This window comes from Sebastes fasciatus, chromosome 1 (assembly GCF_043250625.1).
Source record: "Sebastes fasciatus isolate fSebFas1 chromosome 1, fSebFas1.pri, whole genome shotgun sequence".
Classification (NCBI taxonomy): domain Eukaryota; kingdom Metazoa; phylum Chordata; class Actinopteri; order Perciformes; family Sebastidae; genus Sebastes; species Sebastes fasciatus.
This window is the reverse complement of record NC_133795.1, coordinates 36,115,819-36,259,997: the sequence shown is the minus strand read 5'-3', so window position 1 is coordinate 36,259,997 and position 144,179 is coordinate 36,115,819. Positions and strand designations below refer to the sequence as shown.

General features: G+C 42.1%; 9 protein-coding genes across 15 annotated transcripts; 6 read left to right on the top strand and 3 right to left on the bottom strand.

Annotated features, from left to right (window-relative positions):
- Positions 1-2,033: 2,033 nt before the first annotated feature.
- LOC141774354 (tripartite motif-containing protein 16-like) lies at positions 2,034-3,719 on the top strand. The gene has a single exon (XM_074646966.1). It carries the CDS (start codon positions 2,045-2,047, stop codon positions 3,716-3,718), a length of 1,674 nt encoding a protein of 557 aa, XP_074503067.1. The 5' UTR covers positions 2,034-2,044; the 3' UTR covers position 3,719.
- Positions 3,720-18,924: 15,205 nt separating this feature from the next.
- Positions 18,925-20,592, top strand: LOC141774393 (tripartite motif-containing protein 16-like). The gene has a single exon (XM_074647047.1). The coding sequence runs from the start codon at positions 18,925-18,927 to the stop codon at positions 20,590-20,592; it is 1,668 nt and encodes a 555-aa protein (XP_074503148.1).
- Positions 20,593-43,178: 22,586 nt separating this feature from the next.
- LOC141774387 (tripartite motif-containing protein 16-like) lies at positions 43,179-44,873 on the top strand. The gene has a single exon (XM_074647038.1). The coding sequence runs from the start codon at positions 43,206-43,208 to the stop codon at positions 44,871-44,873; it is 1,668 nt and encodes a 555-aa protein (XP_074503139.1). The 5' UTR covers positions 43,179-43,205.
- A 21,188-nt stretch (positions 44,874-66,061) lies between these two features.
- On the top strand, positions 66,062-67,747 carry LOC141774404 (tripartite motif-containing protein 16-like). The gene has a single exon (XM_074647068.1). The coding sequence runs from the start codon at positions 66,077-66,079 to the stop codon at positions 67,745-67,747; it is 1,671 nt and encodes a 556-aa protein (XP_074503169.1). The 5' UTR covers positions 66,062-66,076.
- Positions 67,748-71,552: 3,805 nt separating this feature from the next.
- LOC141774335 (ral GTPase-activating protein subunit beta-like) lies at positions 71,553-104,318 on the bottom strand. 4 transcript variants are annotated; one of them, XM_074646930.1, is made up of 33 exons: positions 104,116-104,318; positions 101,560-101,736; positions 100,679-100,881; positions 100,116-100,282; positions 99,816-100,002; positions 99,568-99,699; positions 98,058-98,200; positions 96,423-96,473; positions 96,169-96,213; positions 95,887-95,934; positions 95,649-95,800; positions 95,180-95,345; positions 94,894-95,023; positions 84,995-85,159; positions 83,697-83,811; positions 83,422-83,557; positions 81,413-81,474; positions 80,084-80,165; positions 79,800-79,933; positions 79,523-79,705; positions 78,747-78,895; positions 77,915-78,081; positions 77,479-77,582; positions 77,226-77,381; positions 76,901-77,086; positions 76,641-76,799; positions 75,068-75,191; positions 74,839-74,955; positions 73,851-73,954; positions 73,663-73,765; positions 73,389-73,443; positions 73,176-73,315; positions 71,553-71,976 (listed from the first exon to the last, which is right to left on the bottom strand). In XM_074646930.1, the coding sequence occupies exons 2-33, from the start codon at positions 101,713-101,715 to the stop codon at positions 71,804-71,806; spliced, it is 4,194 nt and encodes a 1,397-aa protein (XP_074503031.1). In that variant the 5' UTR covers positions 101,716-101,736; positions 104,116-104,318; the 3' UTR covers positions 71,553-71,803. The 4 variants fall into 4 exon arrangements, with proteins under 4 accessions (XP_074503031.1, XP_074503022.1, XP_074503023.1 ...); XM_074646921.1 differs by having other exon boundaries at positions 95,171-95,345; positions 104,116-104,317; XM_074646922.1 differs by lacking the exon at positions 104,116-104,318 and adding an exon at positions 104,066-104,078 and having other exon boundaries at positions 95,171-95,345.
- Positions 88,253-90,022, top strand: LOC141774375 (tripartite motif-containing protein 16-like). Its single transcript, XM_074647011.1, has one exon. The coding sequence runs from the start codon at positions 88,253-88,255 to the stop codon at positions 89,918-89,920; it is 1,668 nt and encodes a 555-aa protein (XP_074503112.1). The 3' UTR covers positions 89,921-90,022.
- Positions 104,319-105,277: 959 nt separating the features above from the next.
- Positions 105,278-115,076, bottom strand: ctsa (cathepsin A). Of its 2 annotated transcripts, XM_074646916.1 has the most exons (14): positions 114,932-115,076; positions 112,121-112,284; positions 111,734-111,845; positions 111,612-111,662; positions 111,381-111,467; positions 111,138-111,293; positions 110,568-110,744; positions 110,348-110,439; positions 110,125-110,203; positions 109,883-110,031; positions 109,637-109,712; positions 107,389-107,478; positions 107,010-107,111; positions 105,278-105,864 (listed from the first exon to the last, which is right to left on the bottom strand). In XM_074646916.1, the coding sequence occupies exons 2-14, from the start codon at positions 112,282-112,284 to the stop codon at positions 105,781-105,783; spliced, it is 1,419 nt and encodes a 472-aa protein (XP_074503017.1). In that variant the 5' UTR covers positions 114,932-115,076; the 3' UTR covers positions 105,278-105,780. The 2 variants fall into 2 exon arrangements, with proteins under 2 accessions (XP_074503017.1, XP_074503008.1); XM_074646907.1 differs by lacking the exon at positions 114,932-115,076 and having other exon boundaries at positions 112,121-112,308.
- Positions 115,077-117,422: 2,346 nt separating this feature from the next.
- On the bottom strand, positions 117,423-124,847 carry snrpb (small nuclear ribonucleoprotein polypeptides B and B1). The gene is made up of 7 exons (XM_074646894.1): positions 124,694-124,847; positions 120,959-121,110; positions 120,130-120,241; positions 119,203-119,355; positions 118,994-119,123; positions 117,681-117,806; positions 117,423-117,558 (listed from the first exon to the last, which is right to left on the bottom strand). Exons 1-7 carry the CDS (start codon positions 124,694-124,696, stop codon positions 117,518-117,520), a joined length of 717 nt encoding a protein of 238 aa, XP_074502995.1. The 5' UTR covers positions 124,697-124,847; the 3' UTR covers positions 117,423-117,517.
- A 64-nt stretch (positions 124,848-124,911) lies between these two features.
- LOC141774302 (E3 ubiquitin-protein ligase RNF182) lies at positions 124,912-141,260 on the top strand. Of its 3 annotated transcripts, XM_074646885.1 has the most exons (10): positions 124,912-125,052; positions 126,066-126,994; positions 132,775-132,822; positions 133,996-134,126; positions 134,338-134,491; positions 135,472-135,539; positions 135,924-136,101; positions 136,341-136,570; positions 136,668-136,739; positions 140,723-141,260. In XM_074646885.1, the coding sequence occupies exons 4-10, from the start codon at positions 134,079-134,081 to the stop codon at positions 140,753-140,755; spliced, it is 783 nt and encodes a 260-aa protein (XP_074502986.1). In that variant the 5' UTR covers positions 124,912-125,052; positions 126,066-126,994; positions 132,775-132,822; positions 133,996-134,078; the 3' UTR covers positions 140,756-141,260. The 3 variants fall into 3 exon arrangements, with proteins under 3 accessions (XP_074502986.1, XP_074502966.1, XP_074502977.1); XM_074646865.1 differs by having other exon boundaries at positions 136,668-141,260; XM_074646876.1 differs by lacking the exon at positions 124,912-125,052 and having other exon boundaries at positions 126,015-126,994; positions 136,668-141,260.
- The last annotated feature ends 2,919 nt before the right edge of the window (positions 141,261-144,179 follow it).

The window sequence follows — 144,179 nt, the reverse complement described above, 5'->3', positions numbered from 1 at the left end:
TGCCTGAATATACCTGTATTCTCCCTCCGTCTGAAACGCTCCACAAAACCAAGCAAACCAACAACGTGCGCACTTTAATCGCGTCCAAAACATTCAAATTTGTGGATCCCAAAGTGTAAACAATGTGCTGGAGTATGGCAATGGAATATTTAATTGGATTTCTTTTGGTCAAACTTTGCCTCCAGCAACCCGCTTCCTCAGTTCTTGTATCATGCCGTAACCCGGCCAGCGTTTGCTGTTATACAATAGTATATACATGTTTTTAAAGTGCTATTGCATATCAACAAAATAAAACAAAAAAATGACTCCTACTGGAGTTGGCACCTTGCCGTGGTGGAGAAGCTTGTGTGTCTCTTTAACCCTGTATTTCAACAGGAGACTGATCTAAGTTTCCTTATAAGTTCAACCAAGTCAGCTTGGTCACAGGTTAGAGACCGGACAAATATCAGCTCCTTTGCTCAGATTTGAAGGCCATTGCAAAAATAAAACATTGTCATATGAACCTGAAGTGCTTACTCCAACTAAAACGTTCTCATGTCATCTCTGTCAGTTTTACTGCTAGCAATACAACCCAAAGTTCAGCATCACTTTAACTGTGATTAGAGGTTACTGGTAACCAATAAAAGTATCCAGCGTTATCTCTGTCAGTTTTACTGCTTTATTGGTCGTCATTCTACCATGAAGGCATGGGGGTGAAGTTTGACCCTGAAGTGACCATGCTCCTTTTATCTGGTTTTCATGTTTTTCTCAGGTTAAAAGCTTTTAAAAAGTACCCTTAAAAAATGATGAGGTAAATAAATCATTTCTGCGATCTTCTGACATCTGATCTCATCAGCTTGAACGCACCTTGGAAATCATCAAGAGTCGTAAAATCAGTTTTCTGCAACGTTTTGGAAAACCTATTTTGCGGCCAATTTGGAAAGTAGCTGCCGCGTCCGTCAGGGGCCGAATTGGCAGCGCCCCGATATCTATATCTTTTCGTGACATATAACCCTACATCTGTGCCAAATTTGTTGCTTTTATCGCAAAATGCACAATTGTTATGAATATTTCAGCTTAGCTGCCCCGCTGTTACATGAGATTTAGATTTATTTTTTCATTTATTTTCTTTAAATTTTTTAATCTGGAAAGAACTTTGTACTTAAGTTTGACAAGTGTTATATAAATTATTATTATTATTACTACACTGGTTGCTTAGGTTACTTATCTCTACTTTCTTATGTAAAACAGAAATGAAGCAGTAAAACAATGGCTTATGAGATTTCTTAAAAACAATCTCTGCAGCCTCAGGAGTGTGTGTAATGTGTCACTAGCCTGTCTGTAAACGGCTGCCCGTACAGCGGTCCGTTGCCCACACCGGGTTCCTGTCCCGGGTGAGGAAGAGTTTATGAGAAATGTGGAGCCATCACCAAAGCCTGAGGAGCCAAGAAATATTTTACAGCTGAAAAATGAAATGTTTTCAAATGTGGAGCAGGTTTGAACCGAGGCTCCGTTTGTAAATGACGAAACATACTGTGCGTTCCAAAACCCATTCTACCATACTACTTAGTATGACAGAAAAAAAGATTTCTTATGTCCCAATACATAGTATGTCAAATGCAGTGTGCCAAAAATACCAGGATGTCCTACTACATCTGGTCACATTTTACAGTATGAAAGCCAGCATGCTTTTCTGGCTGTTCTGACCCACAATCCTCTGCACAGCAGATATATTGTATTCATACTGCATGCAACAGTACGTACTTTGTAAGGGCAGCTGCAGTGTGCTAGAAGTAAAAAGGAAAAGTATGTGATTTGGGACGTAGTCAGTCGTGCTGCTCCTCGTCCTGGAATGATTCATAGTTTGATAACTCCTCCCTCCTCTTCCTGCTCTCAAACACAGACTGCTACACTCGGTCCTCTTATTTCCTTGTTCCCTCCCCTTCAGATCGACAGTTTGAAGGTGGGTGTAACCAACATAACACATGATGATTACATCAGAGCTCAAACTAGTGTCGGTTCTCAGGAAGTGAAACTCAGACAGTCGTTGCTACTGAGAGGTGAAATGGCGCAGAAAGGAGTTCAGCTGGAGAGAGAGTCATTCTCTTGTTCGATCTGTCTGGATCTACTGAAGGATCCGGTGACTACTACCTGTGGACACAGCTACTGCATGAACTGTATTAAAAGCTTCTGGGATGGAGAGGATGAGAAGAAGATCTACAGCTGCCCTCAGTGTAGGCAGACCTTCACACCGAGGCCTGTCCTGCTGAAAAACACCATGTTAGCAGTTTTAGTGGAGGAACTGAAGAAGACTGGACTCCAAGCTGCTCCTGCTGATCACTGCTATGCTGGACCTGAAGATGTGGCCTGTGATGTCTGCACTGGGAGGAAACTGAAAGCCTTCAAGTCCTGTCTGGCGTGTCTGGCCTCTTACTGTGAGAAACACCTCCAGCGTCATTATGACTCAGCTCCGTTCAAGAAACACAAGCTGGTGGAGCCCTCCAAGAAGCTCCAGGAGAACATCTGCTCTCGTCACGACGAGGTGATGAAGATGTTCTGTCGTACTGATCAGCAGTGTATCTGTTATCTCTGCTCTGTGGATGAACATAAAGGCCACGACACCGTCTCAGCTGCAGCAGAAAGGACCGAGAGGCAGAGAGAGCTGGAGGTGAGTCGACTCAACATCCAGCAGAGGATCCAGGACAGAGAGAAAGATGTGAAGCTGCTCCAACAGGAGGTGGAGGCTGTCAATCGCTCTGCTGATAAAGCAGTGGAGGACAGTGAGAAGATCTTCACCGAGCTGATCCGTCTCATGGAGAAAAGAAGCTGTGATGTGAAGCAGCAGGTCAGATCCCAGCAGAAAAGTGAAGTGAGTCGAGTCAAAGAGCTTCAGGAGAAGCTGGAGCAGGAGATCACTGAGCTGAAGAGGAGAGACGCTGAGATGAAGCTGCTGTCACACACAGAGGATCACAACCAGTTTCTTCTTAACTACCCCTCACTGTCACCACTCAGTGAATCTACATCCAGCATCAATATCCGTCCTCTGAGCTACTTTGAGGACGTGACGGCGGCTGTGTCAGAAGTCAGAGATAAACTACAGGACGTTCTGAGAGAGAAATGGACAAACGTCTCACAGACAGTGACTGAAGTGGATGTTTTACTGTCACAACCAGAGCCCAAGACCAGAGCTGGGTTCTTAAAATATTCACGAGAAATCACACTGGATCCAAACACAGCACACACACAGCTGTTATTATCTGAGGGGAACAGAAAAGCAACATATATGAAACAAGAACAGTCTTATTCTAGTCACCCAGACAGATTCACTGGATATTGTCAGCAGGTCCTGAGTAGAGAGAGTCTGACTGGACGTTGTTACTGGGAGGTGGAGAGGAGAGGGACAGGAGTTAATGTAGCAGTCGCATACAAGAGTATCAGGAGAGCAGGGGAGGGGATTGAATGTTTGTTTGGATACAATGATAAATCTTGGGCGTTAGATTGTAAACAAAACAGTTATAGCTTTTGGTACAACAAAGTCCAAACCCCCGTCTCAGGTCCTCAGTCCTCCAGAGTAGGAGTGTACCTGGATCACAGTGCAGGTATTCTGTCCTTCTACAGCGTCTCTGAAACCATGACTCTCCTCCACAGAGTCCAGACCACATTCACTGAGCCTCTCTATGCTGGACTTTGGCTTCATTATTGTGATGATAACACTGCTGAGTTGTGTAAACTGAAATAGACAGAAGTCATTTAAGGGTTAAATTCAGTGTTTTAACTCTTAAACTTCTCTGGTGTCCATCATTGTTGCTGCAGAGCTGATTTGTGTCTGGACCGCAGAGGACCAGCCCTACAAACACTAAAGTGTGTCACTGACTGACTGACTGAGTGATGAAGTTACAGGATTCATCAGCGACTGTTGCAGGTTCCTCATTGGTTGTTGCTCTTTCTAAATGAAAAGCTGGAGAACAGTTCAGTGTTTATGTTTTCTGGGGATTGTGTCAGCGGTTCATTGAATCATTACATCGTGCTGTTGTTGTGCATGTGCTATTGTTTATAGTAGTTTAAGTTACGTTACGTTGTGCTTCGTATTGTGTTACCACCGTGCATTCACACCAAGCAGGAAGCACATTAGCAAGCCACACGTCGCTACTGCGGTATGAACCCAAAATAAACACACTGTGCTGTGATTTAATATCAATAAACGGATCAAAATGATGCCGAAATAACGATAATATTGATCTGTAAAAAGAGTGAATTCATGCTTTGTCGGGTCTGTCCACAACACAGCAAGCAAACAACTTTTAAAATGCTTGTTTTCTGAACGGAGTCCGGATCGATCAGTGCCAGGCTATGCTAACATTGTAGCTGCTCCATCAACACTCCATCTAGGAATAAACACGGCAGCAACAACATCAGTGATGACGTCAACTTTGTAAGTATGTATATATTGTTACACACCACTTATATGATGAATGCTTTTGATACACATGCTTTAATAACAAGCTGAAATACTTTTAACCTGCAGACTGTATGTCATGATGATACATTTACACCTTGTATAAAATGTATAATATACTGACTAGTAAATGTCACCATTTACTATTACTGAATGCAATTTGATCATTATAAGTTGTCTTTCAATCAAACATTAAGATATAAGTGGAAAAAACTTTTCATAAAACATGATAGACATGACCACTGATTATTTGTGTAACAATTGAGCCACAAATTCACATCCTGACCAGATACGGTCCAGACAGATACTCGGTTTAGACTGAGTCTTGTTCTTTTCATGTCTTCACTGCACAGAGATCAGCTGTCAATCAAACATTATGGGCTCTACTTTGTAAACTTCTCTGTGCTCTAAATGTTTGATGAATATTTGTATATATATATATATGTGTGTGTGTGTGTGTGTGTGTGTGTGTGTGTGTGTGTTGTTGTTTCTCTTCCACTGCACGGGTCTTAAAGGAAGGTCTAGTGATTTATTTCTTATCATAGATATTCTGTTCTCACCACTTTTTGTAAAGATATCTAGAATCACATTTATTTGTTGGGCAGACTAAATGTTGTCGTCCAGATCGACGTACAAACGAGATCCTAAGATGTTTAATGAAACTGTAATTATCATGATCATAATCAATAAGGAAATCATTATTCTCTGTTACATCGCTGAGATTCTGATCAAACAAACTGATTGTGTGGATGAAAATGAATCTGTACGTGAAATCACTGAACAAGAGTCATTTAGCAGACTTTACTGATGGGATGTGTGAACAAACTGAAGGTTTCTATAATCAATAAACAAGAATGAACTAAGTCTTTTCTTGTCTTTTTTCCAGGGTATCATACAAAGCTCCAGGCTGCTTTGGATCAGGATGACGTCCTGAAATTGAACCGTTTTGTCACAAATGCTTCAAAGTTAAATATGTGAGAAAGTTATCATGAAGCATATTTAAATATTTCAGGACGGTTTAGTTTGATAACTCCCTGTTGTCAGTCAGCTGTTTTTAACCAGTCAAAGAACACAGTTTGTTGTGAAATCACACTGGATCCAAACTGATTTGGTGTTCATGGTATTCAACCTCTAAATCACTATTCCAATGCTTAGTCTGTTTATGATAAATATCCCATGAAATAAGGAATAATCCCACAACATTATTCATATCTAACATTGATTATTATTAGTTATTCTCAGATGGATTTCTCTGTTTGTTGTGTGTAGAGGTGGCTTTACTTTACTGTTTAAGTTCTGGACTACCCCACACTGTCTTCTGTCTGAGTGTCCTGAATAGTGTATATAGAGAAGTCTTTGTCCAAATGAACCCGGAAAGATTCACAAGTGCATATTTGTCTCTCAGTTTGGGGCTCCGTCCTCACTAGGCCGCCGTTTGTCTCACCCCAAACAGAGCTCTTGGGGATAGAGCGGCCCAGTGAGGGCTGTGTGGCAGTAAGAAAAGCTGTTGTTGCCCCCTGTGATCACTCATTTTAAATGTCAGCGTAGCCCATCACACAGTACGGCTGCTGTCATTAAACAGTATCAGATGATATTGTGATTGAGTAATGCTCAGCAGAGCAGCAGCTTGGGAATGACTGCTGGTCAGCAGGTGGTACTATCTACGAAAATAATGTGAAATACTTTTGTCTCCGCATATTGACTGCTGAACACGTGGAGATTCTCTCAGAAAGCGCCGACTTGGACCACAAGAGGTCAGGAGTGCTCAGTTTTAAAGTGGTCTGAGGATGTTAATCCACCAATCTGACAGCCTGAACTCATTCAGTCAAAGTCCAAGCCAAGCTTTCACATCTAGCTGTTAGTCTGAAGGACATGAATGTCATCAGGACACTGAGCCATATCACAGTCAGATGCTGAACTAGCGGTCCTGAACCTCGTCATCGCTGTCATTACTGTGAATGCTCATTTTGATCCAGAGATTTCTGTAGAACATGTGACTGATGGACAGTAGTTCAGACACTGCAGTGAGCTTAATGGAGATCGTCTGACCTCTTGACCTCTAGTAGAAGACGTTGCATGGTGTGAAGGACAGCGAACCGCGTTAATATTCCAAAACGTTGCAGAAAACTGATTTTATGACTCTTGATGATTTCTAAGGAGTTCAAGCTAATGACATCAGATGTCAGAAGATCACAGGCATGATTTTTTTTACCTCTTTATCTTCAAAGGGTACTTTTTAAAAGCTTTTAACCTGAGAAAAACATAAAAACCAAATAAAAGGAGCACGGTCACTTCAGGGTCAAAACTTCATCTCCTTGCCTTCATGATAAGATGAGATGAGATGGTATGGTATGAGATGAAATGAGATGAGATGAGATGAGATGAGATGAGATGAGATGAGATGAGATGAGATGAGATGAGATGAGATGAGATGAGATATACTTTCATTGTCCCCGTTGGGAAATTTTTCCTGGACTCTGTCCAACTGCAGTTACAAACACTAAATTAAAACAACATCAACACCAATAATAAACGATTCCACACAAGACAGGGAAACAGTTTCACAGAAACGGATGTTTCAACACAAACACAGTCCACGTACATAACGGCACATACTATCACACACACCATGGCAGGTATTGCACCGAGGTAGTGCACTGCACCGTCTACCGTCTTGCCCATATTGCACATACAATACCCCAATCTTACACAGATGCAACATATTGCACTGTCCCTATTTAACATATTGCATTGTCCCTATTTAACATATTGCACTGTCCCTATTTAACATATTGCACTGCAGCTTTATGTTATGAATTGTTGAGAGGTTTAATCGACATCGGCAAGAATGAATGTTTGTAACGGTTCAATCTGCTCCGTGGGACTCTATATCTCCTGCCGGAAGGTAAAAGTTGGTACTCCTGATGTAAGATGTGAGTTGGGTCTCACACAGTTTTCTGTGCCTGTCTGATGACAGACTGCTCATAAAGCATCTGGAGGGTAGGGTGGGTTTTGACCCCCATAATCTTCATAGCAGTCTGCACCAGGCAAGAAATCTGTGACCTCAACTGCACGGTCAGGTTACCGTACCCAGCGTCCAAAAAGGTCACTGTGCCCCCTCAGCTGAATTCTCGCCTGACAAAAAACTAAACTGAAATAACAGCTAGGCTATAAGTCAAATGAAGTCATTCAGTTTGGTAATGGAAGGACTTAACACTGCAATGCAAAATAAAGCACAAAACAGTGATAGTTTTGCATTTAGGAAACAACTAGGACATGTACTTGGGCTTGATTACATTGTTTTCTATTGGAGTGTCCTAACTGGCTGCGAGCAACACGGCGCTGCACAGCGTAACGTTTTGTCTGAACTTCTATCGGATACACGGTTCCTATTTTTTCCTGTCACTCATATTGAGAGGAACGGCTGATTAGTTTAGATAAAATGAGCCGAGAAAAACGGGTCAGTTGTCCTGGATGTAAATGAAAATATTAACTTGATTACTGACACTTTCAGCCCAGGCATGGACGCTCGCAGTTATATGTAATAAAGTTCACTAGTGAAACTTTGTTACGAGCTACCTGTCAAAAAATATAACAGCCACCTCACTAATGGTTCAAATAAAACACGAACACACAGCGTAAAGATACAACTATGGAAACTCTGTGAAATATGAACCGTCACTACAATATTTCAGTAAGAAGCCTCGTTTTGATCCGCTCCGTTTGCGTGTTTGTTTTTATTTTATTTTTTTATCGAGCTCAATAGAAAAAATGAGAGAAAGTAGACCTACAAACCCGGTGCATTAAAACACAATTAGGACCAAGAGAGTAAAAAGCTTCCTGTGCTCCTCTCACATCTTACTTTTTTCTACCTGTTTGGATTATTCTGTTCAGTAATGTGGAATAAAACAACAGACTAATGTTACACTACAGCAGGCTGAGCAGGGACAACAACTGCTGAGTGAAACATCCACATTTAGTCTTTATTAACTTAAATTATAGTTATGAAGAAATCAGTCAGACTGTTAGATTAATGTGTTGTTTAACTCCCTGTTTACTTTATCTCGGTACCCGTGTGTGCACATTTTGACCCTGGCACGAGCAAGACGCAGGGCGTGCCTGAGGAGTTATCTGTAGCCTCCAGTACCTCCTCATTTCAAAACAGAAACCATAATAAGGTGGCAGCTGGCTGGAGAAGATCACTAGATAATAACCTACTTGATCTTGGTCATATCGTATGTTATTTCCAGTAAATATCACAAAAAAAACGTGTGTTTTCTGATAGAAAAAAAAAAAGGTACGACTGTAGGAAGATAACATATTATTAAGTACTACTAACCCATCTTTGAGGTGGTTACGTCTTCAGCTCCAGTCTGATCTGGAGCTCACAGCTGATATGTTCCTGGTTTGTTTACATGATGTAACAGAAGTGCAGAGTTGCAGAGAAGGACAGAGAGCGTCAGATGCGCGATGCAGCGCGATAGTCGGACGCTCTCATCCAGTTAGGACACGGTGTTAGTTTATAACCTGTTTTTGTGGACATAACAGCACGTGTATGCGTGCGTGCGCACCTGTGCGCATAAGTGGCAGTATGTATACACCTCTCTGTCAGTTTATTTCTTTCATGAAACATGATAATGTTAAAGATACACTTAAAGGGACTGTTTGTAACTTTCTAAGCGTATAAATGTAGCGGGTTGCCACACATGCGCGCTCGCATATGCGCGCTCGAGTGTGGCGGCTGACTCGTCTCCTCTGCCTGCTCGCCTTCACTCAGACAGAGCGCGCGTTCTCGCGTACTCGCTCCACCTCTAGACGTGAACGCACGCTCACTACACACTGCAGAAGAGTTAGTTTAGCTCTGAGAATATCTAGTGAATGTACAGTGGACGTTTGTGCAGAAATAACTGCTGCAGCTCCTCCAGACCAACAGAGGTTTTCCGTGTCTTGGGAAGTAACGGGGCTTCGCAGAGAGAAACGTTACCGTCTCGTTACCGACCGGTTGCCGGTGTCTTCCTGCTCTCTCCGGCTGCGGGCGGAGGGATACGAGTTTCTCGCTGGGGAGCCCCGCTGCTGAAGCCTGCGCTGAGGCAGGAGAAGCAAACACAGTATCAGCATTGATTCATGGAGAGACCTTCGTCTGTTCAGCTAACATTACTGCCAAGCAGGTGAAATATAGAGGGATATTGTGCTTTTAGCTGACGTGTGTCGCCTCACTGTTTTGAGCAATGCTTCGTTGATTTCACAGCCACAGCTGTCGCTGTTACAGTTTTTCTCAATTGTTTACACACAAATACTGGTACTTGACACACAATGACCACAACATGTAACTCATGCACCAACCCCCTGAACCAATTCTGCTAAACTACAAGCACAATTCCTGCTTTACACTCAAATTGCAGTTCTAAAACACACTTTTTTCAAAACACTACACACAATTCTCTGCATTTGGCACAATTTTCATGAAGAAAATCTCGTTTTCACAAGGAACACACTGTCATTCAAAATTCTAAAGTCAATTGCCCTACACACTGACTCATCACATGGGCAAACACCTGTCACACAGTGTAACAATTAGCAATCAGTTGATGCTTTTCATGGCTGGATTCGACATGCTAAGCGATATTTCCCCCGCTGCTTGGCCAGGGAAAACATTGCTTGTGATGTGGATGAGGTGCTGTGGCCAGACCGAAACAGAAGAGAGGATGCAGCATAGTTTTTTTTACTGTAACTGTATACAGTAAATTCTTCTGTTGTTTTGTATGTAGACCACTGTATGTGCAACTTTGTGTTGGTTGGGATGTACACTGTGTACATTGTTTTTGTGGGGAAAATAAAATATATTTGTTACCGTGTATTTGTGTGTTCTGAGTATAAAAACAATATTCTAAAATATTTTACAACACACTTATGTATGTACTGTCTGTAGTAAGTGTAACACTGAAGAAAAAAAAGGCCTAAATCATTATGATGAATGGAGAAGAAGTGTTTTCCATTCATCATAGTGTTTTACATTGAGCACATCAGTGTTCAACTGGTTCTTATAAATGTCTATTCATATGATGGTTTGTGTGTGTCATTTGAAAACAAAATACCATTTTGAGAAGAAATAACATTGTTTTGAATGTAAAGTTTCATTTTGCAGGAGAATTGAGGGGTTTTGCCCATTGTGTGTGTGTTTTTTGATTTGTGTGTAGAATTCTGAGAGTATGAGGCATGCTTTCAGAAAATGTGTGTAAACAATCGAGAAAAACTGTAATAAGCATTTCTGAAAGTTACAAATAGTCCCTTAAATAAAGGCTATATGAGGTGAAAAAAAATGCCCCCCCTGTCAAAGCTGATTGCCCGTCCGCCCCTAACACTCTGGCGCCGACCCTCACCGTACCATGCCGTGATACCATATCTAATGATGCTTTCCAAGACAGCCCGGTAGAAAACTAACATGATCTACTGCTCCGCTCCATAGAACCTGAGTCTGCGTAAAAAGGTTTCCAACATGTACCTTCCAGCTGAGAGTGTTGTCGATGTTGACCCCTAAATACCTGTATGAACAGACCTGTGTGATAGATGTATTTAGATAGAATGACAACCAATAGCAGTAAAACTGACAGAGGTAATGCTGGATACATTTCTCGTTCACCAGTAACCTCTAATCACAGTTAAAGTGGTTGTATTGCTAACTAGCCGTGATATCGGCCCAACTAAAGGAGAAAATCATCATCAATTGCTTCTGCTGCTTCTTTTCTCTCTCCATTCAGTCCTGTTGCTAGTGAAACAGGTCGCTAAGGTTGCTTTCACTCATAACCCGTTTGGTTACCTGAAAAGGTGGGTCTCGGTCCGCCTCCATGCGGACTCTGGTACGGTTTGTTTATGTAATTTTAGCATGATTTCAAAAGCTAAACTAATAAATCCATCTGCTGATTGTGAAATCTGTTCAGGAAGTGATCTTATTGATCTGTATTTAAGGCCATGTATAGAAGCACGCCAGCGAGGAGGTTTTCCCTGATTAACAGGTCAAAAGCAGTTAAACCCACCGATCATAAGGTCGGTGGTTCGATCCCCGGCTGCTCCGGTCACATGTCGATGTGTCCATGAGCAAGACACTTAATCCTAAATTAGCCATCGGTGTGTGAACGAGTGTTTAGATTAGATCCTAGTTGGCACCTTGCATGGCAGCCTCTGCCATCAGTGTGTGAATGTGTGTGTGAATGCTGACATGTAGTGTAAAGTGCTTTGAGTGGTCTGAAGACTAGAAAAGTACTAAATAAATGCAAGTCTATTTACCATTAACCATTAACTCTATATAAAAAAGTGTATGACAGCGATCTCACAGTCATACACCCCATGCACGTGTCCTTGCGCTCCCCGACGTTTTCACTATGCATTCACACCAATCATCTGAAAGCGTGTAAAGAGGTTTTTGTACAGTCCTGTCTCTACTATTATTCATCATAACGTGGCTGATTTGCAGTCTAATAATACTAACTAGAAAATGCATTTCCTGCTGAAAATGCGTGGGAATGCTGACAGCTGAAAGGACCTGCAGGATCTCTGTTCTAGTCAGCTGCTCGATAGCGGTGTTTTAGTTTTAGTCTTTTCAAGTTATATTGAGTGTAGGGAGTCTTCCTTTAGGCCTGTTTTCATTTAGTGTTTCCCTCTCCCTTTGAATCGCTTGCGATTTTTGTGGTTATCCTTCAGGAGTAACTTTAAGATTCCCCTGGGGCCTCATGTATAAACGGTGCGCACGTACTAAAATGTTGCGTACGCTGTGTTTCACGCTCACGCCGGGATGTATAAAAGTCAACGTGACGTGAGAATGTGCGGACCGTGCCGTAAATTCTAGACCAGTCGTGAAAATGTGCGGGCCGTCCTCCAAACTCTGTCATCTGGCAGTGTCAAACTACAAAGTACTGAAACTCGCTAAATGCGTAAAAATATTTTTTCCACTCAACTTACTGAGTTTTATTTATGATGTGGGATCCAAAAAAAACACATATTTCTTTACTAGTTTGCGCATAATATTTAACATCAGAAGGCACAACAAAAACACATTTAAACTAATTTCCCAGAGATGACATGCCTTAACCACCGTGCCAAAACCAAAATCGCGTGCTGCACAATGTGGCAGACCAACATGCTGTGTCTGTGCTCCAGAGGAGCTACAGATGGATGAACCGGACCCTGGCACACCTAACAATGAGCCAAAAGCAGCAGCTTTACAGCGCCGTTTAGATGCAACACACAGAATGTAAAGCAACGAGGTGAGTTGAGACAAACATTTATTTTTCAACAAGGTCTTTTAATATATAACTTATCCCACCAAGAACCTCATTCATTCTTTTTAATTCGTTGCATATATATTCTTCATTGTATTGACAATCTCTCTCTGTGACTCACAGCACAGCGTTAGTGAGGACACGGCCAGACCGCCGCCCCTCAGCAGTCGAGGCTCGGGCGCAGCTGACCGTTCTTCTTTTTGTTCCTTTTCCAGCGTGATTTGCCGTCGTTATTTGGACAATAGGTGACAGCATGGAGCGTGTTTATAGTTATTTGCATAGTTATTAATGGGAGGAGACAAGGCGGACCAAGTGGCACGTGCAGCTGCGCTCAATTTCACGTTCATTGAGATGTATAAAGGAAAGGTACGCAGGAACAGGCGTACGCACGGTTTTATACATGTGGAAATTTCTGTGCTTACGTACTTTTCCAATTTTGTTAGTACGCCATCTTCCAGTGTGAAAGCTGCGCAGTCTTTTATACATGAGGCCCCTGGTCCGCAATTGCGTCCCTCCCCCTGTCCTCCTGATGGTTAACTTAACGGAAAATGCATCAGGGGCCTCATGTATAAACGGTGCGCACGTACTAAAATGTTGCGTACGCTGTGTTTCACGCTCACACCGGGATGTATAAAAATCAACGTGGCGTGAGAATGTGCGTACCGTGCCGCAAACTCTAGACCAGTCGTGAGAATGTGCGGGCCATCCTACAAACTCTGTCATTTTGGCAGCGTCAAACTACAAAGTGCTGAAACTCGCTAAATGTGTAAAAATAATTTTTCCACTCAACTTACTGAGCTTTATTTATGATGTTGGATAAAAAAAAACCCACATATTTCTTAACTAGTTTGCGCATAATATTTAACATCAGAAAGGCACAACAAAAACACATTTAAACTAATTTCCCAGAGATGACATGTCTTAACCACCGTGCCAAAAACAAAATCACATGCTGCACAATGTGGCAAACCACCGTGGTGAGCCTGTGTCCCCTGGAGCTACAGATGGATGAACCGGACCCTGGCACACCTAACAATGAGCCAAATGCAGCAGCTATATGGCGCCGTTTGGATGAGATACACAGAATGTAAAGCAACGAGGTGAGTTGAGACAAACATTTATTTTTCAACAAGGTCTTTTAATATATGACTTATCCCACCAAGAACGTCATTCATTCTTTTTAATTCGTTGCATATATATATATATCCTTCATTGTATTGACAATCTCTCTCTGTGACTCCAGCACAGCGTATAGTATATATTTAGTGAGGACGCGGCCAGACCGGCGCCCCTCAGCAGCCGAGGCACGGGGCGCAGCTGACCGTGCGCATTCGGAAGCCTTCGGGAGCCTTCGGGAGCCTTCGGGAGCGCACGGTCAGCTGCTGTGGAGACGTTGCGTTTGTTACTGATTCCTGATGAAAGACCATCAAATAAAATATGTTTTCTAGCTTCCACCTCAGTAACAAACACTTCAATTTCACACTCTGTGAAATTCTTCTTTTTTGTTCCTTTTCCAGCGTGATTTGCCGTTGTTATTTGGACAATAAGTGACAGCATGGAGCGTGTTTATAGTCATTTGCATAGTTATTAATGGGAGGAGACAAGGCGGACCAAGTGGCACGTGCAGCTGCGCTCAATTTCACGTCAATTGGGATGTATAAAGGAAAGGTGCGCAGGAACAGGCGTACGCACGGTTTTATACATGTGAACATTTCTGTGCGTACGTACTTTTCCAATTTTGTGAGTACGCCATCTTCCAGTGTGAAAGCTGCGCAGTCTTTTATACATGAGGCCCCAGGTGTCTCATTTATAACCGTTGCGTACGCACAAAACGGGGCCTGAAATGTGCGTATGCCACTTCCCACGCAACAGTTGTGATCTATAAAAACAAACTTGACGGAGAATGTGCGCACCGGTACGGAAACTTTGACCCGTGCGTACGCATATTATGGAGGCACCGAGGCAGGGGAAACTGGAGACGCAGATGAATTGAAGCCAGAATGTAGACATTAAATGTCATTATACGTATGACGGATTTACAGAGTGATATTATTACTACTTATACTTGATATACTACTGAACAGAGAGAAGTAAAACTATATATGAGCCAGTAAGAGCTCCGTCACCTATTGAAGCGACCTGAGAACATCTGAGAGCATCGTTTGATTCTTTTCTTTTCTCGGTGCGTTCCAAACATTAAAGCAGCCGCCGCACATGGCAACACGAGTCAAATGCTCTGTGAGCTGGCATAGCGAAATGTTTTGCCACTGAGCTGTATTCTAAAATGATATTTTGTATTTCTTTGGTGATAGAGGCAGAAAGAAATATGTGTGTGTAATATGTGTGTGTTATTTACATTGTGTGGACAGAGAGGGATTCTTTAGCTGAAGTTCATGGGTTATGAGATTAGCTTGATTCTGTTCATCCCTGTGCTGCTTGTGTGCATCAACGCAAGGTGTCAGTGTTGTGACAGGGAAAGTATTCACATTGCCTTACTCACAATATTCACATATAGTGAGTATTTAATGTTTAAACTGTAGGTTGTTTGCATAATAATCTACAACTCAAATGGGTTCACAATTATGAAATAGTCATTTAATAGTGTTGTTTACACTTTACTATTGAGTGGTTTATAATAATAGTGAGGTTGACATATTTCATATGTTAATATTACGATGCAAGTTAATATTGTGATGCAACAGTTCTCCTACATTCATGGGTTAAGCATTGAAAAGTTGTATTATATGTTGATATTGATCAAATTAAACTGTACAGTTAAGAGCTTGGCTAGATTTGCATATATTGCTATATAAGCCGTGTTATTTTACACAGGCTAGGTTTTCTGGATACCCTTGAACTCCGGATTTGGATTGGAATCTCTCCCTGACGAGGGGGATGGCGAGCTACCCGTGCTGAGCACCTGGATTGAGGAGCGCTTTCAACTTTCATCTGCCTTGCTGTCAGTGTGGTAGGACTGTGGGGAAGGACCTCAAAAGACAATTGGATCTGAACATTTTATTTTGGGGATTACTTTTATTTTTTAGGGTGCACCCAGTTCAATAGACATTTCAAACTGAACAAAACTGAATGTCGGCAGTAATTGTGAATTTATTCTGTGTCAATACAATAATTTTCCTTTAAACTTAATTCTGTGTTCTGCTTACTCATTGTGGTGTCCGATTCCTGTTCATTATTCCTCTCTACGAATCTAGGTTATACTAGTCCAGTGTATACTTATTCATCAGGTGGGTTACAATGACATGACTTATTCATTTATTTATGGTTTATTAGATAGGGACAGATACAGTATACATATAGACAAAATGAAAATGGCTATCCGATGCAACTATCAGACTGTCTCCAGTGCGCCACCGCGCTGCGCCACACACTCTGCCTCCTCCAGTCATCTCCAACCAGCACATCTTCACCAGTATGGATTGTGTAAATTAACAAAGTGTGTAAATGAAGCCAGTGACAGCTCTCACACAATCGTTACTCTCCATATCGGCATTATCATTATCAGTCCTAATCATAATGCAGGACAAGTTCACTATAAAAACTTAAATAATAAATAATAAATAGTGTACACCTGTCAAACTTCCTTTTTTCTAATTATATCCAGGTGGGGGATATTACTGATTGTCTTGATCATTTTAAGTGAATGGATCAGTCTGATTGCTGTAAAGATATAAACACACCGGTGAGACTCGGAACATGCTGCATGGTGCTAGTGGATATACCGGCACTGTGAGGACTACGTGACGTGAATGAGAGAATCAGGAGGGAACGAGTGTTCAGAGATCTCCTCACCTACAAACACCTCCATCTCTGTGTCAGAAAAACTCCTTGAACATTGCGTGCAGGTGTGCGTACGCACAGTTTTATAAGTCCGATTTTTTTTGGCACATTTTTAGTATGGATCCTACACACTGTTTTATAAAAGAGACCCCTGGTAATTTTCTTCCAGGACATTTTCTGTTTTTCTTCAGATGTTTTTTCTTAGAGTGTGGTGGCTGATCAGCACAAGACCTACGAAAAATATGAAAATGTTCTAAAATGTCCCGTGGTACCAGTCCATCTATCCTCTCATTCACAAACATTCAGGGGAACCACCCTATGTTTTCCCTGACAATGCGACATTATTTTTCATACTGCCTGCCTGAATATACCTGTATTCTCCCTCCGTCTGAAACGCTCCGCAAAACCAAGCAAACCAACAACGTGCGCACTTTAATCACGTCCAAAACATTCAAATTTGTGGATCCCAAAGTGTAAACAATGTGCTGGAGTATGGCAATGGAATATTTAATTGGATTTCTTTTGGTCAAACTTTGCCTCCAGCAACCCGCTTCCTCAGTTCTTGTATCATGCCGTAACCCGGCCAGCGTTTGCTGTTATACAATAGTATATACATGTTTTTAAAGTGCTATTGCATATCAAAAAAATAAAACAAAAAAATGAATCCTACTGGAGTTGGCACCTTGCCGTGGTGGATAAGCTTGTGTGTCTCTTTAACCCTGTATTTCAACAGGAGACTGATCTAAGATTCCTTATAAGTTCAACCAAGTCAGCTTGGTCACAGGTTAGAGACCGGACAAATATCAGCTCCTTTGCTCAGATTAGAAGGCCATTGCAAAAATAAAACATTGTCATATGAACCTGAAGTGCTTACTCCAACTAAAAAGCTCTCATGTCATCTCTGTCAGTTTTACTGCTAGCAATACAACCCAAAGTTCTACCAAAGTTCAGCATCACTTTAACTGTGATTAGAGGTTACTGGCGACCAAGAAATGTATCCAGCGTTACCTCCGTCAGTTTTACTGCTTTATTGGTCGTCATTCTACCATGAAGGCATGGGGGTGAAGTTTGACCCTGAAGTGACCATGCTCCTTTTATTTGGTTTTCACGTTTTTCTCAGGTTAAAAGCTTTTAAAAAGTACACTTAAAAAATGAGGAGGTAAAAAAATCATTTCTGTGATCTTCTGACATCTGATCTCATCAGCTTGAACGCACCTTGGAAATCATCAAGAGTCGTAAAATCAGTTTTCTGCAACGTTTTGGAAAACCTATTTTGTGGCCATTTTGGAAAGTAGCTGCCGCGTCCGTCAGGGGCCGAATTGGCAGCGCCCCGATATCTATATATTTTCGTGACATATAACCCTACATCTGTGCCTAATCTGTTGCTTTAATCGCAAAATGCACAATTGTTATGAATATTTCAGCTCAGCTGCCCCGCTGTTACATGAGATTTAGATTTATTTTCATTTCTTTTCTGTAAATCTTTTAATCTGGAAAGAACTTTGTACTTAAGTTTGACAAGTGTTATATAAATTATTATTATTATTATTACTACACTAGTTGCTTAGGTTACTTATCTCTACTTTCTTATGTAAAATGAAAAATGAAGCAGTAAAACAATGGCTTATGAGATTTCTTAAAAACAATCTCTGCAGCCTCAGGAGTGTGTGTAATGTGTCACTAGCCTGTCTGTAAACGGCTGCCCGTACAGCGGTCCGTTGCCCACACCGGGTTCCTGTCCCGGGTGAGGGAGAGTTTATGAGAAATGTGGAGCCATCACCAAAGCCTGAGGAGCCAAGAAATATTTTACAGCTGAAAACTGAAATGTTTTCAAATGTGGAGCAGGTTTGAACCGAGGCTCCGTTTGTAAATGACGAAACATACTGTGCGTTCCAAAACCCATACTACCATACTACTTAGTATCACAGAAAAAAAGATTTCTTATGTCCCAATACATAGTATGTCAAATGCAGTGTGCCAAAAATACCAGGATGTCCTACTACATCTGGTCACATTTTACAGTATGGAAGCCAGCATGCTTTTCTGGCTGTTCTGACCCACAATCCTCTGCACAGCAGATATATTGTATTCATACTGCATGCAACAGTATGTACTTTGTAAGGGCAGCTGCAGTGTACTAGAAGGAAAAAGGAAAAGTATGTGATTTGGGACGTAGTCAGTCGTGCTGCTCCTCGTCCTGGAATGAATCACAGCTTGATAACTCCTCCCTCCTCTTCCTGCTCTCAAACACAGACTGCTACACTCGGTCCTCTTATTTCCTTGTTCCCTCCCCTTCAGATCGACAGTTTGAAGGTGGGTGTAACCAACATAACACATGATGATTACATCAGAGCTCAAACTAGTGTCGGTTCTCAGGAAGTGAAACTCAGACAGTCGTTGCTACTGAGAGGTGAAATGGCGCAGAAAGGAGTTCAGCTGGACCAGGAAGCAATCTCTTGTTCGATCTGTCTGGATCTACTGAAGGATCCGGTGACTACTTCCTGTGGACACAGCTACTGCATGAACTGTATTAAAAGCTTCTGGGATGGAGAGGATGAGAAGAAGATCTACAGCTGCCCTCAGTGTAGGCAGACCTTCACACCGAGGCCTGTCCTGCTGAAGAACACCATGTTAGCAGTTTTAGTGGAGGAACTGAAGAAGACTGGACTCCAAGCTGCTCCTGCTGATCACTGCTATGCTGGACCTGAAGATGTGGCCTGTGATTTCTGCACTGGGAGGAAACTGAAAGCCTTCAAGTCCTGTCTGGCGTGTCTGGCCTCTTACTGTGAGAAACACCTCCAGCCTCATTATGATGTGGCTCCGTTCAAGAAACACAAGCTGGTGGAGCCCTCCAAGAAGCTCCAGGAGAACATCTGCTCTCGTCACGACGAGGTGATGAAGATGTTCTGTCGTACTGATCAGCAGTGTATCTGTTATCTCTGCTCTGTGGATGAACATAAAGGCCACGACATCGTCTCAGCTGCAGCAGAAAGGACCGAGAGGCAGAGAGAGCTGGAGGTGAGTCGACTCAACATCCAACAGAGGATCCAGGACAGAGAGAAAGATGTGAAGCTGCTCCAACAGGAGGTGGAGGCTGTCAATCGCTCTGCTGATAAAGCAGTGGAGGACAGTGAGAAGATCTTCACCGAGCTGATCCGTCTCATGGAGAAAAGAAGCTGTGATGTGAAGCAGCAGGTCAGATCCCAGCAGAAAAGTGAAGTGAGTCGAGTCAAAGAGCTTCAGGAGAAGCTGGAGCAGGAGATCACTGAGCTGAAGAGGAGAGACGCTGAGATGAAGCTGCTGTCACACACAGAGGATCACTACCAGTTTCTTCTTAACTACCCCTCACTGTCACCACTCAGTGAATCTACATCCAGCATCAATATCCGTCCTCTGAGCTACTTTGAGGACGTGACGGCGGCTGTGTCAGAAGTCAGAGATAAACTACAGGACGTTCTGAGAGAGAAATGGACAAACGTCTCACAGACAGTGACTGAAGTGGATGTTTTACTGTCACAACCAGAGCCCAAGACCAGAGCTGGATTCTTACAATATTCACGAGAAATCACACTGGATCCAAACACAGCAGACACACAGCTGTTATTATCTGAGGGGAACAGAAAAGCAACATTAATGAGACAAGAACAGTCTTATTCTAGTCACCCAGACAGATTCACTGGATGTGGTCAGGTCCTGAGTAGAGAGAGTCTGACTGGACGTTGTTACTGGGAGGTGGAGAGGAGAGGGACAGGAGTTTATGTAGCAGTCGCATACAAGAGTATCAGGAGAGCAGGGGGGGGGAGTGAACGTTTGTTTGGACACAATGATAAATCTTGGGCGTTAGATTGTAACCAAAACAGTTATAGCTTTTTGTACAACAGTATCCAAACCCCCGTCTCAGGTCCTCCGTCCTCCAGAGTAGGAGTGTACCTGGATCACAGTGCAGGTATTCTGTCCTTCTACAGCGTCTCTGAAACCATGACTCTCCTCCACAGAGTCCAGACCACATTCACTGAGCCTCTCTATGCTGGACTTTATCTTTATGATTATGATGTCACTGCTGAGTTGTGTAAACTGAAATAGACAGAAGTCATTTAAGGGTTAAATTCAGTGTTTTAACTCTTAAACTTCTCTGGTGTCCATCATTGTTGCTGCAGAGCTGATTTGTGTCTGGACCGCAGAGGACCAGCCCTACAAACACTAAAGTGTGTCACTGACTGACTGACTGAGTGATGAAGTTACAGGATTCATCAGCGACTGTTGCAGGTTCCTCATTGGTTGTTGCTCTTTCTAAATGAAAAGCTGGAGAACAGTTCAGTGTTTATGTTTTCTGGGGATTGTGTCAGCGGTTCATTGAATCATTACATCGTGCTGTTGTTGTGCATGTGCTATTGTTTATAGTAGTTTAAGTTACGTTACGTTGTGCTTCGTATTGTGTTACCACCGTGCATTCACACCAAGCAGGAAGCACATTAGCAAGCCACACGTCGCTACTGCGGTATGAACCCAAAATAAACACACTGTGCTGTGATTTAATATCAATAAACGGATCAAAATGATGCCGAAATAACGATGATATGATGTTGATCTGTAAAAAGAGTGAATTCATGCTTTGTCGGGTCTGTCCGCAACACAGCAAGCAAACAACTTTTAAAATGCTTGTTTTCTGAACGGAGTCCGGATCGATCAGTGCCAGGCTATGCTAACATTGTAGCTGCTCCATCAACACTCCATCTAGGAATAAACACGGCAGCAACAACATCAGTGATGACGTCAACTTTGTAAGTATGTATATATTGTTACACACCACTTATATGATGAATGCTTTTGATACACATGCTTTAATAAAAAGCTGAAATACTTTTAACCTGCAGACTGTATGTCATGATGATACATTTACACCTTGTATAAAATGTATAATATACTGACTAGTAAATGTCACCATTTACTATTACTGAATGCAATTTGATCATTATAAGTTGTCTTTCAATCAAACATTAAGATATAAGTGGAAAAACCTGTTCATAAAACATGATAGACATGACCACTGATTATTTGTGTAACAATTTAGCCACAAATTCACATCCTGACCAGATACGGTCCAGACAGATACTCGCTTTAGACTGAGTCTTGTTCTTTTCATGTCTTCACTGCACAGAGATCAGCTGTCAATCAAACATCATGGGCTCTACTTTGTAAACTTCTCTGTGCTCTAAATGTCTGATGAATATTTGTATATATATATGTATGTGTGTGTGTGTGTGTGTGTGTGTTGTTGTTTCTCTTCCACTGCACGGGTCTTAAAGGAAGGTCTAGTGATTTATTTCTTATCATAGATATTCTGTTCTCACCACTTTTTGTAAAGATATCTAGAATCACATTTATTGGTTGGGCAGACTAAATGTTGTCGTCCAGATCGACGTACAAACGAGATCCTAAGATGTTTAATGAAACTGTAATTATCATGATCATAATCAATAAGGAAATCATTATTCTCTGTTACATCGCTGAGATTCTGCTCAAACAAACTGATTGTGTGGATGAAAATGAATCTGTACGTGAAATCATTGAACAAGAGTCATTTAGCAGACTTTACTGATGGGATGTGTGAACAAACTGAAGGTTTCTATAATCAATAAACAAGAATGAACTAAGTCTTTGCTTGTCTTTTTTCCAGGGTATCATACAAAGCTGATGGAGTAAATGTGACTAGGAGAGAATAACTGAGGCAGTTTTCCTCCTGAAACACCACAAAGTCCAGTGTTCATGTTTAGAGTCAGTCAGTCTCTGTTTAAAAACAATCTAAAGAAAGATTAAAACTAAAAGGTAACATAACTTATTAGTTGTGACATGAGGATTTTGTTATCATAGTTATTGAACACAATCACAAGTTCATATATTGAATACAAATTCCAACTTCTTTCCCCACATACTGATAGAAGAACGCTCTTTTTCTCCACTTCAGCTCGTATTATTCCTCTGACGATACGCTCAACACTTGTTTCTACACCGTGTTCAGAACGTTTTATTTTCACTGGGCTTGTTGTCTCCTCTGTATAACCACAGCTGTGGTGCTTTGGTGATTCTCTGAGCAACCTGGAGAGCACACAAACGGGACTATTGTTTGTTCTTCATTCAAACCGTATCATGCAGCTTTAAACACAACAACTGTTGTGGATTTATGGCTTTTTAAACTGTTTTGGATACATGAACGAAACCGTCTTGCCACATGGACTCTACATCTCTTTCTTTACATATTTACATCTCTTTCTTTATGTGCATTTATTTTGTTTGTTGCAATACATGAGATTGATTTAAAGTGTGTATTGATCAAATCTCTTGGATTTTTGTGTAAGATGCATTACAAGAGCCACAATGAGGTGGATCACTAGACGGCACTGATTACTTCCAGAGTGAAGACAGGTGGAGCTACAGCTGACACAGATGATGGCCTGATTACTGAAGGATGCAATCGTCCAATAGGATGCTTTGTGTGTGTGTGTGTGTGTGTGTGTGTGTGTGTGTGTGTGTGTGTGTGTGTGTGTGTGTGTGTGTGTGTGTGTGTGTGTGTGTGTGTGTGTGTGTGTGTGTGTGTGTGTGTGTGTGTGTGTGTGTGTGTGTGTGTGTGTGTGTCTGGCAAAGCTGTATATAAAGTTGTTTCTGACACTCGCGTCTGTTTGACGTTGGTGTCGGCAGAGATGTTGGTTTTTGATTCAGTTTAACACTCTTTGACTAAAGACAACAATATAGAAAGAGTCAAGTCTATGTAGTGTTCTCCTTTTCCAGTTTGTTCAGAGCTCCAAAGCCTCAAACACATATCTGTTGGGGTGAAAGAGCTTCTTCGTTTCATTATCTGAGCAAAGAAAAAAGCCCATGTTTAAAATGCTGTTAGATAACTGGAAGTTTGGGGAATTTCTTCCTACTACTTTTCCTTTTTAACAAATCTACAATAATAGAGAGAATCCTGTAGTTCAGGCTTTTTTTCTCCATAAAACACCAGACTTTGAGAAAACTTAATAACACTTTTTACCATGATGACTACTGTGGGTTGTCAGCCTGATGACGACTAAAACTGGTGGACACATTTGAGTTTCAGATGTCCTACAGAACCTCTGTCTTTCCTTGAATCTAAACTTGTTAATACAATATATTGTATTACCCCAAGTGATGCTGTACAGGTCTTGACCAGGGAGGTTTTATAGAGGAAACTTCATAACAAAAAAAAGAACTCACATCTGTGTCTTTAATTATTAGGGTGTCTTTAGGGTGTCTTGGTAGTGTGTAGGTCTGGGTAGTGTGTATGTCTGGGTAGTGTGTAGGTCTTGGTAGTGTGTAGGTCTTGGTAGTGTGTAGGTCTGGGTAGTGTGTAGGTCTTGGTAGTGTGTAGGTCTTGGTAGTGTGTAGGTCTGGGTAGTGTGTAGGTCTTGGTAGTGTGTAGGTCTTGGTTGACCCTCACCTTTTACCATCTTAGGTTTATGGTATTTCACATTCTTCCTGTTTTTGATCCTGGAATGAATGAAAGGTCACTATCCATCATTTTTCTCTCTCTCTCTCTCTCTCTCTCTCAATTCAATTCAATTCAAATGGCTTTATTGGCATGACGTAACACTGCACATGTTGCCAAAGCATATTCAAATGATGAATCTTTTTTTTTTACAATAATTACATTCATAAATATCGATTAAATAAAATAAAATACAAAATAATTTCAATCAATTAATTAATTTGAACAATGATATAAACAGGTAATATACAAATTAACAAACAAACAAACAACAACAAGGTGCAGACAGCTGTCCCTGTCCCTCAGTTCATGTCCCTGTCCCTCAGTTGATGGCAGGCAGCAACATAGGCTGCTACCAGCTCACAGGTCCTAGTGTCCTCCCCCAGTAGGACAGATAATTTGTCTTCACCTGAGAGCTGTAGAAAACCTTTAGTTATTAAATTAATTTTATTGAAATATATTTCCCTGTAGTTTTGATATTTCTCACATCTGGTGAGGAAGTGTAGTTCTGTCTCAGGCTCACTCAGGCTGCAGTGAGAACACAGCCATTGCTCTACAGGGAGTCAGGTCTTCCTGTGTCGCCCCTGTTCAATGGCGAGGCTGTGCTCACTCAGTCTGTACTTTGTCAAGGTTTTTCTTAAATGTAGATCAGTAACCATGCTCAGATAGTCTGCTATGGTGTACTGTTGGTTTAGAGCCAGATAGCACTGCATTCTGCTCTGTGCCTTTGTCTGTGTTTGCCAATAGGTGATGTAGTTTTGTTTTAACTGTGTTGTAATTTGGTTGAGTCTAATTGGTGGTCTGTTCTGGTCCTGAGGCCTTGGTGTGTTAGTGGAGAGGGTTGATGAACTCAGCCTCAGGACCAGCTGGGTAAGGGGGTTCCCCTTTCTGCTCATCTCTTGGCACTGCAGGGCTTGGTAATGATATGAGAGGGGGTCACTATGTTTTAGATGTGTCCAAAATTTAATTGCTCTTTTTTGTGGATACTGGCCTAATTCTGCCCTGCATGCATTATTCGTAGTTTTCCTCTGGACATGTAGGAGAATCTTACAGAACTCTGCATGCAGGGTCTCAGTGGGGTGTTTATCCCATTGAGTGAAGTCTTGGTTTGTAAGTGGACCCCACACCTCGCTGCCATAGAGTGCAATTGGTTCAATAACACACTCGATAAGTTTAAGCCAAATTTTAATCGGTATTTCGGTTTGGATATTTTTTTTAATGGCATAGAAAGCCCTGCGTGCTTTCTCTCTCAGCTCATGAACTGCCTCTTTAAAATGTCCAGTTGAACTCATTTTTAAACCGAGGTAATTGTAGTGTGTGCAGTCTCTCTCTCTCTCTCTCTCTCTCTCAGCACGTTTTAAAAACAACCGCAGTGCTGAACATGTACATGATGACAATGAATACAAAGCAAGCAATAATAAGAACAGAGTAAAAACAATGAACACTAGAATGGCACTCGGAGAGCGTAGACCTCCGCCAAGGTGCCTGACTTTAAAAACAGATCACAGCTCACAGCTGGCGGTACCGTGAGGTGGTCGGCTTGTTATTAACACGGTGTGTTTCCGTGTAACGTATCGGCGGATGCCTCTCTCATTCAGCAGCCTTGTTATGTCTGTATAACGTTACACTACGTCGTCTCTCATCCCGTCATCTACCGCTTTTTTTTCTTTCTCACCGCGGACGGACAGCAGCTCCCGTCGCACCTCGATGTCTCGCCACACATCCACACACGTATCTCTCTGCTCTCAGAAGGAAGAAGGCGGGGTCACGCGTCATCAACGTGTCATCAGCTACACTGCGCATGTGTTATACCCTGTGGTCTTAATGCTCAGGCTGATTGGAATTCTTAAAAGAAAATCCTGAATCTGGATCATGATCCGGATCGCCACCAAAATCTAATGGATTGTTCATTGTGCTACACTCCACCCCTCCAAAACAATTCATTCAAATCCATCACGAACTTTTGCAGTAATCCTGCTAACAGACAAACCAACGCTGATGAAAACATAACCTCGGGCCTTGAAGGAGGTAATAATGTGCACATAATAGCGGTAAAGGAGTTGCAGCACAACAGAAAATTAACTTAAAGGTCACATATTATGCTCATTTCCAGGTTCATAGATGTATCTTAATGTTGCACTAGAACATGTTTACATGCTGCAATGTTCAAAAAACCCTTTATTCTTCTCATACTGCAGCCTGAGTCTGCCTGCCTCAGAGCCTAATTCAGCCTCTGTCTGAAAACCACTGATTCACAGCCTGTCTCCTCCCACTCTGCTCTGATTGGTCAGCGTTTTCTGTCAATCAAACGTCCTCAACGTCACCCTCCCCCTCCCTCCCGGAGAAGCTCTCTCTCTCTCTCTCTCTCTCTCTCTAGAGAGAGAGAGAGAGAGAGAGAGAGAGAGACGAGTGGAGAGAGAGGAGCTAGAATAAAGTTTATAAACCACTTTAAAGTTTATAAACCAGAAACTTCACCCAGCGCACGTTACCGGAGGAATCTGATCAGAAATCGGCGACACATGATGAACATCTGCGGTCCAGATTCCAGGTTTTCCTGACGGTTTCTCTCAGGTAAATAATACTATTTATATCTCTGTTAGTTAACTCAGTGTTTACCTCATGCATCAACTCTGTAAACCGTAAACATACACTCTGTTTTACGTCTGTCTTTACAGATCCATCTGTGAGAAATGACCGACAGAATCATCCCAGAGGAGAGCAGATAGCTGAGAGCAGATGGGAGATACAGAGCTAACCCGTTAGCATGTAGCTACATGCTAACGGATTAGCTACATGCTACCGCTATGACACAGTGTGTAAACACAGCGACCATCAGGGTGGAAAATAGAAGATGTGAAACAGTAGTCAGTTCATTATTTCTGCTAAAAGATAAATGTATGGAAGATCAGAGTAATGGTATATTATTTACAGTAGTAGCTGTCTCTGTGTTACCATGACTACAGACCACCGGAGCTTAGCTTACCATAGTTTACCAGAGCTGAAGACTTTCTCCTGTACCATGTTAACATAACTAACTAACAGGTGAGATGATTACAAATGCTGTGAATAATTAATATTGTCATCTGTCAACTCAAATAAAGTTTGACTGTGAAACAGAAATGTGTTGTGTTGCTTACAAGTCACTATTTACTACCTGTAATCTGCTACATGCATGACATCAAATATATATAATATATAAATATCATCTGTTTAAACAGTGTAATTACATAAAGCCTTTGTGAAAGAACATGTTATATTTAGATGATGGGAGTACATGAAGACGGTTCTGCTGGTTCTTGCAGACTTTGCTCAAGTTAGGTTGAGGAGGAGAGACAGTGACGCGCTGTGGGGCGGGGTCAGCTACTGAAGGTTCTCTCTGGTTCGACCAGGAAACCCTTACATGGCTTGCATTTCTCTAATGACGTCAGAAGACTAGGAAAAAAGCGATTTTTTATTTCTGCACCCATTTCCGGACAAACGGAGCAGGAGAAAAAGAGAGAGGATGGTCTTTTATGATACTATGGTGGCCTGTAGACACACTGGGGACAGATATTGATGTTTAAAAGACATGGAAAAGTGCATTTTGCATAATATGTGACCTTTAATGAAACGCCAGCAAAAAGAGGTTCAACAGCGACTTCAACTATTCTGTTTGTCTGAGCTGTTGATATGAAAAGGTAAGCTGTTCCAGAGGTTAGCGGCGGAGGACTAAATTTAGATATGATTTTACTTGCATCTTGCACATCAGAATCTGATTCTAGCTAGCTCTAATGTGCTAAAATGCTGACTCATATCCGGGCTTTAGGACTCATTCCTGTAGCACTCTATAGCTAGTGAGCTAGGTGACATGCATTCCCAAGACCCCCAACAGATCACGTCAAAGTTGCAACTAATTGTAATGGGTGATCTTTCCCCCGTCGCCACACCCCTTAATCACTGAGATTGAGAACGGTTGACACCTTGATTACTCCTCTAGTCTAGCAGCCCCTTAAAGGGAGCAGCTGGTGGCCAAGCGGAGGCTCGGCTCACTCTGTTCTGCTCTGTTACTGCTGTTGAGGGAGATGAACATCAGACTAAGGTGCCGTTTGCAGTCTTATCTCCCCCCCGCGACGCTCGTGCAGCTTTATATGAAGAGCGTAGGATACGGTGTGTGTGCGTTGGCGTGCTGGAGGATCACACGTAGGCCAATTGTTTGGTCACCGTAACTTGCGGCTCGAGGAACGAGGAAACTGGTGCTTCCTGTGTGACGTAGTTGGCTGTACGTGGCGGAGGAGGAGCTCTGTTGCCACTGCTGTTTTTGTCCCTTAGTTAGTTATTTTATTTTTCCTATTTCTGGTTATTAAGTTATTTTTGGTTGTATTGGACTTTTGTATGTTGATTTATTTTTAATAATCTGTTTACCCGTTTACCTCTAACTTCTGCATTTGTGGTTAGTGTGTTTTGCTTTTGTTCATTTGTTTCTTTCTTTTTGTTTAAAGTGGTGGCCCAACACCAACATAGGTTTCTTGCTGTAATAGGGGAGGGGGCATTTATTTAGTTTATCTGTGAACCAGCTGTTGTGGAGGTAATCGGGAAGTGAACATTCCTAGCTCTCTGCCAGTTAACAGGACGGTTGGGTTGCTATATCCTTGCAGGTGGTTGGTCAGTGGGTGGAGGGATTCTTCTTGTGTTGGGGTTCTTATTGCATGAGGCTTGCTGTGTCCTCCTAACCCCTGTGTGCTCTTTACCTTGCAGTGTGAGTGAAAGTAACTGTGTGTTTTTCCAACTACTGGTGGTGGTGAACTGTTCTGCATTTCCTCTCCCCTCACTCCATTCCTCCTGTGGGTTTCCCTGGCACCCTTCCTCCTGTACTGGTAAGGTTAGTGGTGTAGTGACATTTTTAAAAATATTTGAACTCTATTTTTGTAATAAAGGACATTATTTTTCTAGCCTGGCCTCTCTTGCAGCTTTTATCATTGCAGCAACTAATCACCATTTTTTAATTCAAATAAAAGTTATTTGATTTTGAAACTTGAAACTCACGTCTCTGCCCCGTCTCTTTATCAAGGAACTTGTGTAATTTGGTTGGGTTATTCTCTGGGTGAAATTCCCAGAGTGGCGTTGTCGGGTTGTAATAGCCTGGGTTTCTGCTAAGTGCCCGGGTTACATAATAATTATGAATTTTGTAGTGGAGTTATTAAAACAGATTGCTCCGTCCTGGCCGAACAGTCACCGTCGGTGCAGAGAAGGCGTCATGGTCTCAGTGGTCACGCTGTCCTGCAGCTGAGTAGAGCCTCACTTCTGGATATTTTGCGCATGCTTACTTTGAGGAATTGATGTAAGCACAAATTCTCAATTCATATTTGAGTTGTGACATACATCTTTCAAAATGATTTCCTTAAATTTGAATAACATAGTTTAAGATAAAATGTGCATGTTAGAGCCATTTGTTCAGTAGAAATATCTGTGGTTAATTTACATTTTGTTTTATTTGCTTGAGATAAATAACTCTGTAGTTTCACTGCAGTGTGCTCAATAAGGACCAATTGTGACTGCAGCCAGTCCTGTATTCTGATTGGGCGAAAGCTAAATTGTGCTGCATGTGCTCGTTAAACGATTCAGTTGAAGCCATGGAGCCTGGAGAGCACACTAGTCTTTGACCGTGCTTAATATACCGTGCTTAATATTACTGTTCTTGCTTTTTTACTGCTTATGTTTTTGATATTTTGTTACCATTTTTGTATTTGAAGACTAAAGAAAGATTTTCAGTAAACAGTTGAAATGAAGAACATGGACTACGGAGTTTTATTGAAACACGCGTCAACTACATGCTTGGACTCTATAGCTTAAGTGGGCATCTAAAGAAATAGACGGAGCCACACTTACATTAGTCAAAGACTAAGCTCGTTAAGGAAACGAAGCATATGGATGGACCCCTTGTAAAGAGACGTGGATTATGGACATAATTCTTCACGTAACAAGGATATAAGAGCCACGTTGATTTTCATCGCTGTGCACTAAAGGAAAGTGAGTACATGAAGATCTCAGTCTACAATGTCCTTACATTCTGGAGCCATGTTCAATTAAGCCTCAAGCCGTTTTGCAACTAAGCTGCAGTGGTCATTCTTTGAAGTGCACATGTTAAAACTCTTGAAAACGTCTGTGGACATATTGTGGAAGAGTGAGAAGCTGTCGTTTTGAAGAAAACAAGACAGTTTGTGTGCATTAAACCTTGGCAAGAGTGACGCCGTAGATAATGGAAGTTGCAGGAAACGGCCAGAAGAGGGAGCCAAAGCCCACGGCAAAGGCTGTGGAAGAAAAAGTGAACAGGCTTAAGAATGAAAGAAAAGGCAAGCTGGCTCATCTCACTCGTAAAAGAAGGGAGACTGAAAATCTCAAGAAAGATAAAGTTAATAATGAAATAATTAAAGATGAAGCATTATTTATCTTTTGGAAGTTCTTTAGAGAATTTAAAGAGCTTAATGCAGAAATATGAACTCTTCTAGAAGACGAAGATGAAGAAGAGGAGCAGTGTAACTGGTACATGCCCAAATGTGTGGACTTTGAGAACTTTGTTCAGGAAACAGAGGACTGGATTGAAAAGATTAAGAGACATCCTGAAGAAGAGAATGATGATGGCAATAAATATGAGGATGATGATGACATAAAGCCAAGTGATAGCATCTCAGAGGTCATCAGTCGCACATCCAAGAGAAGCTCTGTGCTTAGCCATGCATCACAAGCATCCAGTGCAAGTTCTGCTCGTTTGAAGCTGCTGCAGAGCGGGAAGAGCTGTTAGCACGTGCTGCCTTTCTTAAGAAACATCAAGACATTGAGATGGAAGAAACACACTTAAAGGCGCGCAAAGAGCAAGTGGAGCTAGATGCCAAGATTGCTGCATCAGACGCCAAGATAAAGGTGTATGCAGATTATGAAGATGGTCAAGATGGCATGAATGAATATTACGAGTCAAAAAGCAAGTACAAAGTGGGTTTAAAGGACATGTATGTTAAAGATGAAGATGGTGAGACACAAGTGAGTTTCCCAGCACCTGTAGGCCCAAAGCACCCAGCTCAGACTGCTAATGATCATCACAGAGCTTCGCCTCTTAAAGCAGCCAGGTCAGCAGTACCTCCCCCTCAGAGAGCAGCTAGTTCAACAGTACCTCCAGACCCTTCACAGCAAGCAGGTTCCTCTGATGGCATCTCCAAAATAATGCAGCGCCAGAATGAGATAACAGAAATGCTAGTCAAGCAGCAAAACATGTCACAACTCCCACAGAGAGATGTTCCAACTTTCTCAGGAGATCCACTCAGCTACCGTTCGTTTATAAGGGCATTCGAACAGACTATTGAGAACAAGACTGCTAGTGCACAAGATAGGTTGTTCTACCTGCAGCAGGTCACAAGTGGAGAACCTCTTAACCTTGTTCGTAGTTGTGAACACATGTGGCCAGATGAAGGTTACAGAGAAGCTAGGAGGCTCCTTCAACAACAGTATGGAGATGAACTGCGAATTGCCACAGCCTTTATGAATAAAGCTCTTGAATGGCCTCAGATAAAATCAGAAGACAGGAAAGCATTAAATGCATATGCTTTGTTCCTCATAGGATGTCGAAACACTATGAGTGATGTGGATTACATGGATGAGATGGACAACCCTAGCAATATGAAGACTGTCATCTCAAAACTCCCCTTCAAACTAAAAGAACGGTGGAGAAATCGAGCATATGAAATCCAAACAAAAACAGGAAGAAGAGCCAGGTTTTCCGACCTGGTGGATTTCATCAACTGGCAAGCAAAGGTCAGCAACGACCCACTTTTTGGAGATATTTTGGATGTCAGCGTAGAAGGAAAGGGGAAGCCTAAGATAAACATTAAGACAAGTAACCCCAAGAGCATCAGTTTTGCTACAAGTGTCTCCGGCTGGAAGACACAGTGGTGCTCAACAACCACAAGAGAAGAAGTATGGTTCAGCCAAACTATCTGATGTTTTCCAAAAACCCTGCATGTACTGTCATAAAAGCCACACCTTGGAGTTTTGTGAGAAGATAAAAGAACAGACTCCCAAAGACAGAATCAAATTCTTAACATCACAAGGACTCTGTTTTGGATGCCTCACACCAGGTCACATGAGTAAATATTGTCGTAAGAGAATGCAATGCCAGGAGTGTTCAGGAAAACACCCAAGCATTTTGCATGTTGTGAAGGAATTCCCAGTTCTGTCCGAAAAGGATGAAAATAGGAATACAGAAACTACTAACGCGGTCACAAGCGCCTTCGTAGGAACAGAACATGAAAGCAGCAGAGACACTGGGGCAGGTAATGGAGAAAATATCCTTTCCATAGTACCAGTGAAAATAAAGTCCAAAAGAAGTGACAAGGTGATCCAGGTCTATGCGTTTTTAGATCAAGGCAGCACAGCAACCTTCTGTACCGATGAGGTCAGGCAGCAGCTTAACCTCCGAGGAAGGAAAGCGGAACTCTTACTCACTACTATGGCATCAGAAAAGAAGGTGAGCACTCACGTTCTGTCAGATCTGGAAGTATGTAGCCTGGAAGGGAAGAATTACATAGACCTTCCGCAGGCGTTCACTCAACCAAGTATACCAGTGAAAAAAGACAACGTTCCTCTTCAGAAAGATGTGGATCGATGGCCTTATCTGCATGAAGTTCGCATCTCGCATATCGAAGCAGAAGTCGACTTGCTTATTGGTACTGATGCCTTTAAAGCCATGGAGCCCCAGCAGATAATAAACAGCAGATGTGATGGGCCGTATGCAGTGAAGACTCCTCTTGGATGGGTCATCAACGGTCCACTCAGAGGCACCACTACAGCCAACCTAGAAATGGTGAGTCACTCAGTCAATCGCATTTCAGTATCCAATGTGGAAAACCTGTTGACTCAGCTGTACAATGCAGACTTCCCAGAGAGAGGATACGATTATAAGACTGAGATGTCACAGGAGGACCGTCAGTTCCTTGACTCAGTGAAAGGATCAACACAGCTAGTTGATGGTCACTACTGCATCGGACTACCACTGAAAGACAAAGACTTAAAAATGCCTGATAACAGATCTTTAGCCGAGCAGCGCCTTACAAGCCTCATAATGGGAAAAATCGTCAAGATAATGCCAGACTCGAAAGGAACCGTCCGCAGTGTCTGTGTTCAGACGAAGACAAGCACATTGGAGAGACCCATAACTAAGATATGCCTCTTGGAGGAGGCATTGTGAAGATCAAAAGAGACTGAATAAGTTAAAGACATTTATCTGTTAGGTTAAAGCAAATATGTATCTTTAAAACCTGAAAAAAGGATTTATAGTTTGTTGTATAAGTATTAGTATTAGTATTGTATAAGTGGACAATGTCTCGAAGCATTTATGTTTGATAATTGATATGCTAACAGCCTAGTCAATTAGGGGCAGGTTATGTTAGAGCCATTTGTTCAGTAGAAATATCTGTGGTTAATTTACATTTTGTTTTATTTGCTTGAGATAAATAACTCTGTAGTTTCACTGCAGTGTGCTCAATAAGGACCAATTGTGACTGCAGCCAGTCCTGTATTCTGATTGGGCGAAAGCTAAATTGTGCTGCATGTGCTCTTTAAACGATTCAGTTGAAGCCATGGAGCCTGGAGAGCACACTAGTCTTTGACCGTGCTTAATATACCGTGCTTAATATACCGTGCTTAATATACCGTGCTTAATATTACTGTTCTTGCTTTTTTACTGCTTATGTTTTTGATATTTTGTTACCATTTTTGTATTTGAAGACTAAAGAAAGATTTTCAGTAAACGGTTGAAATGAAGAACATGGACTACGGAGCTTTATTGAAACGCGTCAACTACATGCTTGGACTCTATAGCTTAAGTGGGCATCTTTAAGAAATAGACGGAGCCACACTTACAACGTGGCTGATTTGCAGTCTAATAATACTAACTAGAAAATGCATTTCCTGCTGAAAATGCGTGGGAATGCTGACAGCTGAAAGGACCTGCAGGATCTCTGTTCTAGTCAGCTGCTCGATAGCGGTGTTTTAGTTTTAGTCTTTTCAAGTTATATTGAGTGTAGGGAGCCTTCCTTTAGGCCTGTTTTCATTTGGTGTTCCCCTTCTCCCTTTGAATCGCTTGCGATTTTTGTGGTTATCCTTCAGGAGTAACTTTAAGATTCCCCTGGGGCCTCATGTATAAACGGTGCGCACGTACTAAAATGTTGCGTACGCTGTGTTTCACGCTCACGCCGGGATGTATAAAAGTCAACGTGACGTGAGAATGTGCGGACCGTGCCGTAAATTCTAGACCAGTCGTGAAAATGTGCGGGCCGTCCTCCAAACTCTGTCATCTGGCAGTGTCAAACTACAAAGTACTGAAACTCGCTAAATGCGTAAAAATATTTTTTCCACTCAACTTACTGAGCTTTATTTATGATGTGGGATAAAAAAACAACAACACATATTTCTTTACTAGTTTGCGCATAATGTTTAACATCAGAAGGCACAACAAAAACACATTTAAACCTATTTCCCAGAGATGACATGCCTTAACCACCGTGTCAAAACCAAAATCGCGTGCTGCACAATGTGGCAGACCAACATGCTGTGTCTGTGCTCCAGAGGAGCTACAGATGGATGAACCGGACCCTGGCACACCTAACAATGAGCCAAAAGCAGCAGCTTTACAGCGCCGTTTAGATGCAACACACAGAATGTAAAGCAACGAGGTGAGTTGAGACAAACATTTATTTTTCGACAAGGTCTTTTAATATATAACTTATCCCACCAAGAACCTCATTCATTCTTTTTAATTCGTTGCATATATATTCTTCATTGTATTGACAATCTCTCTCTGTGACTCACAGCACAGCGTTAGTGAGGACACGGCCAGACCGCCGCCCCTCAGCAGTCGAGGCTCGGGCACAGCTGACCGTTCTTCTTTTTGTTCCTTTTCCAGCGCGATTTGCCGTCGTTATTTGGACAATAGGTGACAGCATGGAGCATGTTTATAGTCATTTGCATAGTTATTATATATATGTATATATATATATATGTATATATATATATTTATATATATATATATATATGCATATATATATATATACATATATATATGCAACGAATTAAAAAGAATGAATGACGTTCTTGGTGGGATAAGTTATATATTAAAAGACCTTGTTGAAAAATAAATGTTTGTCTCAACTCACCTCGTTGCTTTACATTCTGTGTGTTGCATCTAAACGGCGCTGTAAAGCTGCTGCTTTTGGCTCATTGTTAGGTGTGCCAGGGTCCGGTTCATCCATCTGTAGCTCCAGGGGACACAGGCTCACCACGGTGGTTTGCCACATTGTGCAGCACGCGATTTTGTTTTTGGCACAGTGGTTAAGGCAAGTCATCTCTGGGAAATTAGTTTAAATGTGTTTTTGTTGTGTCTTTGTGATGTTAAATATTATGCGCAAACTAGTTAAGAAATATGTGTTGTTGTTTTTTTATCCCACATCATAAATAAAGCTCAGTAAGTTGAGTGGAAAAATTATTTTTACACATTTAGCGAGTTTCAGTACTTTGTAGTTTGACACTGCCAGATGACAGAGTTTGGAGGACGGCCCGCACATTCTCACGACTGGTCTAGAATTTGCGGCACGGCCCGCACATTCTCACGTCAAGTTGATTTTTATACATCCCGGCGTGAGCGTGAAACACAGCGTACGCAACATTTTAGTACGTACGCACCGTTTATACATGAGGCCCCTGGTCCGCAATTGCGTCCCTCCCCCTGTCCCCCTGATGGTTAACTTAACGGAAAATGTCCTGGGGTCTCATTGATAACCGTTGCGTACGCACAAAACGGGGCCTGAAATGTGCGTACGCCACTTCCCACGCAACAGTTGTGATCTATAAAAACAAACTTGACGGGAGAATGTGCGCACCGGTACGGAAACTTTGACCCGTGCGTACGCATATTATGGAGGCACTGAGGCAGGGGAAGCTGGAGACGCAGATGAATTGAAGCCAGACTGTAGACATCAAATGTCATTATACTATAATGATGCCTCTCACACATTTAACTTCACTTCATACTTATATCCACTTTATCATAAACATTTAAAACAGCAGTGTTCTTTGTGCTAGTGAGCCATAACTATTACATAAGCACCTTACAAATGTAAAAGATCAACTCAAATCTCAAAGCAAATTCCGCTCAATATCTCATCAGCGCTGTCTCACCATCATGTCCCCCCCTCCACCACCGGAGCTCAGAGGAGATCTCAGAGGAGAGGACCGGACTTCCGACAGTCGCAGTCAGCTGTGGAGCAGCTGATGAAATCATCATCATCGGTTGTAGAAATCCAAGATTATATCAAATAGCATTAAAGAATGGCAGAACAGAGCGCCAATAGTTTTAATAATATCTACTAATAGTGTGCAGATATCACCAAGTACCATATTAGTTTTCATAAAGTTGTGGTGTAAAATCGCTGCAGTGATGACATGACTTATTAATTTATTTATGGTTTATTAGATAGGGACAGATACAGTATACATATAGACAAAATGAAAATGTATATCCGATGCAACTATCAGACTGTCTCCAGTGCGCCACCGCGGTGCTCCACTCTGCCTCTTCCAGTCATCTCCAAACAGCACATCTTCACCAGTATGGAGAGTGTAAATTAACAAAGTGTGTAAATGAAGCCAGTGACAGCTCTCACACAATCGTTACACTCCATATCGGCATTATCATTATCATTATCAGTCCCAATCATAATGCAGGACAAGTTCACTATAAAAACTTAAATAATAAATAATAAATAGTGTACACCTGTCAAACTTCCTTTCTTCTAATGATATCCAGGTGGGGGATATTACTGATTGTCTTGATCATTTTAAGTGAATGGATCAGTCTGATTGCTGTAAAGATATAAACACAGCGGTGAGACTCGGAACATGCTGCATGGTGCTGGTGGATATACCGTCACTGTGAGGACTACGTGACGTGAATGAGAGAATCGGGGGAACGAGTGTTCAGAGACCTCCTCACCTACAAACACCTCCATCCCTGTGTCAGAAAAACTCCTTTTCTTGGTCTTCCTCTCGGGAGTTGCCGTGATTCACCGTAAAGAACCACTGATCAACAACAGGCTCATCCACATGCAGAAACATTCATGAGGTGCTTTGCATCGACCATTTATGGTTGAATGTGGGCGTGTAGTGGGCGGAATATGAGGCGGATCCACGTGCGCACATTTCCAGGTGGACTGTGATTTATAAAGGGAACATTGCGTGCAGGTGTGCGTACGCACAGTTTTATAAGTCCGATTTTTTTTTGCCGCACGCCATTTTTAGGCTTTTGTGCACACGTACATTTTTGGTATGGATCCTACGCACTGTTTTATAAAAGAGACCCCTGGAAATTTTCTGTTTTTCTTCAGATTTCTTTTCTTAGAGTGTGGTGGCTGATCAGCGCAAGACCTATGAAAAATATGAAAATGTTCTAAAATGTCCCGTGGTACCAGTCCATCTATCCCCTCATTCACAAACGTTCAGGGGAACCACCCTATGTTTTCCCTGACAATGCGACATTAGTCCGACGTTTATGTGAATGAACATCTCACAAAGAAAAATGCAGACATTGCCAGAAAGGCACGCTTTCTAAGGAAGCAGAGGAAAATTCAATCAACGTGGACTGCAAACTGTAAAGTGATCATCAAACTGAACGGGTCACCAGAGGAGGCCAGAGTGCTGGTTATCAGAGAAATTGAAGAATTGGACAAATACCAGTGACATCAGAACAACACAACAAGGTAATCATACCTGTCTGTGGAAAATGGGTTCTTGTGGAATCACATAACATTCACTGAACATTATCTGAACACAATATGCATGAACTGGAACTGGAAGATATTGATCCTGACAATAACTTTTTTAACCATCTAAACAACACATGTTGCTACTACACCGATGAACAGTATAACAGCAATGTGAAGTCAGCTCAAGGAATGTCAATTATTCACTTCAACAGTAGAAGCTTATATGCTAATCACCAAAACATCAAAGAATACTTAGGTCAATTCACAAAACCATTCAATGTCATTGCAATATCTGAAACCTGGCTCAATTCTGAGAAAGAAGCAGATTTCGAGTTGAAAGGATATGAATTCAATTACATGAACAGGAAGAGCAAAAAAGGAGGGGGTGTGGCCCTGTACGTGAAAAATAGTCTGAAATATAAGATTTTAGAAAACATGTCAACCACTATTGATGATGTGATGGAATGCATCACTGTAGAGATCTGCATGGAAAACCAAAGAAATGTGATGGTCAGTTGTGTATACAGAGCACCAGGAGCCTGCATTGAAACTTTTAAAGACAGTATGGAGAAAATATTTGCCAAAACTAATCAGAAGGTTACATTCATTTGTGGGGACTTCAATATAGACCTGCTAAATCCTAACAAACACAAAATGACAGATGAATTTATTAACACAATGTATAGTATGAGTTTATATCCACTGATCACCAAACCAAGCAGAATAACAGCGCACTGTGCAACTCTAATCGACAATATATTTACAAATTACATGGAAAGTAGCTTAGTGAGCGGGCTGCTGATGAATGACATCAGTGACCATTTGCCAGTTTTTGTGATCCATGACTGTGATTGTGGAAAAGAGAAGGAGGACCATAAAATCAAATATAGGAGATTGAGAACAGAAGAATCCATAAATGCATTCAGAATCGAATTGCTATCACAAAACTGGAAAACCCTGTATGAAGGAAATGATGTTGATACAGCATATGAAACATTTCTAAATATATTTAAGTCATTATATGACAAAAACTGTCCAATAAAACAAGATAATGCTAGGAATAATAACACAAACAGACCATGGATCACAAAGGGACTGCAAAATGCCTGTAAAAAAAAGAATACTCTATATAGACAATTCATAAAATGTAAAACTAAAGAGGCATAACATAAATATAAGAAATACAAAAATAAATTAACTAATATTATGAGGATATGCAAAAAGGAATATTATACCAAATTACTAGAAAATAACAAAAACAATATAAAAGGCATATGGAATATATTAAACAGTATTATTAGAAACCGTTCGACGAGCTCAAGTTACCCTGAATATTTTATTGATAATGATAGGTCTTTAAATGATATGAATGATGTGGTTAATGGGTTTAAGGATTTTTTTGTAAATGTGGGACCAAAGTTGGCAGGAAAAATCAATGACACGTCTCCAAAGGATGGGGAGGTTGTTGAAAGCCACATTGCAAGAAATTCAAACTCAATTTATATCAAAGCTATAGACAGAAAAGAAATCATAGACATAGTTAACAAGTGCAAGAATAAAACATCTACTGACTGGAATGGAATCGATATGACGATAGTCAAGAAAGTCATTGACAGTATTGCAAACCCCCTAACCTACATTTGTAACTTATCATTCATAACTGGCACATTTCCACATAAAATGAAAACTGCTAAAGTTATTCCACTATATAAAACTGGGGACAAACATAATTTCACTAATTACAGGCCTGTATCTTTACTTTGCCAGTTCTCTAAAATATTGGAGAAACTGTTCATTGGAAGATTAGATAACTTCATTGACAAGCACCATTTACTGACAGACAGTCAATACGGGTTCAGAGCAAACAGATCAACAGCAATGGCATTAATGGAGCTAACAGAAGAAATAACCAGTTGTATTGATAACAAGAAGTATGCGGTAGGAGTATTTATAGATTTAAAAAAAGCATTTGACACCATTGATCATGATATATTATTCAATAAAATGGAAAGGTATGGTATAAGAGGGGTAGTGCTGAACTGGTTGAGAAGTTATATAGGAAACAGGCAGCAGTACGTACAAATAGGGGACTACAAATCAACATGCTCAGGTATTACTTGTGGGGTCCCGCAGGGATCAGTATTGGGTCCAAAATTGTTTATTATGTATATAAATGACATAGGTAGGGTATCAAGGACACTGAATTTAGTTTTATTTGCAGATGACACAAATATTTTTTGTTCTGGGGAAAATCTGCAGCAGCTTTTGGAGGTGGCCACATCAGAAATCAGAAAATTGCAACGGTGGTTTGACAGAAATAAATTGTCATTAAATTTGGACAAAACTAAATTTATGTTATTTGGAAACCAAAAAATAGACATACCAGTACAAATGATAATAGATGATGTGACTATTGAAAGAGTATATGTAAATACATTTCTGGGTGTAATACTGGACCACAAAATCTGCTGGAAACCTCAGATAAGTTATGTAAGAACAAAGCTGGCAAAGAGCATAGCAGTCTTAGGGAAAACAAGACACACACTGGATCATAAATCACTGCACATTCTGTATTCTTCACTTGTATCACCATATCTGAATTACTGTGTAGAAGTTTGGGGTAACACTTATAAAAGCAATTTACAACCATTATGCATACTACAGAAGAGAGCAATCAGGATAGTAAATAATGTGGGATATAGGGAACACACGAACACACTGTTTTTGAAGTCACATGCATTGAAATTTATGGATTTGGTCAAATTTAAAACCGCAATAATTATGTTTAAAGCAAGACATAATTCACTTCCGGGCAATATTCAAAAAATGTTTTGTGACAGGGAGGGGGGTTATAATTTTAGAGGAAAGTTTAATTTTAAAAAGCATTGTGTTCGTACAAAAAAGCAGAGTATGTGTATTTCAGTCTGTGGGGTGGATTTGTGGAATGGGTTAGGTGATGGGTTGAAGGGGAGCACAAATATAAATCAATTTAAAAAGCTATACAAGAAAGATATTTTTGGGAGGTACATGGTTGAAGAAGAGTTGTGTTAAAGGTTGGTTATATACTTTTTAACTCCGGATGTATTTGTGGGTTGTAAATAAACTTGGGATGCTGTTCGTATATTCAACTTGGGATGTAAATAAATCTGAGATAGTTTTTATATTATATTATATTATCATTCTATGATATATGAGTTAATAGAGGAGAAGTGAGAAAGGGGTAGGGTAATATAAGTTTTTCTTCTACCTACTCCTTTTCGGACACCATAACTCTTGTTTTGTTTGTTATTATTTTGTATCTGTTTTTATTTATTATATGTTCGAAATAAAGTCTTTCATTCATTCATTCATTTTTCATACTGCCTGCCTGAATATACCTGTATTCTCCCTCCGTCTGAAACGCTCCACAAAACCAAGCAAACCAACAACGTGCGCACTTTAATCGCGTCCAAATCATTCAAATTTGTGGATCCCAAAGTGTAAACAATGTGCTGGAGTATGGCAATGGAATATTTAATTGGATTTCTTTTGGTCAAACTTTGCCTCCAGCAACCCGCTTCCTCAGTTCTTGTATCATGCCGTAACCCGGCCAGCGTTTGCTGTTATACAATAGTATATACATGTTTTTAAAGTGCTATTGCATATCAACAAAATAAAACAAAAAAATGAATCCTACTGGAGTTGGCACCTTGCCGTGGTGGAGAAGCTTGTGTGTCTCTTTAACCCTGTATTTCAACAGGAGACTGATCTAAGTTTCCTTATAAGTTCAACCAAGTCAGCTTGGTCACAGGTTAGAGACCGGACAAATATCAGCTCCTTTGCTCAGATTTGAAGGCCATTGCAAAAATAAAACATTGTCATATGAACCTGAAGTGCTTACTCCAACTAAAAAGTTCTCATGTCATCTCTGTCAGTTTTACTGCTAGCAATACAACCCAAAGTTCAGCATCACTTTAACTGTGATTAGAGGTTACTGGTAACCAATAAAAGTATCCAGCGTTATCGCTGTCAGTTTTACTGCTTTATTGGTTGTCATTCTACCATGAAGGCATGGGGGTGAAGTTTGACCCTGAAGTGACCATGCTCCTTTTATTTGGTTTTCATGTTTTTCTCAGGTTAAAAGCTTTTAAAAAGTACACTTAAAAAATGAGGAGGTAAAAAAATTATTTCTGCGATCTTCTGACATCTGATCTCATCAGCTTGAACGCACCTTGGAAATCATCAAGAGTCGTAAAATCAGTTTTCTGCAACGTTTTGGAAAACCTATTTTGCGGCCATTTTGGAAAATGGCTGCCGCGTCTGTCAGGGGCCGAATTGGCAGCGCCCCGATATCTATATCTTTTCGTGACATATAACCCTACATCTGTGCCTAATTTGTTGCTTTTATCGCAAAATGCACAATTGTTATGAATATTTCAGCTTAGCTGCCCCGCTGTTACATGAGATTTAGATTTATTTTTTCATTTCTTTTCTGTAAATCTTTTAATCTGGAAAGAACTTTGTACTTAAGTTTGACAAGTGTTGTATAAATTATTATTATTATTACTACACTAGTTGCTTAGGTTACTTATCTCTACTTTCTTATGTAAAACAGAAATTAAGCAGTAAAACAATGGCTTATGAGATTTCTTAAAAACAATCTCTGCAGCCTCAGGAGTGTGTGTAATGTGTCACTAGCCTGTCTGTAAACGGCTGCCCGTACAGCGGTCCGTTGCCCACACCGGGTTCCTGTCCCGGGTGAGGAAGAGTTTATGAGAAATGTGGAGCCATCACCAAAGCCTGAGGAGCCAAGAAATATTTTACAGCTGAAAACTGAAATGTTTTCAAATGTGGAGCAGGTTTGAACCGAGGCTCCGTTTGTAAATGACGAAACATACTGTGCGTTCCAAAACCCATTCTACCATACTACTTAGTATGACAGAAAAAAAGATTTCTTATGTCCCAATACATAGTATGTCAAATGCAGTGTGCCAAAAATACCAGGATGACTTACTACATCTGGTCACATTTTACAGTATGAAAGCCAGCATGCTTTTCTGGCTGTTCTGACCCACAATCCTCTGCACAGCAGATATATTGTATTCATACTGCATGCAACAGTACGTACTTTGTAAGGGCAGCTGCAGTGTGCTAGAAGGAAAAAGGAAAAGTATGTGATTTGGGACGTAGTCAGTCGTGCTGCTCCTCGTCCTGGAATGATTCACAGCTTGATAACTCCTCCCTCCTCTTCCTGCTCTCAAACACAGACTGCTACACTCGGTCCTCTTATTTCCTTGTTCCCTCCCCTTCAGATCGACAGTTTGAAGGTGGGTGTAACCAACATAACACATGATGATTACATCAGAGCTCAAACTAGTGTCGGTTCTCAGGAAGTGAAACTCAGACAGTCGTTGCTACTGAGAGGTGAAATGGCGCAGAAAGGAGTTCAGCTGGAGAGAGAGTCATTCTCTTGTTCGATCTGTCTGGATCTACTGAAGGATCCGGTGGCTACTTCCTGTGGACACAGCTACTGCATGAACTGTATTAAAAGCTTCTGGGATGGAGAGGATGAGAAGAAGATCTACAGCTGCCCTCAGTGTAGGCAGACCTTCACACCGAGGCCTGTCCTGCTGAAAAACACCATGTTAGCAGTTTTAGTGGAGGAACTGAAGAAGACTGGACTCCAAGCTGCTCCTGCTGATCACTGCTATGCTGGACCTGAAGATGTGGCCTGTGATGTCTGCACTGGGAGGAAACTGAAAGCCTTCAAGTCCTGTCTGGCGTGTCTGGCCTCTTACTGTGAGAAACACCTCCAGCGTCATTATGACTCAGCTCCGTTAAAGAAACACAAGCTGGTGGAGCCCTCCAAGAAGCTCCAGGAGAACATCTGCTCTCGTCACGACGAGGTGATGAAGATGTTCTGTCGTACTGATCAGCAGTGTATCTGTTATCTCTGCTCTGTGGATGAACATAAAGGCCACGACACCGTCTCAGCTGCAGCAGAAAGGACCGAGAGGCAGAGAGAGCTGGAGGTGAGTCGACTCAACATCCAGCAGAGGATCCAGGACAGAGAGAAAGATGTGAAGCTGCTCCAACAGGAGGTGGAGGCTGTCAATCGCTCTGCTGATAAAGCAGTGGAGGACAGTGAGAAGATCTTCACCGAGCTGATCCGTCTCATGGAGAAAAGAAGCTGTGATGTGAAGCAGCAGGTCAGATCCCAGCAGAAAAGTGAAGTGAGTCGAGTCAAAGAGCTTCAGGAGAAGCTGGAGCAGGAGATCACTGAGCTGAAGAGGAGAGACGCTGAGATGAAGCTGCTGTCACACACAGAGGATCACTACCAGTTTCTTCTTAACTACCCCTCACTGTCACCACTCAGTGAATCTACATCCAGCATCAATATCCGTCCTCTGAGCTACTTTGAGGACGTGACGGCGGCTGTGTCAGAAGTCAGAGATAAACTACAGGACGTTCTGAGAGAGAAATGGACAAACGTCTCACAGACAGTGACTGAAGTGGATGTTTTACTGTCACAACCAGAGCCCAAGACCAGAGCTGGATTCTTACAATATTCACGAGAAATCACACTGGATCCAAACACAGCATACACACAGCTGTTATTATCTGAGGGGAACAGAAAAGTAACATTTATGATACAACATCAGTCTTATTCTAGTCACCCAGACAGATTCACTGGATGTGGTCATGTCCTGAGTAGAGAGAGTCTGACTGGACGTTGTTACTGGGAGGTGGAGAGGAGAGGGACAGGAGTTCATGTAGCAGTCGCATACAAGAGTATCAGGAGAGCAGGGGGGTGGATTGAATGTGTGTTTGGAAACAATGATAAATCTTGGGCGTTAGATTGTTACCAAAACAGTTATATATTTCGGTACAACAATATCAAAACCCCCGTCTCAGGTCCTCAGTCCTCCAGAGTAGGAGTGTACCTGGATCACAGTGCAGGTATTCTGTCCTTCTACAGCGTCTCTGAAACCATGACTCTCCTCCACAGAGTCCAGACCACATTCACTGAGCCTCTCTATGCTGGACTTAGGCTTTATGATTATGATGTCACTGCTGAGTTGTGTAAACTGAAATAGACAGAAGTCATTTAAGGGTTAAATTCAGTGTTTTAACTCTTAAACTTCTCTGGTGTCCATCATTGTTGCTGCAGAGCTGATTTGTGTCTGGACCGCAGAGGACCAGCCCTACAAACACTAAAGTGTGTCACTGACTGACTGACTGAGTGATGAAGTTACAGGATTCATCAGCGACTGTTGCAGGTTCCTCATTGGTTGTTGCTCTTTCTAAATGAAAAGCTGGAGAACAGTTCAGTGTTTATGTTTTCTGGGGATTGTGTCAGCGGTTCATTGAATCATTACATCGTGCTGTTGTTGTGCATGTGCTATTGTTTATAGTAGTTTAAGTTACGTTACGTTGTGCTTCGTATTGTGTTACCACCGTGCATTCACACCAAGCAGGAAGCACATTAGCAAGCCACACGTCGCTACTGCGGTATGAACCCAAAATAAACACACTGTGCTGTGATTTAATATCAATAAACGGATCAAAATGATGCCGAAATAACGATGATATGATGTTGATCTGTAAAAAGAGTGAATTCATGCTTTGTCGGGTCTGTCCGCAACACAGCAAGCAAACAACTTTTAAAATGCTTGTTTTCTGAACGGAGTCCGGATCGATCAGTGCCAGGCTATGCTAACATTGTAGCTGCTCCATCAACACTCCATCTAGGAATAAACACGGCAGCAACAACATCAGTGATGACGTCAACTTTGTAAGTATGTATATATTGTTACACACCACTTATATGATGAATGCTTTTGATACACATGCTTTAATAACAAGCTGAAATACTTTTAACCTGCAGACTGTATGTCATGATGATACATTTACACCTTGTATAAAATGTATAATATACTGACTAGTAAATGTCACCATTTACTATTACTGAATGCAATTTGATCATTATAAGTTGTCTTTCAATCAAACATTAAGATATAAGTGGAAAAACCTGTTCATAAAACATGATAGACATGACCACTGATTATTTGTGTAACAATTTAGCCACAAATTCACATCCTGACCAGATACGGTCCAGACAGATACTCGGTTTAGACTGAGTCTTGTTCTTTTCATGTCTTCACTGCACAGAGATCAGCTGTCAATCAAACATTATGGGCTCTACTTTGTAAACTTCTCTGTGCTCTAAATGTTTGATGAATATTTGTATATATATATATATATATATATATGTGTGTGTGTTTGTGTGTTTGTGTGTGTGTGTGTGCGTGTGTGCGTGTGTGTGTGCGTGTGTGTGTGTGTGTGTGTGTGTGTTGTTTCTCTTCCACTGCACGGGTCTTAAAGGAAGGTCTAGTGATTTATTTCTTATCATAGATATTCTGTTCTCACCACTTTTTGTAAAGATATCTAGAATCACATTTATTGGTTGGGCAGACTAAATGTTGTCGTCCAGATCGACGTACAAACGAGATCCTAAGATGTTTAATGAAACTGTAATTATCATGATCATAATCAATAAGGAAATCATTATTCTCTGTTACATCGCTGAGATTCTGCTCAAACAAACTGATTGTGTGGATGAAAATGAATCTGTACGTGAAATCACTGAACAAGAGTCATTTAGCAGACTTTACTGATGGGATGTGTGAACAAACTGAAGGTTTCTATAATCAATAAACAAGAATGAACTAAGTCTTTTCTTGTCTTTTTTCCAGGGTATCATACAAAGCTGATGGAGTAAATGTGACTAGGAGAGAATAACTGAGGCAGCTTTCCTCCTGAAACACCACAAAGTCCAGTGTTCATGTTTAGAGTCAGTCAGTCTCTGTTTAAAAACAATCTTAAAAAAGATTAAAACTAAAAGGTAACATAACTTATTAGTTGTGACATGAGGATTTTGTTATCATAGTTATTGAACACAATCACAAGTTCATATATTGAATACAAATTCCAACTTCTTTCCCCACATACTGATAGAAGAACGCTCTTTTTCTCCACTTCAGCTCGTATTATTCCTCTGACGATACGCTCAACACTTGTTTCTACACCGTGTTCAGAACGTTTTATTTCCACTGGGCTTGTTGTCTCCTCTGTATAACCACAGCTGTGGTGCTTTGGTGATTCTCTGAGCAACCTGGAGAGCACACAAACGGGACTATTGTTTGTTCTTCATTCAAACCGTATCATGCAGCTTTAAACACAACAACTGTTGTGGATTTATGGCTTTTTAAACTGTTTTGGATACATGAACGAAACCGTCTTGCCACATGGACTCTACATCTCTTTCTTTACATATTTACATCTCTTTCTTTATGTGCATTTATTTTGTTTGTTGCAATACATGAGATTGATTTAAAGTGTGTATTGATCAAATCTCTTGGATTTTTGTGTAAGATGCATTACAAGAGCCACAATGAGTGCACCTCCAGTCACCAATCTGTCAGGCTCCTTGATGAGGGCCTGATTACTGAAGGATGCAATCGTCCAATAGGATGCTTTGTGTGTGTGTGTGTGTGTGTGTGTGTGTGTGTGTGTGTGTGTGTGTGTGTGTGTGTGTGTGTGTGTGTGTGTGTGTGTGTGTGTGTGTGTGTGTCTGGCAAAGCTGTATATAAAGTTGTTTCTGACACTTGCGTCTGTTTGACGTTGGTGTCGGCAGAGATGTTGGTTTTTGATTCAGTTTAACACTCTTTGACTAAAGACAACAACATAGAAAGAGTCAAGTCTATGTAGTGTTCTCCTTTTCCAGTTTGTTCAGAGCTCCAAAGCCTCAAACACATATCTGTTGGGGTGAAAGAGCTTCTTCGTTTCATTATCTGAGCAAAGAAAAAAGCCCATGTTTAAAATGCTGTTAGATAACTGGAAGTTTGGGGAATTTCTTCCTACTACTTTTTCTTTTTAACAAATCTACAATAATAGAGAGAATCCTGTAGTTCAGGCTTTTTTTCTCCATAAAACACCAGACTTTGAGAAAACTTAATAACACTTTTTACCATGATGACTACTGTGGGTTGTCAGCCTGATGACGACTAAAACTGGTGGACACATTTGAGTTTCAGATGTCCTACAGAACCTCTGTCTTTCCTTGAATCTAAACTTGTTAATACAATATAATGTATTACCCCAAGTGATGCTGTACAGGTCTTGACCAGGGAGGTTTTATAGAGGAAACTTCATAACAAAAAAAAGAACTCACATCTGTGTCTTTAATTATTAGGGTGTCTTTAGGGTGTCTTGGTAGTGTGTAGGTCTGGGTAGTGTGTATGTCTGGGTAGTGTGTAGGTCTTGGTAGTGTGTAGGTCTTGGTTGACCCTCACCTTTTACCATCTTAGGTTTATGGTATTTCACATTCTTCCTGTTTTTGATCCTGGAATGAATGAAAGGTCACTATCCATCATTTTTCTCTCTCTCTCTCTCTCTCTCTCTCTCAATTCAATTCAATTCAAATGGCTTTATTGGCATGACGTAACACTGCACATGTTGCCAAAGCATATTCAAATGATGAATCTTTTTTTTTTACAATAATTACATTCATAAATATCGATTAAATAAAATAAAATACAAAATAATTTCAATCAATTAATTAATTTGAACAATGATATAAACAGGTAATATACAAATTAACAAACAAACAAACAACAACAAGGTGCAGACAGCTGTCCCTGTCCCTCAGTTCATGTCCCTGTCCCTCAGTTGATGGCAGGCAGCAACATAGGCTGCTACCAGCTCACAGGTCCTAGTGTCCTCCCCCAGTAGGACAGATAATTTGTCTTCACCTGAGAGCTGTAGAAAACCTTTAGTTATTAAAATAATTTTATTGAAATATATTTCCCTGATGTTTTGATATTTCTCACATCTGGTGAGGAAGTGTAGTTCTGTCTCAGGCTCACTCAGGCTGCAGTGAGAACACAGCCATTGCTCTACAGGGAGTCAGGTCTTCCTGTGTCGCCCCTGTTCAATGGCGAGGCTGTGCTCACTCAGTCTGTACTTTGTCAAGGTTTTTCTTAAATGTAGATCAGTAACCATGCTCAGATAGTCTGCTATGGTGTACTGTTGGTTTAGAGCCAGATAGCACTGCATTCTGCTCTGTGCCTTTGTCTGTGTTTGCCAATAGGTGATGTAGTTTTGTTTTAACTGTGTTGTAATTTGGTTGAGTCTAATTGGTGGTCTGTTCTGGTCCTGAGGCCTTGGTGTGTTAGTGGAGAGGGTTGATGAACTCAGCCTCAGGACCAGCTGGGTAAGGGGGTTCCCCTTTCTGCTCATCTCTTGGCACTGCAGGGCTTGGTAATGATATGAGAGGGGGTCACTATGTTTTAGATGTGTCCAAAATTTAAAATTGCTCTTTTTTGTGGATACTGGCCTAATTCTGCCCTGCATGCATTATTTTGTAGTTTTCCTCTGGACATGTAGGAGAATCTTACAGAACTCTGCATGCAGGGTCTCAGTGGGGTGTTTATCCCATTGAGTGAAGTCTTGGTTTGTAAGTGGACCCCACACCTCGCTGCCATAGAGTGCAATTGGTTCAATAACACACTCGATAAGTTTAAGCCAAATTTTAATCGGTATTTCGGTTTGGATATTTTTTTTAATGGCATAGAAAGCCCTGCGTGCTTTCTCTCTCAGCTCATGAACTGCCTCTTTAAAATGTCCAGTTGAACTCATTTTTAAACCGAGGTAATTGTAGTGTGTGCAGTCTCTCTCTCTCTCTCTCTCTCTCTCAGCACGTTTTAAAAACAACCGCAGTGCTGAACATGTACATGATGACAATGAATACAAAGCAAGCAATAATAAGAACAGAGTAAAAACAATGAACACTAGAATGGCACTCGGAGAGCGTAGACCTCCGCCAAGGTGCCTGACTTTAAAAACAGATCTCAGCTCACAGCTGGCGGTACCGTGAGGTGGTCGGCTTGTTATTAACACGGTGTGTTTCCGTGTAACGTATCGGCGGATGCCTCTCTCATTCAGCAGCCTTGTTATGTCTGTATAACGTTACACTACGTCGTCTCTCATCCCGTCATCTACCGCTTTTTTTTCTTTCTCACCACGGACGGACAGCAGCTCCCGTCGCACCTCGATGTCTCGCCACACATCCACACACGTATCTCTCTGCTCTCAGGAGGAAGAAGGCGGGGTCACGCGTCATCAACGTGTCATCAGCTACACTGCGCATGTGTTATACCCTGTGGTCTTAATGCTCAGGCTGATTGGAATTCTTAAAAGAAAATCCTGAATCTGGATCATGATCCGGATCGCCACCAAAATCTAATGAATTGTTCATTGTGCTACACTCCACCCCTCCAAAACAATTCATTCAAATCCATCACGAACTTTTGCAGTAATCCTGATAACAGACAAACCAACGCTGATGAAAACATAACCTCGGGCGTTGAAGGAGGTAATAATGTGAATATAATAGCAGTAAAGGAGTTGCAGCTCAACAGAAAATTAACTTAATGAAACGCCAGCAAAAAGAGGTTCAACTATTCTGTTTGTCTGAGCTGTTGATATGAAAAGGTAAGCTGTTCCAGAGGTTAGCGGCGGAGGACTAAATTTAGATATGATTTTACTTGCATCTTGCACATCAGTGTCTGATTCTAGTTAGCTCTAATGTGCTAAAATGCTAACTCATATCCGGGTGTTAGGACTCATTCCTGTAGCACTCTTTAGCTAGTGCGCTAGGCGACATGCATTCCCAAGACCCCCAACAGATCACGTCAAAGTTGCAACTAATTGTCATTGGTGATCTTTCCCCCTTAATCACTGAGATTGAGAACGGTTGACACCTTGATTACTCCTCTAGTCTAGCAGCCCCTTAAAGGGAGCAGCTGGTGGCCAAGCGGAGGCTCGGCTCACTCTGTTCTGTCCTGTTACTGCTGTTGAGGGAGATGAACATCAGACTAAGGTGCCGTTTGCAGTCTTAGCTCCCCCCCGCGACGCTCGTGCAGCTTTATATGAAGAGCGTAGGATACGGTGTGTGTGCGTTGGCGTGCTGGAGGATCACACGTGGGCCAATTGTTTGGTCACCGTAACTTGCGGCTCGAGGAACGAGGAAACTGGTGCTTCCTGTGTGACGTAGTTGGCTGTACGTGGCGGAGGAGGAGCTCTGTTGCCACTGCTGTTTTTGTCCCTTAGTTAGTTATTTCATTTATCCTATTTCTGGTTATTAAGTTATTTTTGGTTGTATTGGACTTTTGTATGTTGATTTATTTTTAATAATCTGTTTACCCGTTTACCTCTAACTTCTGCATTTGTGGTTAGTGTGTTTTGCTTTTGTTCATTTGTTTCTTTCTTTTTGTTTAAAGTGGTGGCCCAACACCAACATAGGTTTCTTGCTGTAATAGGGGAGGGGGCATTTATTTAGTTTATCTGTAAACCAGCTGTTGTGGAGGTAATCGGGAAGTGAACATTCCTAGCTCTCTGCCAGTTAACAGGACGGTTGGGTTGCTATATCCTTGCAGGTGGTTGGTCAGTGGGTGGAGGGATTCTTCTTGTGTTGGGGTTCTTATTGCATGAGGCTTGCTGTGTCCTCCTAACCCCTGTGTGCTCTTTACCTTGCAGTGTGAGTGGAAGTAACTGTGTGTTTTTCCAACTACTGGTGGTGGTGGTGAACTGTTCTGCATTTCCTCTCCCCTCACTCCATTCCTCCTGTGGGTTTCCCTGGCACCCTTCCTCCTGTACTGGTAAGGTTAGTGGTGTAGTGACATTTTTAAAAATATTTGAACTCTATTTTTGTAATAAAGGACATTATTTTTCTAGCCTGGCTTCTCTTGCAGCTTTTATCATTGCAGCAACTAATCACCATTTTTTAATTTAAATAAAAGTTATTTGATTTTGAAACTTGAAACTCACGTCTCTGCCCCGTCTCTTTATCAAGGAACTTGTGTAACTTGGTTGGGTTATGCTCTGGGTGAAATTCCCAGAGTGGCGTTGTCGGGTTGTAATAGCCTGGGTTTCTGCTAAGTGCCCGGGTTACATAATAATTATGAATTTTGTAGTGGAGTTATTAAAACAGATTGCTCCGTCCTGGCCGAACAGTCACCGTCGGTGCAGAGAAGGCGTCATGGTCTCAGTGGTCACGCAGTGCAGCAGCTGAGTAGAGCCTCACTTCTGGATATTTTGCGCATGCTTACTTTGAGGAATTGATGTAAGCACAAATTCTCAATTCATATTTGAGTTGTGACATCTTTCAAAATGATTTCCTTAAATTTGAATAACATAGTTTAAGATAAAATGTGCATGTTAGAGCCATTTGTTCAGTAGAAATATCTGTGGTTAATTTACATTTTGTTTTATTTGCTTGAGATAAATAACTCTGTAGTTTCACTGCAGTGTGCTCAATAAGGACCAATTGTGACTGCAGCCAGTCCTGTATTCTGATTGGGCGAAAGCTAAATTGTCCTTCATGTGCTCGTTAAACGATTCAGTTGAAGCCATGGAGCCTGGAGAGCACACTAGTCTTTGACCGTGCTTAATATACCGTGCTTAATATTACTGTTCTTGGTTTTTTACTGCTTATGTTTTTGATATTTTGTTACCATTTTTGTATTTGAAGACTAAAGAAAGATTTTCAGTAAACAGTTGAAATGAAGAACATGGACTACGGAGTTTTATTGAAACACGCGTCAACTACATGCTTGGACTCTATAGCTTAAGTGGGCATCTAAAGAAATAGACGGAGCCACACTTACATTAGTCAAAGACTAAGCTCGTTAAGGAAACGAAGCATATGGATGGACCCCTTGTAAAGAGACGTGGATTATGGACATAATTCTTCACGTAACAAGGATATAAGAGCCACGTTGATTTTCATCGCTGTGCACTAAAGGAAAGTGAGTACATGAAGATTTCAGTCTACAATGTCCTTACATTCTGGAGCCATGTTCAATTAAGCCTCAAGTCGTTTTGCAACTAAGCTGCAGTGGTCATTCTTTGAAGTGCACATGTTAAAACTCTTGAAAACGTCTGTGGACATATTGTGGAAGAGTGAGAAGCTGTCGTTTTGAAGAAAACAAGACAGTTTGTGTGCATTAAACCTTGGCAAGAGTGACGCCGTAGATAATGGAAGTTGCAGGAAACGGCCAGAAGAGGGAGCCAAAGCCCACGACAAAGGCTGTGGAAGAAAAAGTGAACAGGCTTAAGAATGAAAGAAAAGGCAAGCTGGCTCATCTCACTCGTAAAAGAAGGGAGACTGAAAATCTCAAGAAAGATAAAGTTAATAATGAAATAATTAAAGATGAAGCATTATTTATCTTTTGGAAGTTCTTTAGAGAATTTAAAGAGCTTAATGCAGAAATATTAACTCTTCTAGAAGACGAAGATGAAGAAGAGGAGCAGTGTAACTGGTACATGCCCAAATGTGTGGACTTTGAGAACTTTGTTCAGGAAACAGAGGACTGGATTGAAAAGATTAAGAGACATCCTGAAGAAGAGAATGATGATGGCAATAAATATGAGGATGATGATGACATAAAGCCAAGTGATAGCATCTCAGAGGTCATCAGTCGCACATCCAAGAGAAGCTCTGTGCTTAGCCATGCATCACAAGCATCCAGTGCAAGTTCTGCTCGTTTGAAGCTGCAGGCAAGAGCGGGAAGAGCTGTTAGCACGTGCTGCCTTTCTTAAGAAACGTCAAGACATTGAGATGGAAGAAACACGCTTAAAGGCGCGCAAAGAGCAAGTGGAGCTAGATGCCAAGATTGCTGCATCAGACGCCAAGATAAAGGTGTATGCAGATTATGAAGATGGTCAAGATGGCATGAATGAATATTACGAGTCAAAAAGCAAGTACAAAGTGGGTTTAAAGGACATGTATGTTAAAGATGAAGATGGTGAGACACAAGTGAGTTTCCCAGCACCTGTAGGCCCAAAGCACCCAGCTCAGACTGCTAATGATCATCACAGAGCTTCGCCTCTTAAAGCAGCCAGGTCAGCAGTACCTCCCCCTCAGAGAGCAGCTAGTTCAACAGTACCTCCAGACCCTTCACAGCAAGCAGGTTCCTCTGATGGCATCTCCAAAATAATGCAGCGCCAGAATGAGATAACAGAAATGCTAGTCAAGCAGCAAAACATGTCACAACTCCCACAGAGAGATGTTCCAACTTTCTCAGGAGATCCACTCAGCTACCGTTCGTTTATAAGGGCATTCGAACAGACTATTGAGAACAAGACTGCTAGTGCACAAGATAGGTTGTTCTACCTGCAGCAGTTCACAAGTGGAGAACCTCTTAACCTTGTTCGTAGTTGTGAACACATGTGGCCAGATGAAGGTTACAGAGAAGCTAGGAGGCTCCTTCAACAACAGTATGGAGATGAGCTGCGAATAACCACAGCCTTGATGAATAAAGCTCTTGAATGGCCTCAGATAAAATCAGAAGACAGGAAAGCATTAAATGCATATGCTTTGTTCCTCATAGGATGTCGAAACACTATGAGTGATGTGGATTACATGGATGAGATGGACAACCCTAGCAATATGAAGACTGTCATCTCAAAACTCCCCTTCAAACTAAAAGAACGGTGGAGAAATCGAGCATATGAAATCCAAACAAAAACAGGAAGAAGAGCCAGGTTTTCCGACCTGGTAGATTTCATCAACTGGCAAGCAAAGGTCAGCAACGACCCACTTTTGGGAGATATTTTGGATGTCAGCGTAGAAGGAAAGGGGAAGCCTAAGATAAACATTAAGACAAGTAACCCCAAGAGCATCAGTTTTGCTACAAGTGTCTCTCCGGCTGGAAGACACAGTGGTGCTCAACAACCACAAGAGAAGAAGTATGGTTCAGCCAAACTATCTGATGTTTTCCAAAAATCCTGCATGTACTGTCATAAAAGCCACACCTTGGAGTTTTGTGAGAAGATAAAAGAACAGACTCCCAAAGACAGAATCAAATTCTTAACATCACAAGGACTCTGTTTTGGATGCCTCACACCAGGTCACATGAGTAAATATTGTCGTAAGAGAATGCAATGCCAGGAGTGTTCAGGAAAACACCCAAGCATTTTGCATGTTGTGAAGGAATTCCCAGTTCTGTCCGAAAAGGATGAAAATAGGAATACAGAAACTACTAACGCGGTCACAAGCGCCTTCGTAGGAACAGAACATGAAAGCAGCAGAGACACTGGGGCAGGTAATGGAGAAAATATCCTTTCCATAGTACCAGTGAAAATAAAGTCCAAAAGAAGTGACAAGGTGATCCAGGTCTATGCGTTTTTAGACCAAGAAAGCACAGCAACCTTCTGTACCGATGAGGTCAGGCAGCAGCTTAACCTCCGAGGAAGGAAAGCGGAACTCTTACTCACTACTATGGCATCAGAAAAGAAGGTGAGCACTCACGTTCTGTCAGATCTGGAAGTATGCAGCCTGGAAGGGAAGAATTACATAGACCTTCCGCAGGCGTTCACTCAACCAAGTATACCAGTGAAAAAAGACAACGTTCCTCTTCAGAAAGATGTGGATCGATGGCCTTATCTGCATGAAGTTCGCATCTCGCATATCGAAGCAGAAGTCGGCTTGCTTATTGGTACTGATGCCTTTAAAGCCATGGAGCCCCAGCAGATAATAAACAGCAGATGTGATGGGCCGTATGCAGTGAAGACTCCTCTTGGATGGGTCATCAACGGTCCACTCAGAGGCACCACTACAGCCAACCTAGAAATGGTGAGTCACTCAGTCAATCGCATTTCAGTATCCAATGTGGAAAACCTGTTGACTCAGCTGTACAATGCAGACTTCCCAGAGAGAGGATACGATGATAAGACTGAGATGTCACAGGAGGACCGTCAGTTCCTTGACTCAGTGAAAGGATCAACACAGCTAGTTGATGGTCACTACTGCATCGGACTACCACTGAAAGACAAAGACTTAAAAATGCCTGATAACAGATCTTTAGCCGAGCAGCGCCTTACAAGCCTCATAATGGGAAAAATCGTCAAGATAATGCCAGACTCGAAAGGAACCGTCCGCAGTGTCTGTGTTCAGACGAAGACAAGCACATTGGAGAGACCCATAACTAAGATATGCCTCTTGGAGGAGGCATTGTGAAGATCAAAAGAGACTGAATAAGTTAAAGACATTTATCTGTTTGCGATCTGTTTAAACAAATTTACATTTTGTTTAATTTGCTTGAGATAAATAACTCTGTAGTTTCACTGCAGTGTGCTCAATAAGGACCAAGTGTGACTGCAGCCAGTCCTGTATTCTGATTGGGCGAAAGCTAAATTGTGCTGCATGTGCTCGTTAAACGATTCAGTTGAAGCTATGGAGCCTGGAGAGCACACTAGTCTTTGACCGTGCTTAATATACCGTGCTTAATATTACTGTTCTTACCTTTTTACTGCTTATGTTTTTGATATTTTGTTACCATTTTTGTATTTGTAGACTAAAGAAAGATTTTCAGTAAACGGTTGAAATGAAGAACATGGACTACGGAGTTTTATTGAAACACGCGTCAACTACATGCTTGGACTCTGTAGCTTAAGTGGGCATCTTTAAGAAATAGACGGAGCCACACTTACAACGTGGCTGATTTGCAGTCTAATAATACTAACTAGAAAATGCATTTCCTGCTGAAAATGCGTGGGAATGCTGACAGCTGAAAGGACCTGCAGGATCTCTGTTCTAGTCAGCTGCTCGATAGCGGTGTTTTAGTTTTAGTCTTTTCAAGTTATATTGAGTGTAGGGAGCCTTCCTTTAGGCCTGTTTTCATTTAGTGTTCCCCTTCTCCCTTTGAATCGCTTGCGATTTTTGTGGTTATCCTTCAGGAGTAACTTTAAGATTCCCCTGGGGCCTCATGTATAAACGGTGCGCACGTACTAAAATGTTGCGTACGCTGTGTTTCACGCTCACGCCAGGATGTATAAAAGTGTGCGGGCCGTCCTCCAAACTCTGTCATCTGGCAGTGTCAAACTACAAAGTACTGAAACTCGCTAAATGCGTAAAAATATGTTTTCCACTCAACTTACTGAGCTTTATTTATGATGTGGGATCCAAAAAAACCCACATATTTCTTTACTGGTTTGCGCATAAAGTTTAACATCAGAAGGAACAACAAAAACACATTTAAACTAATGTCCCAGAGATGACATGCCTTAACCACTGTATCAAAACCAAAATCGCGTGCTGCACAATGTGGCAGACCAACATGCTGTGTCTGTGCTCCAGAGGAGCTACAGATGGATGAACCGGACCCTGGCACACCTAACAATGAGCTAAAAGCAGCAGCTTTACAGCGCCGTTTAGATGCAACACACAGAATGTAAAGCAACGAGGTGAGTTGAGACAAACATTTATTTTTCAACAAGGTCTTTTAATATATAACTTATCCCACCAAGAACCTCATTCATTCTTTTTAATTCGTTGCATATATATTCTTCATTGTATTGACAATCTCTCTCTGTGACTCACAGCACAGCGTTAGTGAGGACACGGCCAGACCGCCGCCCCTCAGCAGTCGAGGCTCGGGCGCAGCTGACCGTTCTTCTTTTTGTTCCTTTTCCAGCGTGATTTGCCGTTGTTATTTGGACAATAGGTGACAGCATGGAGCGTGTTTATAGTCATTTGCATAGTTATTAATGGGAGGAGACAAGGCGGACCAAGTGGCACGTGCAGCTGCGCTCAATTTCACGTTCATTGAGATGTATAAAGGAAAGGTACGCAGGAACAGGCGTACGCACAGTTTTATACATGTGGAAATTTCTGTGCTTACGTACTTTTCCAATTTTGTTAGTACGCCATCTTCCAGTGTGAAAGCTGCGCAGTCTTTTATACATGAGGCCCCTGGTCCGCAATTGCGTCCCTCCCCCTGTCCCTCTGATGGTTAACTTAACGGAAAATGTCCTGGGGTCTCATTTATAACCGTTGCGTACGCACAAAACGGGGCCTGAAATGTGCGTACGCCACTTCCCACGCAACAGTTGTGATCTATAAAAACAAACTTGACGGGAGGACGTGCGCACCGGTACGGAAACTTTGACCCGTGCGTACGCATATTATGGAGGTACTGAGGCAGGGGAAACTGGAGACGCAGATGAATTGAAGCCAGACTGTAGACATTAAATGTCATTATACGTATAATGATGCCTCTCACACATTTAACTTCACTTCATACTTATATCCACTTTATCATAAACATTTAAAACAGCAGTGTTCTTTGTGCTAGTGAGCCATAACTATTACATAAGCACCTTACAAATGTAAAAGATCAACTCAAATCTCAAAGCAAATTCCACTCAATATCTCATCAGCGCTGTCTCACCATCATGTCCCCCCCTCCACCACCGGAGCTCAGAGGAGATCTGAGAGGAGAGGACCTGACTTCCGAGAGTCGCAGTCAGCTGTGGAGCAGCTGATGAAATCATCATCATCGGTTGTAGAAATCCAAGATTATATCAAATAGCATTAAAGAATGGCAGAACAGAGCGCCAATAGTTTTAATAATATCTACTAATAGTGTGCAGATATCACCAAGTACCATATTAGTTTTCATAAAGTTGTTGTGTAAAATCGCTGCAGTAAACATGATGTAACCCTCTGGGAAAACCAGTTGTTTCTAAAACATTTAGAGATATTTCCCTCACTGAAAATTACTTTTATTTAATAAATAACCACATTCTATATTTTATTCTGAAATTAATTTATCATTGTTTATTTTATTTCCGTTTTTGCTCAGAGTTTTAACTTTAACAAACTTTAACAAATAAGCTCATTGATTCAAAGTGAAATAACTGTTGCTATTGGTGTCAAACATTCCAAGTGGGAGTGCAATCAGCCCGGTGTTGTTTAACATAATGATAAATGATATATTTGAAAATTTAGATGGATGCATCAAATCAGCGATATATGCAGATGATGGGGCAATATGGATGAGGGGAAGAAATGTGCCATATGTGATGGAAAATATAAGGAAAGCAATAGGGAAAGTAGAGAAATGGTCATATGAGTGGGGATTCAAAATGTCAACAAATAAAACATGTTATATGATATTTACAAAAAAGAGAAACATTAATACTGAGAATTTAACATTATATGGTCAGTTGATGGAGAGGGTGAATGAATACAAATATCTGGGTCTATGGTTAGACAGTAAATATACATGGCATGTTCATATAAAACATCTGGAAACAAAATGCAAAAAAGTAATACATTGACTACGAGCTGTGGCTGGATGTAACTGGGGGGCAGATAAACAGTCATTGATTGACATATATAGGGCGAACATGAGATCAACAATGGATTATGGTTGTATAGTTTATGAAGCAGCAGCAAAGACATCATTACAAAAAGTGGATAGAATACAGTGTAGAGCATTACGGTTATGTATCGGAGCTATCAAATCAACACCCATTAATGCAGTATTAATTGAAGCAGGAGAGACTACACTGGAATTAAGAAGAGAGAAATTAGCTCTAGCATACTGGGTCAGGTTAAAAGGAAGTGGAGAAGAAAATCCTACAAAGGTAACATTACAAAACTGCTGGGAATACTCTAAGGTTCAAGGGTATGGATTTGGATGGACAATGGAAGAAAAAGTGCGGACATATGGATTGGAGGCCTTAGAGTTCACCAGGTCGACACCAGTAAGCAGCGTACCCCCCTGGCTGCTCCCAGAAGTTAAAATAGACATGAGTATCATTGAAAAGAAAAGGGAATGGCAAGTAAATGAAGTGGGAGTTAAAACAAGTGTATACCTAAGGAACAGCTATAATAATTATCTCAAAATATATACAGATGGATCCAAAAATAAACAGGAGTGTGTGGGAGTCGGTATATATATTCCAGAATTTAAAATATCTATTTCCAAAAGACTTTCAGACCAGGTATCAGTGTACACAGCAGAAATAGTGGCAATCATCATTGCAATGCAGTGGGTTGAGGAGGTCAGACCTGACCGAGTGGTGATATGCACAGATTCAAAAGCTGTTTTGGAAAGTATACATTCAACAAAAGCTGTAAGGCAAGATCTAATCATTGAACTGTACTATAGCTTGCTAAGACTACACAGAGGGGGTATAGATGTATTATTCTGTTGGGTTCCAGCACACGAGGGGGTGAAAGGAAATGAGTTTGCAGATAAACTAGCAAAAAGTTCACTGCAAAAAGACATTACAGTAAAAGTTTTACTTGGGAAAGGAGAAGGAAAAGCTGTGATTAAAAGGAAAGGAGTTGAGATATGGCAGAAAAGATGGGAGGAGGACCAGAAAGGAAGGAGATATTTCAAAATACAAAAGTCGGTCATAACAAAGACGTATAAAGAAAGGAACAGAAGGGAAGAAATCATCATAACAAGACTCTTAATGGCACTTTGGCTTTAATGGGGAAAAGGAACAGTGACAAGTGTGGGGATTGTGGTGATAAAGAAAATGTGGAGCATATCCTAATTCAATGTAAAAAGTATGAGGCTGAAAGAAAAAGACTACAGGACCAAGTGAGAGAGGAGGGACGGGACTGGGATCTGATGGGGATACTGGGAACAGAGGGTGAGGGGGCTGAAGGCACCAGGAAGGCATTATTAATGTTCTTAAGAGACACAGGATTGGTGGATAGAATTTAAGAGTAGGAGTAAAGTGCAAATGACATGATGTTACACACTCTTGTACAGTAGGTGGCGGTATGCACCTTAAAGTTGGTTGCGATCCGCCAGAAACCGAGAGAAGAGAAGAAGAAGAAACATCCCAAGTCCCGCCTCCTCACTCAGGTTAGAGACGCAGTGTGGAAAACACGGAGATTGATGAGAGAGCAGCGGAGAAGCTGGATTTACAGAGTGATATTATTACTACTTATACTTGATATACTACTGAACAGAGAGAAGTAAAACTATATATGAGCCAGTAAGAGCTCCGTCACCTATTGAAGCGACCTGAGAACATCTGAGAGCATCGTTTGATTCTTTTCTTTTCTCGGTGCGTTCCAAACATTAAAGCAGCCGCCGCACATGGCAACACGAGTCAAATGCTCTGAGAGCTGGCATAGCGAAATGTTTTGCCACTGAGCTGTATTCTAAAATGATATTTTGTATTTCTTTGGTGATAGAGGCAGAAAGAAATATGTGTGTGTAATATGTGTGTGTTATTTACATTGTGTGGACAGAGAGGGATTCTTTAGCTGAAGTTCATGGGTTATGAGATTAGCTTGATTCTGTTCATCCCTGTGCTGCTTGTGTGCATCAACGCAAGGTGTCAGTGTTGTGACAGGGAAAGTATTCACATTGCCTTACTCACAATATTCACATATAGTGAGTATTTAATGTTTAAACTGTAGGTTGTTTGCATAATAATCTACAACTCAAATGGGTTCACAATTATGAAATAGTCATTTAATAGTGTTGTTTACACTTTACTATTGAGTGGTTTATAATAATAGTGAGGTTGACATATTTCATATGTTAATATTACGATGCAAGTTAATATTGTGATGCAACAGTTATCCTACATTCATGGGTTAAGCATTGAAAAGTTGTATTATATGTTGATATTGATCAAATTAAACTGTACAGTTAAGAGCTTGGCTAGATTTGCATATATTGCTATATAAGCCGTGTTATTTTACACAGGCTAGGTTTTCTGGATACCCTTGAACTCCGGATTTGGATTGGAATCTCTCCCTGACGAGGGGGATGGCGAGCTACCCGTGCTGAGCACCTGGATTGAGGAGCGCTTTCAACTTTCATCTGCCTTGCTGTCAGTGTGGTAGGACTGTGGGGAAGGACCTCAAAAGACAATTGGATCTGAACATTTTATTTTGGGGATTACTTTTATTTTTTAGGGTGCACCCAGTTCAATAGACATTTCAAACTGAACAAAACTGAATGTCGGCAGTAATTGTGAATTTATTCTGTGTCAATACAATAATTTTCCCTTAAACTTAATTCTGTGTTCTGCTTACTCATTGTGGTGTCCGATTCCTGTTCATTATTCCTCTCTACGAATCTAGGTTATACTAGTCAAGTGTATACTTATTCATCAGGTGGGTTACAATGACATGACTTATTAATTTATTTATGGTTTATTAGATAAGGACAGATACAGTATACATACAGACGTAGGCAAAGTTGTTGGTAACGTTACGTTAAAGAAAGAAAAACCCACAATGGTCACTGAAATAACTTGAAACTGACAAAAGTAATAATAAATAAAAATGTACTGAAAATGAACTAATGAAAATCAGATGTTGTTTTTGAATTATGGTTCAACAGAATCATTTTAAAAAACAAACTAATGAAACTGGCCAGGACAAAAATAATGGTACCCCTAGAAAAGATGTAAAATAATGTGACCATAGGGACATATTAAACTAAGGTGTGTCCTGTAAATAGCATCACAGGTATCTTCAAACTTGTAATCAGTCAGTCTGCCTATTTAAAGGGTGAAAAGTAGTCACTGTGCTGTTTGGCATCATGGTGTGTACCACACTGAACATGGACCACAGAAAGCTAAGGAGAGAGTTGTCTCAGGAGATCAGAAAGAACATTATAGACCTTCATGTTAAAGGTAAAGGCTATAAGACCATCTCCAAGCAGCTTGATGTTCCTGTGACTACAGCTGCACATATTATTCAGAAGTTTAAGGTCCACGGGACTGTAGCCAACCTCCCTGGACGTGGCCGCAAGGGGAAAATTGATGACATATTGAAGAGACGGATAATACGAATGGTAAGCAAAGAGCCCAGAACAACTTCCAAAGAGATTAGAGGTGAACTCCAAGGTCAAGGTACATCAGTGTCAGATCGCACCATCCGTCACTGTTTGAGCCAAAGTGGACTTAATGGAAGACAACCCAGGAGGACACCAAATCATAAAAAAGCGAAACTGGAATTTTCCAAAATGCATATTGACAAGCCACAAAGCTTCTGGGAGAATGTCCTTTGGACAGATGAGACAAAACTGGAGCTTTTTGGCAAGTCACATCAGCTCTATGTTCACAGACGAAGAGATGAAGCATCCAAAGAAAAGAACACTGTACCTAATGTGAAACATGGAGGAGGCTCGGTTATGTTATGGGGCTGCTTTGCTGCATCTGGCACAGGGTGTCTTGAATCTGTGCAGGGTGCAATGAAATCTCAAGAATATCAAGGCATTCTGGAGCGAAATGTGCTGCCCAGTGTCAGAAAGCTTGGTCTCAGTTGCAAGTCATGGATCCTCAAACAGGATAATGACCCAAAACACAGCTAAAAACACCCAAGAATGGCTAAGAACTAAACATTGAACTATTCTGAAGTGGCCTTCTATGAGCCCGGATCTAAATCCTATTGAACATCTGTGGAAGGAGCTGAAACATGCTGTCTGGAGAAGGCACCCTTCAAACCTGAGACAGCTGGAGCAGTTTGCTCACGAGGAGTGGGCCAACATACCTGTCGACAGGTGCAGAAGTCTCATTGAGAGTTACAGAAATCACTTGATTGCAGTTATTGCCTCAAAAGGTTGTGCAACAAAATATTAAGTTACGGGTACCATCATTTTTGTCCAGGCCAGTTTCATTAGTTTGTTTTTTTAAATGATTCTGCTGAACCATAATTCAAAAACAATATCTGATTTTCATTAGTTAATTTTCAGTGAATTTTTATTTATTATTACTTTTGTCAGTTTCAAGTTATTTCAGTGACCATTGTGGGGTTTTCTCTCTTTAACGGAAGGGTACCAACAATTTTGCCTACGTCTGTATGGACAAAATGAAAATGGCTATCCGATGCAACTATCAGACTGTCTCCAGTGCGCCACCGCGCTGCGCCACACACTCTGCCTCCTCCAGTCATCTCCAAACAGCACATCTTCATCAGTATGGATTGTGTAAATTAACAAAGTGTAAATGAAGCCAGTGACAGCTCTCACACAATCGTTACACTCCATATCGGCATTATCATTATCAGTCCTAATCATAATGCAGGACAAGTTCACTATAAAACTTAAATAATAAATAAATAAATAATAAATAGTGTACACCTGTCAAACTTCCTTTTTTCTAATGATATCCAGGTGGGGGATATTACTGATTGTCTTGATCATTTTAAGTGAATGGATCAGTGTGATTGCTGTAAAGATATAAACACAGCGGTGAGACTCTGAACATGCTGCATGGTGCTGGTGGATATACCGGCACTGTGAGGACTACGTGACGTGAATGAGAGAATCAGGAGGGAACGAGTGTTCAGAGACCTCCTCACCTACAAACACCTCCATCTCTGTGTCAGAAAAACTCCTTTTCTTGGTCTTCCTCTCGGGAGTCGCCGTGATTCACCGTAAAGAACCACTGATCAACAGGCTCATTCACATGCAGAAACATTCATGAGGTGCTTTGCATCGACCATTTATGGTTGAATGTGGGCATGTAGAGGGCGGAATATGAGGCGGATCCACGTGCGCACATTTCCAGGTGGACTGTGATTTATAAAGGGAACATTGCGTGCAGGTGTGCGTACGCACAGTTTTATAAGTCAGATTTTTTTTTGCCGCACGCCATTTTTAGGCTTTTGTGCACACATACATTTTTAGTATGGATCCTACGCACAGTTTTATAAAAGAGACCCCTGGTAATTTTCTTCCAGGACATTTTCTGTTTTTCTTCAGATGTTTTTTCTTAGAGTGTGGTGGCTGATCAGCACAAGACCTACGAAAAATATGAAAATGTTCTAAAATGTCCCGTGGTACCAGTCCATCTATCCCCTCATTCACAAACATTCAGGGGAACCAACCCTATGTTTTCCCTGACAAGACAACATTATTTTTCATACTGCCTGCCTGAATATACCTGTATTCTCCCTCCGTCTGAAACGCTCCGCAAAACCAAGCAAACCAACAACGTGCGCACTTTAATCACGTCCAAAACATTCAAATTTGTGGATCCCAAAGTGTAAACGATGTGCTGGAGTATGGCAATGGAATATTTAATTGGATTTCTTTTGGTCAAACTTTGCCTCCAGCAACCCGCTTCCTCAGTTCTTGTATCATGCCGTAACCCGGCCAGCGTTTGCTGTTATACAATAGTATATACATGTTTTTAAAGTGCTATTGCATATCAAAAAAATAAAACAAAAAATATGAATCCTACTGGAGTTGGCACCTTGCCGTGGTGGATAAGCTTGTGTGTCTCTTTAACCCTGTATTTCAACAGGAGACTGATCTAAGTTTCCTTATAAGTTCAACCAAGTCAGCTTGGTCACAGGTTAGAGACCGGACAAATATCAGCTCCTTTGCTCAGATTAGAAGGCCATTGCAAAAATAAAACATCGTCATATGAACCTGAAGTGCTTACTCCAACTAAAAAGCTCTCATGTCATCTGTGACTAGAAGATACCGGCAATCTCTGAACTTCACCCAACGTTATCTCTGTCAGTTTTACTGCTAGCAATACAACCCAAAGTTCTACCAAAGTTCAGCATCACTTTAACTGTGATTAGAGGTTACTGGCAACCAATAAATGTATCCAGCGTTATCTCTGTCAGTTTTACTGCTTTATTGGTTGTCATTCTACCATGAAGGCATGGGGGTGAAGTTTGACCCTGAAGTGACCATGCTCCTTTTATTTGGTTTTCATGTTTTTCTCAGGTTAAAAGCTTTTAAAAAGTACCCTTAAAAAATGAGGAGGTAAAAAAATCATTTCTGTGATCTTCTGACATCTGATCTCATCAGCTTGAACGCACCTTGGAAATCATCAAGAGTCGTAAAATCAGTTTTCTGCAACGTTTTGGAAAACCTATTTTGCGGCCATTTCGGAAAATGGCTGCCGCGTCCGTCAGGGGCCGAATTGGCAGCGCCCCGATATCTATATCTTTTCGTGACATGTAACCCTACATCTGTGCGTAACTTGTTGCTTTTATCGCAAAATGCACAATTGTTATGAATATTTCAGCTTAGCTGCCCCGCTGTTACATGAGATTTAGATTTATTTTTTCATTTCTTTTCTGTAAATCTTTTAATCTGGAAAGAACTTTGTACTTAAGTTTGACAAGTGTTATATAAATTATTATTATTATTACTACACTAGTTGCCTAGGAGACTTACAGTATGTACTTTGTAAGGGCAGCTGCAGTGTACTAGAAGTAAAAAGGAAAAGTATGTGATTTGGGACGTAGTCAGTCGTGCTGCTCCTCGTCCTGGAATGATTCACAGCTTGATAACCTGGTCCTCTTGTTTCCTTGTTCCCTCCCCTTCAGATCGACAGTTTGAAGGTGGGTGTAACCAACATAACACATGATGATTACATCAGAGCTCAAACTAGTGTCGGTTCTCAGGAAGTGAAACTCAGACAGTCGTTGCTACTGAGAGGTGAAATGGCGCAGAAAGGAGTTCAGCTGGAAAAAGAGTCATTCTCTTGTTCGATCTGTCTGGATCTACTGAAGGATCCGGTGACTACTTCCTGTGGACACAGCTACTGCATGAACTGTATCAAAAGCTTCTGGGATGGAGAGGATGAGAAGAAGATCTACAGCTGCCCTCAGTGTAGGCAGACCTTCACACCGAGGCCTGTCCTGCTGAAAAACACCATGTTAGCAGTTTTAGTGGAGGAACTGAAGAAGACTGGACTCCAAGCTGCTCCTGCTGATCACTGCTATGCTGGACCTGAAGATGTGGCCTGTGATGTCTGCACTGGGAGGAAACTGAAAGCCTTCAAGTCCTGTCTGGTGTGTCTGGCCTCTTACTGTGAGAAACACCTCCAGCGTCATTATGACTCAGCTCCGTTAAAGAAACACAAGCTGGTGGAGCCCTCCAAGAAGCTCCAGGAGAACATCTGCTCTCGTCACGACGAGGTGATGAAGATGTTCTGTCGTACTGATCAGCAGTGTATCTGTTATCTCTGCTCTGTGGATGAACATAAAGGCCACGACACCGTCTCAGCTGCAGCAGAAAGGACCGAGAGGCAGAGAGAGCTGGAGGTGAGTCGACTCAACATCCAGCAGAGGATCCAGGACAGAGAGAAAGATGTGAAGCTGCTCCAACAGGAGGTGGAGGCTGTCAATCGCTCTGCTGATAAAGCAGTGGAGGACAGTGAGAAGATCTTCACCGAGCTGATCCGTCTCATGGAGAAAAGAAGCTGTGATGTGAAGCAGCAGGTCAGATCCCAGCAGAAAAGTGAAGTGAGTCGAGTCAAAGAGCTTCAGGAGAAGCTGGAGCAGGAGATCACTGAGCTGAAGAGGAGAGACGCTGAGATGAAGCTGCTGTCACACACAGAGGATCACAACCAGTTTCTTCTTAACTACCCCTCACTGTCACCACTCACTGAATCTACATCCAGCATCAATATCCGTCCTCTGAGCTACTTTGAGGACGTGACGGCGGCTGTGTCAGAAGTCAGAGATAAACTACAGGACGTTCTGAGAGAGAAATGGACAAACGTCTCACAGACAGTGACTGAAGTGGATGTTTTACTGTCACAACCAGAGCCCAAGACCAGAGCTGGATTCTTACAATATTCACGAGAAATCACACTGGATCCAAACACAGCATACACACTGCTGTTATTATCTGAGGGGAACAGAAAAGCAACATATATGAGTCAACATCAGTCTTATTCTAGTCACCCAGACAGATTCACTGGATGTCAGCAGGTCCTGAGTAGAGAGAGTCTGACTGGACGTTGTTACTGGGAGGTGGAGAGGAGAGGGAGAGGAGTTTATGTAGCAGTCACATACAAGAGTATCAGGAGAGCAGGGGGGGGGAGTGAATGTGTGTTTGGAAACAATGATAAATCTTGGGCGTTACTTTGTAAACAAAACAGTTATATATTTCGGTACAACAATATCAAAACCCCCGTCTCAGGTCCTCAGTCCTCCAGAGTAGGAGTGTACCTGGATCACAGTGCAGGTATTCTGTCCTTCTACAGCGTCTCTGAAACCATGACTCTCCTCCACAGAGTCCAGACCACATTCACTGAGCCTCTCTATGCTGGACTTTATCTTTATGGTTATGATGGAAACACTGCTGAGTTGTGTAAACTGAAATAGACAGATGTCATTTAAGGGTTAAATTCAGTGTTTTAACTCTTAAACTTCTCTGGTGTCCATCATTGTTGCTGCAGAGCTGATTTGTGTCTGGACCGCAGAGGACCAGCCCTACAAACACTAAAGTGTGTCACTGACTGACTGACTGAGTGATGAAGTTACAGGATTCATCAGCGACTGTTGCAGGTTCCTCATTGGTTGTTGCTCTTTCTAAATGAAAAGCTGGAGAACAGTTCAGTGTTTATGTTTTCTGGGGATTGTGTCAGCGGTTCATTGAATCATTACATCGTGCTGTTGTTGTGCATGTGCTATTGTTTATAGTAGTTTAAGTTACGTTACGTTGTGCTTCGTATTGTGTTACCACCGTGCATTCACACCAAGCAGGAAGCACATTAGCAAGCCACACGTCGCTACTGCGGTATGAACCCAAAATAAACACACTGTGCTGTGATTTAATATCAATAAACGGATCAAAATGATGCCGAAATAACGATAATATGATGTTGATTTGTAAAAAGACTGAATTCATGCTTTGTCAGGTCTGTCCGCAACACAGCAAGCAAACAACTTTTAAAATGCTTGTTTTCTGAACGGAGTCCGGATCGATCAGTGCCAGGCTATGCTAACATTGTAGCTGCTCCATCAACACTCCATCTAGGAATAAACACGGCAGCAACAACATCAGTGATGACGTCAACTTTGTAAGTATGTATATATTGTTACACACCACTTATATGATGAATGCTTTTGATACACATGCTTTAATAACAAGCTGAAATACTTTTAACCTGCAGACTGTATGTCATGATGATACATTTACACCTTGTATAAAATGTATAATATACTGACTAGTAAATGTCACCATTTACTATTACTGAATGCAATTTGATCATTATAAGTTGTCTTTCAATCAAACATTAAGATATAAGTGGAAAAACCTGTTCATAAAACATGATAGACATGACCACTGATTATTTGTGTAACAATTTAGCCACAAATTCACATCCTGACCAGATACGGTCCAGACAGATACTCGCTTTAGACTGAGTCTTGTTCTTTTCATGTCTTCACTGCACAGAGATCAGCTGTCAATCAAACATTATGGGCTCTACTTTGACCAAAGAACTTATATTACCAAGAAGTGAAGGTCAAATGTTTGTTCCATTGCAACGTCAGCGCCCAGCAGCAGAGCTACACTTCCACCATTTTGGACTGAAAGCGACTACTGGACGCCAGAAAAACGTCTTCATACAAAGTGACGTACAAAAGTAAAACTAAATTATTTCTATTCTATTGTCACATTCTACCAAAATGGCCGGTGTTGAACAATAAAATAGGAATATAAGAAGCGTTTTCAGTCCAAAATGGCGGCGGTTGAACTGATATTTCTCTGCATGAAAATGTAAACTTCTCTGTGCTCTAAATGTCTGATGAATATTTGTATATATATATATATCTATGTGTGTGTGTTGTTGTTTCTCTTCCACTGCACGGGTCTTAAAGGAAGGTCTAGTGATTTATTTCTTATCATAGATATTCTGTTCTCACCACTTTTTGTAAAGATATCTAGAATCACATTTATTTGTTGGGCAGACTAAATGTTGTCGTCCAGATCGACGTACAAACGAGATCCTAAGATGTTTAATGAAACTGTAATTATCATGATCATAATCAATAAGGAAATCATTATTCTCTGTTACATCGCTGAGATTCTGCTCAAACAAACTGATTGTGTGGATGAAAATGAATCTGTACGTGAAATCATTGAACAAGAGTCATTTAGCAGACTTTACTGATGGGATGTGTGAACAAACTGAAGGTTTCTATAATCAATAAACAAGAATGAACTAAGTCTTTGCTTGTCTTTTTTCCAGGGTATCATACAAAGCTGATGGAGTAAATGTGACTAGGAGAGAATAACTGAGGCAGCTTTCCTCCTGAAACACCACAAAGTCCAGTGTTCATGTTTAGAGTCAGTCAGTCTCTGTTTAAAAACAATCTAAAAAAAGATTAAAACTAAAAGGTAACATAACTTATTAGTTGTGACATGAGGATTTTGTTATCATAGTTATTGAACACAATCACAAGTTCATATATTGAATACAAATTCCAACTTCTTTCCCCACATACTGATAGAAGAACGCTCTTTTTCTCCACTTCAGCTCGTATTATTCCTCTGACGATACGCTCAACACTTGTTTCTAGACCGTGTTCAGAACGTTTTATTTTCACTGGGCTTGTTGTCTCCTCTGTATAACCACAGCTGTGGTGCTTTGGTGATTCTCTGAGCAACCTGGAGAGCACACAAACGGGACCATTGTTTGTTCTTCATTCAAACCGTATCATGCAGCTTTAAACACAACAACTGTTGTGGATTTATGGCTTTTTAAACTGTTTTGGATACATGAACGAAACCGTCTTGCCACATGGACTCTACATCTCTTTCTTTATGGGCTTTTATTTTGTTCGTTGCAACACATGAGATTGATTTAAAGTGTGTATTGATCAAATCTCTTGGATTTTTGTGTAAGATGCATTACAAGAGCCACAATGAGGTGGATCACCAGACGGCACTGATTACTTCAAGAGTGAAGACAGGTGGAGCTACAGCTGACGGCCTGATTACTGAAGGATGCAATCCTCCAATAGGATGCTTCGTGTGTGTGTGTGTGTGTGTGTGTGTGTAAGCTGTATATAAAGTTGTTTCTGACTCTCGCGTCTGTTTGACGTTGGTGTCGGCAGAGATGTTGGTTTTTGATTCAGTTTAACACTCTTTGACTAAAGACAACAATATAGAAAGAGTCAAGTCTATGTAGTGTTCTCCTTTTCCAGTTTGTTCAGAGCTCCAAAGCCTCAAACACATATCTGTTGGGGTGAAAGAGCTTCTTCGTTTCATTATCTGAGCAAAGAAAAAAGCCCATGTTTAAAATGCTGTTAGATAACTGGAAGTTTGGGGAATTTCTTCCTACTACTTTTCCTTTTTAACAAATCTACAAATAATAGAGAGAATCCTGTAGTTCAGGCTTTTTTTCTCCATAAAACACCAGACTTTGAGAAAACTTAATAACACTTTTTTTACCATGATGACTACTGTGGGTTGTCAGGCTGATATATATATATTATTTTCTCTCTCTCTCTCTCTCTCTCTCTCTCTCTCTCTCTCTCTCTCTCTCTCTCTCTCTCTCTCTCTCTCTCTCTCTCTCTCTCTCTCTCTCTCTCTCTCTCTCTCTCTCTCTCTCTCTCTCTCTCTCTCTCTCTCTCTCTCTCTCTCTCTCTCTCTCTCTCTCTCTCTCTCTCTCTCTCTCTCTCTCTCTCTCTCTCTCTCTCTCTCTCTCTCTCTCTCTCTCTCTCTCCTCTCTCTCTCTCTCTCTCTTTTCAGCAGCGACTTCAACTATTCTGTTTGTCTGAGATTGACAAACAGAAAAAGGACAAACACACAAGCACATTTTTAAATCTGTGAAATGGTAAATAAAACATCAGGTTGCCATGGTAACAGTGGAGCTGGTTGTTGGTGTACAGCATAGACTGTATAGATAGATGGACGACGAGTCTCCACTTCCTTGCATTGTAAAATGAAGCCCAAATATCTCGGATATGGGAGCAGCCATCTCACGCTTTTGACATCATTTGGAGCCAGAGTCTGTGCAGTTGTGATCGGGGCGCTGGAGCCGCGATATCCTGGTCGCGCCCACACACCCGACCGACCCAATCACAAGCCGAGCACGGCCGCAGCTTATGATTGGCAATCAAGATGTTTTGGCTTCAATTTTGGGGAGCTGTCATGTCGTCCATCTTTATATACAGTCTATGGTGTACAGTAGGTAGAGGTTATGGGGGGTTGGTCAGAAAGGTCAAAGGTCGGGGGTCAGTCAGAGAGATTAAAGGTCACGGGGGCCGGTTGGAGAGATAAAAGGTCAGGGGTCGGTCAGAGAGGTTAAAGGTCAGGGGTCAGTCAGAGAGGTTAAAGGTCAGGGGGGCCGGTCGGAGAGATAAAAGGTCAGGGGTCAGTCAGAGAGGTTAAAGGTCAGGGGTCAGTCAGAGAGGTTAAAGGTCAGGGGTTCAGGGGTCCTGGAACAGGGCGGAGTAAAAGGCGGGTTCAGAACGGCGGCTGCGGTAGCGAAGGATGATGTCATTGATCATGTGCTTCCTTCTGACATGGGATGGAAGGGCAGAGTCACTCTCTAACCGTCGCCGATGGCAACAGTTGATCACCGTCTCTCTAACCAGGAAACCTGGAGACAGAGAAAGAAACAAGGTCTGTTTCAATCGTGTTTTATTAATGAAAATACATTCGTTAAAGGTTTTTGTCCCACGATGAAGACGAGACTAAACTGACTACTTTAAACAATAACCAACTAAACCTCCAGACTATCGAGGAGATAAAAGACGGACGGTTATTATTTTCATTTATATGTATCATTTAATAATCCAGATTATCTTCATCTGTAGGAGGATAAATACAGCTGACCTTCACAAGATAGCATTATGGTGCAGTGAACAGCAGGATAGTTGGTGCTATCGTCATCCCTCCGAGCTTTAGCATGTAGATCGACTTCATGTCATCCAAATATTCAATGACTGTAGATGTCGTTCACAGTTAAAGAAATCCTCACCCCCAAAATGGTTATTTGTATATTAATTACACGCATCCCGCGTTACCTTGAATTCATGGAGAAAACGTTGCTGTTCTTGCTTGCCTCCACGGTGAACGAAGAATCAAATAACGGACAAAAGTGTGGGGGCCGCGTTTAACATCAGCAAAACTAAATCAAAACATCCGTTTATAAACTCTCACACAATTCGTGCAGTATAATCCAAGTCTCATTTATCTAGTCGCATGCTCACTACTTCACAAATGCATTTATGCCGAAAACGCACAAACAATCTCACGTTTGCACACGCGTGCTACACGTCCCTACGATTATTATTCATGCAGAAGTGTTTTAAATAGTAAGGTTTTAGCAAAGATGCATGTGCTTGGGAAGTAGTGAGCATAAGACTGGATAAATGAGACCTGGATTATACTGAACAAGTTGTGGTTGTAGTTGTCTTCGTTCGCCGTGGAGGCATGTGAGAAAAACTATGTTTTCTTCATGAATTCAAGGTAACGGGGTAAGTATTTGATATACTAATAATCATTTTGGGGTTGAAGTATTCCTTTAAAGGTCTGGGCCCAAATGAAGCAATGAAGGTTTTACTTCCACTCTGGTCTTCCATACCTCTAGTGACCATACCTTTTTGCTCCCTCCAAATTTGGGGGGTCTATTTGCCACCTCTTACAACTTGTCACAATCCAATATCTATTTAGTTATTTTCAAGTCAGGATTTTGGTTAAAGCACACCACTAATATTCCACCTAGTCTACTTCCCTCTGCTATTGATCTCCTCTATGTGGGGACAGACAGACAGACAGACAGTCAGTCAGACATACCCAAAGACCTCTTGCTGACCACACTCCCGCTGACCAATGGGACAACCAAACTGAACTTGCTGGTGGTGTTTCCATGGAAATGGATCCGGTAGAGTCCAGTTTTCAGAGGATGGACAAAGATCAGCTGGACATTTGACGCACTGACAGACAGAGAGACAGTTTTGTCATTAATGAGACTGAAGCAGTTTGTTACAGTGTATTTGGATGTTTCACCTGGTCGGTGTTTCTGCCTTCATCTCTGACAGCAGGTCGGACAGAGGGAAACTCTCTGAAACACAAAGTCACAAATCTGTTCTCACTTCATCACTCCAGAAAACTACGGCTTATTGTCACTCCCCAATCTATTTTGGACTGGTTTATTCTGACCAAACAACTGATCTCATCTGGCTTGGTGCACTCATTTATACTGGTACTAGTTAGAACAATACTAAATTATTATAATTACTAATATAACTACTTATTATAATGTTGATATAAAGTTAGTTACCGATATCCTCGAAGCGTTCGACCCAGACTATCAGGAGTTTGGATTCAGAGGCGACAGATGACAACACAAAACGAAAAGACTTGATGTCTTCAACTGGAGAACTCTGGACAAACAGAAAGCTCAGAGACTGACAGAAATAAAGATAAGTCATAACGACATGAAAAAGTTTTTATTTTGAAGGTCCATACTGTGGGTTGAGGGGCGGAGTCTTGGCTTGGCTCAGAAAGACTCAAGTTGGATGGCAGCTCAGTCGGAGGCTCCGCCTTGTCTGGACTCTTCGACAAATCAGCCGCTTTAAACAAAACAAAAAGAAGAATTTAATAAAGTAAAAAGTACCACCTTTCCTAAATGGTACCACCTCTCCTTATATGATACCACTTTTCCTTATATGGTCACACCTCTCCTTATATGGTCACATGTTTCCTTATATGGTACCACCTCTCATTCTATGGTACTACGTGTCCTTATATGGCACCAACCATAGAAATAGAATAGGAGTAGAACGGACATTGAACTGTTAGTTGTTAGCTTTTATGGTGACAAAAGAACATGCGTCATTGGGGCCGTAAAGTGTGGTCGCAGCTCGTTGGTAGCTTGTCCTTCTCCGAAGCGGCGGGGAGTGAGGCGGAAGGACCGTTGGACTCAGCGCTGCCGCTGGCCACCAGCCCACTGTTGCCTTTCAGCAACTGCTAGCTATCTAACTGGCGGACAGCTGGCAAGTTAGCTAGCTTGCTAATTCCGCCATACTTTAATGCCATACTGGTAACAGAAAATGAGGCGAACAAAGTTGTCACTCATATGGCGATAGAAATGTGCTTTCCTCCACTGAGACAACAGTGTGTGGCTGAAGCATTAAGTTGTTAAATTGTACTCATTTATTCTGGCTCTCTATGCTTTGTAACATGACTTACTACTCCACTGCTGGTTTGAATCGTTATTGCAAAACCACACCTCAGTGAGTCCGCAACTGGCCATTAGTCAGTTTGGTCTATACGGAAATGAGCCCGCTACAACGTCGCAATGGCGACGGTACACATAAAAATGGCAGCCGTTCCAACCACCCTACTACATTGGGAATGTCCGTCCTACTTCTATTCTATTTCTATGGCACCACCTCTCCTCATATGGTCAATACAGAAGAGTTTAGTGACTATTATTAGATCATCAGACACTCACTGTATGATGATGAGGGGACGATGAAGGTGATCTCTGTCAGAGCATTGGCGTACATCAGGACAAACCTCTCGCCATTAAACACGCCCCCTCCACTGTCACCCAGCACAGCAGGGAATTCTGGGAGACAGAAAACAATCAATCAACGATCAAGACGAACAGAGTGACCCCAGCTAACCTCTGACCTCTGACAGTGTCCTGTTGATGAGAAGTGACCAATCAGAGCACTGACCTGAACTGTTGGTGTTGACCCCGCCCCCCTGTCGTCGCCCCGCCTCCACCGGCTGACCAAGAGACGACAGGAAGTCGAGGAAGTGAGACGGGACGCTGCAGCTGGACTCCACGTTCGTCAGGATCTACAAAGAGACGGACAGGTTAAGCCAAGTTCACACTACACAACTTTTAAAGTGGTGAGATGGCTGTACTGTTCCCACTACACAACTTGCTGTCTTGTAATCGGGAGACTTGAAGTCGTTGTGGTTTTCACACTACATTTTGTCACGAAAAGAACATTCAGGAAGTGATGTTGTCATTGGCACGTGTTCACATAATAGCCTATTTCCACACGTCTTTACTATTTCCCCTATGAAGATCAGTCGCTATGTTTATTCATGCAAACATCCAACATCCTAGGTGCAACAATAACTCTGGTGCGTGTTGCAAATACTACACATAGCACACACAGTTACAGGTGACCCATCCCACAGGTTTCCCCTCAACCTGTGTCTTGCGCTCTCATTGGTTGTAGCTCCCCGACAGACTCCCCAACATGTTCAGATATTTAGCATGCTAGATATCTGGAAAGTGTCCCCGATGCAGCATCAAGCCTGTCAGCTTGCGTCCTTGAACAGTTCTCATACAGTGCTCGAGCACCAAGCCAATTATTTGCCTCCTATCTGGGGCTTTTTGTCGGGGAGCTCCAAAAACTGTTGGCGAGTGGAAAATAAGGGGTAAAGTCCTGTAGTGTGAACCAGGCATGATGGTGTCCACAGGACAGTCATTGTCAATGAAAGCAGCCGTACAATGTATTCTGGTAGTGGGGTGGCTGCTCCTCATTTGCATAAAGTTGAGGTTTAGGCTATTTTATGTAAATCAGGGGCGTCCGTTGAGACTCGCCACTTTTGGAACTCCCGAGAAATGTTTAAACTAACTGTTGTCGATCTAAAATAAAGACAGATTCAGCAATTACAAGGCTTTAATCTTGCATACTGTACGTTTTCAGAAACACATTTCGTTAAACTATTTTCGTAACATAAGAGAAAAAAGTTTCTGAGCCACCATGTTGGTTCCGGTTTGAAAGCTGGGAGCAGCAGCCCACGAGGGAAAGCGTTCGTCCAATCAGGTGCCTAGTGGCAGCCGATCAAGCGTCCGATGCTTGGAAGCGAGGCGGTGCCTCACGTCTGAAAACGTCACTGTGGACATGCACCATAAGACACAGAGACAGGCCAGAAGGACCACAATACCAATTTTCCCAATATAATAAAAATACACCCTGAATTTGAACACCTAACAGACGTAGAGAAACACCCATATTTACTTGGGGAAATACCCAAATGTGAGAGCAACAAAAACAACATCAACACAAACACACTAACAACTTCCCCAGTCTCTCTCAAACAAACAAGGGTTAATTGTTTCCTGCTATTTTCTTGATTTTATTAATTTGCACCTTTTTCTTTATAATCTCATTATTTCTTGACGCTTTGACGATATTGTCATTGTTACACTCAGGCCAATAAAGCATATTGAATGACCTCAGCAGCTAACAGACAGACAGACAGGTGAGACAGACAGGTGTATCTGACCTCAGCAGCTGTCCTCTGTCCTGCTCTCATGTAGAACACGAAAGCAGAGTCAAAGTTTCTTGACGGCAGCTGGTCCAGACGTCTCAGATCCTCAGAGAGACCTGGAAGGGACGAGTCCAGAGACACCAACTGAGCCGGGACACCGCTGGTACCTGGATTCTACAGAGGACAAGTGAGAGGGAGACAGGTGAGACAGACGGGTGAGGCAACAGACAGGTCTAAATGAATCAATGAATCAATCTCTGTCCAGTCCTCAGTACCTTCAGGGTCTCAGGTGTCAGCAGGCCCAGGTGGGACAGGAAGAGTCTCGCCGTCTGGAAGTTGGTAATAGGAGGCGGCGGCCTGCAGGTCTTCATGACGACCGATCGCCCGCTCACCTGCGGCCGAGCCTCGACCCGTCGCTGCCTCTTCAACGCTGCTTGCAGACACTCCAGCTGCTGCTGCACCTGACGGAGGAGGAGGAGTTTGCAGGTGCTAATTCTTTACAGACAGACAGGTAAAGAACACCTGTCTGACTTCAATGTAGCTTCAGAAAGTTCTGTGACATCCAACAGGATCTGGATCTGGGTTGACCCAGGTTCATACCTCCTCAGTAACGGTCTCGTGCAGAGTTGGAATACTCAGATCTGCTTTAACTGAAGCAACTCTGTCCATGTTTTCAGGAAACAGCTGATGTTTGACACCACCTCGTATCCCAGCATCCTCCTGGGCTAAACCGCGCTGTTCTGGGATCAGAGTTTGCTAAAGTAGATCAACAGACAGGAGAGATAAAACACTGATCTCAAGCCTATTATTATGTATTTTATTGTCATTTTTTGTCATTGATGGGAGTGGTCACCTGTGTGTCGGTTCTTCCCTCTCTGGGCTGCAGGTGGAGCTGTAGAGTCCATGTGTGACCTCCTGACGGTCCTCTGATCAGCACTGTGATCGACGGACATGGCGCTGCACACACCATTAGACACATTAGGATTTTTTGAACATTAGGATTAGTTGATTGATTGATTAGTCGATCAACAGAAAGTGAATCAAAAGCAACATCAAGAAACAAAAGAGCAGCAAGAGGAAGTTACATCAGCCTCTCAGTTTGTGTCGTCAAATGCTGTTAAACACTTTTGAGTTCATTTAGAGATTATTTAGATTTTGTCATGTGGAAATGTTGGACTGATGATGACAGGGGAAAGGTCAGGGAGCTTTTTGGTTTCATTGTGTTCCTGCTGTATGAGCATCTGTGTTTCCGTCTATATCTGGTTCAGGATCAGTGAGTCAGGACTGACCCTGTTCAGGTCCCTGTGGTTGTTCCAGCATGGCCAGGATCACTGAGCTGTCCACCACAAAATATCTGAACTTCTTCACACTGCTATCACTCATGGTGGAGCCAATCAGAGCGTCCTCATCCAGCAGGCCTCCAAGGAATGGGAAGGCCCCCGAAACCTGCATAACACTGAGATATGAATAAAGATCAGACTGGTGCAGATACTGTTCGGGGTTGGCCCGACTTTAGCCCTGAATCGGTCCCCCCTGACTAGTTTTAGAGTCAGGCCGTATCTGGTCTGAATCTAATCTGAATTATGTCTGAATCTGATCTGATCTGCGCATGGCAACTACAGGTTAAGACAAGGCAACTCAAACCTGCTTTACGTCAGGGAAAGATCATGGTCTCGGTTCAGAAAGAGCCTGTAGTGGCCTGTTCTTTTCCAATCCATGTCCAAATTGCAACAGTCACAGTCACAGATATCGCTGCCTTCATTTCAGCTCATTTATTTTCACATTTTAACTTACAACAAATATCAATGACGTGAGATCAAAGACTGTACCGATGTCCCACTCTACACAAGTACACTTAGTCTCACCACTTTCTTCTACCACAGCTGATCATCATTATCATATTAACCAGATATATACACAACTAATTGCACAAACATTATTTCAATAATTCAGCAAATTGTGAAAATATCCTTTGTAACTAACACAAAATGGCTCCAACAGGCCAAAGTACCGGATGTGAACTCTGGTCTGATCACTCAAGTGATTAAGGTAGTGGAGATGAAAAACAGCTCTTATTTTAAAACATCTAGTACCTTTACATGGTGTGTTTGTTTTGCTCACCAGCTCAGCGTGGCCTCTGCAGCCTCCTTCACCCTCAGAGAGGCCGGGTTCAGTTCTTTCTCCTCTTTACACCTCACTTCCTGTTCCTGTCTGGACTTACTGCCTGCAATCCCCAATTCTACGATCTCCAGGATCTCCAACAAACACTCCTGAAAACAACATAACTGTATATTTAATACACGCAAACCACAGTCCTGTCCCCATTTCTGTTCACCCTCTACACCTCGGACTTCAGCTACAACTCCAAGTCCTGCCACCTGCAGAAGTTCTCCAACAACTCCGCAATTGTTGGCTGAAGGACGCTGAGAAAAGGAGCGTTGTGGACTCCTTCATTGAGTGGTGTGAGCGGAAGCACCTGCAGCCTAACACTGGTAAGACGAAGGCGTTGGTGGTGGACTTCAGCAGGTGGAAAAGATCGTTGATCGTCTTTGTGGTTGTATCATCAGATCTGCGGCCGCATGTCTTGAACACTCGGGTGAAGAGAGGAGCAGAGCTGTCAACTGATCACCACCTACAGTACTGGTGAGTGGGATCAGATGGCGGGGGAGGCTGCCAGACAGATCTTGTTAGGGTGAACTGGGAACGTCTGGCTGAGGCCCCTGTCTGTGAGGTCTTTAACTCCTACCTCCAGATGAATTCCTTATACCTTTAGTAACTGATTGATGAGTTACCTGGCTGTTTGTTACCTGTTGGTTAGTTAGTTGGCTGTTAGTTGTCTGTTGGTTAGTTAGTTAGTTGTTAGTTGCCTGGCAGTTTGTCACCTGTCGGTTAGTTACCTGGTGGTCGAGCATCGCCGGGTGTTCAGTTAACCAGACGTTCAGACAGTAGAAAGCAGCAACGATGATGGAGTGCAGATCTCTGGAGTGAAGCGGAGGAGGACGACTGCACTGAAACACGATGTAACAACAAACTGAAGTGACCGCTCGCATCCTCTCACTTTCCTCCACACTAACCTTCACCTGCAGGCCAACAGGAGAGAGTAACGTCACAGTAACGTTTGCAGTTAATGGTGTGTGTGTGTGTATGTGTATGTGTATGTGTGTGTGTGCCCACCTTAGCCAATCCTCCCAGTACTTCCAGTGCAGACAGACAAACTGCTGAGTCATTCCTCCACTGAGCCGTCAGACGCTGAGTCAGCATGCGCACAAATTGAACCCACAGGATCGATGCTGCGTCTGACTGAACGGCTGGTTACCATGGAAACGTAAACACAAACACGAACACACAGACAGACACACACACACACACACACACACACGTAGATTTCCATGACAGGACGATCAATGTTATAAAAGTCAGTTAAACTTAACTAAAATCCAATCAGCATAGTTAACTACCGGTTCCTCTGGTCCATCTATTTGCACTGGTTCCCCCGGTCCATCTGGGTCTACTAGCTCCACCTTGCTGAGACTCAGTTTCCTGAAAACAAAAGTAGATGAAGTGTTTCGGTTTTTCCTGATAGTAAAAGACAAGGGTAAAGTGAGCATGGCTCACATACCCCCACTCACTGCTTGATCCCTACTAAAGTAGAGCAAGAGGTTTTGCCCTTTTGGAAATTTTTTACAAATTTTGGGCACCCTGGACTTCTAACCCCCAAAAGGCACAACTAGACCACACTGTCAACCATCATACCAAATTTGAGGTTCCTAAGTGAAATAGTTTCCGAGTTCTGCTCCGGAAACGAAAGTGTGACACACAAATGGACGGAAGGACGGACAGACGGACAGAAGGACAAACACGCTGAGCGGTATATATTAAATTATATTATAATTATATATTATATTATATATATTTTTTCCCCCAACCACATTGTCGTGGGGGTATAAAAACCCAGAGTAACAGTGTAAAGTCCTGTTGGCGCCACCTGCAGGCTGATTGTTGGATTTAAATCAAATTTAGTAGTTTAAAGGTGCTATTGATAACATTCATAACATTCAGCCACTAGATGTCGTATTCTCCCTCTCCCGTTCCATTGCATTCACTTCAAAACAAGTCGTTGTCAGGCACTGACCCTCAATCTCAGTCATTTATCCGTTTTTTCCACACTAACTGATGACCCAGAGGTACCACGTGATACCAACGTTGTTATACTATCGGCTCACAAGCCTTGTTAGAAATGAGAACCGAACGTCAGATATCTTCCACGGAGATAAACAAAACATGAATTTTGGACCAGCCAACATTTTTTAAATGATTCATTCACAATCACAATATTTATTTTTTCATGAAAAGCCATACTTTTCTTCAGCACTTTTCTAAAAGCTCTGTGGATGGTTTTGTTTTTTTTAAATTTTATATTCATCTACATAAATATGTTAATAATAAGACCTCATGAATATTATCTGAAGTCCAGGGATTCCATGAACACCACAAACATTACAAGACTGAGTGAAAGACAACAAGACACTGTGCAGTAAAGATCATTAAGAAAATGTGTAATATTAAAACAACAAATCAGAATTTACAATATGACATATAGACGGTTCTTTTTGTTTATGTTCCCTCAAAAGAGGCTGAATAAAAAGGTTAACTGTCAACCTGAAAAGTGTTTCTATACTCATTAACATTCAAAATCTGATTTCTGTTATGTAATGATGTTCATCTGATCTGACATATTGTGTGTCAGTCGAGTTTCAGTAGATGTCAATAGATGTGAGTGGACTCACCTGCTGAGTTTGTCCTGCAGCCTCTAACAGAGCCGAGTCCTGAACCAGGTTCAACATGGCCGCTACACAAAACAGAATTCATTCAGGCTGTGTGAACGCGGAGAGTGTAACACAGTAGAGTCTGACAGAATGAAAACAGTAGAGTCTGACAGAATAACAAACCCACAATGCACTGCTACATGTTTTACAGATAGACACAGAGCACAATTGCTGAAGCCTAGTGGTGGCTGTAGCACTTGCATCTTTCACTCGCCAATAACCTTAAACTTTAAAAATGAAAAAGAAGAATTAAAAAACATAAGCGGTTTCTGAATTATGGGTAGAATGTGTTAAACAGAGGAATATGGTCGCGCACCAACGACAGTGCCGACTGTATTTTTATTGTTACCGTGGTATGGTTTCAAATGTGCACCATTATCCTGCAATGAGTCTGTGTGTATAAAACAGTTTGCATTCGTTTTAGGGCTATAACAAATGTTTGTAGCTTCATTCATAACGTTGACATTCAAATTCTAAATCAACATTTTAATGTTGCACAGAGCGTTGTAAAGTCAAAAAGTCAAACTTAATTGAAAAAAGATAAATGTAATCATTTCCAAAACTCACAACATGTTTTTATTAAACAAAATATTCTGCTTCAATTCTTATTTGTTGGCGTTTAGCCTTTCAAAAACAACATTTCCACTGCCGTCAAAAAACTGTTCAGCTTGCCGGCGCACACGAAGGGAGGCACCACGGACGGAGGATTATCCTGCAGTGAGTTTGTGTGTATAAAACACGGTAATACAGTTTGCATCTGTTAGTACAGCTTCGAGCTTCCTTTGTGGCTTATAGCGGCCAGTCTAGTCAGTCTAGTGGTCAGTTGATGTGACCGACATTGCTTTCAACTCTAAAGCAAACGCAGGTTTCAGATTTCATTATATAAAATGTACTAGGCTATATAACATCGCTTGTGTTATAGTGGAATTTGGATAAATCAGAAATATTCAGTATATATTATATTTGCAAGGGCCTTAGCTAACTACAGTAGCTTAGCTAACATAGCTAACATTAGCTAACAGCTAACTTCATCATCATCCACCATCATTTTAGTCATCAACTGCACCCCTGCTAGACGTACGGAGCTAAAATAATTCTTTGACATGCTTAAATCTAATGTGTTTAGCTAGCTAAAGGCATTTATTATAGTGTTTCAGCCCTTGGTTGCATATTGTGGCACTGATTGTTTTTCCCCTCCGGTGGGAGTGGTTTTAAACTTTAAGCAGAAATCTATGACTGACCCCGTATTATCTGTGTGTTGGAGATGAATGAGTGACTGAATGAATCAATGAGTGAATGAATGATCAGGATGTGAAACTGACCCCGTATTATCTGTGTGTTGGAGGTGAATGAGTGACTGAATGAATCAATGAGTGAATGAATGATCAGGATGTGAAACTGACCCAGTATTATCTGTGTGTTGGAGGTGAATGAGTGACTGAATGAATCAATGAGTGAATGAATGATCAGGATGTGAAACTGACCGAGTATTAGCTGTGTGTTGGAGATGAGTAAGTGACTGAATGAATCAGTGAGTGAATGAATGATCGGGATGTGAAACTGACCCAGTATTATCTGTGTGTTGGAGATGAATGAGTGACTGAATGAATCAATGAGTGAATGAATGATCAGGATGTGAAACTGACCGAGTATTATCTGTGTGTTGGAGATGAATGAGTGACTGAATGAATCAATGAGTGAATGAATGATCAGGATGTGAAACTGACCCAGTATTAGCTGTGTGTTGGAGATGAATGAGTGACTGAATGAATCAATGAGTGAATGAATGATCAGGATGTGAAACTGACCGAGTGTTAGCTGTGTGTTGGAGATGAGTAAGTGACTGAATGAATCAATGAGTGAATGAATGATCAGGATGTGAAACTGACCCAGTATTATCTGTGTGTTGGAGATGAATGAGTGACTGAATGAATCAATGAGTGAATGAATGATCAGGATGTGAAACTGACCGAGTATTAGCTGTGTGTTGGAGGTGTTGGTCTCCGTCTGCAGAGCTCCAATCAGAACACCGATGAGACGGGGCTTCAGAGACAGGAAGCTACCTGCTGTGACATCATCACCACTGAACCGCCCGTCCAATAACACCTGAACACACACACACACACACACAGCTGACTGTTACTGTATCTGTGGTTATTAATGGGTGTTCTTACTTCACCTGTGAGGTCCAGGTCAGGTCTGCACAGGTGTGTGTAGGTGTTTAACAGGGTGGATAGAAGCTGACCTCTGATTGGACGGATCCAAACTGCAGAGGGAGGGGCAGCAGGGACAGCAGGACCAGGATGGAGGCTCGCCTCAAATCCACCGGACTCACAAAACTCTTGAACCTCAACAGCTCTCTGGGCGAGAGACACACACAGACAGAGAGAGATTTACCTGCAGTCACACTTGTCTGTACCTGTAGGAGTAGAGTCAGTGATTGTATGACTACGTCAGGTGTTGGTTACATCCTTCATGAAGACATTACTGCTGGATGATTCAAAATATCGCCTCCTTTAGGTTTCAGATATGCAGTTTCAGAAGTAACTAAGTACTAAGTACTTTACTTAAGTACAATTTTAAGATACTAATACTTTACTTGACAATTTCCATTTGCTGCTACTTTATACTACTACTCCACTTCATCTCAGAGGGAAATATTGTACTTTTGATGCTAATAATTTTTTATTTTTTGGTCGCTTTCACAAGCCAACATTTAGTCCGTTTAAACTGTAAACTCTGGCGCGGTTCAAACCCTGGTGCGGTTTGTTTGGGCAGTTGTGAACGCAGTAATCATGCTCTGGTGTGGACCAAAACAACCATGTTTCCACGCAGACCCTAGTGCGGTTTGATGGCAGTGAGAACATACTTCGACCCAATTGTACGAATTGAACTAGGCCTGCACGGTTAGTTGTTGAGATGGACACAGGTAAACAACATGTTAGCATGAGTTGGAGAGGACTGACTTGGACTTCTGCAGAAGTCCGATGTTTGCTTATGATCTGGGCCGAAGGGAACATACGCAATATGCTAAATAAAGTCCACAAAAAAAGTGACGCTTATAAAGTCATTCGAGATAAACTGGAGGAGAAGGGATTTGTGCGCTCAATAGATCAGTGCAAAGTAAAAGTGAAAAAACTGGTGAAATGAGCTGGTACCCACAGGGTTCTGGGTCCAGCTCAGCCTAAAGAAATAACATGGGACAACGTGAACCCACCATCCTTAGAGAGAGACATGGGGTCCTGTGTGATGTCAGAGGCGGGAGCCCGCTAACCCCTGACTGTAAAAAACTATAGCCTACTACAGTTTGTTTAAATTATGTTTTAGGAAAAACAAACAGAACAGAATCTGACATTGCTCCTCACAAGAACCTGGTCCAGGTGAGACTCACTGGGCCTCATCAGACCGGATCAGGCTGTGAGGTCAAGAGCAGCAGAACTGTCATTGGTAGTTAAGTATCTGCAGTATAAGTATTGAAAGTAGCAGTGTCTACGGTAGTGATTCTAGTATTCACAGTTATTGTAGTATTTGCAGTACTTGTACCTGTCGAGCAGCACGTTCTCCACAGCTGAGACGAAGGAGGGGAGCAGCAGGTTGACTCCTCTCAGGTCACAGCAGAACAGACATGTGGAGTTCAGCAGGATGGAGGCCAGAACACGGGGACACACCTCCTCCACCTGCAGACCCTGAAGGAGAACCAGGTAGAACCTGAAGGTTGGACAGAGGAGGGGAGAACGCACTTAAGTTTTAAATTAAACTAGACTTGACTAGAACATTTTGCAAGAACTTTTGACCAGTGTGCCTGGTGCTGGGGGGGGGGCAGAAAGCATCTTAAGACAGGTTAGACTGATTTTGTAAAAAACAACATAGTTTCTTGTTAACATACAGTAAGAGTTGGGGGCTTTTATTTTGAAAAACTAAGTGAATCCCTAGTTTCCTGTTGTCATACAATGAGAGTTAAGAGTTTTTATTTTCTAAAGCAAGTGTCATCGTGAGCTTCCTGTTAAGATACAGTTACTCTATGGGGCTTTTATTATGACGGGTTGTGTGTGTGTGTGTGTGTGTGTGTGTGTGTGTGTGTGTGTGTGTGTGTGTGTGTGTGTGTGTGTGTGTGGGGGGGGGGAAGAAATAGTACGGAAGAAATAGTTGAATAAAGATTCAAAGAACAATACTGAGAATGCTGAATCAGCATTCCCACAATAATCAGTTATTAATCAAAGAACACAAATATACACATCAGAAGCATTAAAGTGCTGCACAGACTTCTGTCAGTCACCAGAATTTCATATCTCCATCCATATTTTAGACTTCAGTGGACGTCAGGTAGAGTTAGCCCCAGTTTGAGCCCCAGTTTTAGACTCAGGCGGTCCGCAAAGACCGATAGGTAACGTACAAATGCTCGGTTAGCGTCTGTTTTCCCTCCAGAATGTAGAAGTTGGGCCTGCTATTTGGCTCGGTACGGAGGATATAATGTAAATTTACAGAATTTTCTGTTTTAGGATTAGCCGAAGTCCCCGTGAATGGTACAGAGGACATCCTGTCAATCAACAGAAATTTCCATTTTAGGGGTTGAAGAAACTGTCCGTTAATGTGAGGGTCACTTGCCTCTCAGCCGGCTGGTTGGGTTCATTATCTCTGAGTAGAGGCAGCTGTGGAGCCTAATTGTCCCTGATGAGGATCAAGTGGTTGAAGCCTATATCTACCCCTGGTTTCAGTGCTCAGGTGCTGACTCATTGTCTCTTTGTCAGAGGTAGTGAGAGTGCTGTCCTGTTTTTGCTGTCTGTGTATGGGGATGTGTGAATCTGCAGAAGTACCATGTGAACCTATCTGTGGGATTTAGCTTCTTCTCTTCTCTGGAGTCTCTTAGAGTGGGTTAGGTCTGTGTGGCCTGCCTTCGCTGGTTCTTTTGTTTCATTTATGTTCTAGTCAGCTGCTCGATAGCGGTGTTTTAGTTTTAGTCTTTTCAAGTTATATTGTGTAGGGAAGCTTCCTTTTAGGCCTGTTTTCATTTGGTGTTTCCCCTCTCCCTTTGAAAAAAATAAAACAAAAAAATGGATCCTACTGGAGTTGGCACCTTGCCGTGGTGGATAAGCTTGTGTGTCTCTTTAACCCTGTATTTCAACAGGAGACTGATCTAAGTTTCCTTATAAGTTCAACCAAGTCAGCTTGGTCACAGGTTAGAGACCGGACAAATATCAGCTCCTTTGCTCAGATTTGAAGGCCATTGCAAAAATAAAACATTGTCATATGAACCTGAAGTGCTTACTCCAACTAAAAAGTTCTCATGTCATCTCTGTCAGTTTTACTGCTAGCAATACAACCCAAAGTTCCACCAAAGTTCAGCATCACTTTAACTGTGATTAGAGGTTACTGCCGACCAATAAATGTATCCAGCGTTACCTCTGTCAGTTTTACTGCTTTATTGGTTGTCATTCTACCATGAAGGCATGGGGGTGAAGTTTGACCCTGAAGTGACCATGCTCCTTTTATTTTCACGTTTTTCTCAGGTTAAAAGCTTTTAAAAAGTACCCTTTAAAAATGATGAGGTAAAAAAATAATTTCTGTGATCTTCTGACATCTGATCTCATCAGCTTGAACGCACCTTGGAAATCATCAAGAGTCGTAAAATCAGTTTTCTGCAACGTTTTGGAAAACCTATTTTGCGGCCAATTTGGAAAGTAGCTGCCGCGTCCGTCAGGGGCCGAATTGGCAGCGCCCCGATATCTATATCTTTTCGTGACATGTAACCCTACATCTGTGCCTAATTTGTTGCTTTTATCGCAAAATGCACAATTGTTATGAATATTTCAGCTTAGCTGCCCCGCTGTTACATGAGATTTAGATTTATTTTTTCATTTCTTTTCTGTAAATCTTTTAATCTGGAAAGAACTTTGTACTTAAGTTTGACAAGTGTTGTATAAATTATTATTATTATTACTACACTAGTTGCTTAGGTTACTTATCTCTACTTTCTTATGTAAAATGAAAAATGAATCAGTAAAACAATGGCTTATGAGATTTCTTAAAAACAATCTCTGCAGCCTCAGGAGTGTGTGTAATGTGTCACTAGCCTGTCTGTAAACGGCTGCCTGTACAGCAGTCCGTTGCCCAAACCGGGTTCCTGTCCCGGGTGAGGAAGACTTTATGAGAAATGTGGAGCCATCACCAAAGCCTGAGGAGCCAAGAAATATTTTACAGCTGAAAACTGAAATGTTTTCAAATGTGGAGCAGGTTTGAACCGAGGCTCCGTTTGTAAATGACGAAACATACTGTGCGTTCCAAAACCCATACTACCATACTACTTAGTATGACAGAAAAAAAGATTTCTTATGTCCCAATACATAGTATGTCAAATGCAGTGTGCCAAAAATACCAGGATGTCCCACTACATCTGGTCACATTTTACAGTATGAAAGCCAGCATGCTTTTCTGGCTGTTCTGACCCACAATCCTCTGCACAGCAGATATATTGTATTCATACTGCATGCAACAGTACGTACTTTGTAAGGGCAGCTGCAGTGTACTAAAAGGAAAAAGGAAAAGTATGTGATATGGGACGTAGTCAGTCGTGCTGCTCCTCGTCCTGGAATGATTCATAGTTTGATAACTCCTCCCTCCTCTTCCTGCTCTCAAACACAGACTGCTACACTCGGTCCTCTTATTTCCTTGTTCCCTCCCCTTCAGATCGACAGTTTAAAGGTGGGTGTAACCAACATAACACATGATGATTACATCAGAGCTCAAACTAGTGTCGGTTCTCAGGAAGTGAATCTCAGACAGTCGTTGCTACTGAGAGGTGAAATGGCGCAGAAAGGAGTTCAGCTGGAGAAAGAGTCATTCTCTTGTTCGATCTGTCTGGATCTACTGAAGGATCCGGTGGCTACTTCCTGTGGACACAGCTACTGCATGAACTGTATTAAAAGCTTCTGGGATGGAGAGGATGAGAAGAAGATCTACAGCTGCCCTCAGTGTAGGCAGACCTTCACACTGAGGCCTGTCCTGCTGAAAAACACCATGTTAGCAGTTTTAGTGGAGGAACTGAAGAAGACTGGACTCCAAGCTGCTCCTGCTGATCACTGTTATGCTGGACCTGAAGATGTGGCCTGTGATGTCTGCACTGGGAGGAAACTGAAAGCCTTCAAGTCCTGTCTGGTGTGTCTGGCCTCTTACTGTGAGAGACACCTCCAGCCTCATTATGACTCAGCTCCGTTAAAGAAACACAAGCTGGTGGAGCCCTCCAAGAAGCTCCAGGAGAACATCTGCTCTCGTCACGATGAGGTGATGAAGATGTTCTGTCGTACTGATCAGCAGTGTATCTGTTATCTCTGCTCTGTGGATGAACATAAAGGCCACGACACCGTCTCAGCTGCAGCAGAAAGGACCAAGAGGCAGAGAGACCTGGAGGTGAGTCGACTCAACATCCAGCAGAGGATCCAAGACAGAGAGAAAGATGTGAAGCTGCTCCAACAGGAGGTGGAGGCTTTCAATCGCTCTGCTGATAAAGCAGTGGAGGACAGTGAGAAGATCTTCACCGAGCTGATCCGTCTCATGGAGAAAAGAAGCTGTGATGTGAAGCAGCAGGTCAGATCCCAGCAGAAAAGTGAAGTGAGTCGAGTCAAAGAGCTTCAGGAGAAGCTGGAGCAGGAGATCACTGAGCTGAAGAGGAGAGACGCTGAGATGAAGCTGCTGTCACACACAGAGGATCACAACCAGTTTCTACTCAACTACCACTCACTGTCACCACTCACTGAATCTACATCCAGCATCGATATCCGTCCTCTGAGCTACTTTGAGGACGTGACGGCGGCTGTGTCAGAAGTCAGAGATAAACTACAAGACGTTCTGAGAGAGAAATGGACAAACGTCTCACAGACAGTGACTGAAATGGATGTTTTACTGTCACAACCAGAGCCCAAGACCAGAGCTGGGTTCTTAAAATATTCACGAGAAATCACACTGGATCAAAACACAGCATACACACAGCTGTTATTATCTGAGGGGAACAGAAAAGCAACATTAATGAAACAACATCAGTCTTATTCTAGACACCCAGACAGATTCACTGCATGTCGTCAGGTCCTGAGTAGAGAGAGTCTGACTGGACGTTGTTACTGGGAGGTGGAGAGGAGAGGGAAAGGAGTTTATGTAGCAGTCGCATACAAGAGTATCGGGAGAGCAGAGGGGTCGAATGAACGTTTGTTTGGATACAATGATAAATCTTGGGCGTTAGATTGTAACCAAAACAGTTATAGCTTTTGGTACAACAATATCAAAACCCCCGTCTCAGGTCCTCGGTCCTCCAGAGTAGGAGTGTACCTGGATCACAGTGCAGGTATTCTGTCCTTCTACAGCGTCTCTGAAACCATGACTCTCCTCCACAGAGTCCAGACCACATTCACTGAGCCTCTCTATGCTGGACTTTGGCTTTATGATTATGATGTCACTGCTGAGTTGTGTAAACTGAAATAGACAGAAGTCATTTAAGGGTTAAATTCAGTGTTTTAACTCTTAAACTTCTCTGGTGTCCATCATTGTTGCTGCAGAGCTGATTTGTGTCTGGACCGCAGAGCACCAGCCCTACAAACACTAAAGTCTGTCACTGACTGACTGACTGAGTGATGAAGTTACAGGATTCATCAGCGACTGTTGCAGGTTCCTCATTGGTTGTTGCTCTTTCTAAATGAAAAGCTGGAGAACAGTTCAGTGTTTATGTTTTCTGGGGATTGTGTCAGCGGTTCATTGAATCATTACATCGTGCTGTTGTTGTGCATGTGCTATTGTTTATAGTAGTTTAAGTTACGTTACGTTGTGCTTCGTATTGTGTTACCACCGTGCATTCACACCAAGCAGGAAGCACATTAGCAAGCCACACGTCGCTACTGCGGTATGAACCCAAAATAAACACACTGTGCTGTGATTTAATATCAATAGACGGATCAAAATGATGCCGAAATAACGATAATATGATGTTGATTTGTAAAAAGAGTGAATTAATGCTTTGTCGGGTCTGTCCGCAACACAGCAAGCAAACAACTTTTAAAATGCTTGTTTTCTGAACGGAGTCCGGATCGATCAGTGCCAGGCTATGCTAACATTGTAGCTGCTCCATCAACACTCCATCTAGGAATAAACACGGCAGCAACAACATCAGTGATGACGTCAACTTTGTAAGTATGTATATATTGTTACACACCACTTATATGATGAATGCTTTTGATACACATGCTTTAATAACAAGCTGAAATACTTTTAACCTGCAGACTGTATGTCATGATGATACATTTACACCTTGTATAAAATGTATAATATACTGACTAGTAAATGTTACCATTTACTATTACTGAATGCAATTTGCTTCATTATAAGTTGTCTTTCAATCAAACATTAAGATATAAGTGGAAAAACCTGTTCACAAAACATTATAGACATGACCACTGATTATTTGTGTAACGATTTAGCCACAAATTCACATCCTGACCAGATACGGTCCAGACAGATACTCGGTTTAGACTGAGTCTTGTTCTTTTCATGTCTTCACTGCACAGAGATCAGCTATCAATCAAACATTATGGGCTCTACTTTGACCAAAGAACTTATATTACCAAGAAGTGAAGGTCAAATGTTTGTTCCATTGCAACGTCAGCGCCCAGCAGCAGAGCTACACTTCCACCATTTTGGACTGAAAGCGACTACTGGACGCCAGAAAAACGTCTTCATACAAAGTGACGTACAAAAGTAAAACTAAATTATTTCTATTCTATTGTCACATTCTACCAAAATGGCCGGTGTTGAACAATAAAATAGGAATATAAGAAGCGTTTTCAGTCCAAAATGGCGGCGGTTGAACTGATATTTCTCTGCATGAAAATGTAAACTTCTCTGTGCTCTAAATGTCTGATGAATATTTGTATATATATATATATCTATGTGTGTGTGTTGTTGTTTCTCTTCCACTGCACGGGTCTTAAAGGAAGGTCTAGTGATTTATTTCTGATCATAGATATTCTGTTCTCACCACTTTTTGTAAAGATATCTAGAATCACATTTATTTGTTGGGCAGACTAAATGTTGTCGTCCAGATCGACGTACAAACGAGATCCTAAGATGTTTAATGAAACTGTAATTATCATGATCATAATCAATAAGGAAATCATTATTCTCTGTTACATCGCTGAGATTCTGCTCAAACAAACTGATTGTGTGGATGAAAATTAATCTGTACGTGAAATCATTGAACAAGAGTCATTTAGCAGACTTTACTGATGGGATGTGTGAACAAACTGAAGGTTTCCATAATCAATAAACAAGAATGAACTAAGTCTTTTCTTGTCTTTTTTCCAGGGTATTATTCAAAGCTGATGGAGTAAATGTGACTAGGAGAGAATAACTGAGGCAGTTTTCCTCCTGAAACACCACAAAGTCCAGTGTTCATGTTTAGAGTCAGTCAGTCTCTGTTAAAAACAATCTAAAGAAAGATTAAAACTAAAAGGTAACATAACTTATTAGTTGTGACATGAGGATTTTGTTACCATAGTTATTGAACACAATCACAAGTTCATATATTGAATACAAATTCCAACTTCTTTCCCCACATACTGATAGAAGAACGCTCTTTTTCTCCACTTCAGCTCGTATTATTCCTCTGACGATACGCTCAACACTTGTTTCTAGACCGTGTTCAGAAAGTTTTATTTTCACTGGGCTTGTTGTCTCTGTATAACCACAGCTGTGGTGCTTTGGTGATTCTCTGAGCAACCTAGAGAGCACACAAACGGGACTATTGTTTGTTCTTTATTCAAACCGTATCATGCAGCTTTAAACACAACAACTGTTGTGGATTTATGGCTTTTTAAACTGTTTTGGATACATGAACAAAACCGTCTTGCCACATGGACTCTACATCTCTTTCTTTACATATTTACATCTCTTTCTTTATGTGCATTTATTTTGTTCGTTGCAATACATGAGATTGATTTAAAGTGTGTATTGATCAAATCTCTTGGATTTTTATGTAAGATGCATTACAAGAGCCACAATGAGGTGGATCACCAGACGGCACTGATTACTTCCAGAGTGAAGACAGGTGGAGCTACAGCTGACACAGATGACGGCCTGATTACTGAAGGATGCAATCATCCAATAGGATGCTTCGTGTGTGTGTGTGTTTGTGTGTGTGTGCACGTGCGTGTGTGTGTGTGTGTGTGTGTGTGAGGTACTTTTAAGTCAGAGAGGCAGAGACTGATCAGACAGACAGTACCTGGATAGGCTTAAATCAAAGATAAACTTTTACAGTTAAAATGAGCTTAAGAGCAATGCACCAATCAGAGACAGGCAGATACTGCTGGAGCTCTAATCAGCCAATCAGAGAATGATGGAGCTCTAATCAGCCAATCAGAGACAGGCAGAGACTGATGGAGCTCTAATCAGACAATCAGAAACACCTGTTTGTGTCTGAAAGTGCTGAGTCATGGTTGGGAATGACTGGTGAAAACACAGAGAAGGTACTACCTGAAAAAGACCCCCTCAGTTAAAAACTATACGTTGTATAGCTGAAATCTCTTCAGTTTGAGCACCTCAAGACTTTGATGAAGATATAGCTGTGTCATTTGTGTGGATAAAGTTAAAAATGACTGAGAACTGGCCGTTTAAAAAATCTCCAAAGTTGAGTTTTGTTCCAGACTTTTAGAGGTGAATTAACATTGCAGCGGATGAGAGAGAGGAAGGGATCTCTTGGTGCTTTGAAGCAGATAAATCCAAAACTGTAAGACCTATTGCTTAAATGGGCACATCATCTGAAAGAAGACAAAAATACTTACGTGTTGATGTATTAATTGTGTATGAGGAGTGGAAGTTGTGGGTTAGAGAGCAATTTGTTTGAAACATTTTCAAAAGATTTTAAAGCTTTCCTGCACTCTAGCCGTGATGTCACGCGCTCTGGCTTTTAATGATCCACGCAATACACACCCATTATAAAATCTGAAAAAGTCTGAAAATTTAATAAAACAAAAAACTGATCAATCAAAAACTGTAAAAGTTATGAAAAAGCTGAATCATAGCTTAATAGTTCAAAGACTTGTAACCCGTTTAAAGTTTAAATGAAGTCTGTAGCTGAAAGTATGCGGAAGCAGAAGCATTTCAAAGTGGAGTAGGTTTAAGAGGATTTTAAGATTTTCTCCATTGAGTTACATTGTAAAAAAAAATATGGAAAAAGCTAAATATTTTAAAAAGTATAAATAGTTGAAACAAGAAAAGTCATAGCACTAATGTCCTTAAAGAGCTGAATATTTTTATAGTTGAACAGTTTCTGTAGCTGAAAGTATGCAGGAGTAGGGAAACTGCAAAACACTTACGGAAGAAATAGTTGAAGTTGAATAAACCTTAGAAGAACAATACTGGGAATGCTGAATCATCGCACAATTAAACGCGTTGAATAATAGACCAGTGTGCTTTGCACAAGGCCTTGCCTTGTGCTTCTAGGCACACTGGAATGAAGTTTACAAACCAAACAGACAGAACAACAACTATCACCAGATTCTATAGTAGAACTGACAGGTACCTTTAGAGGTAGACAGACATGTACCTGGCCAGCAGGGTTGGGAGAGTTACTTTAAAAATGTAATCAGTAACCTAATCCAAGTATCATTATATCAAATTAATGTAATCTGATTACTTTCCATTACTTTAGGATTACCTCAATACCAAATATGCAAATAAATACAAGACAAAAGAAACATGTTGAAATTCGCCATTATTTTGTATGTAAAGTAGAGAAGAGAAACAACATCAGAGCACAGTGCAAGTTATTCTTCCAGATGGAAAAATGCTGTCATCATCCAAGGACTTGAATGATTTGGCACATTAGTGTCATAGGATTTTAAATTGAAGCAGCAGTAAATTAAATGAACCTACATGCAAATTTCTAGGGATGTGCCATGTGTTATTGTGGTTATATAAATGTAACTTATGGTGCTGTTAGATTGCTGCCTCCCTTTGTGTTTTCTGACCACAGTGAAAATGTTGTTTTTCAAAAGGCTAAACGGTAACAAATATGGATTGAAGTAGAATGTTTCATTAGATAAAAACATGTTGTGAATTTTGGAAATGATTACATCTATCTTTTTTCTATAAATTTTGACTTTTGTACCGAGGACTGAGCCAATTACAGAGACGACTGAGCACCACGTCTGTCGAGGAGGAGGAGAGAAGGTGGAAGCTGGACTTTGCATGCAATTTTTCTGCAAGTAATTCATAATAATAATTCAAATGTCAATGTTATGAATGATGTTTCAAATTATTTGGGGTCCCTTTGTTCAAAAAAGGGTTCTTCAGAAGCAAATGGTTTTGGGTAGAACCTCAGCCCTTCAGGAAGAACCCTTTAGGAACCCTTACTTCTAAGAGTGTGTACAGGTATTCAGTACCTAGTAGGGTAAAAAGATGTGTACCTGGACAGATAGACGGACAGGATGTCTTCTGCTGTTTTCTTACAGGTGAAGATCCTGCAGAGCGTCCCGCAGGCCTCGGCTCTGCCGGCCGCCCACTTCTCTGACATAACAGTGACATCCCTCTGACCGGCTGGAGAAGACACAAAGAGAGTTTATCATGTGGACGGTGACAGCAGCAGTACACTGTGGATGAAGTAATGAAGTATGAAATATGATGAACTTATACTGTGCAGTATACGTAGTACTGTGTGCAGTATGTGTAATACAGAGTACTGACTGGGCAGACCAGAGTTGATCAGAGCAGCATCAAACAGCCAGCTGCCGAACAGGTGGAGGAGGGAGTCCACGTTACACCTGAGGGGCGACGGGGAGGGTCGGGGGGAGGAGCAGAGAGGGGGGCAGGAGGGGGGAGGATGGGAGGAAGACTTCCAGTGATGGGGGGAGGAAGATGTCTGAGAGGAGGAAGGAAAGAAGCCCATAAGTAATAGTTCAAACATATCAAGTCAAGAAGTGTACCTGGACAGGTAAACAGTCATGTACCCGAACAAGTAAAGAGTCAATCGCCCATACAGGTAAAATGTCTTGTACCCAGACAGGTAAAGCGTCATGTACCGGGACATTGTAAACAGTCATGTACCCAGGCAGGTAAAGAGTCATGCACCCGGACAGGCAACGCGACAGATGTGGAAAAGTGAGGATATTTTGCAGAGAGTTCCCAGGAAATACCAGCATTCCATTTACAAACACTGACATACCGCAGGAGGTTTGCTGGTTGCCTTGGAAACATTGACAGGTTTTAGTCGTCTGTTGTGTGGAGGGGGGGAGGCGGTGGAGGGCGGGGCACTGGGCACGCTCAGTATGTTCACCGGAATGGGTGGGGCACTGCCAGAACGAGGTCGGGAGATACCTGAGGAGACGAGAGAACACATTCTGTTTCTGCAGATCAAAACCACCAATCAAATCCAGGTAGGGAGGCAGGTGGGCGGGGCTTACCATAGGAGGGGAGGCGGTCTTTGAACGGGCTCCTGGTCACAGCAACACCTGGGAGGAGACGAGGTGAAAAACAAACATTATCAAACTGAAAACCAAACGTCAGGTAAGACTGAAGATCAATGTCATCAATAAAATTAACTTTAATCAAGACATTTTTGCCCCCTGGGTCCAACAGAGAGCAGACCAGGTTCTGGTTCTGCTGTCAGAGGACTCTGCTTTGATTATCTTATTGATCGGATCTGACCTATATTGGTCTGATCAGTTTAGGTTAATCTAAATTACCAAGAGAAGGCAACCGGTCTCTGAAATGGATCCTTGTTGTAAGTCCTGGAGAAACACAGCAACAACAAACAGCAATAACAGCAACATGAACAATAACGACAACAAGATATAATAAATACTGTAAATGCAGATAATGTGTGTATACTAGTATATATATATACAGTATATGTGTGTATACCAGTGTATATATATATATATATATATATATATAATGTGTGTATACCAGTGTGTATATATATATAATGTGTGTATACCAGTGTTCGGCAGAAGCTGCTCTGTTGGTTCTTTGTTGACCACAGTCACACCTGCAGAAACACAAGTTACAGTCAAAAGTTACTCCTCACACCAACTACATCCTGGTGAAAACAAAAATAATATTAAATTTCTCAAGTTTCTCTCTTCAGCTGAATGAAAATATCACAACATAAAGGTGATTAAATGTTGACAGTGATGGATGTCCTCTCTGGTTTGAAGTTTTTACAAGTTGACTACCTGAAATGAAGGAAATGTAAAAACTGATGATTTGGAACATAGGTTTGGTTTCAGAAGTGAGGAGGACACAAAGTCAGAAAGTCTGAATAAATAAATAATGTGAGTACTATTTCCCACATTTTACATATTTATGTCAATTTAGAAAATAGCCCATTATTATGAAATTTCATTTTCATATGATGCTTTCCAAATGAATGGTGGTCTAATTAATACAGAAATTAAATGATGTGTAAAATGCTGCATTATTAGAGAGATGAAAAGAGGGGAAATCATACCCCATGGGACCTTATTTCGGAAAAAATAGGAACGGAAGTCAATGGAGAGGGACAAATAATTTTTTACACTGTTTGAATTGTGCCATGAATCACACATATGATGTTTGTCAATTTAAAACATAGTTTTGCAAGTCAATAAAGTCTCAGTTTGTTGTAAAACTGTTGAAGTATCAGACTGTGAAAATACGTATTTAGAAAGACGACGCAGCCAAAAGTATCATAGTGGCGTCTCTCTCTCTGAAGCTACGATGTCTTTGTGTTTCCTACTGGATTGAAACTCACACCAGCAACGGGTCTTGCTCGTTCTTTCTCTCTCTTCCCGGCTGATAAAAAGATCAGGAGTCGCTGGATAAAACACATCAGGTCAGATAACGTTTCATTTGTGCGTGGAACATAGCTACGTTAGCTAGCTAGCTGGTGTTGGTGACGTATATTGTCCAAGACGAGAGATGTAGTCCACTGAGCGGTTTCACACAAAACTAAATAATACGAGAAACCTACAACCAACTGAGACTTTCTGGACTTGAAAAATTACGTTTTAAATTGACAAACATCATATGTGTGATTCATGGCGCAATTCAAATGGGATAAAAAAAAATATCTGTCTCTCGCCGTTGACTACTGTTCATATTTTTTTTCGAAATAAGGTCCCATGGGGTCCACCGGAAGGAGCGTGACTTCAGATCTCTATGGGCCCAATGGATGCAGAAGATCGCTGGATGATCCGGGTACTTTATCACTCGGCAGTCGAGCCATTTTAGCTTCATACGCCACTGAGCAACTCTCATAGGAATGAACGGGAGCCCGCCGCCAACGCTGTATCCAGTTCTCTTTATACATCCATGTATCACAGGATCAGGTAGCAGCCCATATGTAGCCTGACAAGCAAAACCCGGGGCAAAGACAGTCCAAGAGTCACTCACTGCTGCTAGTTAAGCTCACTGCTCTGAGCGTAATAACTGAAGACGACGCAACATGAGACAGTAAGATGATGTTTACGGAGATCTTAGTGAGTAACTAACTGGGACATCAACTACTACCTGACCCAGGCCCATGGGCCATGGCCAGGGGCCTGGGTCAGGTAGGGGTCAGAGGTTAGGTGGAGGTCAGAGGTCAGCGTACCCAGGAAGGCGTCAACCAGCGTGCTGACTCCTCTCATGGCTCTGAAGAAGATGCTTGGAAGCTGACTGTCTCCTCTTAACGCCTCCTCGTGGGAGGAAAGAGTCGAACCAACAACCACCGGGCGACTGAGGTCCACCGGGTTACTGAAAGAAGAAGATATATTGAAGTTAGAAGATTTAAGACTATTTATTGATGTGGTTGGTCGTTCTGAATGTCAATCAAAAAGCCTTTTGAGAGGCAAAATGGCTCTTGGACACATTGAAGGACGTATTTACAATTAAAAAAGAGGTGATGACTAACCCAACAAAGATATCTTCAAGGTTCAAGGTTCTTTTAATGTTATTGTACAACACAGGGTTGCACAACAAATTAAAATGTAGTGCTTTTATGCTACACAAGAAAAACAAATAAAGCAGTGCATTCCTGTAGTGTATGTTTTTAATTCGCATCAGGAGGAATGTAAACAGCACCACCAAAAACACTGGTGAATTCTCTTGGCAGATAATATGTCCGTTATCTTAACATTACAAATTTGACATTAGGTACACATTGTTCATCAACTTTGACTACGTTTGAGCACCAAGCATCATTGATGTCAAGACATAGTCCGCCTCCCCTCGTCCTTCGCTATGTTCGCACAGAACATGGTCGGCCCGTCAAAGTGCAACAGCCCGATCCGGGATGCCGCGATGGAGCCAGGTCTCTACAAGATGTTGGCACAACGGTCTCTATGTCCTGTTACTGGGCCAGCCACAGTCCTATTTCATCCATTCCACTTTCCTGCTACTGGACGTCAGCTAGGAGCAGGCTGGGCAGTGGAATAGCCCTTTGATCCAAGCTGGGCCAGACTTGGCTAAAGGTCCGGCTGGTCTGGCTGGGTGGTCGGAAGATGCCGTGGGCAGTTAATTGTCAGTGATTGACTGCACTTCAATCCAATCCCCACGCTTCCTTGTCAGAATTTAATGAGTGTACCTCTGTCCTAGGCCATATGTGCTGCAGTAACAAAGGCCAAAAGACAACTAATTGAAACAAAAATGTAGAGAAGTTCATTGAAGCCACTGGATGCAGCATCTGCATGCACCGTCATCCCCTTGGTATGATTTAAATTATTGTGCATGGACATGAATAATGAGGGCAGACCAGGGTCGCCCGTGGTCTGGATAAATATATTATTCAGTGATCTTTTATTGGGCATAAACCTCACGTTTACGTACGTATTGTTGTAAAAATAGACTTGCAGTGTAAAGAAATGTTTCAGTTCGCGTTGCGGTTAGTGAGATTCAGCTGAGACGGAGCCGTGCAGACAGCTGCTGACCACATTATAATGAGAGCAAATCTTTCGGGTAAAAACACATCGGACACCCTCCAGTCTGGAAATGCACGGGGTGGACGGGAATGATTGAAACGTGTTTTTTACCATATTGCAATAAAGGGGCATTTGCGGGGATACAGTGTTTCACAACTTAAAAAGAAAGTGGGACAGGGCCGTAAAGTGGGGTAAAGCGGTTACCTGAGCAGGTGCAGGAACCTGAACCAGGTCTGAGGCACTCGGTGGTCGTCCATGTCTGCAGGGATCAGAGCAGCGTCTTCATCTGGGACTTTAAAGTGAGGGAAGGACGGACCGAAGGTCAACAGCAACAACCTGAACAACAACAACAACAACACAAATATAAACAACGTGATGAGATGATGGACTGAACTACAGGAAGAAGAGTTCTCCTTTCATCACAGAGTTTATTTATTTGTTGGTTTGTAAACCTGGAGGTCAGGGCGGCTATTACTCGGCTCCACTGCTCCACCACTGCAGGCTGATGTCTCCAGCTGCTCAACATCCGTCTGCCCGTCTGCCACAGAGAGCGAGATGGAAAACACCGAGAGCAAGACAGCAACCACACCTCAAACAGCACCGCCATCGACAGGTGAGACAGCTGCTCCGACACACCGCCTGCAGAGACAGACAGATAGACAGGTGATATATATATATATATATATATATATATAAAGAGAGAAAGAGAGAGATGGAGGTGAGGAGAGAAAGGGGGTGAGGACACGGCTCACCTGTAGTGGTGGGCGGAGACAGCACGGTGTGGTTGATGCGGAGCAGAAAGTTCAGCAGAGTCTCCCAGGTGTCTCTGCTCATCCCAGCACTGTCTCTGGCCAACGACTGAACTGCACACAACACCTGCTGACAGAGAGACAGGTAGACCGGATTCACCTGGTCTGACCTGGCAGGGGGACGAGGAAGATATGAGTTTATTATTTCACCCATAGAACCCCCTTGAACCCCCTAATGAACCACTGGAACCTCACAATGCACCACTGGAACCCCCTAATGAACCACTGGAACCTCACAATGCACCACTGGAACCCCCTAATGAACCACTGGAACCCCCTAATGAACCACTGGAACCTCACAATGCACCACTGAAACCTCCTAATGCACCACTGGAACCCCCTAATGCACCACTTGTTCCACCTCGGGCCTTCAGATCAGCTTCAGTGGACCTTGTCATAGATTCTCTTGTCATTAAATGTCATTGGTTCATCAAAGGTCATGAGTTCTGGTCTAGGATCAGTGTTAAGATGTCTGTCAGAGGTTCAGTCGAGGTATGACAGTGTACCTGGATAGGAACAGGTTGTCGAGGTGTCGGAGGATCTTCTGGGTGTACAGGTTGGGCTCTCTGCTGATTGGTGGAGGGATGGAGTCTCTCGGGGAAACCAGGGCCTTCAGCCAATCAGTGTAGACGTCGACACAGAGTTTGACGGTGTCTCCGTCCAATGGGAGAGTCAAACCGTAACACAACACCTCCATCGTCCACTTCACCTGAAAACACAAATTTAACCAATCACATCTGTTTGCCTGGGGATTACACCATCACACTTAGCTGACGCCCTGAAACATCCTGAACACAGCAAAATAAGAAAAGAGAAAATCCAGGCAGAGGGCTGCAGGGTCTCTGAAGATACAGACACGACCACACACTTCTAGTGGGACATCAGTGATGAGTGACAGGGATTATTTTTGTATCAGTCTATTCATTGTTTTTTAGGAAATTCTTGAATATTACATCTTTAAACTGTGGTGCATTCAGGCTAGTATAGTTATTTTGGTAAACATATGCGTTTCAGAACCTATTAATATAGTATGATTGGTCTTGGATGGGCTAAGTCCACCTGATTTTCTCTGTGCCCACCCTCATTGGGATTTCTGCCTACATCACTGGATGACTCACACACAGACTCACATGGTGACAACAATACCCAGCGTCGCTGTCGTGGCTGCTAACAAGTACTAACAAAAAAGTAAACAAGTAAAACCTTTTTATTTGGAACCTTTTCAGCACATGCACAGAGGTGTGCAGCCTGCAGCAGGTAGTAGTGACCAAGTGAATGATTTCTAAACTCAACTTCAATTGTTGATCCAACACTGAACACGATTACATATCAACACCTGAGTGTGTGTTTAAGTTTCCATAGAGGTCACACACACACACACACACACCTGTCTGTCTGTGTGCAGCGGGCTGCGGGTGTCAGGGTTTCCCAGGCCAGCTCCCAGGGGCTTCACCACGGCGACAGCAACATCTCTGCCCACAGAGGGCGGGAAACAACTGAGCACACTCACATGACCCCGCCCACTGGACACTGATTGGTCCATGGCCTGCCAATTACTGCTCACCTGAGAGACAGACAGACAGACAGACAGACAGTCAGACAGACAGTTCTAAGTTAATAAGTAAACAAGTGTTTTTTTTTCTGATGTTTAAAAGGTGTCAGTTGTTTTCTTTAGTAAAGTTAAAGGGTCACTCCGGTGCTTCACTGTGTCTTTTCCATACAGTAGTTGTTGTTGTGTGAAACAGACTTAGAACACGTCTAGCGTCTAAAAACACGTGGAAAACACCAGCCGTGCCGCTTTCATCCTTTTATCCAAGGTGCTTTGGAAGTTGCGCTCCTGTCGCTGCTGTTACTAAGCAACCAAAACCTGCGTGCTGTGATGACGATGATGGTGAAGTTGTGGTAATTTAGCAGGAAGCCTCACGACTAAACTAAACACAGTCAAAACAAAAAAAATAATTTCCAGCTCCGTAAATCCCTCAAAGTAACATTACTGCTCGATTTCTGTGTCAGTCTGGCTGACCTCTAAACAGACTACTGTGATGTTCTCGGACAGAAAGGGTGAAGCCAGTGAAATAGTCCGTGGGACGGATGTAAAGCTCTGGGTAGCCCAGCACGAAAACGATTAACGTCTCCTCCATATATTTATCGAAGGATGATAATTACGGAAGAAAGAAAAGATATCTGCCGGCTGTGATTGGTTGTTCCTCATCACATGACCTGAGGTGTGCTGCACCGTTCCAAAAGTTGAACTATTTTTTATCTCGGAGCGCAGCCATCGCGCCCTGAAGAATAGGCACATGGGAACGTTTGCACATCGCGACGGCGCCGCCATTGTATTTTAGCCCTCTAGAGTTGCCTAGACAGATCAAACACGCTTGCGCACTGTGACGCTCAGAAAAACAACACAGAACCATGGCCGTTAGTGGACGAGGAGCAGTTTGGACCGAAAAGAAAACTACTGAGGTCTTCAGGAATTTGTTTCAGTTGTACAAGTTTTTATTGTTCTTTCATGTCAGCTAGTATTATCCATGTTTCATGTTGTCCGGAGATGAAGACAAGCATTCGCACGTTATGGGAATATCTGAGAAGACGGCAACAGCGGAAACAGCTGATCAGTCATGTTGGTTAAATGTTCGCTACGTCAGAATTTATTCTGCAAAAGACATTTCAATAATCCATTTAGAATATCAACACTTTTTCGATAAAGGGAAAAACCACCTCAAGCGAGCGTAAAAACGTTTTCCATAATTAGGGACGTTTTATCAAATTTTGCCGTTTCCATACAGCTTTTCCAATGTAATACCTGAAAATGCGCATAAAAATATGTGAATGGAAACACGGCTACTGTCTGCATATCACTGACACACAATATCTCAATAACTTCAGACACAAACTGACTTCAGGGATCCTCTCACTTTTCCTGTAGCGCCACCAGTAGGTTCACATTTCACATCACTTTTGGATGGATAACTTTATCTATAGCACCATCAACTGGTCAAAATTACAACTTTGTTTAAACTCAGTCCAGCTGAGGCACCATTAAACCAGAGACTGTATATAACAAGTGGACAGTCACCGTGACGTTTTGAAGCCTTGAATTCGGCATTTTGTCCGGCGCCATCTTGGTTATTTGCAACCAGAAGTAACACGAAAGGATGAAGATAAGTACAATCGGACACTGAATAAGGCATTTTTAGGAGACCAAAAAGGTTATATTAAACTTTCATTAACTGAAAACACACTGTGAAAGGGTTACAGTGGTAAGACGAAAACACGGACAACTCCCAGACCGTACTTGTCAATCACAAGGTAGCCCCGCCCTAAAGCATCCCCTGCTTTATGGCCTATTTGACTGTAAATGGGACCATAATTTATTAAATGAAAATTATTCTGTATTGAACTCATGTTTACAATGTTTACTGAGGTAATACATCAAGTGAGAAGTAGGATCCCCCCTGCTGGGGAAAGAATGCAAGTTTAAGGCACTTCAACATTGGCTTCACTTCTCAGACCCAGAGTAGCCCACTGCATTAAACCCAGTCCAGCTGAGACTCCATTAAACCCAGTCCAGCTGAGACTCCATGAAACCCAGTCCAGCTGAGACTCCATTAAACCCAGTCCAGCCGAGACTCCATGAAACCCAGTCCAGCTGAGGCACCATTAAACCCAGTCCAGCTGAGACTCCATGAAACCCAGTCCAGCTGAGACTCCATTAAACCCAGTCCAGCTGAGGCACCATGAAACCCAGTCCAGCTGAGGCACCATTAAACTCAGTCCAGCTGAGACTCCATTAAACCCAGTCCAGCTGAGGCACCATTAAACCTAGTCCAGCTGAGACTCCCAGAACCAGTGAAGTTAATGTTTTAAATGTTCAAAATGAAATGTCTTACCTGCACAGGTGAGCCAGCTGCCGGTGAGCCGTCTGTTCACTCACAAACACAAACACAGGTGAGCCAGCTCATGCCAACAGTCAGGTCACTCTGAAAGTCAAAACTCTCAACTTGAACTCACCTGCTGCTGCTGCCTTCAGGGTCAGCTGGGAAACTTTAGTTCCAGTTTAACAGGAGGGGCTGTGCCCAGTGTTCCAGTTTACAATAAACAGACTGAACCACTTTAACTGACAGTGTGAACATGTACCAACATGTACAACGGTTGTACAGACAGACAAGACAGACGAACAGACAGACAGAGGGACAGACAGAGGGACAGACGGACAGACAGACAGACGACCTATCCAAGCTCTCAGGAAGAGCGCCGGGATTTGAAACAAATTTTACATAGTGTAACTACAACTTCTACGTCTGTCAAACAAAACTTTTTCCCCATAGACTTACATTGGGAAAGTAAGGAGCCCCCCTAGACACCTAAAATTTGTATTAACTCGTTCCCTTGAGTTAGGTAACTCGAACGAGACATATCAGGATATAGAAATGGAATCATTTTTAAAAGTCAATGACTGCACGTTGAGACGACGTCTACGTTGTGACCTAATGTTGTGGAGACATTGAAGATTGCACGTTGAAGACTGCACGTTTAGAGGACGTCTACATTGTGACCTGATGTTGTGGAGACGTTGAAGACTGCACGTTGAAGACTGCACGTTGAGAGGACGTTGCGACCGGACGTCGGTTCAACTTGCATTTTGGCTATATGTTTCAACCCCTGACGACTTCTAGGTTTAAACGTTGATTCAACATCGAATTTTTTGCTGAGAAACAGTCCGACTTGACGGCAGCTTTTTGTCAGCCTAACATCTCTTGTATCTTTGAAACACTAATGTTAGTGTTTCATCTTTCAGTTAAAGCAGTGGTCAACAGCGATTGGCTGAGCCCACAAAAGGTCAGCGGGTCAAAGGTCAACTAATTTGAACTTTCATCATCATTCCTGTCTTCTCAAACAGAAATGATTGAACACCTTAACCTTTTCTCAGGTGTGCAATTATTTTCTCTTTCTTGATTAACTGAAATCAATTTGCAACTACTTTAATAATCGATAATCGTTTCAGATATTTTTTCAACGCGTATCATTTTCTATAATGTTATTTAACGATTACTGATAAAACAATGGTTACAGTTTCCATTTGAAATGAAAACAGAGTCGAGTTAGAGATCAATCTTTATTTTCTGGTTTTCCCTTTAAAATCAACAAAAACACCAAAAAAGGTTTTCACATTCAAAACATTAGAGACAGGCGCCTGGGTTAGCTCAGTTGGTAGAGCGGGCGTCCATGTATTAAGGCTTGGTCCGGCCCGGGTTCGAATCCGGCCGGAGGCCCTTTCCGCATCCACTCTCTCTCTCCCCCCTTTCAAGACTCTATCCACTGTCCTGTCATAAAAAAAATGGAAAATGCCCCCAAAAAAATAACTTTAAAAAAAACCAAAAAAACATTAGAGACAGACGGCAGTGCTCGTTTCCACGGCAACGTGTCACCAGTACAGTGGACCGAGAGAAGCGATGTGATTGGTTGAGGTTGAGACGTTTTATTTCCTGCAACAATGATCTGGTTGCCAGGCAACACAGATCGGCTGGCAGTGAGAAAAAAAAAAAAAAAAAAAAAAGAATCAAATCAAAGTGCGGCAGCCTGAAGAGTCCAAACAGAGCGGAGGTCAGTAGGGTTGTTTCTTAATGAATCTGGAGAACATGGCGAAGGCAGCAATTGGTTTATCCGATGGAACCATGTGACCAGAACCCTGCAGGAAGAATGAGGTCAAAGGTCAGCAGCAGAGTTTAAATAACAAACTTTTTAAATCAACCTTTATTTACAGAGAGGTCTCTAATAGCAGGGCTATCACTTCAGTTGTTCCACATAATGAACAACTACTTCTTTCAGATAAGTTCTGCAGTGATACCACTGTGGAAGCTACAGGGCAAGTAATAATAATAATAATAATAATAATAATAATAATAAATTCACAAGTCAACAGTGGAGGAAAATATCAGCACAGAACAGACCACAAAAACAAACTGTAGCTGGGCTGAGTTCACATCTGTATACCCATACTAACATACTATCTAGTATACTGGAAAAACATTTAGTATGTCCCAACACATAGTATGTCAAATGCATTAAGCCAGAAATACCAGGATGTCCTACTACATCTGGTTGCATTTCATAGGGCTGTCAAAGTTAAAGCTTCAGTAAGCAACAAGTTTTTTGCATCATTTGGCAACACTTCCATAATAACCTTTCAGCATATTTTAATTCAAGTGTTCTGAGAGAAAACTAGACTTCTGCACCTCCTCATGGCTCTGTTATCAGGCTTTTAAAAAATCTAGCGCAAGACGGGAGACTTTGACCAATCACAGGTCATTTCAGAGAGACAGCGTTCCTATTGGCTGTGCTCCAGCTGGTGGACGGTGCTTGGTATTTCTTCAACAGATCTCAACATGGCTGCCGGATCACAAACTTTCTAATTTTACAGCTAAACAGTACACTACAAGATGATTCTGAGAACATTTGAGGAGAGAAATCGGCATTGACGTAACAGAATATTGATTCATGTTTGATCAGCGCTGCCTAGTTTGACCGATTGATCGGAGTTTGTGAGTGATTGACTCGTAGCTCTCGTGGACAGAAGCTGGACGGCAGACTCCGAGGGTTTTTATGTGCGATTAATTTACGACTAAATATGGACTAATTTAAAATCGATTGACAGCCTCAATTTTTCAGTATGCAAACCAGCATGCTTTTCTGACCCCATACCCCAGATCCATGTCCGCGTGTGACCCAGCCTCCTTTCCATAGGCCTTGATCATATTCAGACAGATGGCAGCAGCACAAAGATGACATCACAGGGTCACCGAGGGTCAGCTGATGAAGATGAAAAGTGTTTACCTTGACAGTGAGGAAGGCGATGTTGTCAAACTCTTTGACGAAGCCTCCGACCTGCCGACCGTCCTGATCATCGTAGAGCCACGGACGTCTCTGGACCTCCACCTGAGAGACACGCTGAGATTAACACACCTGGAGAATACCTGATGTCACCGACTACTGCCTGATGTCACTGATATAAACGACTCATTCTAAGGTAACGAAAACACAACGATTCTTATCAGGTGATTTATTCACTAAAGAAAACATACTTGTTAATGTTATATTCCATTTCTACCAATAGATCCCCCTAATTGTTACACACTGGTCCTTTAATAACAAACCGTTTTAAAAGTTTTTACACAACTCTAATTATTGATTAATAAGTTCGATATGACGTTACCTGCTGGTGCAGAGACTCGACGAACCACTCGTCCCCCATGAAGTTACAGGCCATGTCCACGTCCCCGTTGTACACCAGGACCCGGTACTTCTGCACAGAGCACAACAACTCAACAAGGACACACACCTGGATAAACAAGCCACGCCCACCTGGACACATCAGCCAATCACCAAAGGAGCTCCCATTCAGTCAGGACTCATTTCTGGTTTTGTACAAGATGATATAATATTAATATAATTTTATTGGATTATTTTTAATATTCATTTGATCTCAACTGGTTAAAATCATTACTGGCACCATTTAACACTTCCTGTAGATGTTTCACATTAAAAGCCTTCCAGTGGTACAAAGGCCATAATCCCTCCTGTTCCTGCTTTTAGATCTTCATTTTGTAGGCTTGTAACGTTTTGTATTTATAGTCTTTTATATTTGTCTTGTACAATTCTGTATCCACGAGGAGTGAGTACTTTATTCTGTAAAAAGATGACAAATTCTACTTCAGGTCAGTCACCAACTGGTAATAAACGCATCGGAACAATGGGTATTTTTCCTGTTCGTCCCATTCTGAATGCAGCATCATGCAGTCATGTTGAACACATGTAGCCTGTATGGTTTTCAGACATACAGAAGAACATGGTTAAACAACAATTATTGGAGTACAAAACAAATTAATTAGCCCGATAACATTTTATTAAATCAGGATGTGATCGAACAGGATTGTAAATATTTATAAAACTTGTCACTTCCTGTCGCTTGACACTTTCCAGGTGAGAAGCCGTTCGTCTCCAAGAGGATTCACCTGTACTGTTGGAGTCAGTGCTGTGGAAATGTACTAAATCTAACATGCCAGGCTTGAGGTTATTTAATGAGGAAGTTAAAGTCTGGGTAAAGAAAAATCCGACGCTTTGTCCACACAGGGAACGCCAGCAGCGCGTGGCGGCTGCCTCGCTGAACGGCTGCCTCGCTGAACGGCTGCGTTTCTGCTGCCAGCCCTTTCTTTCTACACAGAGTTTGCCTTCATAATGGCCATTTCATTTCATTAGTAATGTCATTTATATTTAATATATTATGGATATTATAATATATTTTAGACAGAAAAAGGTGAAGAAACGTGTGGTAATTTGTAAATAATAGTAATAATCCACAATTAAAACCCCGTACTTTATTCATTCATGGAGCTCTGCAAGTCACTGCATGTTCTACAACACTATCCAGCACATATTTCAGAATAAAAGCCTTGTGTTAACAAATGAAGGATTCTGTCCACAGAAAAAAATGCTTGAGGGCTTTTATTTTTAAATGAAAGCAGGAAGTGTTGATTTAAAAATAAATCTTTACTTTTTTTCATGTCTGTGACATATTCTACAGATATAGACATATAGACAAAGTGTAGTAATATTGCTGATATGACGTCAATATACTGTCAAACGATTACTTTCACTGTCTGTTGTTGCTGTGAACCGCTCACGGCTTGCGGTAAAAATAGGCGAGACCTCAAATCTCTAGAAGACACGCAGCAGAGACGCGCGTCTCACACGTGCAGTGTAGCAGCTCTAACCAGTTAACACGGACGCCGAAATAAAAAACACCAGGTTTCGCAGCCGCCACGCGCTGCTGACGTTCCCAGTGTGGACACGCCATGACGCTAGTTAATGATGTGCTAACGTACTCTGCTAATGTTAGCTCCACAGGTTTTTGCGTAGAAACGTAACATTTTAGAAACGTTTATCTCCTTCCAACCTCTCCAAGTATCACTATTACACAACGTTTAACCATGACTAGCTCGAAATAGACTAAACCAGCCTGAAAATGAAGAAAATCTGAAACATTGCTTGAGAGTCTCATGGGCACAGACGTATAGTCGTCGGACCCTGGTCAGAGCTGGCCGATGCTACACTATGATTGGCCAGTCTATGTTTGAGGGGCGGGACTTATCGAAGGATCAATTGGGCGTGGTTACAGCGTGTTTCACTTGCTCTGAAGTGTTTCAGAGCAAGACAATACGGTTTATTTTTCCACGATTTTGAAACCTAATTTTATATAATTGCCGATTTTTTTTAATCATTCAAATTTGGCTGGGTGGTTAATAGCACATTACTGTGGTGTGACAAACTCAGAACACAAATATTTTTGTTTTACCCAGACTTTAAAAACACTAAAACTGTGAATGAAGTCTGTTGTACTGGAGAACAGCTGTGCTCTTTGGTATTTTAAGATGAAGGAGAACAGGTGTGTTGTGTTCACTGACCAGACCAGTGAGCAGCTTCAGGTACTGTTTCCTGACGTCCTGGTAGACACGACCGTAATTCAGATTCACCTCCGAGCTGCAACACAAGGCAGAAATCAGAGGTCTGTTTACAACTTTATTGAAACGTCTGAATGACATAACAATATATTAAAAAACAGATCACAAAACATCACAATGTCTTCAAAGGTCATGGAGATCCAAGTTGTCGGAGTGATTAAAAAGGTGTGTAGTGTTCAGGTGTGTTACCTGCAGATGACCCAGTCCAGGGCCTTGGGGCTGATGTGCACAGCAGCTTTGACGTACGCGTTGTTCAGGTAGAGGGAAGAGGGGGTGGAGTTAGTGCAGGGGGGGTCCAGACGGACGTTCAGGTTTAGAGACGCCAGACCTCGTAACTTCTACTCAAACAGAGTCAGAGGAGAACCTGGTTTCTATCTATCCGTCAGGTGCGGGAACTTTAATGTAAAGACATCAGCTGACTTTATACACACCTGGTTCCACAGCTGAGTCCACTGATGGTTGATGAACGAGTTCCCAAGATCTCTCATCACCAGCTCACCTCGCTCAATACTGACAATCAATAACAGGAAGTCAACCTCTCTGTGGTCGCACTACACCTGCTGCAGGTGATCTAGCAGCGGCTACGGACTCCATGTTTAAGATGGTGTCATTTTAAACATTTACATGCATTCCCTATGATGAGTCACAGCTTACCTGACTCTCTCACGGACTCCACCTGGACAGGGAGCGTACAGGTTGTACATGTTCAGTCCCGAACTGTAGACGATGACCTGAACCTCACCCAGCTGCAGAAGAAACCCAACACATGAGACAAACTGGTTTCACCTGATAAACCAGATTCAATCCTCATAAACCAGGTTCAGACTGGCTGAAGAAATAAACCAGGTATCATAAACCACTTGTTGGGACTCACGCTCTCGGAGCAGTTCTGGTCCTGGTTGTTGTAGAAGTTACACTTCCCGGCGCTGCAGCAGAACTTCTGCAGGTCGGTCCACAGCCGACTTCCCAGCAGGCCGTGGTAGTAGGCGAAGTACACCAGAGAGTTATCGTTCATCTCGTAACTCGACATCCCGTTTCCCACGGCGATGCCCTGCAGGACAGGTGAGACACAGCTAATGTTAGCATCCTACAAGACAGTGATTGGACACTTATTCTGACTTTACCCTGTGGGATTACCTTATCATGCCAGGTCCAACAATAACGGGATATTATCAATATTATCATGTCACTGCAGTAGTACAATGTCTCCAGGTTGAGGCTGGTGTCCGGTCGGGTCTAGAAGGTAACCCACAATTTGGGAAACCCTCGCGAGATAGTTAAGGTTAGGCATTGACCTGAAATGGTTAATGTTTGGTCATCAGGCAGCGAGTCTCAAGAGTTTTTGCACGTTTTTTTCAATTTGTGGGTTACCTTCTAGACACGACCCTGGAGTCCTCCATCACTCTGTACTATAGTATTAGTGTACTGCAGTATTTGTGTGTACCTGCAGGTTGAGGCTGGCGTCCTCCATCACTCTCTCGGCAAGCGTCGGGATGTAGATTCCTCCGTAACTCTCTCCAGTCAGGAAGAGTTCGTTCTTGCTGAACTCTGGAAACAGACGGAAGAACTCCTTCAGAGCCAGGTAGTTGTTCATCGACACCTGAGGAGAAGAAAAAACACCTTGAACACACCTGACAGTGAACACTTGTGAGCCAATCGTGAGCCGAGTTTCAGGAGCGTCACTGACCTCGGTGTCGTTGGTGACGTAATTCTTGTCGTCAGAGTACGAGAAGCCGACCCCTGCTGGAGACTCCAGGTACAACACGTTGGCAATCTGCTCAGAAACAGTGAACCAATCAGCTTCTATGAATCACAACTACAGCAACCAATGAGCCGTCTGGTGGTTTGGTCACGCGGTTAGTCTGGATGCAATTCCTGGCCGCGTGACAGCGTGCAGATTGGCAACTGGTTAACTGACCTTGTTCCAGGAGTACGGGTTGTACAGCAGCGTCACGCCGTCGTCCTGGATCTGAAACAGAGGTCAGAGGTCAGCAGGTGTCGCTGTGACATCCCAGGTGGGCAAAGTCTTAGGTTACCTACCAGGTAGGGTCCATGTTCTGTCAGCAGTCCGTCCAGAGAGCTGCAGCCGGGGCCGCCATTCAACCACAACACCATCGGGTCAGACGACGGGTTATTCTGGGACTCCACGAACCTGAAAACAACAATGCACTCAGGTGATGTCGACAATCAAGTGAGGGTGTACTCCGGTGTAGGCAGGCGATGAGTGATGCTCAGGTAGAAAAATCAGGCGACTACGACAACGAGTGTCTTCAGGTTAACTTTTTTGTGTTCACAGATAACACACCTGAGTTTGTTACAGCGCTGGTATGTTTGGATTCAGGTGAACGGACAAAAGCAACAAGTATCTGAGATTATTAAGTGTAATGATGCAGGTGTCTTACAGGTGTACGTATCTCAGGTACTGACCAGTAGTGTAGGTGTTTTCCATCGGCCACGCTCAGGTATCCAGAGTAATGCCTGAAGCTCGGCTGTTTCTGCAGACCGGGCAGGTAAGTCACCTCGTCTGCAGCTGGAGCCGCATCACCGCCGAGCAGCGAGAACAGGAAGTAACACAACACCGCCACCTGCATCTGAAATGCAACAGGAAGTGACATCATCAACACCACTGACATTGTTACTTGCACAGAATGGCTATTATCAGCTGTTGAACCAGCTGTTATCTGTTGCATCTAACTGGCTTCTAATGAAGAGTTCCGTCTCCTCCATGTGAATAGATCACTTTAAACACTTTATTCAAACTTTATTAACACATCAATCAGTGCAGGAAAAAACATCCAAAGCAGGCAGCGAGAGGAACCAACAGGAGGCATTCAATGACAAATCTATACACTTTAATAGGGAGTAAACCTTTATAAATGCACTGTTAAAACAGCAGGCAGCTGGTTATAGTCACATTCAATTATCTTCAAGTTCTAAAAACACACAGCAGAGGGCGCCACAGGATTATGGGAACCAGGTCAACATGTACTACTTTGAGGCTGTGCTTGGCTGGTTTTCTATGAGCTGTCAATTAAAGCTGCAGTAGTCAGAATATTTTTGGCACCATTGGGCAAAAATTCCATATTAACCTTTCAGCATATTGTAATTTAAGTGTTCTGAGAGAAAACTAGATTTCTGAACCTCCTCATGGCTCTGTTTTCAGGCTTTAAAAACTCTGGGAGACTTTAGCCAATCACAGGTCATTTCAGAGAGAGAGAGCGTTCCTATTGGCTGTTCATTCAACAGAGGCAGCTGTCAATCAATTGCAAACTGTAATGCCTATTTCTCCCCTCGAATGTTTTCAGAAACATCATGTAGTGTACTGTTTAGCTGTAAAATGAGAAAGTTTGCTCCGGCTGGTGGGTGGTGCTTGGTATTTCCTCAACTGATCTCAACATGACTGCCGGGTCACAAACGTTCTCATTTTACAGCTAAACAGTACACTACAAGATGATTCTGAGAACATTTGAGGAGAGAAATAGTCATTACAGTAACAGAATATTGATTAATATTTGATCAGCGCTGCCTAGTTTAATCGTCTGATCAGAGTTTGCGAGTGATTGACAGCTGCTCAGAGACGGCAAGGCTCGAGCTCGGCTCTGACTGGTTGTTTTCCTCCAGTCTGTGAAATCTTGCAGATGCCGTTAGGATCACCGGAGGACACCGAGGCACATGATTGTTTTCAGATTACCCATCTTGTGCACTACTGTCAGGATATAGTGACCGTTTTATAAAAAATTACTTTTCTAAAAATCATACTTGCTCCAATTGTACCCACTGCTGCTTTAAATGACTGTTTTCTCCTACCGAGAAATAAATGTTAAAAATTATGGTATTTGTGATGAAGTTTGGTAGATAACATGACATGTGTGTAGAAGAGGAGCCGAGAGTTTAACCTAAATCTATCAGTTTGACTCCTGCCAACTGTTCACTTCTCAACAACCACAGAGACCAGATGACAGACAAACACTGAGGTTACTTTCTGTTCACTGGTTCAAACCCAGAAGTGGTTATCTCAGGCTAACTGCACTGCTCACACAGGGAATCAGGTTTAATGATGTGTGGTGACAGGTGACAGGTGACAGGTGACAGGTGACAGGTGACAGGAGGCGGAACAGGAGCATGAGCGTTTATTTGTTACGACATAACGAGCAGCTACCAGCAGAACTTGAAAATGTTTGGAAACCTTTGTTGGAGTTTCTTGGACGTCAAGGGGCACAGTCACATTTAATCTGTTGTGTGTTGCTGAAATTTTTTTTTTTTGAGGCATTATTTATTTTGTCTTATATTTTATTTCATTTGTTTTCTTTGTTAGATATGTGAAATACATGAAATGTCATGTCCCTTTCTTTGAAATTCTGACTAAACATTTCATTGTATAATTTAATTATTAATATTGTAAGTCTGTCTGTATATGTATATATGTTAAATTCAATAAAAAATAATAACTACAAACACAGCAGAGGACACCACACAGGACAGGCTGATGGAAACAGCTCTAAAACATGAGGCTAATATCTTAAGGAAGTAACACTTGTGGTTGAGTTTCTATGAGCCGAATTTATCTAAAGAAGATACCGATCCATAATATGTCTCAGTCTGGATTTATAAAGTGATACTTTTCACCCAGGGAGGAAATACATATTTAATTTGGGTATTTTTGAATGAAGTCTGGTATGCCGAGGATAAGCATGCAGAACAGGAGCAGTTAATGTAACCGGTTGTTCCTGTCAGTAATCAGGTCTACTGCCTAATTATAAAAGGCAGAAGTGAGTAAACATGTTGACTATAAAACCGCAGTCATGCGGACAGAGCAGGAGGCAACACATCCAGCAGAGGAGAAGAACACATGATGTTGGGAGGAAGTCACGTTTGTGATTGAATCTATAAATGCTGCCGAATTTATCACAAAATGTTTCAGATTCAGAATCTTTTTTAACAATTGTTTAATTAAATAATTGCTTCCACCCAGTGGGGAAATGAATATTATTTCAGTTCTTCCTGAATGAAGTTGGACACATGAGGACAGGAGCAGAGTTTCTCTGTCAGACTGACTGTTCACAGTGTTAGTTTACTCTAGTTTCAGACTGTTTACACTGTTTCTGTTCACATGTTGACCCGGAAGCAGGTTAGCTCAGGCTAACTGCTAACACACAGACAACAACACAGTGTGACTGAGAGAACTGAGTAGAAGCCAGACTGAGATCTGAACGGAGACTGTTTCAGTCAGAGACACACTCACCTCTGCTGTCTCTCGTCTCCTGGTTTCAGTAGCAACTAGTCTCTCGGTCAGCAGGTGAAGTTGATGGAGTTGATCACTGACTGACTGCAGCTGAAGACTACGAAGAAGCTCAACAAGTCACATGACAGCAGCCGGTCACATGACACCCCACCCATCAGACTGATCACGTGATCATGATGCTATAACCAAGGCTTATTGAGCCGAGTATAGAAGCAAAGTGACGAAACTCTGGTGCTTTTTTGACAACAGTCGCTAGATGGCGCTGCCGCCATTTTGGACTGAAAACACCAATGAGTCTGTGTCCATGGATGAATAAAGAGACGTCTGTAAATCAGAGGATATAAATCAACTTCCCAGTAGGAACACTTAAATATCCCTCATTTAAAACATGATGTCCTAAAAGTAGTAAAATGAACTAACAGCTGAATCCAGAGTTATTTTCCTCGCCATAATGAACGGTCATCAGACCCACGGGACTGCACCGCCCTGCACGCTCATATGACAGCTTCCTGCTAGCTGTATGTGGCTGTAATAATGGATCTATTGGCTGTAATTCATCACTTTTATTATCTTCTACTACACCCATGGGCTGTATGCTGTCAGCCTGTACCGTGGTGGATGTGTTAACGTCTCTGTTCCCAAACAACCGGCTATCGGCCAGTAGCTAGTAGCATGACATCAGCAGAATTTAATGGGGTTGTAGGTTATTTACTAACACGCAGGGCAAAAGCACAGGACACAACCTCTTCTACATCCATGGTCTGTGATCTATTGGACCCTCTTCTACATCCATGGTCTGTGGTCTATTGGACCCTCCTCTACATCCATGGTCTGTGATCTATTGGACCCTCTTCTACATCTATGGCCTGTGGTCTGTTGGACCCTCTTCTACATCCATGGTCTGTGGTCTACTGGACCCTCTTCTACATCCATGGTCTGTGGTCTATTGGACCCTCTTCTACATCCATGGTCTGTGGTCTATTGGACCCTCTTCTACATCCATGGCCTGTGGTCTATTGGACCCTCTTCTACATCCGTGGTCTATTGGACCCTCTTCTACATCCATGGTCTGTGGTCTATTGGACCCTCTTCTACATCCATGGTCTGTGGTCTACTGGACTCCATTTTGGATCCTTGACATGAAAAAGTTTGAGATTTCTCTCAAAATCAGTTTGCTGGATTTTTATAACTTCAATTTATGTACATCACTCACTTTATGCTCTTCTAGGAAGCGGCCAGGTTGTTTAATAAGTAATAGTATGCATATTTGTAATATTTTTATTGTTCAACACAGGTGATTTTGGTAGAGGCAATAGACAATAGAATAGAAATAATTTTTACTTTGGTACTGCACTTTGTAGGCGGACGTTTTACTGGCGTCTGGTAGTCGCCTTCAGTCCAAAATGGAAGAAGCGTAGCTCAGCCTCTAGGCAGTGATGTTGCAATGGAACGAGCAATTGACTTTCACTTCTTAGCAAGAACGTCTTGTTTTGCCTGTGACTCAAACCTACACCGTATGTGCGCTGAGGGTGTAGCCAGTAAAAAGTTAAATTCTGCAGCACAACCAAAAGGTTATAAAAAGTAGCCGATAGTCAACTGCATTTCCGTTGTGAAGATGTGCATGCATCATCTTTTTCCTAGTCTGAGGATTTTACCAATTATCTGTTTGCAACATTATTTTGGATGAATCAATGGACAAGTGTGTATTTGACAGTGTCACTAACTTGTGAGGTAGGGCGGCGCACTTTGCCTGGAGCAGATGACCATGTAAAGCAATCCGGTATGAACTGAAACCTTGTAGCCAAAGTAGAAAAAGACGTTGGAAACAACGGTCAGAAGCCTGATGGTTCTGCTCACAGTAAATACTTTTACATACGTTGGTACCTCATTATTTGACACTTTGGCCACGTTTAATATGAACGTCTGATATTGTAACGTTAAAATGACAAAAAATAAGGTAAAGCATAATAGGTCCCCTCTAAAGTGGTAATCCTAAAGATTTCAGTCCTGGTTGATTGAGAATTTCTATTTGAATGAACTTAATTAAATTGTGCTCAGAGTTTAGCAGTCTGGAGTTTTTTTTTTTTTATACATGAGCATAGAAATAGAATAAAATATATTTCTATGTACATGAGCTTCAAGTTGCAGTATTGTGTGCATTGTTCCATTTTTTATGTGTATGCAATGGAGAAAAAATGTAATACAACATTTTTTTTCCGGGAATGTCCCCACAGACGCCCAGTTCGTAATACTCAAATACTGCAAATATATAAATATTGCAATACTTTCAAATTAGTGGTCCATAGGCTCAGTCACCTTTGTGTTATCTCCTTCAGCAATAGCAACTTAACAGACATTTATTAAAATGAAAATCTTTGACATTACTTTTAAGTCCCTAATATTAATGAGTTAATCTGAGCTGTGATTGGCCGTTACTCCAGACTTGTATTGAACTGGTTACCATAGAAACTGAAAAGACAGCCAAGCTGAAATCAAACCATCCTGAAACTTTATTAAAAAACAGAAGATAAAAAAAAAAAAAATTCTATACAACAGTTGAGTCTGAGAGGGGCGGTGCTTCCTCAGGGCCGAGGGGGCGGTCTCATCCCAGAAGGAGGAGGTCCTAAAACAGCAGAGCAGAGAGGTCACATGGTCTGTTTACAGTGAATGACGTGATTAATGATGCGGCAATCTCATTGGCTCCTCAGACTGCCTACAAAAGCCGTCTCAGTGGACACAACTTACCTCTCATGCCGGGGGGCGGCGGCCTCATGCCTGGTGGGAGCATCCCCATTGGAGCTCCTCGACCCGGCGGCATCCCCATCGGAGGACCCATCGGGGGCCGCATGCCAGGGGGTGGACCCATCATACCTGCATGGGGAGAACACAGGAGGAGTCAGGTCATGGTTCAACGTAATTTTTTTTTACCAATTCATTAGTTAATGGTCAACCAAGTTAATAGTCATGTTTAATCAAATTAAGTTGCTTTTTATTTTGCCAATCTAATGGTCTGCCTGTGAAGAACGAGAGCCGTTCAGCAGATGCTCAGCAGGCAGAGAGAGAGAGAGACAGCGAGGGAAAAACAAAGTGTAGAGCCGGCTTATTTCACATCGAACTCTGAATGAAGGGTTTATTTTGACCAAACCAAAGTTTCTGATTGTTGGAACAGTGGAATAGCTAATCAAGATGGTTTTATTTTGTTTGTGTCGAGTTTGAATGAAGTGCATTATACGATGAGTTAACAAGGCAATTAAGGTAGTGTAATTTCTTTGGTGAAGGAGAGAAACTTCAATTGAGAAGGGAATGGGTGTAAAGCCTCGGCCACACAGGGAACGCCAGGAGCGTGTGGCTGCTGCGTTACCTGTTGTTTTTTATTTCGTTGTCCGTGTTAATCGGGTTAGAGCAGCCACACCGCCCGCGTGAGACACGTGGTTTGGCTGCGTGTCAGCTGCGTCTCTTCTAGAGATTCGAGGTCTCGCCTATTTTTAACTCGAGCCGTGCACGGTTCACAGCAACAACAGACAGCAACATTACTACAGTTTCAATGTCTGTATATGTAGAAAATGTTATGGAGATGGAAAAAAGTAAAGACTTATTTTTAAATCAACACTTCCTGCTTTCATTTCAAAATAAAAGCCCTCAAGCGTTTTTTCTTTGGACAGAATTCCTTCATTTGTTAAAACAAGGCTTTTATTCTGAAATATGTGCAGGACAGTGTTGTAGAACATGCAGTGATTTGCAGAGCTCCATGAATGAATAAAGTACAGGGTTTTAATTGTGGATTATTACTATTATTTACAAATTACCACACATTTAACCTTTTACTGTCTAAAATAAATATAAATGACATTTAGAATGAAATGAAAGGGCCATTATGAAAGGCAAACTATGTAGAAAGAAAGGGCTGGCAGCAGCAGCTGCAGCAGCAGAAACGCAGCTGGTGTGAACATCCGACATGCCAATCACGCAGCCGCCCCCTAATGCTTCATCCACAGTCTTGTCACAGCAGTTGAAAGCACAGTGCTATCACCAAAACATGACATCACATGTCCACTCACCAGGAGGGGGGGCTCCTCTGCCCATCGGGGGTGGGGCTCCTCGTCCAGGTGGGTACTGTGTGGGAGCGCCGGCAATACTTGCTCCTGCTGCTGCCGCGGCAACCGTCCCTCGGCCCTGCGGAGTCATCACCTGGAAAAACACAGGAAGCAGTCATCACCTGAGCACGCGCACACACACCTGAGCACAGAGCTGTTGTTGCCATAGTTACCTGCTGCGAAGGTCCACCCACGCCTCTTACAGGCCCGGCAAGCCCGGCCGGAGCCTGAGGCATCGGAGCTCCTGCAGGGACGCCACGGCCCGCTGCCCGACCAACACCTGGACCACCAGCCACGCCCGCCAACGGGACACGAGCTATACCCGTCTGTAGGGTAACGAACAGAACACAGCAGTTTAGCAAATATGAAATAAAGTTTATTTGAACAAATTTATCTACGTTGAGAAACTTATAATTAAAGACCCAAATTATCAGTTTTTACCATAGACTACGTGTGTGTGTGTGTGTGTGTGTGTGTACACACACACACACACACACACGCCTGAGACAATCACAAGTCGAGCATGGCCGCAGCTTGCTAGCGTGAGGCACCTAGCTGCTATGTTAGCACCGTGGTAAAGGCGACCATGGTCCTAACGTAGCAGTTAGGTGGTTAGAAAGACAACATCTAACCATAGTATCTATCTATCTTATGATCAAATTGACACATGTTCTATTACACAGACTGGTGACATTATGGAAATTTAAAGGTTATATCTCCTCTTTTGTACAATTCACGAGCCTCCGGCTAAGACTACTTCACTCAGAGCAGCTGTCAATCACAGCTGCCCATCAGGACGTCACACCACCTTTTTATGGCATCGAATAACTAATTAAAACCAAACTTAAATTTTTTTGTGAAAATGTATTTGACGTGTACTTTGACTTTTTAGTGTGGTCCATGTCTCATCCACTAACATGGAGATGGGATGTATCACCTATACTGCAGCCAGCCACGAGGGGGCGATCCAGAGGTTTTGGCTTCACTTTTGGGGAGCTGACATGTCGTCCATCTTTATATACTACAGTCTGTTTTTTACATAACAGTTCTGATGACATCACCACAGGTCTGTCTCCTATTGGCTGCAGGGTTCCACTTACATCTTTAGGGGGCGGGCCCTCAACGGTCATAGAGACCAGGTTCTCCCCCCTCAGCAGGACCAGACCCAGAACCCTCTTCTCCTCTCGCTCCGGCTGCTTTGAGTTCTTCGGCCTGAAGGACGACAAAAACGCATTCATTATCCAGCATGCCTCAGTGCTGCCCAGAGGTCACATTAACCTAATATTTTCAGGTCATTGTCATTGAATTTCTTTTAACAATGACTATGAATAACGGTTTTGCCGGTCCAGTCTACAAGGTTTGCTTTTCTGGACACCAGCTGAACAGACATTGATCACTATGACACATTCTGGCATATTATTGTGTATATATTTATATCGGACGCTATGGACCGTGCGCAATTTACTGCCAAGCCGGGGGGCTGCAACAAGAAGTAGATCCAATTTCATTTTCTTGCTTGCCACCTGTTAATTTAAGTGAAGGGAGTTAGCTCAGAAGTTAGCGACAACTTCTGCCCTGGCTCACTTAAGGTGGGCTGACCTTTAATGTGGACCAGCTATTCTAATTTTAGTTTTGTCGGAGTGGCTGCTGAGCCAAGTATGACACCTAGTGGTTACAGTTGGTATACCTGTCCAGTGTAGTGGCTTAATATCAAACTAAACTCTTAATGACCGTACAGTTGTCCCCCCCATTCTTTATAACAAACACTGAGCTCTCAGCTCATGACGTGTTTTGAAGACGCAACCGTGTTTCCCTGATATTCATTCTGCTGCGCCTGGGCTGTATATTGGTAGGAAAAACCCTGGAAGGTGCTGATCAGCTGGAGGTCCCAGAATTCTGTTGACCTTTGACCTGAAGTGTTGGACTTACTTGATCTTCCTGAACTCGTCACAGTCACACAGGATCAGGTTCATGTGTTTGTCGAAGGCCTTGAAGGTGCCGATGAAGATTCGCCCGTCCTGCAGGATGCACCTCATCCTGAAGTCAATGTGCTGCAGCATCTTGCTGCTCTTACCCACCGTCTGAGAAACAATCAGAGACAGACATTACTAGGACATCAACACCACCACACACTGTTCCAGGGGCACATTCAATCTGAAAACGGTGTGCACTGTTTCGCTACGGTTTCCGGGTTAAACGAAATGTTTCCTAGAAGCGGTGTGAAGCGGGCTTTGAGGTTTGGATGTATTTTTTAGCACTTTTATTAGTAAAGAAATGTTAAACGTTACTCCAGTTCACTCTCCCTGTGTATAACATTAACACCATCGACATGCGCCAGCTTGGCTGGCTCTGCAACGCGAGAGTGCTTGCAGACGAACGGCGCCCCTTTGCCGGGACTCCTCGTTCTCTCACTCCGTAGCGGCGTGGAATGAGACTGGCACTGGACTGCATGAGCTGCCGGCGCTGCAGTGCAGAGGAGCCGATCGGCAGGGTTTCATTTTGGGAGCCTTACGTGATGATGTGTAATCAATCCACTTGACGTGGGCGGCCTCACCCACAGGCACTTTCCCCCGTGCACTTTTGTTTCTCATTCAGAGAAAATTACTTCTTTTCCCGTCATGATATCAATGTACACGCAGGATCAGCCTTACGTCTCCAGCTGGAGAGCAGACATTTGGCGAGGCAAATTAACACGGGAGTAAAGTAAAAAACTAAACAGAAATTCAACTAACGTTAGTCCATCAGTTTTAAAATGTTTTCCTGTATGTTTTAATGTATGAAAAGACCCCAAATGAACGCTGTAGGTGGACTACTTGATTACTTTAAGCTAATTATTTAAACAGCGTTTATAGAGGAACGATTCTGTCCCAAGCTGTTGATCACTATCAGCGGTTGATCACTGTAGCATGGCTCTCGCATTTATATTGAAACTGAAAAAAGGTAGCAGCAGGTTAAACTACTGTTAATTTAACTTGAATAAAAGTTGGTTTATTATATTTTTTGTTAATTATTGCACTGCCTTGTATCTTGAGAACTGAATCAGCAGGTCCTGAAGTTACACTTTTTATAAATTCAAATAAAAGCGGTATGTATTTGCCATAAATGGTTGTTTACATCCATAATTCCCTTACAAGAAAACTTTGCGGAATCCTGACCTGCACCGTCCAGTATCAGATATTTATTTCAGTCACACTGACTGAATTTTTGGCAAAAAAAAGTTACAGTATTGATTTCAAGGCATTGAATCGTATTGTATTGTATCGTTCTAGATGAGCCAAATATCGTCCTTGAATCGTATCGGAACCATGGAAATTGATACGTATCGTATCATTATAAGAACGTTATTAAAAATCGTTACACCCCAAGTGTTCAATGTACCATTGTTTCCATTTAAATAAACATTTTGCTACATTTTGTCGAGGCTGAACGCGTCTTAGATGCTACTGCTGGTTTGTGTATCTGAACAGGAAGTGATCATTACTGTGCTTGTTAGCGTGACTGTTAACCCCCTGCACACTGAAACAGCAGCTCACATTCAAAGAGTCTCTAGAAGAAGAGTTCCATCTTCTCCAGGACATTTTCAGCGATGATCTAGCTGGTATGGCAGAGAAGGATCATGCCATACACTAATGACTCAAATGTTTTACTTTCTTTGTCCATATATTTTATTCCAACTGAATCTAAAGCTATTTGTCTGTAATGTTACGTCTGTAAAGTATTATTTAATATAATAACTGAACTTTGAGACTGAATGTGATGAAAGCTGAGAAATCATTTGGAGTTCAGATATTAAAGATGGCTGACCTGTTGCTTCTTTTTTAGGATGCACCAATTTATTGGCCGAACATCGGCTGATATTTGCCTCGTTGACTATCGTTTTTTATCTATATATCTATATCTATATATAGCTCTTTAAGGTGCAGTGTGCAGGATTTGGCGACATCTAGAGGTGTAATTGCTGATTGCAACCAACCCCCCCCCCCCCCCCCCAGCTCACACCTCTCTTTCCAAGACTGCTGTAACGTGAGATGCTGAGTGCAAAACCGTCGTTCACCTCACTCAGTGGCCATCCTTACCATAATAACACTACTTTAGGAGCAACGGATACCAGGCGGTGGCTGGTGGTACCACGGTTTAACATTGCGGATTTCACAAGCGTGTGAGAGAACTAGGGTGGCCTTCAGGTAACGTAAAAACTAGGGATGCTCATTTTGAAAATTTCTTAACCGATAACCAACCCTCGTTAACAGATTATTAACCGTTGACCAACAAGATTTGTGCCTCGCGTCCGCTGTATGTCTACCCGGCGTAACAACACTCTGTCTGTCCGGATTAACAATAGCGATTGCCTGATAAACAGTGTGTATTTGTGCTACGTTAGCAGCTCTAGCATTGCCGGAGGCTTCTTGCTCGCCACCGCCACACACATACAGTCTGTCAACGCTACGTAACTTTAACGACTGTCCGTGTGTGTGTGTTGGCGGTGAGTGTGAGGTTGTTGGTGGCGTTATAGCTGTGAACATAGGTGTAGCAGTGTGTGTACACTTTATCTGTTGCTGAATAAATGAAACGAAACTACTGCTCCTCAGCTCAAGCAAGCCCCAAGCGAGCCATAGGCCGTAGCCAACTTCCTGTATCCTGCAACCCCGGCGTCGCCTCTTAAGGTTGACCAACTTTTCTCCTTAAAGTGACGAGCCGCTCAGCTTTTCAATTAATTATAAATATTTATTTTAACTGTTTTAACCGATAGCGTTAATCGGTTAAAATGCTTAATGTCGGTTAAACGGTTAATTATGAACATCCCTAGTAAAAACACAGATAGCTCTATCTAGAGCCGGTGTTTGGTTTGTCCGCTCTGGGCTGCTGTAGAAACATGAAGGAGCAACATGGCGAACTCCGTGAAGAGGACCCGCTCCCTATGGAGATATGAAGGGATCCATCCAAGATTACAGAAACACAACAATCAATAGTATCCGCTGATTAAACACTAATGAAAATATAGTCATGAATATTATATTAAATTCTGCAAATAGATCCTCTGATAGTTATACATTGCTCCTTTAAAGTGTGACTCTGGGGGACAGAGTTTAACTACAAAAGGACCCAGCGGATCAATACTTATTGATTATCGGTTACATTAGTGTCGACACGTGCAGACAGAGTATCATTAAACTAACGTTAAACAACTTCATGGTTTGCTCGTAGCTTCATTCGCTCAGTGTACCGTCGGTGACCCGGTAACGTTAGTCTCTCCGGTGTGAACAAAGGTTACCCGGTGTATATGTAACGTTAGTTAAACTGAAGCTCTAGAACGAGCATGGACTCGTTTCATTCTTCATGATACCATGGTGATCACAACACCGGGGAGCTACCGTTAGCAGCTAACAGCTAACAAACACCGCGACCTGTCCCGGTAAATCACCGGCTGGTCGTTACACAGAAGCTCGTTAACGGACCAAACCGGTTAACACTGAAGATTAACTGATTACTGATGGTATTCCTGATGATTTTAACAGCTCTTGACTCGGCGCGGTGCTGCACTAACGTTCAGCCGACGTTCATTCAAACTCCCGCCATTCTTGTGATAAAACCGGTAAATTCTGTATAAATTCGGTGACCTACGGGACCGGCAGCCAGTGGACAGCCTGCCCGGTACACACTCACCATGTCTGCGGTTCTGATGGCTCCGATTCCCGACGGATTCACCGAACAAACCCAAAAAATTAACCCGCGGAGATTCCGCCAGGCCCGTCTTTATCAAAGATTCACAGGAAGTGACGTACCGCAGCGGAAGTGTTCCTACCGATGGTTCCTACCCGGACAAAGGAAACACAACCCGGCCTGCAGCCGAAACTACAGTTCCGCTGAGTTTGATCAATATTGATATATGCAGCAATGTATACTTTACTCTTATAGTTAATCAAATGAGAAACAGTTTTTAATAAGACTATCTTTAAATTGTCCACAAACAGTTATGGCCCATGTCAGAAAAGGAGAACAACATTAACAGCAATAGAAACAGTGTAAGTACAAATAACTTAAATGCACAACATACAGGGAAATAAAATAAACACAAGATAAACAATTGGGTTTTATTACAGTAATAAAGTGCACAGAACACCGTTTTCTTTGTTTTCATTATTTCATAACTTAAACTCATATAACTCATAAATCTTCTCAGTCTAAAATATAAACTGAGCTAAACATAAAGCTCAACTGAAGCAAAGTTCTTCCTTTTTATTTTGGAAGAATGAAACCAAATGTGATATAATTCCTTGAAATATGAAACTACAGCTAATAAGATACAACAATTACAACAGTAATAAGATATAAGGAGCACGGCTCTTCAAAAAAATATACATTATTAATTATAAAATTATATATAAAATAATAAGCATAATATAAAATCATTTTACTAATTTAATAGTCGCTTTACAAACTAAAGAAATAGAAACATATCATATCCAGTTGAAATATTTATTTATTTATTTATTTATACAACTTCAGATAAACTTTAGAATATGTTTTCACACTTTCTGATCATTTATTTGTATTCTACCTGTTTCTCTTTGATGATGTCACACTCTGGTGTCTTTTATCATATTAATTATAACATGATATATAAAACAATAAACATAATATAAAATAATTTCACAAATGTAATAGTCGTTTAACAAACTAAAAAAAATAGAAGCAGATCATATCCAGTTATTTATTTATTTATATAAACTTTAGAATATGTTTTCACACTTTCTGATCATTTATTTGTATTATACCTGTTTCTCTTTGATGATGTCACACTCTGGTGTCTTTGAGGAGAATAGCCTACTTACTGTAAATAAACATTAAATATATGTTTTATTTCCTATGAATAATTGTTCTTCTCAGGTGAGCAGGTATGTGTTTTTTTATTTACTATAGATATAAAATAAAACAAAACCGATTTATTGTCAGTGTGATAAACAGATCAGTGTGTTTACATGTCAACTGATCAGGTTATTGATCAGGTTATTGATCCTCTGCTCTTCATCATCAGTCTGAAATTTCCCATCATCCCGCTGCGGGCCGGTTGCCATGGTAACCCGGGCTCCCGCCGCCGGCCGCGCGCCGCAGTGAGCAGCAGAGAGACGGAGGAGAGAGACGGTGAGTCACCGAGACACCGAGACCAGCCCCGGTCAGCGACCGACCACCGGCTACCGGCAGCCAGCGACCGACCGAGCAGAGCAGAGACACCGACAGACCTCCGGTTAGCCCGGTAGCCTCCCCGCTGCTGCTTCTGCTGCGGAGGAGCGCGACGACCGCGGACTGTTAATGAGACTGATGACGGGCAACTACCGCAGTGTTGCTTCAACCGGAGACACCACGGCAACCACAGCAACTACAGCAACTACAGCCACAGCAACCAGACTGTTGCTGCAGCGCTGCTTCAGTCGGACGGAGACTACAGACCTCCAGCAACCAGACCGACCAGACCCACGAGCAGCACCTGCACCTGCACCTGCAGCAACCAACAACCACACTGTTGATGTTTGATGACGACCATGTTGCTTCAACCTGACAGAGACTACAGCAACTACAGCAACCAGAGCGATAGCAACACGACCTGCAGCAACTATCTATAAAGCAACCAGGCCACTGGTGGTCCACAGCTGCAGTGTTGCTGCAACTTAAAGGGAGAATACAACAACAACTACAGCCGGCTGATGTTTAATAACCACATATTGTTTCCACCTTCAAGGACTACAGCAACTACAAATACAGCAACGTGCAGCAACTTGTAAATAAATAAACTGTTGTTGTTGTCTAACAACCACCATGTTGCTTCAGCCTGAGGGAAACTACAGCAACTAGCAACCAGAGTGTGGATGTTTCTTCATCACTGTGTTGCCTCAGTGGGACACGACAGCAACTCAACCTGCTACTACATCTACAGCAACCGTCAACTCAGCCTCCATCGTCCAGCAGGTGAGCAGCAACACGTCACTGTCAACATTTACAGCTCTCCACCAATAAGGTCACAGCCGTAGTAGTGATGTCACAGCCTCAGGAGTGATGTCACAGCCTTAGTAGTGATGTCACAGGCTTAGGAATGATGTCACAGCCTTAGTAGTGATGTCACAGGCTTAGGAGTGATGTCACAGCCGCAGTAATTATGTCACAGCCGTAGTAGTGATATCACAGCCTCAGGAGTGATGTGACAGCCTTAGTAGTGATGTCACAGGCTTAGGAGTGATGTGACAGCCTTAGTAGTGATGTCACAGGCTTAAAAGTGATGTCACAGCCGCAGTAATGATGTCACAGGCTTAGGAGTGATGTGACAGCCTTAGTAGTGATGTCACAGGCTTAAAAGTGATGTCACAGCCGCAGTAATGATGTCACAGCCGTAGTAGTGATGTCACAGCCTCAGGAGTGATGTCACAGCCTTAGTAGGGATGTCACAGCCTTAGTAGTGATGTCACAGCCGTAGTAATGATGTCACAGCCTTAGGAGTGATGTCACTGCCTTAGTAGTGATGTCACATTCTTAGTAGTGATGTCACAGCTTTAGTAGTGATGTCACAAGCTTAGGAGTGATGTCACAGCCTTAGTAATGAGGTCACAGCCTTAATTTTTTCTTTTACACAAAACTTTATTTAGCAACAAAGAAAATGTAGTGTCTTGCCCAAGGACACTTTGACATTTTTTTTTTTTTTTTTTATTGAGAAATTTACATTACAATACAACTACAAGGGAACAGACAAGCCTGGGAATTGGCAAACAGTGCATAAGAGTGTGGATGAAGAGAGAAGAAAAACAAAACAAACAAAATAAATAAATGAGGGAATGTGGGAACGGTGCTAACAGTGCTAGGGGTTCTCTGTAAGGTTAAGTTCCTCAACTAACATTGAAAGCTTCATAAGGACACTGACATGTGGACTGGAGGAGCCGGGGATCAAACCACAGACCTTCTTATTAGTGGATGACCAGCTCTATCTCCTGATCCACAGCCGCTCATTTTTATGTTGAAAATTAAATAATGATAATACAAAAAAACAAAGAAAATCTTCAAATAAATAAGGACATAAATTAGAAAAGAGCAATTAATTTGAGTTCAGGGTGTCACAGCCTTAGTAATGATGTCACAGCCTTAGTAATGATGTCACAGCCTTGGTAATGATGTCACAGCCTTAGTAATGATGTCACAGCCTTAGGAATGATGTCACAGCCTTAGGAATGATGTCACAGCCTTAGTAATGATGTCACAGCCTTAGGAATGATGTCACAGCCTTGGTAATGATGTCACAGCCTTAGGAATGATGTCACAGCCTTGGTAATGATGTCACAGCCTTAGGAATGATGTCACAGCCCTAGTAATGATGTCACAGCCTAGGGGTCCGAAAATGAAGGTAAGCTCAGGAATATTGGAATTTTCCACAATTTTAATATAAAAAACACAACTTTTAATTGTGAACTTATTTTGGGGGAAATAAATACTAAAAAACAATACTAACATACCGATAAGATAACTGATAATCTCCCATTTTTGTATTTTAAAAATAAGTTTATAACCTGCAGTTTATGGCATGCACACCTGCGGAAGAAGAACGGCTTAGATGTAGTGAGCAAAGATGGAGGATTTAATATTCCATAACTGACATCTCTAATGTTAACACAACAAAAACAAAGAATAGTTCTGACTCTTCAAATGTAAATTTTATTTTTTTTTCTGGTAAAGTACTCCTGTGGGCGTTGATGTTGCAATGGAACGAACAATTGACTTTCACTTCTTATCAATATATGTTCCTCGTCAGCGTGCTGTTCTTCTTCTTTTGTGTTTATTGGTGGAATCGCAAACCAAGTTTAAAAGTGCATACTGCCACGTACTGTATCAAAGTCTGTAGATGCTGTGCTTGTTAAGTCAATGAAAGCAATTTGGCTTCTTATAATCAGCTCAATTTATCGGCTGTAATTTCATTATCGTAATATTACATAATATATATATATATCATGCATCCCTAATACTAGGTCTTATGGCATGTTTTGGTTAAAAGTGTGCCCATATAATTGAATTGTAACCTGCATGGCATTCAGCACCACTCTTCCAGCACATATACTGATTATTCTCAAAGAGTCAAAGAGTTTTAATCAATTATTAAAGTATTACTTTTAATAAAAATCTATTTCCATTCATCCCTTATTGTAAAACATTTACAGTAATTTATAAATTACCTTTTCACTTTAAACCCTAAGTTTGCACACAGCCCACATTGTCAGAGTGCCTTTCCCCCATTAGTTAACTGGCTAGCTAGCTCACTCACATTTAACATTGTATGTTTTTGACAAATTAATGGATTTATTTGTTAAATTACTGGATTATGTCTGTTTATGATATGGTAAATACAGCCTGAGCTGTCCCATGGCAAGTTTCCACCTTGGATATTCCCAGAATTTTGCAGCTCTACTTGAGTAATGTCACAGCCTTCAGCTGAAGGTTCTGTTAGAACCCGTCTGGTTCCCTGCTCCCTCTACAGCAGGCCCTCTGTAGTAGACAGTACACAGTAGTACACCGTTTACTACACGGTACAGTGACATCAATGACAGCTGAGTCACATGACTGTCATTTACACATCGAACATGTGAAGCAGTGCATTGTGGGATTGTTACAAGACAGCGTACATGTTGATAGACACTCGTACAAAATGGAGGACAATTAATAAAGTGACACATGCAAGAAATATGAGCAGGTCTCAGACCTACTGGAGACAGACAGACCTGAGGTCTGTTTGTCTCTGAGCATCATTACAGAGCAGAGGACTCCTGCAGGAGACAGACTGACCTGAGGTCTGTTTGTCTCTGAGCATCATTACAGAGCAGAGGACTCCTGCAGGAGACAGACTGACCTGAGGTCTGTTTGTCTCTTAGCATCATTACACAGCAGAGGAGTCCTGCAGGAGACAGACTGACCTGATATCAGTTTGTCTCTGAGCATCATTACACAGCAGAGGAGTCCTGCTGGAGACAGACTGACCTGAGGTCTGTTTGTCTCTGAGCATCATTACAGAGCAGATCTTTCCGCTGTTGGAAACATTCTCAACCAATCAGAGCTTATAAGGTGGGATGAAGAATAGTGACATCATGTTCCTGTGACTGAGGCCTAAAAATAGCCTCCAGGTGTTGGCACCTGTTTGAAATGTTTATGCCTCTAACGACCTCTACAGCTAAGATTCAAAAGAAATACATTTAACACCTGAAGACTTCAGAGTAATAAAGATACAATGAAGCATAAATAAAAATAAAAAGCTTCAGATACTTTCTGTTTGTTTTACTGCTGCCAGTAAATCTTCATATATTTGAGTGGAGTCTGGTCTGCAGTCAATCCACACTGAGGGACTGATATCATCCTCTCTGCTCTGATCAGTCAGTGAATCAGCTGATCACACTGTTTCTGTTCACCAACATGTGATCACATCTGACTCATCTGATTGGCTCATCTGAGGTTCAGGCACAGGTAAAGCTGTTGCCATAGTAACTTCAGCATCCCCAGTGTCCCCTCCCCCAGTTACATAACAGCTGCAGTCTATAAATACACCAGCGTGTGTTTGTGTGTGTGTGTGTGTGTGTGTGTGTGTGTGTGTGTGTGTGTGTGTGTGTGAGAGGCTGCTCCATAAATTAACATCAACAATAAACCAGACAAGATAAATAGTAAATATATAAAGTGTCGGTATATTCGTCCCGAACCGTTCGGTTTCTAGGTTTGGCAGGTATTACGGTATACAAGGGTAATTAGAAATCCTGACAGCATGAATGTCAGTACCGTCATTAATACAGACGCTGTGCTTTCTATGATGCCTTATTGATGTGATGTATTGTAGAGCACAGCACGCGCCACCAGAGGTCGCTCTCTATGGTGTAACAGGCTGCTGAGCTCAGAAAGATGGCGACTGAGTGTTTTGGGTTTAGTCTTCTTCAATTTACAAAAGCAGTTTACCGCATGATTGTATTCAACAGCCAGTCTGCTACCACCACCCAAACACCATCTCCGTTCAGCCCACTGATGTGTCGGTACTAGTGTTGTACAGTATACCGATACTAGAAAGGTATCGCGATACCCTGCCGTTAAAAACGGTACGATACCCTGTATATTAGTACCGATACTTTAGGAATGACAGTGTTTTAATACAAGCCGTGAGTTGCGTCGATATGCGACAGCGGGGCAGTGTGTGTGTGCAGCGCTCTGCTTTAGAGGACACCATTAGGATTGGGATCCCGTGGGAGCAGGCGGTCAAAAAAATAACCTGTAGTGATAACCAGAAGGATGGAGTCAACAAGTGAAGTTGAAAAGAAGATTAAAGCAGGTCATGACCTGCTCACCGGCTGCACAGTGGTGTGAAGAGAGAGAAGAGTCACTCTCACCGGACTGCTTTTCTTCTCCGTCCATTTCACGTTACAGAGACACACGGTAAAATAATACTTTAACACGTGCTCTTTGGTGGATTATTTGTTTGCCGAATTACAGGAGACGCTTGGACAGATTCAGAAAAGATGGTGAATCTAATGTTGTCAGTACATTTGATTGGTAATTAGAGCCGCACTGTTATTTTCCTTGTTTTTTTAAGGGAGATCTGCTGATAGAGACACCAGCTCAGAGCAAGACTGTGCAGCTGGCGAGCGGTTCATGACCTGCTTTAATCTTCTTTTCCACTTCACTTGTTGACTCCGTCTTTCTGGTTATCACTACAGTTTATTTTTTGACCGCCTGCTCCCGCGGTATCCCAATCCTAATGGCGTCCTCTAAAGCAGTGCGCTTCACACCCACACTAACCCGCGGTCGCACATCGACTCAACTCACGGCTCGTATTAAAACACTGGCATTCTTAAAGTATCGGTACTAATAAAACAGGGTATCGTACCGTTTTTAACGGCAGGGTATCGCGATACCCTTCTAGTATCGGTATACCGTAAAACACTAGTCCCTTGACCTCTGACCTCAATATATGTGAATGACAATGGGTTCTATGGGTACCCATAGTCAAGTCAGCACACTGACACACTGACAGCTGTTGCTGCCTGTTGGGCTGCAGTTTGACATGTTATGATTTGAGCATATTTTTTATGCTAAATGCAGTACCTGTGAGGGTTTCTGGACAATATTTGCCATTGCTTTGTGTTGTTAATTGATTTCCAATAACATATATATACATACATTTGCATAAAGCAAGTATATTTGTCCACTCCCATATTGATAAGAGTATTAAATACTTGACAAACCTCCCTTTAAGGTACATTTCGAACAGATAAAAAAATGTGAGATTAATTGCGATTAAATATTTTAATCGATTGACAGCCGTAATTTAATTTTAAAGCTTACAACATCTGTTTCTTAAAGCAAAACTATAAGATTACATTTCATTCAGATTACATGCATGTGAACCTTTAATACCACAATTTCCATCACACCTGTTGTGTGCAGCGTAACATTAGCGAGTGTGCGGTCGAGAGACAAAGAGAGAGGGAGTGAGGGAGTATGAAGTTAGCGGTAACGCTACAGCTATGAATGTATTAGTGCAGTGTGTGTACAGTTCAGGCTATTTGTAGGTGAATAAATGCTACCGTGTCTTGCTTGCCACCTGCTGCTGATTAAAGTGAAGGGTTTTAGCCCTGAAGTCAGCCCCAATTTCGGCTCGGGCTCTTAAGATGGACTGGCTTTTAAGGTGGACTAGCTATTCTCATTTTAGTGACAAGACCTGTCTGTCTCTGTCTCTCTAGATGGGTGTCCTCTCAGACTGTCAGACTGATCGGCTGATCTGGAGTCAGGTAGGTACCTGCTGCTGTTGCTGTGTAGAGAAAGGCCGACCAATCAGACAACACTTCAGTAAGAATGAGATCTGGGGCTCATACGATACGTGAATATTCACTGTCAGTGTAACCTAAATGGTTAATTGATGCGGCTGACAGTGACTAGCATGGCTAGTTAACGTTAGCTTGAGCGGGAGGCTGCTGCAGTAATACAGTCATACATTAACGTTATAGCAGCATCAGACTGTCGTCTCCAGCTAAATCTCAGTTTATAGATCAAACAGTTGGTTATTAACAGACAACACTTAGCCTAACGGGATTTAATTAGTTATGTAGAGAAGTCTGGATAAGCAATATCCGGCCACTGTGTTGGACGGGGGAAGACTGAAGGGACATGGCGGCCATCAACCTTCATTTATTAAGGCAAGATCGCAAAATAATTATTAGACGTGTATAAAACAAACGTTTGTATAACAAGAGATGAATGCATACGAATTTGTCAAAATTATAATCCAAACATATGTAGATTGCATTGAGGTCTATGAGATCTTTGGTTTTCTTTCCCCCAAAAGGGGGCGCGGCCTAGACTTTTTGCGAAGTACCCGTAGGTGCCGGTCTGATGTGTGGCGAGCGCAAATAAAACAGCAGAGCTGGAAGACCGGCTTGCGGGTTCCCAGTCAGCTACAACAGCAACGGAGAGAGAGTTGTGTATAAAATGAGGACGTGTGTCGGCGTTGCTCCACCGTTGTAGCATCTTTGAATAAATGGAAACACATCCAACATGCTAACACGCATTCAACAGCATCACCGAGCTGTGCCGATCACTGGGACGAGGTAAATGCAACCCAAATTTAGTATTTTCAGTTTCATAGCATAAGAGATGCTTTTCACTTTAATAGTCTATTGTGACCTGTTGCCTTTTGGGAAAGTGTTCATACAGAAATGTTTGAAGTGTTCCTTATTTTTATAATGATATAAATAAATAGTTTACCAAAGTTGCCAGTGGGCAAAATGTAACCTCAGTGCCCAGCAGGATCGTGTCTGTCTTTGACACCAGCACTACTGTCTGTTCAAAAGAAATGAAAACAAACAGATCCTGATGCATTTGGTATTTTTACACTGTACCGAACCTACACGAATAGTTAAGAGTAGTTTTACTTAAGTGTTTTTTAACTTTTGTTTTTCTTCCAGTCGGCTGACAGCCTCAGGTTGAGTTAAGTTCCATCCACCGCTGGCCCTGTTTCCTGGTTCAGGTGAAGACGACAGCCAATAGAATGAGCCTGCTGAAGGAGGCGGAGCCTGGCCGGGAGATGGAAGCCAAGGTGAGATTTCTCATCAGCCCTAACTGCAGTGTCACCTGACATCATCACATCAGAACAGGTCCATCAGGGAAATCTAAACTCTAAACTTTATTAGATCTTCAACCAGAATTTAAATAAAGTTCTGAGAATTTGAATAAAGTTTTATTCAGTTCTTGGAGATGGAGACGCTGATCATTCAGCTGTTATTAACCCTTTGCTGTCATGTGTTCAGGTGCAGACCTGGGCTCAGTCTCTGGTTTACACTCTGGAGGAACTCGAGTGTAAAATCTGCTACAACCGTTACGACACTCGCAGCCGCAAACCCAAACTGCTGGGCTGTCTGCACCGAGTCTGTGCCAAGTGTCTGAAGAAGATGGTCGACATGGGTGAGTTCACCTGTCAGGTAAAGATTACTGACACATGGGGGGCTCATCAACTTGCCTACCGTGAATCAACAAGGCCGGTCGATGGTCTCCCTTGACACCAACCACAGCTGTAGACCTGAGACTTGTACTCTAGTCTCTAAGACTTAACTTGATTTGAGATTTGAAAGCAAAAGCTCTCCTCATCTTATTTCCCATGAATCAACTGTGAAGAAATGATTCACTAGTCGATGGCTTCCCCTGTCATCGACTGAAGCTATAGACTTCAACTCGAGTCAGACTGAGGTCACAAAAAGGATGTCTCACGTCTCTGAAAGACTTGGAATGACTTAATATTTTCTAATGACGACTTGTTAATTGACTTAGACTTGTCCTTAATGACTTAAGACCTGACTTGGACTTTAGATGTGAACTTGGGTCAGGTATTACGAAAAAGAGGACTTGACATCTAAAGTGTCAAGTCTCGAGTCCACCGTCATGCCAGAGTTCTGTCCAGCCAGTGGCTTCTTCTCCGAATCAGCAGCTGGTTACTGTTTCTGAGACCGACCGCAAAAATAACAACACAACAGTAAGCCGGCACAAAGTCGATGCAACACAACAGATAAACATCGGCCACTGCCATCAGCGAATGGCATCTTATTTGCTGATAGGCCGATGGCAGTCAACAAGGCAAATATAAATCGGTGCATCCCTAGCTCATTCTAAGCTAATGAAAACACAACGACTCTTAGTTTCAGGTGATTATACACTAATGAAAATGTAGTTATGAATATTAGATTCCATTTCTGCTAATAGAGCCTCTGAATTGTTACACACTGTTCGTGAAGTGAGTGAAGTTTTTTCAGGACTGAGTTCTGTCTCGAACCAATCAGCAGATACTATCCAGGCAATCAGATCCACAGCTAACCAGTACGACCAGTGTGACGCTTATTACATCTTTCTGACATCCTCCAGTGTGTCATGTGTCTCTCATTGGTTTTCAGGAGAGTCCTCACCGTCCGTCATCAGCTGTCCATTCTGTCGTCACGAGACCCACGTCCCCGAAGAGGAGGTGAGACTTTATTCTATTAACGAGGAGGTGAGACTTTATTTTGTTAACGAGGAGGTGAGACTTTATTCTATTAATGAGGAGGTGAGACTTTATTCTATTAACGAGGAGGTGAGACTTTATTCTATTAACGAGGAGGTGAGACTTTATTCTATTAACGAGGAGGTGAGACTTTATTCTATTAACGAGGAGGTGAGACTTTATTCTATTAATGAGGAGGTGAGACTTTATTTTGTTAACGAGGAGGTGAGACTTTATTCTATTAATGAGGAGGTGAGACTTTATTCTATTAATGAGGAGGTGAGACTTTATTCTATTAATGAGGAGGTGAGACTTTATACTATTAACAAGGAGGTCAAAGAAAGAGTTCTCTTTCTTCTTCTTCAGGTTTGGTTAATGGAGGACGACCGACACATCCTGGCTGTTCTATCTTGTCAGGACCGAGCCCGCCGAGGAGGAGGAGGAGGAGGAGGAGGAGGAGGAGGTGGAGGGGGAGGAGGTGGAGGAGGAGGAGGAGCAGGAGCAGGAGGGGGGGAGGTGGTGCTGAGTCCAAACAGTCTGACCGGTAAAATAACACGACGAGTCTCTTTTTTTTATGTTCATGTTTTGATTATAAAACTCCTCTCTGTCTGCCTGACTCACCTTCATATATGTTGCTTTAAAAATGTATAATGTTCTATTGTGGAGAATGACCTGGTTTTTGTTGTAATTTCTGTTTTTAGCAAATTTTCTTTTTGAAAATTCAAAACTTCTCTCTCTGTCTTTTTCTCCCTCTCTCCCTCTGCCTGACTCCCTCTCTGTCAGGAGGGGGAGGAGTTGTGGAGTCATCCCACCGCTCCTCAGACTGTCTGGTCATCACCATCATGGAGCTTCCTGAGGAGTCTCCATCCTCTGACTCACTGAGCATGCTCAATGTGGTGGGTCTGTACCGCCCGCCTAGCCTGGACTCGCTGCCCTGCAACCTGCCGGCTCAGAAGTGTCGCGCCTGGACCTCCCGCAGCTTCCCCCGCTGCCTGCTGGGGGCGCTCTGCCTGGTCAGTACATTCAGAACCAGTCCAACCAGTACCAGGAGGAAGGACAGACAGGCTGGCAGGTGTGTGTCTGATGTGGTGTCGTTGTGTGTTTGGACAGGTGTACTTCAGCTCTCTGCCTCTGGGGATTTACCTGCTGATGATTGGTCAGCTGTGGCTCGGCGTGGTCCTGGTGAGTCTGGTTCCCTCCACGCTGCTGCTGCTCGTCCTCTACGGCTTCTGTCAGTGTCTGTGTCACGAGCTGATGGAGGCGCTCGCCGCACGCACGCACACGCTGCCATGAAAACAACACACCGCTGCCATGACGACGGCAGCGCTCTGCCGTGACAACGACAGCGCGCTGCCATGACAATACACCGAACCATGACGACGACAACACGCGCTGCTATGACGACGACGCGCTGCCCTGACAACGACGACAACAACGTCGCTGCCATGGCAACGACAAGAATAAGACATCACTGCTGCCATAACCACGATAAAAAAAACACCTCACCGCTGCCATGACGACAAGAACACGCTGCCATGACGACGACGACAACACATCACTGCTCCTCTAACAAACACCATGAGAACTAACAAGACAGCTGCCATGACAACACAACAGTGAGAACCACCAGAACAAAGATTCAACAACAACCAAAACAACAGTCAGAACAACAACACTACGACCAGAACCAGCAACAAAACAAGTCACAACAACATTCACAGCATGAGCCATCACACACTTCAATCACACCAGAACCTGAGGCCTGTACTACGAAGCCAGTTCAACATACCCAGGGTACCTTTTCGCTATCTAACAACCGCGATCTTGCTAAGCGGTCCCATGATGGTGGTTATCAACTCAGTAAGTCCGAGGGGCTAATCGCGAACATGGACAAGTCTACTGATAGCAGAGAGGCATATTTTACAAACGAAGAGCAAACTATAATATTAGACAAATATGAAGAAGTTAAACACATAATCCAGACTAAGAGTAACCCAGTTGAAGCTGCCAAACGCAGGAAGAAGCTGGCAAAAAATCACAGACTGTGTAAATGCATAAATTATCAGGCTTATAATGTCACTGTCCCATCTACGGCACGAGTAGATCTGACTATAATTACATTTGTGTATTCCATTAAATGAATGTGTTGCTTGGATGTATTCTTAGGGAATAGAATAGAAGATATAGTTAATTCACTCCATTGGGGAAATTATGGTCTTATACTTTAAGCTGCAACCCCGGAGGTGTGAAACGGACTTGGGAGCAAATAAAAAATAAATATAAAAACATAATGCAAAGCGGTCAGCAGTGGTGGAAAGTAACTAAATACATTTACTCAATTACTGTACTTGATTAGGCCTACAGTTTTGAAGTACTTGTACTTTACTTGAGTATTTCCAGTTTCTGCGTCTTGACACTTGTAGACCTAATTCACTACAATTCAGAGAGAAATATTGTACTTTTCACTCCACTACACTTATTGGACAGCGTTGCTTACTTCACAGATCCAGATTAATGAGCCGAAATATAATCAACAAATAAATTATGTTGTATTATTATGGATAAAGTCTTGACTGCTACCCGGCGGTGTATATAAAAGAAAAAGTAGCCCGAAATTTACCAGCTTCAACATTAAAGGTGCTGAATATGGGATTGGGAGCATTTCTATTGCCTCCAACGACTCTCAACATGGCGAACGCGAGACACCAGTTCACAGCTAACAGCAAACAACGACGAAAGTGCTGACGCAGACAACAGTGTTTATCTGGGGGGTAACCAGAGGGTGTCTGCTATGGTTCAGCTGTAACCGCCGTATGAGAGCAGCGCAGAGCGGCACTTAAAGCATGCACGGCCGGGCCAGCGATGTAAACAAAGCATGGAGAAGCACTGATTACAACACACACAGAGGGAGAGCGACTTCATTCTCTGCTCAGGTAGACATTACTCCTCTATATCTTAACATAGCAGATAGTTGTTTGCTGCTATATTAAAGCTCCAAATATCTAATTTAGCACCTTTAAAGGACCAGTGTGTAACAATTAGGGGGATCTATTGGCAGAAATGGAATATAATATTAATAAGTATATTTTTTTCGTTTATAATCACCTGAAAATAAGAATCATTGTGTTTTCGTTACCTTAGAATGAGCCGTTTATATCTACATAGGGAGCGTTCCTCTCCACAGAGTCCACCATGTTGCACCGCCATGGTTCAACAGTAGCTCAGAATGGACAAACCAAACATTGTTAACTTTTCCTGCTTGGGCAGGAGTCGATAACATTACTCGGTCCCGCCGCCGCCGCTCTCTCTCTCTTGCTTCACCACTCACTTCCCACGCACATTCCCACACACTCTACGCACTGGCTCTGCTGCAACTGGCACTACAGAGGGACATTTGCATTTTCGTGTCGGCCACCGTAGCTCTCCAACACGCTTGGCACACGGGAGAGGCTTCAGTTGGTTGCAATCTCTTCACCTCACTGCTAGATACCGCCAGATCCTTACACTGCTCCTTTAAAGTAATGAACACATTAATGCATCAATAATTATAATCCAATAATATAATATATATTATTCTGAAATGGACCGTTCTGCATAATGAGTACTTTGTACTTTAAGGATATTTTGATGATAATACTTTTGTACTTCGGTAAGATTTTGAATGCAAACCTTTTACTTCGGGATTCACCGATCCGACTTTTTTTGTCCCGATACCGATAGCGATACCTGGGCTTTGAATATCAGCCGATACACAGTACCGATCCGATACCAGTGTTTAATTAATAAGCTGTATACCTCTCTGTGTGGAAGTGACTGTTCTTTTATGTGCAAGGCAACATCAGACTTAAACATTGCTTTCCTAACTTTGTAAAACAAAATGTGACAAATAAATGCATAGATATACATTTAATGAATTATTGATTATTAAAATAATAAATCGTACACCAGCAACTTGGTAAAAAAATCTTAAAAATTAACCAGAATTACAATTCAAGTGTAAACCTTTTTAATGCAGCAACAAATTGGTCAAAACTTAAACAGGAATTAAAATTCCAGTATACAATGTATGAAGTATATAAACAGAACTTCATTTAATAGATCGGCCTCGTTGTCAGCGATACCCGATCCAGCTATTTGAGTCAGTATCCCCGATATCTGATCTGTTCTCGGTGCATCCCTACTTCTACTCATGTAGAATATGTCCACAGCATACATAAAAGTACTCGTAGTAAAGTAAGGCAAGGCAATGCATAAAGTCTGCAGAACTGTAAGCACACAACTCTGACGTGTCGCGCAGCAACATACGGCTCAAGAAGCTGATTCAGATTCAGAAGTCAGTCCCTCCAACGACAATCTATATCTCATTAAAATTCATCAGAGAAAGCCAAAGGGCTTTGCCGGCTCTGAACACTCTTGTCCTCCAAGACACGCTCACGATCCGCAAACTGAACTTTGATTGGTCAGTAGACGGGGCTTTTATACATGTTGATCTGTTATCTGAAACATAACCTGCTCCAGAGCAGGTTAGGTGTTCAGACTAAGTAATCATGGCGATCTACCCCCGTAAGAAGTGAACCACAGTCGTAGGACTGAAAACCCTGAAGGGTTAACCGTGAAGTTACCTCGCTAACCACAAATCCTGCTTCGTAGTACAGGGCTCAGGACAACAACGGAACAACTCCAGAACCAGAACAACTGAATGACTCACCTATAGATGGACCCATCAGACGCTGAAACACCTGTCCACTCTGACCCCCGCCCCCCTCTGAATACCAGCATTACCCCCACCCCCTCGACCAGGACCAGGTGATGATATCATCACAGAGAAGAGGCGGAGTCTATCTCACTCATGTTTTACTGTGAAGGTTTTTTCTCTTTGTTGCCTCCTGCTGGACAAACCGAGAACAAACTTTTATTTTATATTCAGAAACAACAGACGGATCCAGACTGTCAGCTGATGTCACTGGACACCTGTCAGCCAATCAGCGGAGACGTCTGTCCTCTGGACATTAAAGCTGTTGTAGACTGAACACTGTACTGTGCAGGATGACAGAGACTTTAAATATCACAAATTAACCATGTTGGAAAACAAAACATGTAACTATTAATATGTGTGAGTCTGTAACTGACATTCATTGAAGCCTCTTGTTCTCTACTTTCTCCAGAGTCCAATACAGAGAGAGGTCCAGGACTGTTAGCCTAGCTTAGCACAAAGACTGGAAGTAGGGGGAAACTGTTAGCTAGCTCCATCAAAGCTGGCTTCCTGTCAAACTGACCTATATTCCATATTCCCACAATGTCGGCAGAGTGTGAAGAAAAGGAAAATCTCCCGTTATTCCGACTCCAAGTGTTCACACATTATTCTGAGATACCTTAATAAATACACATAATAATAATAATAAAGCCTAAATTAGCTTCTTTTTGTTGTGTATTTGTAGCAGTTTGTTAAAATACAAACCGTGTATAAATCCCTTTTTAATGATCTGAGTTGATTCATTCAATTTGAATGTTGTATTTTATTCAGATGTAACTGTTGTAACTGTAACTCTTCTGTGTGTCTTTTCAGCAGCTGAGAGAGATCACACCTGTCACAGATTTATGATACCCGTGTGTGTGTGTGTGTGTGTGTCTGCATTCACACGAGATCAGGCGGTGCAGCGAAAACGCAAGTCCTCCCATTCATTTTGAATAGGGGTAGTGCGTTTGGGCTGCGGCAGCTGCAGGGGGTGCCAAAAAAAGAACACACAGCGGCCTGCGGCGGAGAAGTAGGATCAGAATAAAATGTTTGGGGAAACGCGACCCGACATCATCGATCCAGAGCTGTACAGCGCAGCCATGAGGGAACAAAAGCCGTTAATCGTGGCAGTTAATGGGCCGTTAAAGTGACTCTCCCAGACCTCCGAACAACCCTGCGGCAAATCACCTGATGTCCTGTGAATCTCTCCTACGTGACCTTAACACATTAATCTGTGATATTGTCTGCAGAGAACAACACCGTTGGTGCAGAAATCATGATTGTGGATGTATTTCACAACATGTTTTCCACTGCTAATGTTAAATAATAAAATAACAACCACCGCATGTTAACAAGATATGATGTCATATCACGACCCGATGGGTCGCAGTTCTACACAAACATAGAGCCTCAAAGCTGTCTTTGTTTTTTGAGGTCAGCTCTGATCCACAGTGGTTTTTACGACTTAAATGTGTCGTGCTAGGTTTCTGCTGTTCTTCACCTGTGTCCTCTGAAAACACCAGAACGCACTGAGATCTGTAGAGAGGTGCTGCACCAACACACAGTCCTCAGATAAGAAGTCACTTCAGCGTTAAACTACCGCATATCTTTAAATTTACATTTCTGCTCCTACAGCTGTTCAATAATCAACATACAGTATATAAATAATTTCTCTTTTGATTAAACTAACAGTTTCCCCCTGCTTGCAACCTTTGTGCTAAGCTAACAGTTTCCCTCTGAGAAAACAGAACAAGATGATTAAATGAGCTGTTGTACTGTTCCTTTAAGTTTTCTGTCTTTTTAAAGTGCTATTGTTTGATTTGATGTTGATGATCAGGCGACACTATAGGGCTGCAGTCGAAAAGTCTTTTTTGCTTAGCAAGGTTCCTAACTGAGTGAAATGACCCAGACGTATCTCAGTAGCAGCCATGACAAGAGCTGCTCAAATAAAAAAAACAAGAATAATAAATAAAACTAGAGACTTTAATTTCTGAAGAAATCCCGGTGGTGAAAGCTGACGCTACATTGGATTGCCGGCTTTAATCTGTAAGAAGAAGGTGAAGTAGTAGGAATAGTTGGACAAGTGGGAATGGGTTTAATTTGTATGAAAGTCACAGAACAGTTGAATAATACCAATAATGTATCAAAGTTGTGGAATACTTTATTTATTTATTTTCTTTTTGAAAAGCTGACGCTATACTGCATTGCTGGCTTTAAAAGCTGAATAGTACCAATAATGTATTAAAGATGTGGATTATTTCAAGGTTTTTTGAAAAGCTAACGATACGCTGTTTTGCTGGGTTTTATCTGTAAGAAGAAGGTGAAGCAGTCGGGATACTTGGAAAAGTGGGAATGGGTTTAATTCATATTAATTAATGTCATTGAAAAGTTGAAATATACCAATTACGTATAAAAGATTTGGAATATTTAAAAAATTTTCCAAAAGCTGACACTACACTTTATTGCTGGATTTAAAACTTGAATAGTACCAATGACGTATGAACGGTGTGGAATATTTTAAAGTTTAAGTGGAGTATGAATCAGTAGATAGGAGTTGTAAATGCATGAAAAAGCATCTGAAGCATTATGAATAGTGTTAAGATAGTTACCCTCTGGGGCTTTTATTTTGAAAAACTAGGTCCATCCCTAGTTTCTTGTTAACATACAATGAGTCTGGGGCTTTTTGTTTTGAAAAATAAGTCTCATCCTGAGCTTCCTGTTAAGATACAGTTACTCTATGGGGCTTTTATTTTGAAGGTGTTGGGTGGGGGGATTGGGCATAATTAGACTGTCGGATGTCCATGGGAACAATATTCCATAGGAAAGAGATATGATAGGAAGGATGGGGTGCGTGGGGAGAGGGGGGGAGTCAGACGGAAACAGACTATGTGATGTAAAGGGAGGTCATTCCATAAGAAGGTGGTATGACAGGAAAACTTGCAGCAGTGTGTGATGAAACCACTCTAAACACGCTCAGTGTGTCTGCTCCGTAGAAAATCAACATCAGTTCGTTCAAGTTCAGTCTTAAAGTACAGTACTGACATCTCTGTGGTTGGTCTGCTGCTAGATTACATATACCATTCAGTATATGTAATGCTAAAACAGGCGTGTGTTATTACATGTAATAATCCAAATCTTTATTTACAGATTTAAGCAAGTAAGTCACATCTACCTGAGCTGATGCTCGATTCTTCATTTGTGGTTTCTCCAGGTTGAGGTTGAAGAGACTGGACACCTGAGAGAGGAGAGTTAAGCAAAACTTCACTGTAGTGCCAAAACTGTCCTTAGAAAGTTCCTCACCCTGTTAAACTTGCTACAGATTCTTTCTACTTTTAATGTATTTTTCAGGCAGTAAAGTTGTTCTGTTTAATAACCTCTATTGTTTCTATTCTTCAACTAGGCTATTCTGTGTTTTTTTGCTGTGTACTGTGAGATAGTCGAATGTGTTCACCCTCCATACCGGCAGAGTCCGTACCCTTTCTGTCCAGCCCATCTGTTCCAGTTGGATCGACTGGTTTGGCTGGTGAAGCTGTAGGCTGGATCTGAAGGAGGTAGCAGTCTGCTGCCGCCAGGGGGGGGCGTCTCGCCACGAAGTAAGCTGAATGTGGATTTGATGAGTAACACTGCCTCATGAACACGTCATCAGTTACACTGCGCATGTCTTAAAGCCTGTGGTGTTAATGCGCAGGCTGAGCGGAGTTATTAAAAAACATTCCCGAAGCTGGATCATGATCCGGATCGCCACCAAAATCTAATAGATTGCTCATTGTGCCACACCCCACCCCTCCAAAAAAATTCATTCAAATCCATCGCAGACTTTTGGAGTTGTCCTCCAAACGGACAAACCAACCAACCAACAAACCAACGCCGGTGATAACATAGCCTCC

Excerpts from the sequence above, each read along its gene's own strand:
- LOC141774354 (XM_074646966.1), top strand. The coding sequence starts at position 2,045 with ATGGCGCAGAAAGGAGTTCAGCTGGAGAGAGAGTCATTCTCTTGTTCG.
- LOC141774393 (XM_074647047.1), top strand. The coding sequence starts at position 18,925 with ATGGCGCAGAAAGGAGTTCAGCTGGACCAGGAAGCAATCTCTTGTTCG.
- LOC141774387 (XM_074647038.1), top strand. The coding sequence starts at position 43,206 with ATGGCGCAGAAAGGAGTTCAGCTGGAGAGAGAGTCATTCTCTTGTTCG.
- LOC141774404 (XM_074647068.1), top strand. The coding sequence starts at position 66,077 with ATGGCGCAGAAAGGAGTTCAGCTGGAAAAAGAGTCATTCTCTTGTTCG.
- LOC141774375 (XM_074647011.1), top strand. The coding sequence starts at position 88,253 with ATGGCGCAGAAAGGAGTTCAGCTGGAGAAAGAGTCATTCTCTTGTTCG.
- LOC141774335 (XM_074646921.1), bottom strand. The coding sequence starts at position 101,715 with ATGGACCAATCAGTGTCCAGTGGGCGGGGTCATGTGAGTGTGCTCAGT. Across the intron at positions 100,283-100,678 it reads GACAACCTGTTCCTATCCAG|GTCAGACCAGGTGAATCCGG; the intron begins GTACACTGTCAT and ends TCCCCCTGCCAG. Across the intron at positions 74,956-75,067 it reads GGTCAACACCAACAGTTCAG|AATTCCCTGCTGTGCTGGGT; the intron begins GTCAGTGCTCTG and ends TCTGTCTCCCAG.
- ctsa (XM_074646907.1), bottom strand. The coding sequence starts at position 112,308 with ATGTCACTTCCTGTTGCATTTCAGATGCAGGTGGCGGTGTTGTGTTAC. Across the intron at positions 110,440-110,567 it reads ACCAGAACTGCTCCGAGAGC|CTGGGTGAGGTTCAGGTCAT; the intron begins GTGAGTCCCAAC and ends TTTCTTCTGCAG. Across the intron at positions 107,479-109,636 it reads TGAAGCTGCTCACTGGTCTG|AAGTACCGGGTCCTGGTGTA; the intron begins GTCAGTGAACAC and ends TGCTCTGTGCAG.
- snrpb (XM_074646894.1), bottom strand. Across the intron at positions 119,356-120,129 it reads AGGGCCCGCCCCCTAAAGAT|ACGGGTATAGCTCGTGTCCC; the intron begins GTAAGTGGAACC and ends GTTACCCTACAG. Across the intron at positions 117,807-118,993 it reads CAGAGGAGCCCCCCCTCCTG|GTATGATGGGTCCACCCCCT; the intron begins GTGAGTGGACAT and ends CTCCCCATGCAG.
- LOC141774302 (XM_074646865.1), top strand. The coding sequence starts at position 134,079 with ATGAGCCTGCTGAAGGAGGCGGAGCCTGGCCGGGAGATGGAAGCCAAG. Across the intron at positions 136,102-136,340 it reads GAGTCCAAACAGTCTGACCG|GAGGGGGAGGAGTTGTGGAG; the intron begins GTAAAATAACAC and ends CCTCTCTGTCAG. Across the intron at positions 136,571-136,667 it reads TGCTGGGGGCGCTCTGCCTG|GTGTACTTCAGCTCTCTGCC; the intron begins GTCAGTACATTC and ends GTGTTTGGACAG.